Source organism: Chelon labrosus (assembly GCF_963514085.1).
Source record: "Chelon labrosus genome assembly, chromosome: 15".
Classification (NCBI taxonomy): Eukaryota; Metazoa; Chordata; class Actinopteri; order Mugiliformes; family Mugilidae; genus Chelon; species Chelon labrosus.
In genome coordinates, this window is record NC_140348.1 from 28570629 (window position 1) to 28693942 (window position 123314).

General features: G+C 43.4%; 2 protein-coding genes, 1 long non-coding RNA gene and 1 pseudogene across 4 annotated transcripts; 3 read left to right on the forward strand and 1 right to left on the reverse strand.

Moving 5' to 3' along the window:
- Positions 1 to 2078: 2078 nt before the first annotated feature.
- LOC311500679 (protein NLRC3-like) lies at positions 2079 to 9266 on the forward strand (annotated as a pseudogene). The gene is made up of 4 exons (XR_014699991.1): positions 2079 to 2247; positions 2417 to 4244; positions 4858 to 5031; positions 9036 to 9266. The product of XR_014699991.1 is annotated as a protein NLRC3-like (transcript).
- Positions 9267 to 38442: 29176 nt separating this feature from the next.
- On the forward strand, positions 38443 to 40916 carry LOC311500695. Its single transcript, XR_014699493.1, has 3 exons — positions 38443 to 38590; positions 38873 to 39046; positions 39854 to 40916. It is a non-coding gene; the product is annotated as an uncharacterized lncRNA (long non-coding RNA).
- A 370-nt stretch (positions 40917 to 41286) lies between these two features.
- LOC311500694 (DNA replication complex GINS protein PSF1-like) lies at positions 41287 to 42080 on the reverse strand. Its single transcript, XM_084562244.1, has 4 exons — positions 41973 to 42080; positions 41780 to 41896; positions 41624 to 41698; positions 41287 to 41499 (listed from the first exon to the last, which is right to left on the reverse strand). Exons 1-4 carry the CDS (start codon positions 41985 to 41987, stop codon positions 41431 to 41433), a joined length of 276 nt encoding a protein of 91 aa, XP_084418370.1. The 5' UTR covers positions 41988 to 42080; the 3' UTR covers positions 41287 to 41430.
- A 15390-nt stretch (positions 42081 to 57470) lies between these two features.
- Positions 57471 to 119645, forward strand: LOC311500290 (NLR family CARD domain-containing protein 3-like; the record flags this gene model as incomplete). The annotated part of the gene is made up of 9 exons (XM_084561595.1): positions 57471 to 57761; positions 58908 to 58986; positions 59132 to 59360; positions 59530 to 61399; positions 100472 to 100645; positions 117581 to 117754; positions 118205 to 118378; positions 118829 to 119002; positions 119453 to 119645. The coding sequence occupies exons 1-9, from the start codon at positions 57631 to 57633 to the stop codon at positions 119643 to 119645; spliced, it is 3198 nt and encodes a 1065-aa protein (XP_084417721.1). The 5' UTR covers positions 57471 to 57630.
- Between the last annotated feature and the right edge of the window lie 3669 nt (positions 119646 to 123314).

Sequence of the window (123314 nt, forward strand, 5' to 3'; positions counted from 1 at the left end):
TCTTCTTGCAGACTGATGAGTGGCTGATCAGTAGATGTCTGTCCTGTTGTAGAGAGACCAGCTCTGCACACTAGTGTTGTTGGTTCTTTGGTTCTTCAGGTCCATGTGACTCAGAGATGAATCACCATCAGCAGACAGTCAAAGCCAGTAGTTCCTTAGTGATGCTGCAGCAGCTGCTGGTTTCAGGAGACACAGTGTCGACTTCTTTAGTCACGTTCTTTCTTAGTTTCCTCCTGAAAACATGACTCTCCATCATTAATGGCTGTCACTGAGCTTTCTTTGTCCTTGTTCAGTGTTGGCAGCAACAAGTGAGCCATCAGAACTTTTAAAGACACTGTTTGGTAGATCTGGTGCATATTTAACTCCTGCAGCCTCTACACTCCTCTGACAGCATTCACTTCACTCCTGTATCATGTAGGAAGACCAACTTTGTTCATAAGTGACCAGGATGTTAATTCATACAGGACAGAAAGGTGTTAAACTGGCATCACATTAACACAGAGGAGTAAATGTCTGAGTCTAAACTGTCCATGACTCTCATCACTGTTCACAGGAATGAACCTGGACCTGAACCCAGCTGTGTGTCCTTGAAGAGCAACCGGTCGAAGGACTTTATTGATGAATATAAACAAAGTCAGAGGTAAGTTGTTGAGCCCTTCCACCTGATGAACCAGGTACCAGGTTCTGCAGAATGTTCTGTAACTAACCACCAGTCAGTCGGTCATACAACAGGGTGTGTTTTAATGTCTCTAAAAGATCAGACTTTAAACCTAGAGAGATAACTGTCCAGGTGTATTTTATCTGAAATAACACGCAGCCAGACTTGAATCTCACAGTCAGAATGTCAGAGTTTTTTCTTGTGTCTTATACCTGTGTTCTTAAATGAGCCTCTTTGGCTAGCAAGGTGTCAACAGTGTCAGGTTCACAAAGAGCAGACTGAAGGTTGTCACAGATGTGGGAAGGATCATTTCTATGTCCGGGTGAAAACCATGAACCTGTTTAAAGGCTGCTGATAAAGTCAGAGTAGCCAGGCTTTAGGCTCTGAGCTAATGAAGAAATACATTTCTCAACACAGGGATTCTTCATTGTTGTGTCTGAAAGTGACGCTGAGATTCAGTTGTATAATACAACAGTGGTTGGTTCTGGTGTTGTGTTTCAACCTTGTGGTGTAGCTTGGACACTAGTTAACCAAACCAATGGTGGCCTACTATCTGGGGACTAGCTTCTCATGTAAGAAGACAAGCTATAGCACCATCTAGTGGCTCTAGTAGGCGTAGTAGGCTGGACCATACACTAACTGAGATGCTCAGCAGTAACAGTCAGGGAATTATCTCCAAACGTTGACTCAACCTGGAACATTAACAGTAACAGCTAGCTCTGCAACTATTTTACAGGCTGGTAGCTGTGGCTCTAGATTTCACTCTATTTCTCACTCAGACTGAAATGCATGGCAGTAACAACCATGTTTTTACATGCTACAAGGGCTAAAGCTAATATTGTATAAACTGAGTGACCTTAAAGGACGGGAGCAAACAGAGATGCAGAGGAAGCGACCATTGTTTTAATGTTTTGAAGCTATAAACTAAATGAACTTGTCTGTTGAAGAGTAATCAGCGTTGTGTTTCTGGAAGCTGTTGAACCTTAGAAAAACATGAATATTTCTTTCTTGTGTACATACCAGTAGTTGGGAAAACAGCCCCTTAGAAGAGGTGATCAATAAGTGGATATTTGAAGCAGAGTAGTGTCTTCAATCTTCTAATGGATGAGAGCTAATTGTTGATGATTGGTCCACAGAGTCCACCAGCAGAGCTCAGAGGTTCTCAGTGGTCAGTCTGCCCAGCAGCATCAGACACAGCTGGACTCCATCTTTCTGGTCTGTACATGTACAACAACTACTTTCCATCATCTCCATGCTGCACTTTGTAGACCAGTGGATTGTCAGTGTGTCCAACATGGATCTGATGTTTGTCTCCATGATTTCAGTCTGCTTGTGTCATTCATATGGTATTCTGTTCCAGCTGCTGGAGGACAACATCATCACTTTTGTTAAGAACGAGCTGAAGAAGATCCAGAAGGTTCTGAGTCCAGATTACCCAGAATGCTCAGAGAGTCAGAGGGAGGATGAAGAGGTGTTGGAGGGTGAGGCTGAAGAGCAGAGGAGGAGCAGCAGAGATTTATTTGTGAAGATCACAATGAACTTCCTGAGGAGAATGAAGCAGGAGGAGCTGGCTGACTGTCTGCAGAACAGTAAGAGGATTTCTCTAAACATTGAAGCTGCTGGAGAAATGGGACATTTACTAATGTCTCCAGAGATGAACCAAGATATATTCACACACTCATTCTTTAGAGCACTGACATGTTGGAATATTTACTGGGGAGTTTATTCATTCATCTTGTTTCTTGTTTGTTCATTCAGGACTTGTTGCTCCAGTTTGTGGACGTAAAGTTAAATCTGCTCTGAAGGAGAAGTTCCAGTGTGTGTTTGAGGGGATTGCTAAAGCTGGAAAGTCAACTCTTCTGAATGAGATCTACACAGAGCTCTACAACACAGAGGGAGGGACTGCAGAGGTCAATGATGAACATGAGGTCAGACAGATTGAAACAGCATCCAGGAAACCACACAGACCAGAAACAAGCATCAGACAAGAAGACCTCTTTAAAGCCTCACCTGGAAGACATGGACCAATCAGAAGAGTGATGACAAAGGGAGTGGCTGGCATTGGGAAAACAGTCTTAACACAGAAGTTCACTCTGGACTGGGCTGAAGACAAAGCCAACCAGGACATCCTCTTCATATTTCCATTGACTTTCAGAGAGCTGAATGTGTTGAAAGAGAGAAAGTTCAGCTTGGTGGAACTTGTTCATCACTTCTTTACTGAAACCAAAGAAGCAGGAATCTGCAGCTTTGAAGAGTTCCAGGTTGTGTTCATCTTTGACGGTCTGGATGAGTGTCGACTTCCTCTGGACTTCCACAACACTGAGATCCTGACTGATGTTACAGAGTCCACCTCAGTGGATGTGCTGCTGACAAACCTCATCAGGGGGAAACTGCTTCCCTCTGCTCGCCTCTGGATAACCACACGACCTGCAGCAGCCAATCAGATCCCCCCTGAGTGTGTTGACATGATGACAGAGGTCAGAGGGTTCACTGACCCCCAGAAGGAGGAGTACTTCAGGAAGAGATTCAGAGATGAGGAGCAGGCCAGCAGGATCATCTCCCACATCAAGACATCACGAAGCCTCCACATCATGTGTCACATCCCAGTCTTCTGCTGGATCACTGCTACAGTTCTGGAGGATGTGTTGGAAACCAGAGAGGGAGGAGAGCTGCCCAAGACCCTGACTGAGATGTACATCCACTTCCTGGTGGTTCAGACCAAAGTCAAGAAGGTCAAGTATGATGGAGGAGCTGAGACAGATCCACACTGGAGTCCAGAGAGCAGGAAGATGATTGAGTCTCTGGGAAAACTGGCTTTTGATCAGCTGCTGAAAGGAAACCTGATCTTCTATGAATCAGACCTGACAGAGTGTGGCATCGATATCAGAGCAGCCTCAGTGTACTCAGGAGTGTTCACACAGATCTTTAAAGAGGAGAGAGGACTGTACCAGGACAAGGTGTTCTGCTTCGTCCATCTGAGTGTTCAGGAGTTTCTGGCTGCAGTCTACATGATCCACTGTTACACCAACAGGAAGACAGAGGTGCTGGAGGACTTCCTGGGAAGAAACTACAATTACTCACCTCTGGATGAATTTATGAACAGAGTCATGATTAAATCCCTGGAGAGTAAAAATGGTCACCTGGACCTGTTAGTTCGCTTCCTTCATGGCCTCTCTCTGGAGTCCAACCAGAGACTCTTAGGAGGTCTGCTGGGTCAGACAATGTCCTACCAGAGACTCTTAGGAGGTCTGCTGGGTCAGACAGAGAAACGTCCAGAAATCATCCAGAGAGCCATCAACAACCTGAAGAAGATGAACACTGATAAAATCTCTCCTGACAGAAGCATCAACATCTTTCACTGTCTGATGGAGATGAACGACCTCTCAGTTCATCAGGAGATCCAAGAGTTCCTGAAGTCAGAGAACAGATCAGAGAAGGAACTCTCTGAGATCCACTGCTCAGCTCTGGCCTACATGCTGCAGATGTCAGAGGAGGTTCTGGATGAGTTGGACCTGAAGAAGTACAGAACATCAGAGGAGGGACGATGGAGACTGATCCCAGCTGTGAGGAACTGCAGAAAGGCTGAGTGAGTCCTGATCATTAACAGAATCAATCAGTGGAGATTAGTAGTTTAGTTCTTCAGATGTTCTCATTCTTCTTCAGTGTTCCACTTGTTCACTGCAAGCATCACAGTCAGTTGTATTTAGTCCCAGATGTTCTCCAGCTGTTTAAAGCTGTTCAGTGAATGAACACAGTTCTTCTATTTATTTCTACTCATTCTTACATTTGACTCTTTTATTTCTATTTCTATATATTCATTGTGAATATTCACATGTTCACTGAGCTGAACTAAAAAGATCCAGAGTCCATTAAACAGTGAAGACAGTCCAGATATTTGTCTCATCCAGATGTCCTCATGATGGGATCAGATCCACTGACAGACTGTGGACAGTCTGGAAGCCTCAATGTAACTCAGTGTTGTCTCCATTCATCTGCACATTCAACTAAACAAAGGTCTGAGAGAGATGATGAGAATGATTGTTTCCTGTCAAACACAGTCAGAGAAGATGAGCTGAACCACTGATGTGGAGACAACATGTCCAACAGGATGTGTCCAACTGTCCACTCATCAAACACATCACCTTCATAGAAATGTCTTCATCCATTATAACAGATTTTATTTATTTGTCTCATGACAGACTTGTTAACTGTGGACTCTCAGAGAGTCACTGTGAAGTCGTGGCCTCAGCTCTGAAGTCCAACCACTCCCATCTGAAACATCTTGACCTGAGTCACAACAACCTGGAGGATTCAGGAGTGAAGCATCTGTCTGCTGGACTGGAGAGTCCAAACTGTAAACTGGAGACTCTGAGGTCAGTTTTCATTTATTTTCTTGTCAGGCTTCTGAAGAATGGAGATCCAGTTTAGATGAGTTCTCTTGTCAGGACTGTCAGGTAGAAAAGGAGCTCAAAGAGTTTAAATGAAGGAGCATCATGTTCCTGAACATCAATTCAATTAAATTCAATTCAATTTTATTTATATAGCGTCAATAACAATACAAATCGTCTCAAGACGCTTTACAAAAACCCGGCCTGAAACCCCCAGAGCAGCCTGAAGGCAACGGTGGCAGGAAAAACTCCCTTTTAACAGGAAGAAACCTCGAGCAGAACCAGAACCAGAACCAGCTCATATGGAGGGACCCATCTGCCTAAGGCCAGCCGGGTACAGACAGAAGAAAGAGAGAAGAGAACAGCAAAGAGAGAAGAGAAGAGAACAGCAAGATAAACATCCATCTGTCATAGATACACATATCTGACTAAAGCGTACATGTGGAATCTTATGATACAAACTGATGATGTTACATGACAGTTTGAAAATGTAAGAGGAATCATAGGCAGGTTGGAGAATTGTTCATTCAGGTAGGAGTAGATAACTGCAGGATTCCATGAAGACTGGGCAGGCTGATGAGACCACGACAACAGATGTAGTATAGAGCTCCACAGGAAACACACCACTCCAGGCCAGAGATACTCACAAGAAGAGGGGGGAAGAGGGGGGAAGGGGGGGGAAGGGGGGGGGGGGGGGGGGGAGGGACACACACAGCAGTAAACATTCTACATAGTAATAGCACAGAATTGTATGACTAGTAGTATATAGGAAATTAGAGGGCAAGAGCTCTGTTCCAGAGAAAAGAAAGTGGAGGATGCGAGAGAGGAGAGAGAAGAAAGAAGGAGGACATGTGTTTGGTGCATCGTCCCCCAGCAGCCTAGGCCTATAGCAGCATAACTAAGGGATGGTTTAGTCCAGCCCTAACTATAAGCCTGATCAAAAAGGAAAGTCTTAAGCCTGACCTTAAAAATAGAGAGAGTGTCTGCCTCCCGAACCCAAACTGGGAGCTGGTTCCACAGGAGAGGAGCCTGATAGCTGAAAGCTCTGCCTCCCATTCTACTTTTTGAAATTCTAGGAACCACAAGTAGGCCTGCACTTTCAGACCGAAGTGATCTGTTGGGATGATATGGTACAATGAGGTCTTTAAGAAACGATGGAGCTAGGCCTTTAAGGGCCTTGTATGTAAGGAGGAGGATTTTAAATTCTATTCTAGACTTTAAAGGGAGCCAGTGAAGAGAAGCTAAAACTGGAGTAATATGATCTCTCTTGCTAATTCCTGTCAATGCTCTTGCTGCGGCATTTTGAATCAACTGGAGGCTTTTTAAAGAGCTATTTGGACAGCCAGACAGTAATGAATTACAATAATCCAGTCTGGACGACACAAATGCATGAACTAGTTTTTCAGCATCACTCTGAGACAGGATGTTCCTGATGTTGACGATATTACGCAGGTGAAAGAAGGCAGTCCTGGTCACTTGCTTTATGTGACGTTTAAAGGACATATCCTCATCAAATATAACACCAAGGTTTTTCACAGTAGTACTGGAGGCCAAGGTAATGCCATCCAAAGACATGTGATTAGATAATGAATCTCTGAGATGCTTAGGACCGAATACAATAACTTCTGTTTTGTCTGAGTTTAAGAGTAGGAAATTACAGGTCATCCAAGCCTTTATGTCTTTAAGGCATGCTTGGAGTTTAACCAACTGATTAGTTTCATCTGGTTTCATAGATAAATATAGCTGGGTGTCATCTGCATAGCAATGAAAGTTTATGCCATGTTTTCTAATAATCTTGCCTAATGGCAACATGTATAACGTGAAGAGTATTGGTCCTAGCACAGAACCCTGAGGAACTCCATAACTTACTTTTGTATAAGTAGAGGAATCATTATTGACATGAACAAACTGGAATCTGTCAGATAGATAGGATTCAAACCAGTCTAATGCAGTTCCTTTAATCTTGACCTCACTTTCAAGTCTCTGTAGTAAAATATTATGATCAATAGTGTCAAATGCAGCACTAAGATCTAGCAGAACAAGTATAGAGACAAGTCCACTGTCTGAAGCCATGAGGAGATCATTGGTAACTTTAACCAAAGCTGTTACTGTACTATGATGAACTCTAAAACCTGAAACTCTTCAAACAGACCATTCCTGTTTAAATGGTAACACAACTGATGAGCAACAACTTTTTCTAGAATTTTGGAAATAAAAGGAAGGTTGGAGATTGGTCTATAGTTGGCTAAAACATCTGGATCTAGAGTGGCTTTCTTGAGTAAGGGCTTAATTACAGCAATCTTAAAAGACTGAGGCACATATCCTGTTAATAAAGATAAATTTATCTGGTTCAATATGGAGGTGTTAATTAATGGAAAAACTTCTTTGAGCAATTTAGTTGGGATTGGATCTAGAAGACAGGTTGATGGTTTAGATGCTGTAATTGTTGAAGAGAGCTCAAGAAGATCTACTGGGGAGAAGGATTCCAGATATTGATAAGGTCTTACAAAAGTTTCTAATGTCGCTGTACTTGCATCTTTAACAGCTGTTGGAAGGATGCCTTGAATATTTTCTCTAATGCCAACAATTTTATTAGTAAAGAAGCTGATGAAGTCATTACTACTGAGGGCTAAAGGAATAGATGGCTCAACAGAGCTGTGGCTCTTTGTCAGCCTGGCTACAGAGCTGAAAAGAAATCTGGGGTTGTTCTTGTTTTCTTCTATTAATGATGAATAATATGCTGTTCTAATACTACTGAGAGCTTTTTTATAAGTTGTTAAACTATCTTTCCAGGCTATGCGAGCTTCTTCAGAATTAGTGGAATGCCAAATTCTTTCTAGCTTTCGGACTGCCATCAGCAGGTATCTCCTCAGTCATCGGTGGTGGGTCTGATCACAAACCAGATCAAGTCCAGTGTTCACATGTACATTAACAGGGTTCTTGGTGTCACTAATCATTCTTTCTGTCCATACTGTCTGTGGAGACATCCCCTTGTAGTCTGACTCCAATGAGACAAGATGGAGGACAACATCCACAGTGTTGTTGTGTGGGTGAATGATTGTAAAGTTGATATTCAACTCATCTTGTTCTTCAGCAGATCCAGTCAGTATCTTTGTGTTTCCACAGTGTTTCCTGCTGAGCTGCAGTGGAGGGACAGGAACTCAAAGAGGAACTTTGATTAGTGTCAGTCAGACTGCTGAAGCTTCATATTAGTGTCAGCTGAACAGTGGAGTTGTGTTAGGAAGAGACCACTTCACAGTCATTGTGGACAGCAGGAATCTGAAGAACTCTGTAATGTCCATATGACATGTGACTGTTGTTGGAAGACACACTTGAACATGTCAACTTGTCCTTTAACATTTGAATGCCACAAACCTCCTGAGACGAGTTTGCATGTTCTCCCTGTGCCTGCGTGGGTTCTCTCCGGGTACTCCGGCTTCCTCCCACCATCCAAAGACATGCTCATTAGGTTAATTGGTGATTCTAAATTGGCTGTAGGTGTGCGTGTGAGTGTGAATGGTTGTTTGTCTCTGTGTGTTAGCCCTGCGATGGAATGGCGACCTGTCCAGGGTGTACCCCTGCCTCTCGCCCGATGACAGCTGGGATAGGCTCCAGCAGACCCCCGTGACCCTTAACAGGACTAAACGGGTATAGAAGATGAAACCTCCTAAGACACCAAATCCAGGAAGAAGAAGGTCCTGGAATCAAAGAACTAATCAACAGTTTGTAGTCCAACATGTGTGAGGAGGAGATATTGATCCTGTAATGAGGTCAGCGGCATCTTATTGATCTGTGTTGACATAAATAGTTGAATGTTGTGCTGACGTTTGGATGATGTCTGTAGAAGGCTGACATGATGAAGATCCACAATAACACAAGGACAAAGTCACTCTTCTCATTTTAGAGAACAGCTCATTGATCAGGACACATTTCAGACCTCAACACATCTGCTTGATCGTCAATCATTTCATCTTTTATTCTTTATTCAGTCTTAAGAGCTGCAGTTTGTCAGAGACCAGCTGTGATTCTCTGGGACCAGCTCTGAAGTCCAACCCCTCCCATCTGAAACATCTGGATCTGAGTAACAACAAAGGCGTGAAGGATTCAGGAGTGAAGCAGCTGTGTGGTTTTCTGGAGAGTCCAGACTGTAGACTGGAGACTCTGAGGTCAGTTCACTGTCTGTTACTGTTGTAGATCTGATATGTTTAATCACCAACTGAATCTAATTCATGTTCATTAATAACTTTATTGTTTCTCAACCTGAAGACAAACACAAACACATTTCAATAACTGTATAATGTTGATAGCTGGGGGGGCTGTGCTTGCCAAGTTTCGTGAAATTTGGCCTGTAGGGGGCCCTACAACGACTACATGTTTATATGTCACAAACCACCACAGTAAACTGCTTGACATTTGACAGTAATAATCTGTGGATGACTCCTTACAAGCCCATCAAGTTTAGTGCAATACCGTCTCTAGGGGGCGCTACTGGTGACTTATGGCTCTGTGTCCTGCTCGAGGACGCCTTGGCCACTGCATGGACCCCTTTATGATCTCTTGAGATCATCTAGTTGTATTTGGTTTTTTTATGTTTACTATTAGTCGGCGGGAGACTGTTAAGGTTTAGTTCAGGTTTTTTCTGCATTGTTGTCATGGCTATGTGGCAACAATGGTTTTCCCACCAGTTCTACTAAGAGGTCAATGGTGTTTAGTCTTAAACAGCTTAATTCTGACATCATTTTTTTGCAGTAGTCCCGTTTTAGGCGTAAAGATCCTTACAGGCTCCGTTCTCCCTGGATAGGGCAGATATACCACTCTGATTTCAACTCTGCTATTATGTTTAATAAACGTATTCAGTGTCAGTCTACAGACATCATTGCTGATAAGGATGGTAGATATATTATAGTTGCAGGTACACTAATGCAAACAAAAGAGGTGATAGTTAATGTTTATGCTCCAAACTTTGCTGTTAATTTCTCTAATCATTCAGCAGTATAGCCCATTTAAACACCCACATGTTGATTCTTGGAGGTGTTACTACTGGATCACTCTAGTCCCCGGTCTTTTTCTGATTTTATGACTTAAAATGTCTTGTTTGACTCTTGGAGATTTCACAGTCCCTTAGCAAAGACATTCTCTTTCTTTTCCACAGTACATCAGTCATATTTGAGAACAGACCACTTTAATGTAGATAATAGACTGAATTTATATTTCCTCTGATTACTCAAGCATTCTAATATCTGATCATTCTCCTTTGTGTCACGACATCTAGTTCTTCATACATAAACCCACTCCTGCTCTCTGGAGGTTTAACTTTCTACTATTAGCAGATCATTTATTTTGTGAGTTTATTTCCAAATCCTTTAATCAGAATGATTCCACATCTGATTCATTACTTTGGGAGTCACTAAAAGCCTTTCTTAGGGGGCAGATGATATCATTTTCCTCTTATTCTAACAAAAAATGGAATACTAGACTTTAGGGGTGTAACAGTATTTGTATTCGTCCCGCGGTGTCACGGTACAGGCGTCACAGTTCGGTGCACACAGTCATACGGCGAATACGTCTGAGTGAGTAGCCTATTAAATAAAAGAAAAAGTAGAGTCCTCACTTCAGTCCAGGTGGCGGTAATGAGCCTAAAAGCTGCCAGCTAACGTCATTAACCTTCAGAAGAAGAAAAAGAGAGGAAGAAGAACAGTGATGGGACGCGAGTGGTGGACCGGACAAAGACTTCAGTGAACGCCAGCAGCATCTTATTGATGTGTGTTGACATGAATAGTTGTCTGAATGTTGTGCTGGCGTTTGGATGATGTCTGTAGAAGGCTGACATGATGAAGATCCACAATAACACAAGGACAAAGTCACTAGCCAAGGAGAACAGTGCTAAAAATTATTTCATGAATACACTGTACTCCTCATCTTTTTTCCCCACTATAAATACATATACAAGAGAAACAGAATCTAGTAAATCGATCATCGATAATATCCTCACAAACACTCAAAATGCTTGTTTTGACTCAGGTGTAATTCTGTCAGACATCACTGACCACTTTCCTGTTGTACTTTTCATTGATCTTACAAAAAAGATGAATGAGTCACTGTTAAAAACAAAAGTGAAAGTACTGAGTGAAAGTAACTTAATGAAATTATCTGAAAATCTCAGAGTTAAATCATGGAATTCTGTTTATGGCTGCAAAACTCCTGATGCAGCATATAATGCTTTCATTGATGAAATAACTGACTCTGTAAACGCCACCATACCTGTAAAGATCAGAAAATGTGATGCTGGGGATCGGAAAGTATGGCTTACGAGGGGCATTTTGAAGTCAATTAAAAAGAAAAATACACTTTACAAACGTTACATTAAAAATCCAACTGATGGAAACAAAGACAAATATATTAAATATAGAAATAAGCTGACACATGTCATACGAATAAGTAAGCGAAGACACTACACTGAGCTTATCAAGGCTGCTCATGGTGATCAGAAGCAAAGCTGGAAGGTGCTAAATGAGGTTCTCAGTCGGGGACAAAAACCTACTGTACTTCCTGACACCAAAATCAAGCAAAATGCCAGAACAAATTCAAATGGTGATGATCTTGCAAATAGTTTTAATAATCATTTTAACTCTATAGGTAAAACTCTCTCTGAAACTATTAGTCCACCAGAGGGAGCAAATTATCAGCATTATCTTCAGGGTAATTATATAAATTCTTTCTTTCTTGCACCAACTGATAAAATAGAAGTAACTAATATTATTATGAGTATGAAAGACTCAAATACTGCAGGCGTGGATGGTATATGTAGTAAAATCATTAAAGCCATTGTGAATGAAATTGTTGAGCCACTCGTCTACTCCATCAATCTCTCTTTGCTTTATGGGGTGGTACCTAAAATGACAAAGATAGCAAAAATTATCCCAGTATTTAAATCTGGTGATAAAAATAACATGCAAAACTATCGACCAATATCTATACTTTCCACTTTTTCTAAAGTATTCGAGAAAATTGTTTATTGTAGACTTAGCAATTATTTAGATGGATTGAATATAATTAGCCCATCACAATATGGCTTCAGAAAGAAATACACAACCTGTATGGCAATTATAGATCTCACTGAAAAAATCAACGACGCCATTGATAGAGGTGAGTGTGGGATTGGAGTTTTCCTCGATCTATCAAAGGCGTTTGATACGATTGATTTTTCAATCCTCCTTGGTAAATTGCAACATTATGGTGTCAGGGGCACAGCGCTAAATTGGTTCAAAAGTTATATACACGATAGGGAGCAATATGTTCATGTAAATGATAATGAATCACAGTGTAGCATTATTAAATATGGGGTCCCTCAAGGATCTATATTAGGTCCACTTCTTTTTATTTTATATGTAAATGACATTGTAAATTCCTCTCCTATTTTACACAAAGTCCTTTTTGCTGATGACACAAATTTATTCCTGTCACACAAAAACCTAAAACATCTCCAGAATCTTATGAATCAAGAATTAACAAAGGTGGACACCTGGTTCAAGTGTAATAAATTATCTTTAAATATAAATAAAACAAATTTTATTGTATTCCACTCAAATAGAAACCGAAATGACGTTGAACATGTGTGTATAGAAATAAATGGTAGAGCTATCGAGAGAGTAGACTCTACTAAATTTTTGGGAATATACATAGATGAATTTTTAAGCTACAAAAAACATATAAATGAGCTGACTAAGAAATTATCCAAATATGTGGGCTTATTTTCTTCCTCTTGAAGCTCTACTAACTCTGTATCGGTCTCTATTTGAGCCCCACTTGAACTATTGCAATGTTATATGGTGTAATTCATATCCCAGTTACCTTGAGAAACTAAAGACCTTACAAAAGAAGGTAATTAGAGTAATATCATGGACCAAGCTAAGTGCCCCCTCTGATCCTCTTTTCTACAGATACAAACTCTTGAAACTCACTGAATGTAACACTTTCCATAATGCCTGTGTGATGTATGATGTAGCATTTAGACTCAATGACAGACTCTGCCATCTCATCCCAATTTTTCTACCCACTCATGAATACAACACGAGAGGAAAACAACTTATAAAGGGAAAGAGACGGAAACTAAAATGCACAAGTCTTAGTGTGACCGTTAAAGGACCACAGGCTTGGAATGAGGTTGAGAGCACAATTAAAGAGTCTGCATCACTGTCTATTTTTAAAAAAAGATTAAAACAAAAACTGCTGCTAAATTATGTCTAAATCAAGCTCAGCTTGCTGTTTTTAGTTTCATCTACCGGTGCCTGATGTGTTGATATTTGTATCATTATTGTGTTGAACCATACCTTTTTGTACTGATGGAATTGCTTTAGATGGTTAGGGTTAGGTTAGTTTGTTAGAAATAGGAAATGTTATTGTCATAATATACTATATTGCTGTTGATGTCTCTGGGCCCCCGTTCATAAGCTACAGAAGCTTTTGGGGTTACCCTTTTTTACAAGATCATGTTTACTGTATATTGTGAATTTGAATTTGTATGTTGTATTTTAAATTGATTTGTAAAATAAAACGAACCTTGAACCTTGAACTCTACTCATTTTAGAGAACAGCTCATTGATCAGGACACATTTCAGACCTCAACACATCTGATTGATCATCAATCATTTCATCTTTTATTCTTTATTTAGATTGAACAGCTGCTGGTTGTCAGAGATCAGCTGTGATTCTCTGGGACCAGCTCTGAAGTCCAACCCCTCCCATCTGAAACATCTGAACCTGAGTGACAACGACCTGAAGGATTCAGGAGTGAAGCAGCTGTGTGGTTTTCTGGAGAGTCCATACTGTAGACTGGAGACTCTGGAGTGAGTTCACTGTCTGTTACTGTTGTAGATCTGATATGTTTAATCACCAACTGAATCTAATTCATGTTCATTAATAACTTTATTGTTCCTCAACCTGAAGACAAACACAAACACATTTCAATAACTGTATAATGTTGATAGCTGCATTCCTGGTCAATATACACAGATGAGATCATTCAGATTCAGAAAACTGTATTGGGGGGGGGGGGGGGGGGGGGCTGTGCCTGAGAGCAGGACACATATTTAGTTGCTCCCGCGGACTTTGTCTAAAATCCTTATTAGTTGTGTCTCTGATGCCACAGTGAGTTTTTGCACCTCAAAGCTAAATCAACTCCTCCTAGCCCGTTCATCCAGTTCTCATCAAACTTGTCATGAATCATTTATGGACAAAGATAATGAAAGGTTTAACTTTAGCAGGGTTATTGATTACAAAGTTGATGGATAATTCATTTTTATGGTGTGGTGCAGTATAACTCCAAAGCTAATATTTTGTGAAGTATATACCCAAACTGAATCAAACTTCATAGCATTGATAATAACATGATTCTGTACAAACACCCCAACTTTTGTGACCCTTGGTCTCTAGGGGGCGCTACACAAGCAACATTTCAATATCGCACAAACTGCAATAGCTAACTTAATGACATTTGGAGTTCACAGTCAATAACATATTGTGTAGATGCCCATCAAGTTGCGTGACATTACGTCTACAGGGGGCGCTACAGGTGACATGGAAACATTTCATATGACTTTAAGGCCTATAACTTTTGAAGTATTCACCCAATCCTTATGAAACTTTGCAACCGTCATTATGATATGGTTGCGTACATTCATGCCAAGTTTCGTCAGATATATTATAGTTGCAGGTACACTAATGCAAACAAAAGAGGTGATAGTTAATGTTTATGCTCCAAACTTTGCTGTTAATTTCTCTGATCATTCAGCAGTATAGCCCATTTAAACATGCACATGTTGATCCTTGGAGATGTTACTACTGGATCACTCTAGTCCCCGGTCTTTTCAAACTCAAAATGTCTTGTTTGACTCTTGGAGATTTCACAGTCCCTTAGCAAAGACATTCTCTTTCTTTTCCACAGTACATCAGTCATATTTGAGAACAGACCACTTTAATGTAGATAATAGACTGAATTTATGTTTCCTCTGATTACTCAAGCATTCTAATATCTGATCATTCTCCTTTGTGTCTCGACATCTAGTTCTTCATACATAAACCCACTCCTGCTCTCTGGAGGTTTAACTTTCTACTATTAGCAGATCATTTATTTTGTGAGTTTATTTCCAAATCCTTTAATCAAAATGAAGCCACATCTGATTCATTACTTTGGGAGTCACTAAAAGCCTTTCTTAGGGGGCAGATGATATCATTTTCCTCTTATTCTAACAAAAAATGGAATACTAGACTTTAGGGGTGTAACAGTATTTGTATTCATCCCGTGGTGTCACGGTACAGGCGTCACAGTTCGGTGCACGCAGTCATACGGCGAATACGTCTGAGTGAGTAGTTTATTAAATAAAATAAAAAGTAGAGTCCTCACTTCAGTCCAGGTGGCGGTAATGAGCCTAAAAGCTGCCAGCTAACGTCATTAACCTTCAGAAGAAGAAAAAGAGAGGAAGAAGAACAGTGATGGGACGCGAGTGGTGGACCGGACACAAACTTCAGTGTTATTGTCACTGATCCTGTAGCAGTTAATAAGACTTTTAATTTTTTTTTTATTCCTACTTATACAAACCTCTATCTCCCACTGACACTACTGAAATGAATGAGTCTGACCTTCAAATTCCCTCTATTGGACCTAACAGAGCAAAAAAGATGGCGCAGACGAGGGTCGCCACGGTGTTTTGGTGCGCTCTACTTTGTTTTGCTTTTTTGCTTGTTAATCCTGTTTTTTGTTGTGTGAGGAACACATACACAAGGGATGACCTGCTAAACATCAGAACTGCAACACCATCAGATTTATTCCCGGATTTTATGGCTCCATCTGGGGATATTTTGGACATATTGGTCAAAGGTGCGCTCACCTTTGCCAACGCGATACGCAGGCGACGACGCAGGAGAGGAAAGCGCGCTGGCGCACTGGTGCGCCTTCGTCAGCGCGGACATCGCACTCCGCTGCCGGGCATTTTCCTCTCTAATGTGCGCTCACTGTGCAACAAAAAAGAAGAACTCCAGCTACGGATGGGGAAAAACACAGACCTTTCTACATCTTCAGTCCTTTGCTTCACCGAGACCTGGCTGAGTGGATTAATACCGGACTCCGCGCTGCAGCTGGAAGGATTCCAACTCTTCAGAGCGGATCGCCACACAGAGCTCTCCGGCAAGACGAAAGGTGGAGGTCTGTGTTTTTACATCAACTGTAGCTGGTGTACCGACATGACAGTGATCCAGCAGTACTGTTCCCCGGACTTGGAATCACGTTTCATAAACTGCAAACCCTTTTACTCCCCCCGCGAGTTTTCTTCATTCATTCTGGTCGGTGTTTACATCCCGCCGGCAGCCAACGTCCATGACGCACAGAGCGCGCTGGCCGACCAGATTCTACACGTGGAGAAAACTAACCCGGACTCCTTAGTTATTGTCCTCGGTGACTTTAACAGGGGAAATCTCTCCCACGATCTCAAGTTTTCAAGTTTCAAGTTTTTATTATAGCCATTTCAACAATATAACAATACAGTTGATAGGAATGTGTTTTGGTATGCTCACATGTAACACACATAATGACAACACAGCATCACAGTACTAAAGCCAAAAAAGAATAGGCACATAAATAGCAGAGGTAACAACCCTTAACACACATAGAAACAGTGCATGGTGTACAGAAGCAGCAGTAAGGTTGGAGGTAAACCAGGTTATGGAGTTAACTCATAAAGTGCTTAGTGCTTAGTGCATGTTCAGGTGGCGAATAGCTTGTGGATAGGTACTATCCCCAAAACGTGATGTTTTACATGTTATGCTCCTGAACCTTCTCCCTGATGGTAACGGTGTGAATAGATGGTGTGCTGGATGGGAGATGTCAGAAATGATGTTTTTGGCTTTCCTTGAAATTCTGGTGATGAAATGTGAGGCTATGGTAGGCAGACTGCAGCCAATGATTTTTGAGGCTCTGCGCACTACCCTCTCAAGCCGTTGTTTGTCCTGGCTGGTGGCACTACCATACCAGACCAAGATGGAGAAGGTGAGTACACTTTCAATGGTAGCCCGATAGAAGTGGATCATGCCTGCTTTACTGACCCCAAATCTCCTCAGCTGACGGAGAAAGTGTAACCTCTGGTGGGCTTTGGAAATAATGAGACTAATGTTCAGGTTCCATGATAGGGACTGATGGATAGTGGTGCCTAAGAAACGGAAGGAGGGGACCCACTCCACTATCTGGCCATTGATGGAGATGGGAAGGTGCTGGTCTGCCTTTTTCCTGAAGTCAACTATGAGTTCTTTGGTTTTGGTTATATTGAGGATTAGATTATTGTCTGCACACCACTGCACAAGTTGTTCAACCTCACCCCGATAGGAAGATTCATCCCCATCGCGTATGAGGCCAATAACAGTGGTGTCGTCTGCAAACTTAAGCAGTTTGACAGATGCAGAATTTGATATACAATTGTTTGTGTAAAGAGAGAATAACAGTGGTGATAAGACACACCCTTGTGGGGCGCCAGTGTTCAGAACCCTGGGTGATGACACATTGTTCTGGATTTTAACACGCTGTGTCCGGCAAGACAGAAAGTTCAGTAACCACTGACAGAGTGAGGGATTAGCTCCCATGGACAGGAGAGAATTGTACAGTTTGACCGGCAGTATGGTGTTGAAAGCTGAACTAAAGTCAATGAACAGTACACGGGCGTAGGTGGACTTAGAATCAAGATGTTGTAGAATGAAATGTGTGCAGAGTGAGACTGCATCGTCCACTCCCCTATTTACCCTGTATGCAAATTGGTGAGGGTCTAGCGTGATATGTGACAGGTATCTACAGACTAGACGTTCAAAAATTTTCATGACCACAGAAGTGAGTGCAACAGGCCTATAATCATTGAGACAGGTAATGTTATTTTTCTTGGGTACTGGGATGATCAGAGCTGATTTAAAGCATGCAGGTATCATTGTACTGTTAAGGGACCAGTTGAAGATGTAGGTGAGAATAGGAGCAAGCTCGTCTGCACAGTTCTTTAGTGTAGCTGGTGTCACACCATCAGGCCCGGCAGCTTTGTTGGTGTTCTGTTTCCGCAACAGTCTGCGGACATCATGCTCCGTGATGGAAGGGGGAGAGTGCCCCACCCCCAGCAGGTGAGAGAGAGCGCGCGCCTGAGCACTGTTGTTCTCAAAGCGGCAAAAAAAGTCATTAAGCCGTTCTGGCAGGGAGGGGTCACAGTCATGAATATGTTGTTTTGTCTTGTAGTCAGTGATCGCCTGTAGGCCCTGCCAGACTCCCTTGATGTTGTGATCTTGAAGTTTGCATTCAAGTTTGACTCTGTAGTTGGCTTTAGCTGTGTCGATTGCCTTCTGGAGTTTGTATTTGAGAAGTTTGTATTGCTCTTTGTCCCCACTTTTAAAAGCGTCATTTTTCTCCTTACACAGGCACTTAACTTCCTTGTTGAACCAAGGCTTGTTGTTACTGTATAGATGTACGACATTATGCAGTCAGTGAAAGAGTCAATATTATCCAACTCAGCTGTAAACACCATCCAGTCAGTGATATCAAAACAGTCTTGTAGCATGTCTATAGCCCCAGGAGAGCTGCTCCTGACCCTCTTGGTCTTTGGTTTGAATGTTTTAAGTCTTTGTCTGTACTTAGGAACAAGAAATATGGTGTTGTGGTCAGACTCACCAATTGGGGCTCTGACTAAAGCCTGATACGCCTCCGGTATGGAGGAGTAGCACTGGTCCAGTGTTTTGTCCAGCCTGGTGGGGATGTGGATCTGAGGCTTGTAACTGGGGAGAGCTTTCTGCATTTAGACGTGGTTGAAGTCACCAAGCACCAGAACGACCGAGTCCGGGTTGGAGTTTTCCACGGAGTGAACGTGGTCAGCTAGTTGTTGTGAGGCTGAGGCTGCTGCCGCGCTTGGAGGGATGTAGACTGCACACAGGATGATGGAGGAGATCTCCCTTGGCGAGTAGAAGGGGATACACTTCACAGCAAGATGCTCCAAATCAGGCGAGCAGCCGGACGATAGAGTTTTGGTGTTTGTACACCAATTCTGGTTGATGTAGATACCGACACCGCCGCCGCGCTGCTTCCGCGAATCACTGGTGCGGTCCGCCCGGTGGAACGTGAAGCCCTCCTGTTGTAACGCCGCGTCTGGGATGTTTGCATTCAGCCAAGTTTCTCTCTAAATATAAACAGTTTATCAGCTGTCCCACCAGGGAAGACAGAACTTTGGACCACTGCTACACCACAGTCAAAGATGCCTTTCACGCTGTCCCCCGTGCGCCACTGGGAGAATCGGACCATGTCATGATCCACCTGATTCCAGCATATAGACAGAAACTTAAACTCTGTAAACCTGCTGTGAGGACATCTAAGATGTGGACCGCTTAAGGGCATGTTTGGACTGTACTGACTGGGACACTTTCAAGGCAGCAACAAACAGTTTGGATGAGTACACAGAAGCAGTGATGTCATACATCAGCTTCTGTGAGGACTGCTGTATTCCAACACGCACCAGGGTGAGTTATAACAATGACAAACCCTGGTTCACAGCCAAACTCAGGCACCTCAGGTTGGAGAAGGAGAAGGCATTCAGGAGTGGAGACAGAGAGAAATTCAAAGAGTCAAAGTACAAGTTTAGCAAAGCAGTGAGGGAAGCTAAACGACAGTACTCAGAAAAGCTGCAGAGCCAGTTTGCAACGACTCGAGCTCTGTCTGGAGGGGCTTCAAGAACATCACCAACTACAAGCCCAAACCCCCCCACTCTGTGAACGACTCACGCCTGGCCAACAACCTGAATGAATACTTCTGCCGCTTTGAAAGACAATGGGACAGTATGACGACCACCACCCCCCACGATGACACCTCTCCCACCAGCACTGGTATCTGTGAAACCTCACAGGCCCTCACACTAGTGCCCCCCTCCTCCCCGACAACAACAATGGCCAAGGCTCCCTCACAGCCGGTGGGCTCAGAGCCTCCCTCCTCCATCTCACCTCTCACCATCCTGGAGAAGGACGTGAAGAGGCTGTTTACGAGGCAGAACTCCCGCAAGGCTGCTGGACCAGACGCTGTGTCTCCATCCACCTTGAAGCACTGTGCTGATCAGCTGTCTTCAGTGTTCACGGATATATTCAACATCTCACTGAAGACATGTCACGTGCCAGCTTGCTTCAAGGCCTCCACCATCATCCCAGTCCCCAAAAAGCCAAGGACTACTGGACTCCATGACGACCGCCCTGTTGCCCTGACATCGGTTGTGATGAAGTCTTTTGAGCGCCTTGTGCTTTCTCACCTCAAGGATTTAACAGACCCATTCCTGGACCCCCTGCAGTTCGCCTACAGATCAAACAGATCTGTGGATGACGCCGTCAACCTGTCCCTCCACCTCATCCTCCAGCACCTGGACTCCCCCAGATCATATGCCAGGGTCCTGTTTGTGGATTTCAGCTCGGCCTTCAACACGGTCGTTCCGTCTCTACTACAGGACAAACTCTCCCAGCTGACCGTGCCTGACTCCATCTGCAGGTGGATCACAGACTTCCTGTCTGACAGGAGGCAGCATGTGAGGAAAACACATCTCAGACTCCCGTACCATCAGCACGGGTTCCCCTCAAGGCTGTGTCCTTTCTCCTCTGCTCTTCTCCCTGTACACCAACAGCTGCACCTCCAGTCACGAGTCTGTCAAGCTCCTGAAGTTTGCGGATGACACCACCCTCATCGGGCTCATCTCAGGTGGAGATGAGAGCGCCTACAGATTGGAGATTGACCGCTTGGTGACTTGGTGCAGCCGCCACAACCTGGAGCTGAACGCCTCCAAGACAGTGGAGATGATCGTGGACTACAGGAAGAACACAGCCCCACTCCTCCCCATCATCCTGTCTGACTCTACAGTCAACACTGTGGACTCCTTCCGTTTCCTGGATACCATCATGTCCCAGGACCTCAAATGGGAGCTGAACATCAGCGCCCTAATTAAAAAAGCTCAGCAGAGGATGTACTTCCTGCAGCAGCTGAAGAAATTCAACCTCCCAAAGACAATGATGGTTCACTTCTACACTGCCATCATTGAGTCCATCCTCACCAACTCCATCACCACCTGGTACGCTGCAGCCTCTGCTAAGGACAAGAGCAGACTGTAGCGTGTCATTCGCTCTGCAGAGAAGGTGATTGGCTGCAGTCTGAAGTCTCTCAATGAGCTGTACGCTTCCAGGACTCTGAAGCTGCTAAGATTGTGTCTGTTCCCTCTCACCCTGGACACGGATTATTTTTTTTTCCAAATATATTTATTGGGTTTTTGTTTGCATTACAGAACAATTAAACTACTGCAACACATCACAGATATAACCAATAACATTCACACATACACGCACACACACACACACAAACTTGCACAATCCATATTTCAATGTATAGGTTTTCAAAATTAAAATCAACGCAAAATTGTGAAATAAAATAGGCCTACATAAACGTCAATGTAACAAAAACATTTACATTCCAGATTCTATAATGCTCATATATGGTTCCCAGAGATGAACAAACTCTTTCTGTTTTCCCTTAGCAATATATGTTAGTCTTTCCAGACCAAGGCATGTTGAAAGTTCCTTTATCCACTGTTTCATAGAAGGTGCCTCTACATTCTTCCAATTAAGTGCAATCACTCTCCTGGCTTGCAGAAGTCCAAAGTCCAGTAGTTTAGTCTGTTTCTGCATTTGTATAAAGTTCAGTGGATAAATTCCAAGTATACATAACTTAGCATTTAGTGGTATGTTAATACAAAAGGCTTCTGACAGACAATCCATAACATCCTTCCAAAACTTCTGAATCTTTGCACACTCCCATAGACAGTGAACAAGTGTTCCCTTGTTATCCAGACATTTTGTACAAGTATCTGGAATGTTACCAGACATATGGTGAAGTTTGACAGGAGTCATATACGTCCTCATCAACCATTTATATTGGAGGAGCTTACACCTTGTATTTATTGTTTGTGTTTGTGCCTTTAAACAGGCCCCATTCCAATCCATTTCAGTTATGTCTTCTTGTATGTCATCTCTCCAGGCATTTAACCTATCCATTGCTGAATCTTTAGAAGTAGATATTAATAAATTATAATAAATAGAGAGTAGGTGTTTCCTTCCCATACGCCCAAGGGAGACTTCTTCTATTTTTGATAGTGTTGGGATCCGCATAATCTGCTTGGATCTGGATAAAATGAAATTTTTCAATTGTAGGTATTTAAAAAAATGCTTTGAAGGAATTTGGTATTTTTCACATAACTGATTGAAGGTAAGCAACACTCCATCTACATACAAATCCACCACTCTCTGAATGCCTTTAGCATGCCATAGTCTAAACCCCCCATCTTTTTTACCAGGTGTGAATTTCTCATTACCCCAAATAGGGGTAAATTGAGAGATTACTGGAGAGTCCCCTATATGTTTATGTGCAGCATGCCACACTAAAATTGTGTTTTTCAGGAAGGGATTTTTTGTATGTTTTTTAAGTCTTTTTTCATCTGAAGAGTATAGATAACTATGTAGGGATAACTCTGGAACTGAATGTTGTTCAATGCTTACCCAGGATGGGGTTGAAGTACAAAAATAATGTGTAGCTGATGCCAACTGGGCTGCCATATAATACCATTTGAGATTTGGAAACTGAAGGCCCCCTCTCTCATAAGGCTGATATAGTAGTTGTAGGCGAAGTCTTGCTTTTTTATTGTTCCAGATGAACTGACTGAACAACTTGGATAAATGATCATAAAACGTTGCTGGTAATGGCAGGGGAAGTGTCTGGAAAAAATACAGGAATTTAGGTAAAATTGTCATTTTTATAACATTTATTCGTCCCATCAAGGATATGGGTAAATTAGACCACCGATTTAATAATTTGGTGACTTCATCTACTAGGGGATCGTAGTTTGATGGGATTATTTTATTAAGTTCTGGAGTAATTTTAACACCTAGGTATTTAAAACCCTCAGTAGTTGTTGTAAATGGTGTTGTTATGGTGGGGTTTGTCCTCTCTTCCTCATTTAGAAACATTAATACAGATTTAGAATTATTAATTTTGTACCCAGAGAATTTTCCAAAGTCTTCTAATAACCTTGTCAGATTCAGAATACTATTCTTTAAATCTGTCAGAAAAAATATGATGTCATCTGCAAATAAAGAAATTAGATGGTCTCTTCTACCAATTCTAATGCCTGATATTCCCGCATGTGATCTCACCGCTACAGCCAAAGGTTCTATTGCTAATGTAAAAAGTAGTGGTGACAAAGGGCATCCCTGTCTTGTTGATCGCTGTAGATTAAAGGGTTTTGAAATGTTGTTATTACTTAAAATTTGTGCTATGGGAGTTGTATATAATAACCGAATCCATTGGAGAAATGATTCACCCAATCCATATCTTGGAAGCAATTCCAGGAGGTAATTCCATTCTATTCTGTCAAATGCTTGGCGTGCATCTAGAGCTAACATTGCTGTGTCTTTAGTGTTGTGTTTCTCATATAATATATTTAGAACCCGTCTGATGTTGTGATAACCTTGTCCATTTCTGACAAAACCTTGTTGGTCATCGTTTATCAATTTAGGTAAATATTTGTCGAGTCTCCTGGCAAGAGCCTTACATAATATCTTGGTGTCACATCCCATGAGACTAATTCCCCTGTAGGAAGAGCATTCAGTCGGGGGTTTATTTGGTTTTAATAAAAGAGTTATAGTAGCTACTCTCAATGACTCTGGAAGCACACCCAGTTCATATGATTCATTATACATGTCTAGAAGTGGCTGTACTAATTTACTTTTAAATTCTTTATAAAATTCTATTGGCAGCCCATCTGGCCCAGGTGCTTTACCACTATTCATATCTCCTATAGCATCTAAAAGGTCCTTTACTGTTAGTGGATTATCAAGTATTGCTTTATCTTCCTCTGATAATGTCTGAAATTGTAACTGGTCAAGAAAAGTATTCTGAGCCTCTTCATTTCCATTATATTCAGATTTATATAACAGCTCATAAAACTCTCTAAAGTTATCATTTATCTCTGCGGGGTCAATTGTTAAAGTACCTGTTTTTGACTTTATGCTATGGATTGTTCTTTCAGCCTGTGTTTTCTTAATTCGCCAAGCCAGTAGTTTACCTGCTTTTTCACCTTGGTCATAATACGCTTGTTTAGTCCACATTAAACTCCTAGCCACTCTTTCAGTTGTCAGTTTATCATATTTAGCTCTCATAATATTCAGATTTTGTAGTTTTTGGGGATCTTTGTCATGATAGAACTCACTCTCTATCTTTTTAATTTGTTTTTCTAATAACTGTATTTCTTGTTTGTATTGCTTATTTTTGTTACTGGTGTAGCTTATAATTTCACCCCTTATGTAGGCTTTAAAGGCTTCCCATCTAATACTAGCGTTAGTTTCGTCCTTATTTAATTCAAAATACATGTCTATAGAATTTTCTACAAAGTTGACAAAGTTTGGATCCTTTAACAAAAATGACTGTAATCTCCATCTTTTTGGACAACATCCTATCTTATCCAATTGGATTTCCATAGACACAGCTGCATGATCACTGATTACAATGCTGTTATACCAGCAGTTTTTAACCAGCGGCTGTAACTCTACAGATATTAGGAAATAATCAATTCTAGAATGACTTTTATATGAACTAGAATAACATGAATATTCCCGTTTATTAGGGTTTTTGATTCTCCAGATGTCATATAGTCTAAGGTCGTGTATATAAGTATGGAGTATTTTCCTGGTTTTTGTATGGGTGTTGTCAGTTTGTGTAGTTCTGTCCAAAACTGGATCTAGGGTACAGTTAAAGTCTCCTCCTATAATGTATAGGCCCTCCAGAGCAGACATGGTTAGGAATAGTTCTTCAAAAAAGGATGGGTTATCATCATTGGGTCCATATATATTAATAAGATTTATTTTTTGTGACAGAATATAGCCTTGTACTATAATGTATCTCCCGTGTGGGTCTTTGATGACTTTTATTGTTTGGAATGGTATCAATTTATGTACAAGAATAACAACCCCCCTAGCTTGACTATTGAGGGAGGCATGAAAAACCTGGCCAGGCCATCTTTTTGTTAGCCTTTGTATATCAGTTGTGGTCAGATGTGATTCTTGTATGAAGATAATCTTTGATTTTAGATCCTTTATCCTGTTCAATACTTGTTTTAATTTAGTCATTTTCCTCAGTCCCCTGACATTCCAACTCATGATATTAGCAATCAGATTTTCCTGTTTAGTCCCATCCATATACGATTTTTACAGTATTCAAGTATGTCTGGAATAATAATAATAATAAAAGAAAGAGAAAGAAAAAAGAAAGAAAAAAAAGAGAAACCTTATTATAGAGATGCAAGTTTACACATACATTCAAACACTCACACACACTCAACACTGAACCTGATATAAACAACCCCTTACTGAACACTGGCATTTCCTTTATGAAATGCCTATCCCTCCCCTTAAATCAAGGTTGATTTGAAGGACGCTGATCCACAATCCTGGGGAGCAACTAATCCACGTGAACCCAACAAATAGCACTCAAACAGTATCCATCAACCGTGTTATTAAGTTGGAATAATAACTACTGTAACCCTTATCAAAAGTATCATTACCGATTTGAAGTGTTAGCTTTCAACATATAAAATATAGATCAAATGATGTTAAGTGCAATAAGTCTTTGAACAACACAAACTTGCCATAATCTGAATATCACCTGCTTTGAGTCGTTGTAGCCTATGCCTAGTACAAATGCCGTCATGTAGCCATGTCTCCATAGGCCACATCGGAAACATGTCCATCATAAGCCGTCTCACTCATGACTCCTCTACTGCCGCTGCGGCTGCTGCTTGTAGTGGGAGGTTTTTATAAAATTCTTCGGCATCCTGTGGTGTCGAGAAGGTATAAATCTTCTTGTCATACAGGATCCTGAGCCTGCAGGGGTTGTGTAAAAATCCACGGAAAGCGTTGATGTTGAAAAACAGCTGTATGACCGGGTGAAACCCACGTCGGATGCGTATCGTCTCCGCGGAAAGGTCTTGAGCAAACGTGATCTTGGCCCCATCGTGCTTGATTTCTAATTTCCTTGCCTCCCGGTACACAAGTTCCTTTTCTTGAAAATTTAGAAAGCGAACCAGCACCGCTCTGTTTTGATGTGGTTTCCTTGCGGCCAGTGTGCGATGAACCCGCTCCAATATGAATGATTTTTCTGGTGGTAGTCCCAGCCATTTTGGTAGCATATCAGTAATAAAGTTGAGTAGAGTTTGTTCTCCCTCCACTCCCTCTTTTAGGCCAAATATGCGCAGGTTCTTTCTCCTTCCCCTGTTCTCCAGGTCGTCTGTTTTGGCCTCAAGAAAAGTGATGCGTTTGGTAGCCGATTCCAAAGCCGTCTCAACTTTCTCCAGTGCTCTCTCTGTCTGGTCAATGCGAGTTTCGGCTTCTTCAACACGAGCTGTATTAGTCAAGACGTCTTGTTTTATCTCCGTCACTTTACCTTCAAGTGTAGCCAAAGCATTTGCCATTCCGGTAAGTTTTGTGTCGATATTATCCAGCTTCGATCCAAAGTCCGACCGTAATGACTTTAACTCACTTAGCACCTCCGTTATGCTAACCATATTAGCATCTGTGTCGCTTGGAGGACTCGGCGGAGTTGTTTTAGTGTTCGGCTTACGTCCACGAGTAAAAATGTCACACTGTCGCACCGCAGAGGACTTTGACATACTGCACTGTGTTTTTATTGAGATTTGTTGAAAGTTTGTAAGGGTATTTTTTAATAAAAGAAGCCCACGGTTTCGGAGCCTCACCACTAAGCTGCCATCTTGGTCACGTGGCCTCCCAATCCCCCCGGACACGGATTATTTAACAGACTCCCCTCTGGCAGACGGCTGCGATCCATCGAGTGCAGGACCACTCGCATGGCGAACAGTTTTTTTCCATCCGCAGTCCGTCTGCTGAACAATGCCAAGCCCCCCCCATGAACACATCAAACCCACTACCATCCCACAGTAAATGTTCTGGTGGAATATACATATATATACTGTGTATATATTTTTGTATTTTGTTGTATTTTTATATTTATATATCTGAGAGCAAGTTTCTATATTTATTCTATAATATAGTTTCTATATTCTATTTTATTTTATTTTATTTTAGGCGTAACAACACCAAAGCAAATTCCTTGTATGTACGATCATGCTTGGCAATAAAGTCTATTCTGATTCTGATTCTGATTCTGATTCTGAAAAGAACTGGATGCTTCTCTTTCCCTGGAGGAATTAAGATCTTCAGTTAAAACAATTTTTCCCAAACTTTCTCTGGTGGACTCCCCGTTGGTACATAAGAAAATTGTCGCGCCCCCCTCCCCCCAAAAAACAGGACACACATACACATATTTTGTTTTCAGACTCCATTGTAATTAATACAAACCTCAACCTTTTTTGAACAAAGAAAAGTAAACTGCCATAAACTACAGGTTGCAATGAACTACAACTTCTTTTGGAATGAGAAATAAATAAGTCAACAGCAATTGAGTAATAGTGTAAAACCGGGATATTTGGAAGGATTCAGATCATTCTGAGTCACTCACTGATATGAGCCGGGTTTTACGAGTCACTTGAGTCACTCGACCCTCTCGCATTTGAATTAAACTGAAACACTTTTCCATATAATGAAACAAAGTTACGCACAAGCTTCCACTTTTAAGAGCAAAGAGGATGATGACAAGATCAGAGGCAGAAAGCAGATAAGTTGGGGGAAATATGAATGATATTTTCAGCCGCATTAAACAAAAATTGCAGCAACTTTAAATGACCGTGGAGCTAACACAACCCCATCATCATAACATAGCGGTTATGGAAATAAAATTAGGAAAAAACGCCAGTAATTTGAATTAAATTGTAATAAAGTTAGACACGGGCCCCAACATAAATAACAAAGAGCATAGGCTCAGGAAAAGATTAAAAAAAAAAAAACGACGATTTTCAAGTGCAGCGCAGCTGGCTCAGTTAGTTGCGCATATGCGCTGCGTAGAAGAGGATAACTTCTTCTCCGCCATTTCATTTTTCATCTCACGCACCCCCTAGAGGCAGTTCATGCACCCCCAGGGATCCCACACTTTGGGAATCCCTGCTCTAGCATTCATGAGTTACAGTAGGTGCCCGTTACTCTGCAGAGTGAGATTCAGTATCATAACGTTCCTCACAGTCTAGAAGAAAACAGACATTCTTGTCTGTGATTAATGGTCTAAATGTTAAAATATGGTAATTTTTTCATCTTTAGACTGGATATAGGCGGCATGAGAATGGAGCTTCACTCGCCCACTCACTCGGCAGCAGGGGTCGCGTTAACCGAATATTTTCCGTCATTGATTGTTTTTTTTTTAAATGTGACGGAAAAATCTGAAGGCCATCCGTCATTTTGACAGATTGCAATTCACACCCCTGACCACTTGGTGGCAAATGACCTTATTAATTGGCTCTTGTCTCTCATCGCAGTTTGCGTTCCAACATTGCAGATCTTTTGTCGGTGCACGATTTCCTGGTACACCGATTATACTGATGCACACGTCAGAGCTCGGGTAACCATAGACCATAGATATAATATATATGTATATATGTCTATGTCTATGCAGCTAATGGCTACCAAAATGGAATTTGCATACCACTGAAGCACTTCAACCCAAGAGCTGTGTAGCGACTTCGCAAATCCAAAGAGTCGCTGAGAGACAGAAGATGGGCCCTATTGTCTGACGCGCTACAAAAAAATCCACTGAGACTTTGAAACTGCGTTTAACCATTTATTAATGAAAAAAAGATAATCAACTCATGATAACATGCTCTAAAATATAACCAAAAAATAGTCACAGAGATCAAAGAAAATTAGCAGTCAACAAAAAATATGGCGACCCACCCGCGCGCTCTCTCTCTCTCTCTCTCTCTCTCTCTCTCTCTCTCTCTCTCTCTCACCAAAAATCAACAGGTGAATATCAACTAATATACCTGCCCATAAACATGTGACTCACTATTCCCCCAATAAATATAATGACATAAACGATATCCTAAACACAAAAACTCAAACAATATCCCTTAACCTTACTATTAACAGACATATAAAATGCATTAATGGCTCCTGAACTGTCTGTTGCCGGAAGAAAGCACTGAGAGCACTGAACGAAGAGAGTTCAGTTTCCCCAAGATGGCGCCCGCCTGGATATGTGAGCCAGACGCGAACGGTACTGTATTCCTTTTTTAATAAACTGCCTGTATACTAGCAAAGTTCTCAATGCTTCGGTTTACATGTAGAGACCCTGGTTATGCTACCGTGTAAGTGTGGTGATATTGTGAGCCTTGTTAGTGGTATAGAAATAGCGATTTCTTTTTATGTGTCGGTGTGCCCCGAAGGCTGGCGTTATACGCTAAATAGCGGTTTGCAAGAAAACTGGTCACATTTGACTAACAAAACAAATACATGAAAACAAATACCAGAGAACGGTCGAACTCGGTACACATGTGTTATTAACCCCAGGTTCATTTTGCGCCTGAGTTCCCCTTTAAGTGAGTGAGTGTCTGAGTGCCTTATTTTGCTAGTGGTTAAGTCTGGTATTATGTTTTGTTTCTCTGCCGAGTGAGATGTCAGATGTTTGAATGGAGCCGTTTATTGATTATATATCAGTCAAATGTGGTAGGACTCAACTGAGTCGGTTAAATAGACTCTGAATTCATGATTCTTGAGTCGTCTTTGATGGCTGGTTATATGAGCCGGATCCCGAATCTTTTTTCCACCTACAGTTGAGTGTCTGAAGTTTCTTTAAAAAGCCTAATAACAACTAGATGATCGCAAGTGATCATAAAGGGGTCCATGCCATGACGAAGTCGTCCCTGAGCGGGACGCAGAGGCATTAAGTCACCAGTAGCAGTTTTTGAGATATTGAAATGTTGCTTGTGTAGCGCCCCCTAGAGACCAAGGGTCACAAAAGTTGGGGTGCTTATACAGAATCATATTACTATCAATGATATGAAGTTTGATTCAGTTTGGGTATATACTTCACAAAATATTAGCTTTGGAGTTATACTGCACCACACCATAAAAATTAATTATCCATTATCTTTGTAATTAATAACCCTGCTAAAGTTCTTTTGAGAACATTTCATTGTCTTTGTCCATAAATGATTCATGACAAGTCTGGTGAGAATTGGATGAACGGGCTAGGAAGAGCTGATTTTGATTTGAGGTGCAATTCTGTCAAAATGGCGGAAAAAAATGGCAGGCAGAAATGGGCGTGGCCTAGTCCATTAGAACCAGAGCTATGTAAGGAATCAGAGGGAGAAAGAATTTTGTTTCTAGGGCACACAGTTCTCAAGATATGAGGCGAAATGTAAATTGTCTTATTATAGCGCCTGTAGCGACTAGTATCCAAAAGCAAAGCAGTCGCTGAGAGGCTAAGGTATGGGTGTTAGCTGATTGTCTGACGCGCTGTACAAACAAAGTATCCGCTGAGATCCAAGAATGCGTTTGACGGGTTTATTGAAGAGGTGGGATTGTACAACTTAATCATAACGTGCTCAAAGTGAAGGAAAAAAAAGGATCCAGAGCACTCAAAGCAAACTCAGCGAAAACAAACTTAAACAGCGGTCAACAAGAAATACGGCCTCCCAGTAACTCACCCTCTCTCTCTCTCACTACTTCCGCCCGTGCACCTGTCTTAAATTAACTAAATGTTACCGCCCCCAATTACTGTGATATGAAAATAAACAACAAAAAAGTAACAAAATATAAAAACCCAAGTAACCCAAATAAACTATTAAATCATATTACTTAACATCTCATAATAATCAATGATATATGATACTAATAATAATAAACACCTTCATGGCTCCTACACACCAGCCCCTAATTATTAAGCTATTATCTAATAATTACCCATAATAGGAGTCATGAAATAATTAAACTAAACAGAATACATAATCACATTACATTCTTCTTCTTCTTCTTCCGTCTTCATGATCCTGAAAAAAGTCAGTCGGTAGGGCCAGAGGTTACCAGCACATAGCCCTGTGATCTGTGTTCACCACAGTCACTATTAGTCAAGCGTCAAAGTTAAGTCAGATGTCTAGTCAGAGGTCTAGGCCTTGTCATCTGTAACAGCCGCCCCACCTCCAGGATCGGCCTCCTGCAGCAGACATACCTTGGTTATAGGCCGATTCAGGCAACTACTCTTGGTCTTGATGCGCACCTGACGCACAAAGCCCCTTCGGTCCGGAAAGGTTTGCAGAACTCGTCCTACGACCCAGGAATTACGAGGCGCTGTGCTGTCCACTATAAGCACCAGATCTCCGGGAACAAGGTTTCGCTTCGCTCCTGACCATCTCTGCCACTCCTGCAATTGAGGTAAGTACTCCTTAACCCATCTCTTCCAGAAAAGGTCTGACATATACTGGACCTGCTTCCATCGCCTGCGTGCGTACATGTCAGCTTCCTGGAAAACTCCTGGTGGGAAAGATGGTAATGACTTCAAAAGCAGCAGGTGATTAGGTGTCAATGCTTCCAGGTCGTGAGGATCCATGGAAGCTTTCGTTATCGGTCGGCTATTGATAATGGCTTCCACTTCACAGAGAATGGTGTGAAGTCCTTCTTCATCCAAACTTTGCACATTCAAGGTGGAGTTGAGGACTTTGCGGACTGATCGAATCAACCTCTCCCAAGAACCACCATGATGGCTGCCAGCTGGGGGATTAAAAGTCCATTTTATCCCTTTCTGAAGGAGGACATCATTAATCTGCATCTGATTCCACTGCTCAATTGATGCTTTCAGTTCTTGTTCTGCTCCCCTGAAATTCGTCCCATTATCTGAGCGCAATTCCCGTACTTGACCACGTCTTGCTATAAAGCGTCTGAGAGCATTTATGAAGGCATCGGTGTCGAGAGAAGGTGCCACTTCAATGTGGATTGCTCTTATGGCCATGCAGGTAAAAATTACTCCATACCTCTTCACGACACTTCTTCTGCTCCTCACCTCGAAAGGTCCAAAGTAGTCTACTCCTACCCGAGTAAATGGAGGTTCATCTGGAGTCACCCTTTCAGATGGTAAGTCTGCCATTAGCTGAGACACTGACTGAGCATTCAAACGTCGACAGCTCACACACTTTGACAGAACACTCCTTATGGCTGTACTAGCTCCTAAGATCCAGTATTTCTCACGCAGCTTGGACAACATGTGGTTTCGCCCACTATGTCCCACTTCTTGATGGACGTGTCTCAGCAAAAGGGTCGAGATATGAAAATCTTTTGCCAGTATCATGGGATGCTTAGCTTCCGCTGGCATAGATGACCTGCTGAGCCGGCCACCAACCCTCAGAACCCCATCTTCCAATAGTGGGCAGAGTGTGTGGATGTGACTGTGAGCCTTGACACTTATGCCTTTTTCCAGGATGGCGAATTCTTCTGGAAACCTTCTCCTTTGGCTGAACTTGATGATCTCCAACTCCGATTTCTCCAACTCCTCCAAAGACAGGCAACTTGAAAGTGTCTTTCTCTTGAATGTTTCCATATCCCTCTCCAATGAACGTCGTTGTTGTTCTTCATCCAATCCTGATTGTGCAAGAGTCATATTCAACTGTCTCCTCTTCTGACAGAGAGATGAGAGCCAAGTTTTGAATCTCAAGATCCAGGCTACAGACTTTCTCAGACGGATCCAAGAGCTGAAGTGGTGGATCATGCGAGATACTGCATCAGCCTCCTCACTGGCCTCTACAGCATTCACTGTGGTTTCCTTCTTGACCTCAGGGTCATCTGCTGTTAGTCGATGAATATCCTCGGGGTTGACAGGCCACTCATCCTCTGGCTGAAGGAGAAAACGAGGCCCTGACACCCACGTTGCATGCTTGAGAAATGCATCACCTTTCACACCCCTGGAGGCGACATCGGCTGGATTACTTGCTGTTCCAACATACCTCCACTGAGAGGGTTGTGAAACCTTGCGAATTTCTGTGACTCTGTTGGCAACAAAGACTCTGAACCTGGATGTCTCATTCCTGATGTATTTGAGCACCGAAGTGCTGTCATTCCAAAACACAGAGTCTTGAAGTTGCATGTGCAGCTCTTTTCTCCACAAGATGTCGATGCGACTGGCCATGGTGGCAGCGATGAGCTCCATTCTGGGGATGGTAGCAGGTTTCAATGGTGCCACCCTTGCCTTTCCCATGACAAAAGCACTGTGCACCTGTGATTGTGCATTTCGTGACAACAGGTAAGTCACTGCTCCATAGCCATCCTCGCTTGCATCACAGAAATGATGTAATTGTGCTGTAGTCACTTCCCCAAAGTCTGACGGTTTCAGACTCCTCATGATGTTACATTTCTCCAAATGACAGAGTTCATCCAGCCAACTTGTCCACTCCTGAGCCACGGTCTGGGGTATGACATCGTCCCAGCCAAGCGCTCTCCTGCACAGATCCCTTAAGATCTTCTTGGCAGACAAGACAACAGGACTCACAATCCCAAGACGGTCATAGATGGAGCTAACCATAGAGAGAATTCCTCTCCTAGTGAGTGGTCTATCCTTAACAACAATCTTGAACTTAAAAGTATCAGACTGAATGCACCACTCCACACCAAGCACTCTCTCCATGGGTGGCAAATCTTGGTCCATATTCAACATTTTCATGTCTTTGGCTCTGTGCTCTTCAGGTATTGCATTTAAGACATCACGCCTGTTGCTTATCCACTTCGTGAGTCGGAACCCACCTTTAGCACAGATTGCAATGAGACTATTGATAAAGAGACACAGCTTTCTCCTCTGAAGCCACAGATACCAGGCAGTCATCCACGTAAAAGCTATGCAAGACTTTATCCATTGCTTCCTCTCTGAATTGTTCTTTATTGTCCTCTGCGCATTTCCTGAGGGCAAAATTGGCACAACTGGGAGAGGATGTTGCCCCAAAGAGATGCACCAGCATCCTGAAGTCCACATGATCTTGACTTAAGTCTCCAGCAGGCCACCAAAGGAATCTCAAGAAGTCAGCATCCTCTGGTGGTACCTTCACCTGGTGAAACATCGCCTCCACGTCCGCCATGATGACCACTGGTTCCTTCCTGAACCTGCTCATCACACCAATCAGTGAAATTGTGAGGTCTGGGCCCTGTAAGAGTTGAGCATTAAGTGATGTTCCTTGGAAACTTGCTCCACAGTCAAAAACAACCCTGATTTTCCTCTTCGTAGGATGGTAAACGCCTTGATGCGGGATGTACCAAACCCTGCCATCATTACGTTCCAAATCCTCTTCAGGTACCCTTTCAGCATAGCCTTTGACAACAAGATCTTCCATGAAGGCCTTATAGTCAGCATGAAATGAGGAATCCTTCTGAAGCCTCTTCTTCAGATGTAAGGCACGCTGCTCAATGATTTTCCTATTATTTGGCATTCTAACGTCCTTATCCCTCAATGGCAGGTTGATCTGATAATGACCATTGACCTGTTTTGCTGAACTTGTAACCAGCTCCATGAACTTTTGTTCCTCTCTTGACATGCCAGGCTGTTCCTCCACGCTGCATTCAGGGAAGTCTGTCTTAAACTGCTGCTGCCAAAGTTCGTCCAAAGTCACAACTGAAACTCTGTTCACGGTTAACTCTGGCTGCTCACCGCCACTGTCTTCACTCAGCGGCCCATTCACCGTCCAGCCCAGCATTGTTCTGATTGCATAGGGTCCATCTGCTACACTGCGAATCACTTGCAAGGGTTCCAAGGCTTTAGAGACATTTGTCCCAATTAACAGCTCAATCCCTGCATCAATCTCAGGCAAGTGAACATGCTTCAAATAAGGCCATTTCTGAATATCACCCTGTTTTGGAATGTTTCTCTTGTGAACAGGCATATGTGTTTGCGTGTAAGCCTTGGGCAGCTCACAGAAATGCTCCCCAGTCAAGCCAGCCACTTCCAGTCCTGGCACCACATGGCTGCTCACCACTTTCTCTTGGCCCATCGTCCGTAGGAGAATATGGACCTTCTTTCCTGGAATATTAAGTTTTTCCCTTAGAGCCTCTGCGGAACGCCACTTGTCTCGGAATTTGTAGGGCAACTTTTTTATGATGGTTAGCATGTTAGCAGGTATATCCAGTTCATGCATATATTGCACCTCTTCCATAACATTACAGCAACTTCTGAGAAAAAGGCTATAATCACGAAGAGCTTTTGCATCTTCATTCTTGATTGACGGCCATGAAAGAGCTTTTTCCATGTATGCGTATGAAATCCTCTGCTCATTTCCAAACTGCTCCTTTAACAACACTTTTGCTTTAGCATATCCTCTCTCAGACTCCATATGCTGGCAACTTCTGATCAATTCCTTAGGGTGTCCCCTTGTGTGCTGCTCCAGGAAATACAGTCTGTCACTGTGATTTGCAGTGTTCCTCTCCACACCGTTCTCGAAGGCCTTCACAAACGCATGATATTTTAGTGGATCACCGTCAAAGATTGGTATCTCCCTCTTAGGCAAAGATGAAAGGCACTGCCTTGATGTTAACAGTGATGTTATCTCATTTTGTTTGCTCATAATGCCAAACATATTGCTTTGATCTTCATTTGGACCAGTATTTAAGGCATTTCCATCTTGCATTTGCATCCCTTCTAGAGTACTGTGATTCACTGCATACAGGTTGGATCTATGTGAATGAATTAACTGAGATGAATTTCTTTCCTTAGGTCTTGTTCCTGCATCCAGGTAAGCATGGTTGTTTCCATGTTGTGACCTTTGTGGTACAAATGACTTTGCTTTAGCACTGAGGGTCAATTTTTGTCCTTTTGCCAGATAGGAGTTCATTCCATCTGAGCGCTTTGATACAGAGGTTCTCTCACTCAAGATGCTTCGAGACTTGAGCACATCCAGTTTTGCCATGTTTGCTGCAATTTCCTCATCCAATTTAAGTTGCTCCTTCCTTTTACGCAGCCGTTCCTCCTCCTCTTCCAGTTCATGTATATCTTTTAATATTTTTTGTCTTGTCCTTAAAGCTGCCAAGTCAGCCTCTGCTTTGAGACGTGCAGAAGAAATACTGGAAGCAACAGACTCTCTTCCTGTGGCAGAGTTTTGTGATTTGGACACCCTGCTTCCCACATTTGAAACACTGTCATTTGATTTTACATTGTCTTGCAGATCATCTGCATCAATGATGGAGGCAGCCTGTTGCTGAGTTACATCAGATGTTGGAGGAAGCACCTGTTCATTCATTTCACCAGAATCAGTTTGAAACAATTCATCTGGCTCAATCAACCACTGCTCAACACACCTTTGAAATGTGTTGCTATAGGTCCTAATGCTAGAAAACCATTCATTATGGATCTTCTGTTGCTCCTGAGGGAGTAAAGGAATCAGCATGTCATGTGACTTGGTAGCATTTCCACACTGATCAATTAAACTCTCCAAAAGAGATTGTACTTGTGAAACATTTTCCTTAGTTTTCATGAATGTTTTAATTTGTGGTATGAACCCTTTAATTTTATTCACACTCTTTCTCCTTTCATTTTGAAGCTCTTCGATTTTGTTTGCCAAAGCCTTTGCTGTGGGCTTTGATTGCCTTTTCCCACTTTCCATTTCAGAATTTGAAACAACACTCTTTTGACTCATTTTCTTTCTTTTTCTAGTTACTTCTCAATACATGTGCATCCAGACACTTCAACGAGTACAAAGAACGTCATGAACATTAACAGAGCAGTGGCAATTTCAAAGAGGCAAAGCGGAGATGTAGCATGGAGGTAGGCTACAGTGCATCCAAACACATCCACAGATCCATAAACGTCACGCACATTAGTAGAGCAGCGGCAATTTCGAAGAGACAAAGCGGAGATTCAACGTAGCATGGAGATATTACAGCACCGAATCCACACAATCAATGCCAGCGATCGATGACCAACTCAAACGGTGTTCAATCCAATAATGTCCCCAATGGACAAACAACAGCTTATGCGTGCCGCATTCCTTCCAATCTGCGTACAGCTTAATGCGCATAAACACCAGCAAGCCTACCTGGCTTTTGAGTGCGTCGTCCGAGGCTATGGCCTAATGAAAGTCAGTGCAGTCTTCCTTCCTTTATCTCCGAAGATCCTTTCTCCCATTTGATCCTTGAAACGTCCGCAGTTGCTTTCCCAATGCCGAATTCTTGTTGACAAAATGTAGCGACTAGTATCCAAAAGCAAAGCAGTCGCTGAGAGGCTAAGGTATGGGTGTTAGCTGATTGTCTGACGCGCTGTACAAACAAAGTATCCGCTGAGATCCAAGAATGCGTTTGACGGGTTTATTGAAGAGGTGGGATTGTACAACTTAATCATAACGTGCTCAAAGTGAAGAAAAAAAAGGATCCAGAGCACTCAAAGCAAACTCAGCGAAAACAAACTTAAACAGCGGTCAACAAGAAATACGGCCTCCCAGTAACTCACCCTCTCTCTCTCTCACTACTTCCGCCCGTGCACCTGTCTTAAATTAACTAAATGTTACCGCCCCCAATTACTGTGATATGAAAATAAACAACAAAAAAGTAACAAAATATAAAAACCCAAGTAACCCAAATAAACTATTAAATCATATTACTTAACATCTCATAATAATCAATGATATATGATACTAATAATAATAAACACCTTCATGGCTCCTACAGCGCCACCTAGCTGCAGGCATGTGTATTGACACCTTGGCAACGTGACATGATAGGACTGCTACCAAGTTACCAGGTTTGATGCCTTTCACCCTGTAGTTTGTCCTGAGCAGTTATTTCATCATGTTGTTCAAATTCATTGTCATTAGAGTCATATGTTTTTATTTTGGCTTCGGCTACATAATTATTGGTTCAGTTATTTCATCATAATATCCACCGTAATGGGAACTGACATACAACCTTATCCATTTATTGTCATCTTTGGAACTCCTGTTGACCCGAGGCTATGTAATTCAGTTCAACAAGAAATAATTAATTTCACCTCTTTGATAGACACGGATTATATATTTACATGTTATTGTAGAGGTAGTATGGGTAATAAATGTATTAAAAAACAAAATTAACTAAAAAATAAATAAATATATATATGGCGCTTGGGTAAGGGAAAAATTATGTGTTGAGATGCAGGTGTTTGAGGTGTGTTTAGTGTCTGAGCTTCCTGCTGTTTCATCATCATTCAGTCTCATTTCATTTGGAGTGAAACCTGCTGTGATCCATGTCCTGCTGGAAGGAGATCACACACCTCACACTGTCACATATTACTGTCTGTAGAAGACATGATGGAGATCCACAATAACACAAGGACAAAGTCAGTCAAACATGTCTGAGTAGATTTAATCTACATCTTTTATTCTTTATTCAGATTGTGGAGCTGCAGGTTGTCAGAGATCAGCTGTGATTCTCTGGGACCAGCTCTGAAGTCCAACCCCTCCCATCTGAAACATCTGGACTTGAGTGAAAACAACCTGAAGGATTCAGGAGTGAAGCAGCTGTGTGGTTTTCTGGAGAGTCCAGACTGTAGACTGGAGAAACTAGAGTAAGTTCACTGTCTGTTACTGTTGTAGATCTGATATGTTTAATCACCAACTGAATCTAATTCATGTTCATCCAGAACTTTCCTCCATAAATCTGTAAATGTCCTTTAGTTCAAGACGAGTGTTTGTATCAGAAACTGTAGAAAATGTCCACTGTTAGTTGTTAAAGTCAATGAAGCTTAAAGGCTGTTATGACACAGTAATGTTGAGCTGCACATTTAAAACCTGAACACATCTGATTGAATTATTCAGGATTTAATCTCCATCTTTTATTCTTTATTCAGATTGATTGACTGCAGTTTGTCAGAGATCAGCTGTGATTCTCTGGTCTCAGCTCTGAAGTCCAACCCCTCCCATCTGAAACATCTGGACCTGAGTTACAACAACCTGAAGGATTCAGGAGTGAAGCAGCTTCTTGATCTTGTGGAGAGTCCAGACTATAAACTGGAGACTTTGTGGTGAGTAGAGGGTTCCAGTCAGTCCATGCTGCTTTCATCAGTATTGTCCTAAACACAGTTAGTATCAAAGATCCAGTGTTTCCTGTAAACCTGCAGCGCCTCAGTGAAGCTGTGAGAGGAGAATGGAGACAGGCTTCAGGATTGGACAGAAAGACAGAGAGAGAGACAACAGTCAGCCAATCAGATGAGCCAGAAGCTTGTTGTGATCATGTGTTTGAGTTGATGTGAAGACGACTGTTGTTGTTGTGTTGATGTGTCCAGGAAATAAAGCTGGATTCCAGCTGACAGCCTTCCAAGATGTATAGAGACAGTGGTGGTCATTCATCAAATCTGATCAACAACTGATCACAGCTCTGAGATCAGTCTGACTGAAGCCTGCACATCACAGAACCAGCATTACATTTAGTAACCATGAGCAGAGTCATCACATGTGTCATTAGTTTGATCAGATCTCTTCAATGACAGCCTCCATGTTTATTAGTCAGCTGATCTTTGTTTAAATGGAGCAGCAGTAAATCCATCACTAAAGTGTTGGTGCAGTAATGAAGCGTTCAGGACTCTCAGCAGTTTATTAGTCAAATCTGCAGAGGAAACAGACTTGATGCTAAAAGTCTCTGCAGGTCTGTGTGTGTTCACTCCAACACGTTAACATGAAGCTGAAAGGAAGCTGGCTGAGCTCCACAGCTGCTCCACTGCTGCTCTGAACAGGACTGAAGTCCCTGCTGCTCTTTCTACTGGATGTGATGATGAAGGGAGACTCTGGAAACACTCCTTCACCTCCTCTCTTCTTTCTCCTCCTCTCTACAGGTGGAAGCTGTAGCAAACAGGATGGTGTGTGTTGTGAGAGGATGAGCTGTGTCCTGATGATCCAGAGGTTGAAGCAGACTCTGACTGGACCATGTTACTGGGAGGTGGAGAGGAGAGCTTCATCCACATGGTCTCCATTTAAGACCATCAACAGAGCTGCACTTCAACTCTTCACAGAGCTCCAACAAATCAAGTCCCTCATGAATGATTCAGACACATGTCAACCTGCCAGCATCAACAGTCCGGATCAGGAACAGCATCTCCAACACCACTACACCGAACACTGGGGTCCCTCAGGGTTCACTGGGACCCTCAGGGTTCACTGGGGCCCCTCAGGGTTGTGTGCTCAGTCCTCTGCTGTTCTGCACAGTTTGATTCCCGTCATCAAGTTTGCAGATGACACGACCGTGGTCTGTCTCATCAGCTACAGGGAGCAGGGGCAACATCTTCCAGCCTGGTGTAGAACCAACAACCTGTCTCTGAACGCTGACACAACCAAGGAGATGGTGTTCACCTGGTAGAGAACCTCACCTGGTCTCTCAGCAGCAGCGTCTCTACTTTCTGAGGAAGCTGAGAAGAGCAAGTCTTCCTCCCCCCATCCTGACCACATGTACCAGAGGAACCATAGAGAACATCCTGAGCAGCTGCATCACTGTCTGGGTTCTCAGATCTAAAACCCTGCAGCTGATAGTGAGGAAGCTGAGGAGATCATCAGAGTCTCTCTACCCTCCATCATGAACATTAACACCCCACGCTGCATCCACTAAGCTAACAGCATCATGGATGACACCACACACAACCACCATGATATCAGAAGCTGTCAGTCCTCTGCCCCATGCTAATCAATATTTACAACCACCCTAACTCATACTGTCAGTCTGATTATTAGTCTGTGCTGCTCTCTGTTGTTGTGTAACGTCTTTTAGGTGCTTTGTCTTCTATCGTCTGCATCAGCTTCACACACTTTGTCCTCCTGTGTCTTCATGTAGCTCCATGGTCCTGGAGGAACGTCCTCTCTTCTCACTGTGTACTGCTCCTGCTGTTTATGGTTGAGATGAGAATAAAAACCTCTTTGACTCTTTGAAAATGTGTCACGATGAAGACTGAACACAACACATCAGCAGAACAAGAAGGTTTGTTCAGCTGGAGCTTTCATGAACAGCTCCTAGCACCAGAACAGCTTCAGAAATAGAAGACGAATGTTTAGTCCTGGCTGAGAGTCCAGACCTGATGGGGAGACCTGAAGAGAAGCCCTGATAGTCTGACAGGTCTGAACCATCTCTGCTGAGAGTACAGATGAGCTGATACACTCTTATCCACAGGGATCAAACCAGAGGCTGAGGACGTTATTCTGCATCTTTAGTTTTAATCTTTCTACTCTGAGATGTGTCACATTGGTTTTCATTTCACAGGTGTGTCTTTATGTCCACTGTCCTGTCCTCGTATGTGAGACACATCAGTTATTATTTACTGTCAGATATCAAACATCATTTCACACGTAAACAGCCTCAACGACACAACTTGTAGAAATCACACATTTATTTATTATTAAAGTTCAAAATGGCCGCCGGTGCCTTTCAGGACATCACGTGCTCCAGGACGCCCTGACGAATCAGCTGCTCACATTTCCACCGCGGCAGGAAGTGCTGAGGACGAAGAGACGAAACGTTAACAACATGCTAACGACACGCTAACGATAACATGTGAACAGTGGAGGGAGCTGTCCAGGATTAAAACAGTAGAAGAAGAAGAGCTGCTTCCTGGTCTCACCTGGCTGTTCTTCTTCAGCAGGATCACTGTACCGTCGTCAATCTCAAACTCTCCGTGATCCTTTAAACACCTCACCTGGAAAACAAGGACCAGACGGTGACATCATCAGGGTGAGGTCAGAGGTGGGACAGGTGAGGGACAGGTGGGCGGTCTCACCTGGATGTAGAGACTCTTGGGAGGCTTGGTGTCCTGTGTGATGTCCAGACCCTCCTCTCCACCCAGAGAGCGCATGAAGGACGCCAGAGACTTCTTATAGCGGCCGAACCACTGCAGCTGCACACACACAGGAAGTACTACACTGACCTGTCACAATAAAAGCTGACGGCAAACAGGAAGTGATGTCACTGACCTCCTCTGCACACATGTGGAAGCGAACGTTGGCGGGAAGAACGCTGCCGTACTCCCAACGAAGAGCTCTGATCCTCAGCAGACGGTCGTACCTGGAAAACAACCTGAGAGTCAGAGAGGGGGGAGAAGAGGGGAGAGGGGAGGGGGGAGGGGAGAGGGGGCGAGAGGGGGAGGGGGAGAGGGGGAGGAGGGAGGAGAGGGGAGGGGGAGGGGGAGGGGAAGGGGGGGGGGGGGGGGAGGGGGGGGGGGGGGGGAGAGGAGGGGAGGGGGGAGGAGGGGAGAGGGAGGGGAAGGGGGGGGGGGGGAGAAGAAGAACTTCCTGTTGGAGGAGAAGGTCGGCGCCCTCAACAAGCTGCTGAGGGAGATCGTCCCGGCGTCGCTCGCCACGTGACCGATTCAGTCAGCCTCATTATTCTGAGCGTCGGCCCACGTCAGCTGTTCTTTCATCTCAGACTCAGAGACAACTTTTATTGTTTGACTTCCAGCTTCTTGAAGGGTTTGATTCTTTTAGTCCCAGAGTCCAGACCTCACTGCCTGACCTCCACCAAACTCCCATTTAAATTGTGATGGATTTATCAGTTGAGGCGTCTGACTCATTCCAGTGTTATGTTTCTTTATGCACCACTCTTTGTTTTATATGTAGAAATCGTTTTGTTCCCAACAAACCAAAACTCACCTGTGACCAAAGAGTGAGACCAACATTTAACATTAAATTAAATTTATCACAACTTCTCTCCAGACTGATTTCATTTGATTATTAATTGATTATTAGAGCAGATATTCCTCCAGAGACGATGTCTGCAGGTGAACAAGGTGAGCTAGCGGTTAGCTGGAAAGTGCTAACAGGAAATATGTAGACTAGTGAAACCAGTCCTGCTCTAAACCTCCATGAAGGAGTTTAGTTTAAACGGATGTTATTTAGATTAGAACCACTTCACTAGTGTACCTAATAAACTGGCCTTATAATCCTGACACAGATTAAAAAGTCTTGAGCCTTGTTCTCCTAGATGCTGTAAGAATTATTTATTTGTCTGATAGAGATGAACATAAACACTTTTAACCACAGGGTTATTTTATTTAAATTATTTTCTATTTGAACTCAAAGTAACAAACTTTAAATCTTCAAACAATGAACAGTGAGAAGAGTGGAACAGTCCAGATAAACTCAGTTAAAAGCAACTTAACTGGTTCAACTTTAACATAACGTATTGACCCTTATTCAGATTACAGCCATCAGTCAGTCTGATTGGTTGAATAGACAGGTGTCATGTAGCCCCGCCCCCCAGCAGGTTCTTTAGTGTGTCTATGCTGCCACCTCCTGGCAGATACAGGTCACTGCCTCTGTAGTTTTCCACCAGCGTGGGGACTTGGAGTCAAAGCATTTAAAGACTATTCAGAGATAGTTGACAGGAACTAAACACCCAGAGGTCGATGCCACCATGACAGCAAACTGTTACTGATTCAAAGGATGAATGGTGAATAAAAATCTGATCCACTGTGTTTACCTGGCTCCACTTCAGTGTTTGATGCGTTTTACTCACTGATGTTCCTTTAAACAGGTGATCACTTATTTACCTTGACTCCTCCTCCTCCTCCTCCTCTTCCTCTCTGTGTTTCCTGATCAGAGTTTCCTTTCACTTCCACCAGGGTCGTGTCTCAGATCATTTTCTCCATCTGAAGGTAATGAAGCAGTTTGTCGTGTTTTCTTCATCAGCTGTCAGCAGCTCAGTTCCAGCAGAAATCTGCCGCTCCATAGTTCACGTTAAACTCAGTCACAGCTGAAAGGTAAGAGTCCTGGATGAAACTCATCCGCCATGTTGTGTCTCTGAGTGATCACGGTCCGTTTGTGTCACTCGGTGCATAAATATGATTGAAGGTGATTTTCTTTCCTTCATCTTTTCATCGAGGACACAGTCGGGCTTTTATTTTGAAACTGTCTCTAGAAGTTTGATCTGCTTTTGTAACGTAAAGCTGAAAGTAACTAAGTACTTTTACTCCACTACTTAATGTTGAAGAGAATCTGCTTGAAGTGAATATTTCCATGTTGTGCTGCTTTCTACTTTGACTGCTCCACATTTCACAGGGAGATATTTGACTGTAGAATGTAACGTAAAGCTGAAAGTAACTAAGTACTTTTAGCCTCCCAGCTAATGGAGTAGATTTTATTGCTGTTTGTACAGGTACTAGAAAGTACAGGTACATACTACATAGTAGAATATTGTACCAGCTGCTGTCTCTAATGGATCTCTACCTGGATCAGAACCAGTCATGACTTGTTCACACATGTTATTATTTATTGATCTGTGTCCTGACGTTAGTTAGACCTGAACTGAACTCACATTAGAACTGAACCCTGGACGTTTCTATACGCACCATAATCTCTGGTAATAAAGATAAATAAGAGATGATTAACTCCACATGACTCCTCACATCAACATGATCACATTAATAATTAACCACATGATGAATCAAACTCCTCCTCCTCATAGTCAATCATCTCCTGAGTTGATTGTAGTTCAGATTAGTTTCTAGTTTAGTTTGGTTCTCAGCTCCAAGACCAGAATCTTTTAAAAGTCTCTCATTACTAATGAACAGACATCACTGATTCATGTGATCATTTCTACTAGTGGTTGAATGAATGAGTTAAACTCCTCTTCCTCAGATCAGCCCTGTTGAGTAGGTGGTCTTTAATGTGACCCAGGACTCATTATGTGTTCACACTACCAAAGGAAGGAGGTCACATGTGCCCCAGACCACCTCCACATGTGGACTGACACCAGATCTCTAGTCTAAAGTGATGTCAATGTGTCCTGGGTGTCCTCTTTTACCTGATTGTATCTTAATGCCAGGTCTGAACAGAGACCATCAGGTCTGTGAGGTGTGTGATGTGATTGTCTGTAGAGATGTGTTAAGTGTTCATGGTATAAATGAGGTGGTGGATGTGGTGATTCCTTCCAGCCTTGATGTCCTTGGTTATCATCCTGACAGTGGCTGGAAAGAGACTGTTGTTAAAGATGGATAACTGTAGCTCCTCCTAGCTTCCTAGGCTGTTAGCTAACAGTAGCTCGTCCTAGTTTGCTGGTCTATTAGCTAACAGTAGCTGGAGCTTCCAGTCAGACTCAGTGAACGCATCATGTGTGTCCTCCAACAGCATGGACCAGAGTGAGGACAGACTGGAGGGACCTGGACCTGGACCTGGACCTAAACCTGGACCTAAACCTGGACCTGGACCTGGACCTGGACCTGAACCCAGCTGTGTGTCCTTGAAGAGCGACCGGTCGAAGGACCTTGGGATTGATTTTAAAGGAGGACGTGGTTCTGGTCCAAAGAGGTAAAGTGTCAGTAAATGTCCTGTCTCTTGGTTCTACTTGTCTTCTTGCAGACTGATGAGTGGCTGATCAGTAGATGTCTGTCCTGTTGTAGAGAGACCAGCTAGTGTTGTTGGTTCTTTGGTTGTTCAGGTCCCTCCCCTTGAAAATTCCCCATTGTTACTGTAAAAGGTTTGATAGGATATCCAAGATATTTATATGGAATGGAAAGCGCCCCCGTTTGAACCACAACAACTTACAAAGTTACAAAGACCAACTGATAGAGGAGGATTAGGGCTCCCAAAGATTTACTACGTTTTACTACTGCTCAATTGAGAACTAGTACTTTACCTCTGGCAGTGGAAGTGGGTCGATTTAAAGGTACACCTGAACATTTACGTTTATGTGAATTCTGTGACCTCCAAGTGGTTGAAGATGAATTTCATTTTGTTTTTTACTGTCCCTTATACTGTGACCTAAGGATCTCACTTTTTGAATCAATTCAGTTAAAAAACCCTGATATATTTTGGCAATATGAAGGAGAGATTTTGTGCTGGCTGTTTGAAAATGATGTTTTTGCTTTGGCCAAATTTATAGAAAAGGCCTGGTATTTAAGACAAAGTATTCTGTATCCAGTTTAACAAGCTTTTTTATTTTTGTATTTATTTTTAGTGGTGTTATGTTGGGTATCTCTGTGTACGTGGCTATCTGGAGATTATTGTGTAAATTATTGCTTCAGTGTCTAATAAGCCCATGTGGGCTGGGCACCATGGTGTTTGACACTTAAATAAACTTAATCAATCAATCAAAAAAAAACTATGCTTTTAATTTGAGGCACCAGCTCTGCAGAAGACATGGGAAAGGGATCTGAAGCTGACATTCAGTGATGAGGATTGGAATAGAATAGAAGTAGCATGAAGGGATGCAAGAGTTTGCCTCATTCAATTCAAAATAATACACTTTTACTGGACCCCTTCCAGATTATTTACATTATGTCACACGGTGGTGATTTGGTTTTGTTTGTCTTGTCATTTCCGGTTTTATTTTGAAATTCTAACTCTCCTCTCGTTTCAGGTCACTTGCCCTTCCTCTTGTGTCACCGGTCTGATTGTCCTCCTGATCCCTGATTGTTTCCACCTGTTCCCCATTACCCTCGTGTGTATATATGGTCCGTGTTTTCCCTTGTCCTGTGCCAGTGTGTCATGTCTCATGCCCAAGTGTCCTCGTGTTTCCTGCCTTTGCTACCCAAGAAGTCGTTAAGTATCTTCGTTTTTGATTTGTTTTTGCAACGTTTTTTCCTCTACGGAGTGATCTTTTGTTTGTTACTTTTGTTTGCTTCTGGAGACTTTGAGTTTGATTTAAATAAAGTGCCTCGTAAACTGGAACCTCTGCATCTGAGTCCAGCTCTTTTGTACCGTCGTGTCAGTACACACTGGCCAGAAATGGACCCAGCAGAGGTGGATTCCATGTCGGCGACTCTCCGCGCTCAGGAAGACCGCATTTCACGTCAGGAGGAATTCCAGACGGCCATGGCATCACAGCTAGGTCTACTCGCGTCAAACGTTCAGTCTCTGCTCGACCATTTTGCCGGAGCAACCATACCCTCTCCCACAGTTAGACCGCCTACCGCACCTGAATCCCCGGCCACCGCTGCTGCCTCTCCCCTGACTGTGCCTGCGGTTGGCGGAGGCATAAGATTAGCTCCCCCGGAACGGTACTCAGGAGAGGTAGGATTATGCAAACCATTCCTGATAGACTGTTCTATTCACTTTGAACATTCACCACATGCCTTTTCGTCTGACCGGTCTAAAATAGCATTCATAATTTCTCATCTGTCGGGAAGAGCTCGAGCTTGGGCCACAGCAGAATGGTCTCGCAACTCACCCACTTGCAGCTCTTTAACAGTTTTCACAGGCACTTTACAGCAGATTTTTGATCCCGTCTCCACTGATCGAGAAAAAGCAAGAGAGCTCAACGGAATCAAGCAAGGCCTCGATTCGGTGAGTGACTTCGCCATTCGTTTCTGCACGTTGGCTGCGGAGAGTGGCTGGAATTCCACATCCCTGTACGATGTTTTTCTTCAAGGGCTTGCGGCACCCATCCAGCGAGCTCTCGTACCACTTAATCTGCCAGCAGATCTAGACTCTCTAATATCTCTTGCCATCCGCACAGACCATAGAATCCGTAACCTCGAATCCCACAGTAGAAAACATCAGGTGGACCCTACACCAGACTGGTCCGCTCCCAGCCGCTCCAGCTCAACGACAGACGTGGAAGAACCCATGCAGGTGGGGAGGACCCGGCTGACCCCGGAGGAGCGGCGGCGACGACAACGGGAGGGATTGTGTTTTTACTGTGGTGGAACCGGTCATCTCCTCGCTGCTTGCCCGGCCAAAAAGACAACTACGGTGAGCCAGTTTTCAGGATCAGACCCAACACCTCGCAATCTCACCACAGTCAAGGTAAAGCACAACACGGTTTCCACAGAATTGGGAGCACTCATTGACTCAGGGGCAGACGAAAGTCTGATGGACTGGGGGTTAGCTGGGAGGTTGGGGCTCACTGTCAGGTTGCTGTCCAAACCCATCAAGGCCAGCGCTCTGGATGGCAGTGAACTGTTTACCATCACTCACACCACCGAACCCCTCAGTTTACACATTCACGATCATCACGAGGAAATTAGTTTTTTCCTATTCAGATCACCCTCACATACGCTAATTCTGGGCTACCCATGGCTTAAACTACACAACCCCCATGTCGACTGGGTAACGGGAAGGGTACTGAAATGGGGTAAGGACTGTCAGGATCATGGACACATCATATCACCACAGGGGGAGCAATCTATTCATATTCATTGTGTTTCAGCCGAGCCAGCCACGGAATCGGACTTCCCGGACCTGAGCACTGTTCCCCCCTGCTATCGCCATCTCCGAGAGGTTTTTAACAAGACCAAGGCCACATCACTACCTCCACATCGTCCATATGACTGTCCCATAGACCTCATTCCCGGTTCTACTATTCCCAAGTCTCGCCTATACTCTGTTTCCGGTCCCGAGAAAGCAGCCATGAAAGACTACATTGAAACATCACTCAAAGCCGGCCTCATCCGTCCCTCATCCTCACCTGCAGGAGCGGGGTTCTTCTTCGTCGACAAGAAGGACGGTTCCCTAAGACCATGCATCGACTACAGCCCCCTGAACGACATAACCATAAAGAATCGCTACCCTCTTCCTCTCATGAACTCTGTTTTCGACCAGCTTCAACAGGCTCGGATTTTTACTAAGCTCGACCTTCGCAACGCCTATCACCTGATCAGAATCAGGGAAGGAGACGAGTGGAAGACTGGTTTCAACACACCTAGTGGTCACTACGAGTATTTGGTAATGCCTTTCGGGTTAACCAACGCACCGGCAGTATTCCAAGCCATGATAAACGACATCCTGAGAGACTTTCTAGACCAGTTTGTTTACGTATACATTGACGATATTCTCATTTATTCCAAGGATCTTGACTCACACATCAGGCATGTATCTCTAGTTCTTGAAAGACTGCTAAAGAATAAACTATACGTTAAGGTTGAGAAGAGTGTATTTCATGCTGATACTGTCTCCTTCCTGGGCTTTATCGTAGCCCCTGGAAAGGTTCAGATGGATCCAGCTAAAGTAAGTGCGGTGACTGATTGGCCTACTCCTGATAGCCGTAGAAAGGTTCAGCAGTTCCTTGGGTTTGCTAACTTTTATAGACGGTTTATCAGAGGGTTCAGCGCAATAGCTTCCCCCCTCCATGCTCTTACCTCTCCCCAGGTGCGCTTCCACTGGTCCCCGGAGGCAGAAACAGCATTCCAGACCCTCAAGCGTCGGTTCACTTCAGCTCCCATTCTCACCTTACCAGACCCCCAGCGGCAGTTTGTGGTGGAGGTCGATGCTTCCAACGAGGGTATCGGGGCAGTCCTTTCCCAGCGTTCGGAGCAGGATGGTAAGATGCACCCCTGTGCCTTTTTGTCTCGGCGGCTGTCCAAAGCAGAAAGGAATTATGATGTCGGCAATCGTGAGTTGTTGGCGGTGAAGGTGGCGCTGGAGGAATGGCGTCACTGGCTGGAGGGGGCACAACATCCATTCATCGTTTGGACTGATCACAAGAACCTGGAGTACATCAAGAAAGCCAAGAGACTGAACTCACGCCAGGCCAGGTGGGCGCTATTCTTTAACCGGTTTTCTTTTGTTATCTCTTACAGGCCGGGGTCGCAGAATGCTAAGCCAGATGCGCTATCCCGTCTTTATGACCCCGAGCCGATGGCCAAGGAACCAGAACCTATCCTTCCACTTACCCGTGTGGTTGGGGTGGTAACCTGGCCGATAGAAAAGAAGGTAAAGCAGGCAAACGGTGAGGCTCCGCCACCTAGTGGGTGTCCCGAGAATCGATTATTCGTTCCCGTGGAGGTACGCCCACAGGTGATCCACTGGGCTCATACCTCGCTGCTTTCCTGCCACCCGGGAGTTCGAAGAACCATGTTCGCCATATCCCGGAGATTCTGGTGGCCGTCCATGGAACCGGAGGTCCGGGAGTACGTGGAGGCTTGTTCGGTCTGCGCCAGAAATAAAACATCCACCGGTGCACGCATGGGACTGCTGCAACCACTCCCTGCTCCTTCCAGACCGTGGGCAGACATTTCCATGGACTTTGTCACGGGGCTCCCGGTCTCACAAGGTAACACCACAGTTCTCACGGTCGTGGATAGATTCTCAAAAATGGCGAGATTCATTGCTTTACCGAAACTGCCATCTGCCAAGGAAACGGCAGATATCATGATTAACCATGTTTTCAAGGTTCATGGTTTTCCCAAGGACATTGTTTCCGATCGGGGGCCCCAGTTTGTATCCCGGTTCTGGAAGGAGTTCTGTCGCCTCATCGGAGCCAAGGCAAGCCTGACCTCAGGATACCACCCGGAGTCCAACGGCCAGACCGAACGCCTCAACCAACAAATGGAAACCGGCCTCCGGTGTCTTGTGTCCCAGAATCCTTCAACATGGAGCAAACACCTGGTCTGGGTGGAGTACGCGCACAACACCCTTCCCACTTCCGCCACAGGGTTTTCACCTTTCAAGTGTGTTTTTGGATACCAACCACCTGTCTTCGCAGAAAATGAGCCAGAAGCTTCGGTCCCCTCAGCCTTCGCCATGATCCGCCGCTGCCGCCGCATCTGGGCAGCCGCCAGACAGGTGCTCATCCGCCAGGGGGACCGCATGAAGAAGGCCGCTGACCGCAGGAGGCGACCCGCACCCGCCTACCAGCCTGGACAGAAGGTATGGTTGTCAGCTAAGGACCTCCGCCTCAAAGTCTCTTCCAAGAAGCTGGCGCCGCGGTTTGTGGGTCCATTCCCCATCACCAAGGTCATCGGTCCTGCAGCGGTACGTCTTCGCCTGCCCCGAACCCTTCGAGTCCACCCTACTTTCCACGTGAGCCAGGTGAAACCAGCGAAGGAAAGTCCTTTGGTCCCGGCTGTCGCACCTCCACCACCGCCCGAACTGGTAGACGGGGGTCTGGTATACAAGGTAAAACAGTTGTTGGCAGTACGCAACTGGGGCAGAGGGAAGCAATACCTGGTGGACTGGGAAGGTTATGGTCCGGAAGAAAGACAGTGGGTTCCTTCTCGGTTCATTGTGACGCCGCAATTAATAAAGGACTTTCATAGAGATCATCCTGATCAGCCTGGGCCGTCAGGTGCCGGCCCTTGAGGGGGGGGTTCTGTCACACGGTGGTGATTTGGTTTTGTTTGTCTTGTCATTTCCGGTTTTATTTTGAAATTCTAACTCTCCTCTCGTTTCAGGTCACTTGCCCTTCCTCTTGTGTCACCGGTCTGATTGTCCTCCTGATCCCTGATTGTTTCCACCTGTTCCCCATTACCCTCGTGTGTATATATGGTCCGTGTTTTCCCTTGTCCTGTGCCAGTGTGTCATGTCTCATGCCCAAGTGTCCTCGTGTTTCCTGCCTTTGCTACCCAAGAAGTCGTTAAGTATCTTCGTTTTTGATTTGTTTTTGCAACGTTTTTTCCTCTACGGAGTGATTTTTTGTTTGTTACTTTTGTTTGCTTCTGGAAACTTTGAGTTTGATTTAAATAAAGTGCCTCGTAAACTGGAACCTCTGCATCTGAGTCCAGCTCTTTTGTACCGTCGTGTCACATTAGGTTTATTAACCACATGAAATTGTTGGCGATGCAAATCTGTTGTTGTTGTTGAAATAATGAAAATAAAAAATGTTAATCACAAAAAAAGACACTGTTTGGTAGATCTGGTGCATATTTAACTCCTGCAGCCTCTACACTCATCTGACAGCATTCACTTCACTCCTGTATCATGTAGGAAGACCACCTTTGTTCATAAGTGACCAGGATGTTAACGTGTTAAACTGGCATCACATTAACACAGAGGAGTAAATGTCTGAGTCTCAACTGTCCATGACTCTCATCATTGTTCACAGGAATGAACCTGGACCTGAACCCAGCTGTGTGTCCTTTAAGAGCGACCGGTCGAAGGACATTATTTATGACTTTAAACAAAGTCAGAGGTAAGTTGTTGAGCCCTTCCACCTGATGAACCAGGTACCAGGTTCTGCAGAATGTTCTGTAACTAACCACCAGTCAGTCGGTCATACAACAGGGTGTGTTTTAATGTCTCTAAAAGATCAGACTTTAAACCTGGAGAGATAACTGTCCAGGTGTATTTTATCTGAAATAACACGCAGCCAGACTTGAATCTCACAGTCAGCATGTCAGAGTTTCTTCTTCTGTCTTATACCTGTGGTCTTTTTTTTTTTTTTTTATTTTATTTAAATTTTATTGCTTTTCCACACAATGACAATACAAGACAATGGCAAAGACAAATTACAAAACAAAGACAAGGGGAGGGAAGGTTAGCTGCAGTTAAATACACATTAAGTATACATTAAGGTTCTCATATAGTCCAAGGGGCCTTGCAGAGCACTAGGCCTCTCTAGTGGATTGAGAGTCAAGGCAGCCTGTTCCATAGCAAGGATGTCCATAAAGTCATTTCGCCAGAGATCTATACTGAAGCAGTTGTTTTTGCGTTCCTTCCAATTAAGAAGGATAGTCCTTTTTGCCACCAAGAAAGCAAGTGCAAAAATATTTTGTATATTTCTGGACTGTATACCGTCAATATCGACTCCAAGTAGACACACAATTGGACAGAGTGTAATCTCAGTATTGAGTACAGATGTTATATCATTGACAATATCTTGCCAGAATTGTTTAACAGCAGAACAATTCCATAGCATATGCATTAGTGTTCCCACCGAACCGCAACCATGCCAGCACATATTTGACACCAAGGGATCAATTTTACTCATTGTTTCAGGGGTCATGTAAGCCCTATGAATTATTTTAAACTGGATCATCTTATATCTGACACATTTTGAAATGGTTGTACTATTTCTAAGTGCTGCATTCCATTGTGATTCGGAGATAGGCAAACCCATGCCACGTTCCCATTGACATTTAGTTTGTAAGTTTGTACATGGGTTCATTGCAGACAGTAATTTATACATGGTAGACACAGTGCCTTTTCTTTTTATGGCTGCTATTAGTTTGTTCTCCAAGTCTCTACTCGTCCCCAGCTGTCTACCCTTGGACAACAATGATTTCATAATAGAGTAGATTCGATTGTATGTTAAAAAATTTAAATCGGTCAAACCAAACTGTGTTTTTAAGTGATTAAAGGTTATCATTTTCCCATTGTCTACAATTTGTCCCACGTGACTTAAGTTTTTTTGCTGCCACAATCTGTCTCTAAGAATTTCACCACCAGCTACAAACAAGGGGTTATGCCACAGTGGACATGAAGGTAGTGAGTATCCATTAAAACACAGGCGCTTTTGTAGGATGGTCACTATTTCACATGAAAACTTCAACACTGGGTTCTTCATTCTAATTTTAGAGGGGTTGTACCATAGACTTGTTGCTGTCAATTCATTGTTATATTTTGATATTAACTGTTCCTCCAGCCAGTCCCAGCTTCCCATCTGTCTCTCTGTATTATATGCCCACTGTAAAGGATATCGTGAGTTAAATGCAATATAGTACTGGTAGATGTCTGGTAGCCCCATTCCACCGCTAGACCGTGGTTTGGTTAGTTTTTTCTGACTAATCCTAGGTTTTTTATAATTCCAAAGGAATCCAAAAAGTATTTTGTTAACTTCCTTAAACCAGCTAGAGGGGAACTTTAGTGGGATAGAAGACATTAGAAAAGTCAACCTAGGTAAAAGGTTCATCTTGATTATTTCCGATCTGCCCCAGAGGGATAAAGGCAGCACGGTCCATCTCTTAGTGTCCTCCCTCATAGTCTTTAATAAATCTGGAGCATTTAACTCAACCATTTTATCGATAGAGGCCTGGATCTTGATTCCCAGATATTTCATTCCTTTTAATTTCCAGCTAAAGGGGGCAGTACCTAGATGAGATTGAAAAGTTGAGTTGTTAAGGGGGATGGCTTCACTTTTATTATAATTCACTCTATAACCAGAAAATTTACCAAAATAGTCAATGATCTTTAACACCTGTGGAATTGATTGGCATGGTTTTGATAATGTCAATAAAATATCATCCGCAAAAAGATTGGCTTTGTATTCATAATCACCGACTCTAATACCATTTATTTCCTTTTGTGCTCGCATTGCGCACGCCAGAGGTTCAAGTGCTAGAATGAAAATTAGACGGCTCACAGTACAGCCTTGGCGAGTAGAGCGATGAAGTTCAAAAGGATTGGACTTGATGCCATTCGTTTTAACAGTGGCAGTTGGCTTAAAGTATAGTGCCTTGATCCAATTCATGATGAAGGGGCCAAAGCCATACTTCGGTAAAGCGTAAAACAGGTATTTCCATTCTACTCGGTCGAAGGCCTTTTCGGCATCCAGCGACACCGCTATCGCTGGGTGCCGAGAGGTCTCCGCCGCGTACATGATCTGAAGCAGCCTTCTCATATTGTTGGACGCGTAGCGGCCTTTTATAAACCCAGTTTGGTCAACGTGGATCAGAGAAGGAATAACCTTTTCAATTCTCATAGCGAGAACCTTGGCAAATATTTTGTAATCCGTGTTTAGGATGCTCAGTGGTCTATAATTACCCATTTGGAGATGGTCTTTGCCTGGCTTTGGTATCAGGGATATCAATGCCTGCCGCATGGTCAATGGCATGGATTGGTTTGAAATAATGTCATTAAATAACATTTTCATGATGGGTGTTAGAGCGCCATGGAAGCACTTAAAGAATTCGCTACTATAACCATCATCTCCACAACACTTTCCAGTAGACAATGATTTAATAGCTAGTTGGATTTCGTTTTCCGAAGTTGGAATATCAAGTGAATCTCTTTCGTGCACAGAGATAGTTGGAAGTTTAATATCTTTGAAAAAGCGTTCCATTTCCTCTTCACTCCCACAACATTCTGTTTGATATAATGTACTATAAAAGTCAGTGAAAGCTGCATTAATGTTAAGCTGATCAGTAACTAAAGCTCCATTACTATTGTAAATACTTGAAATTGCTTGGCGGTTTTCTTGTTGTTTTAATCTAAGTGCAAGCATTTTACCTGCCTTATCACCAGATTCATAATTTTTACGACGCAGCTGGAATAATGCAAATGCGTTTTCTTCATGTAAAATAGCTTTAAGTTCTGTTTTAGCATCATCAACAGCTATTTTTAACTGGGTGTTAGTGGAGTCCATCATGTGTTTAGATTCTAGTTCTTTGAGTTTGTTAGTTAGACATTGTTTCTTTGCCATTTTCTCCTTTTTCTTAGCCGAAGCATAGCTTATGATCCAGCCCCTACACGTAGCCTTATAGGCCTCCCAAACAGTCTGAATAGAAACAACTGATGTAAGGTTAATGCTGAAAAACTCTTGCGTTCTTTCCTCAATCATAGATACAAAGTCTTGTTCCCTTAGTAGCAAGTTGTTAAATCTCCATTGTTTGGTTTTACTATTAGTTACATTTGGAACAAAAAGAGCAGACAGGGGAGCATGATCAGATGAAATAATGGGATGGATCTTACAATCAATGACATTGCAAACCAAACGTTGTGAAAATAAAATATAATGAATCCTTGAGTAAGAGAGATGTGCCGATGAGTAAAAGGAGTATTCACGATTGTCAGGGTTAACTGTGCGCCATACATCAATTAATGCAAATGATTCTTGCAGTTCTTTCAGTGCACCAGACACGGTTCCGTCTACAGGGAGGGGGCGTCCAGACCTATCCACAGCAGCATTACTAACTAAATTGAAGTCACCAGCCATAAGGATGGGATAGTCTGCAAATTCAGCCAGCAAAATATTCATTTTAGACAAGAATGTATTTTGTCCCGTGTTCGGGGCATAGATGTTTACCAAAACACATTTTTCGTTTTGCAACAGACAGAATATAATTAAGTATCTACCTTCCTTATCAGATATTTGCTTTATTAATTGAAATGAAATTCTTTTAGAGATTAAAGTCGATACTCCTCTGGAGGCGCCATTGCCTGGTGCCGAATAAACCTGGCCCACCCATCCTTGTCTCAACTTGGCTGATTCTAATGCATTCGTGTGAGTCTCTTGTATCATCGCCAAGTCACATGACAAGGATTTCAAATGGGACAGGATTCCAAATCTTTTTGTTTTATTGGAAATGCCATTTACGTTCCAGCTAATCAGTTGGACACCATTAGAACCCATTATACATGTGCAACTCATCTAAATCGTCCCTGCAGCTACATATAGGGGTAAGGGGAGAAAACATAAACACAAAGAATACAAAATACGTACAAACATCACCGATGCCATAAAACAAAAAACAAAAAACAAAAAAGGCAATGGATACAGAGTCCATCACCAGACCGTGAGCATAACAAGAGGGCATAGCTGTTCCAACCCACTCCGCTCAATCCTCAAATTATTGACCTGCGGAGAGTCCGCTTGAGCACCAGCGTTAATAAAGTTCTGTGTTCAATGTAAGGTTTAAATGAGTAGGCAAGCCTACAAAAAGTCACACAGTTCAACGTTATCAATGCACTCAACCCCTCACATATTCCCATCCCTTTTTAAATAGGGAGTTTAGGACAGATAAGGCTACAATAAAGAGAGGTGGGCTTACTAGCGCTGGTGCAGTTGAAAAGGCCTCGTCGGTCATTTCGTGGTAGGCTTAGGACCAGTCCTTGAAGGTTTCAGGAAGTTTCATTTTCAAGTCTTCAGCAGCCTCCACTGCATTCTTGTATATACTCGTCACACCCTCGATAGTGACAATGAAGCGCGCAGGATGCAGGATGCCGTAACGCACAGACTTATCCTTTTGTAGCGTCTTTTTGATGTTGTCATATTCCGCTCGTTTTTTCCTGAGCTCCATCGGTAAGTCTTGTTGTATCCAGAATGCTTTCTCTTCCCAGGCAAGTTTCTTTTTATTGGCCGCTGATTGTAGAATCCTCTGTCTGTCGTTCCATCTCAGAATGCGCACGATATAAGGTTCCTCGCCACTGAGGTCCAGGATGTATCTCAAAATATCATCCAGCACACCAGGAGTTGATTCTAGACCTTCGGGTAGACCCATGAACATCAGATTTCTCTTCCGAAATTCAGCTTCCATATTATCCATTTTTGTTTGTAGAGCGCCCATATTCTTGGTCAGGGCTTTCACCTTTTCGCTGTCGGAATTGATATCAGACTCAAGAGTTCCAATCCTAGTTTCCACGTTCGAGATTCTATTGTTCATGGCGCGTGTGTCTTTCTTCAGATCTTTAATTGAGTTGGTTACTTCAGTCATTTTAGTATCAAACAAAGATCTGAGGTTTGTAAACTCAGTCAGAAGGTGCTGCGCCCATGCAGGTGTCTCTTCTTTGTCCATGATTTGGTTGATTGCAGCACGCCGCTGATTAGTTTTCACTATAGATCTTGTTTCACGGGAAGGCCCAGCTTTAGACATACAGCCAAATCTTGTGATTATGCTTTATCCTCATGAATCTCGAACTTTTGTTAGTTAAATGACCTTTAAACTGCGAAATCAAACATTTTGAGGAGAGCGGTGTGTAGGAGCGCTCAGCACGCCATCCTCTCAGTCACGTGACAAATCCGAGAACAACACTGTTAAATGTTGTTGAAATAATGAAAATAAAAAATGTTAATCACAAAAAAAGACACTGTTTGGTAGATCTGGTGCATATTTAACTCCTGCAGCCTCTACACTCATCTGACAGCATTCACTTCACTCCTGTATCATGTAGGAAGACCACCTTTGTTCATAAGTGACCAGGATGTTAATTCATACAGGACAGAAACGTGTTAAACTGGCATCACATTAACACAGAGGAGTAAATGTCTGAGTCTAAACTGTCCATGACTCTCATCATTGTTCACAGGAATGAACCTGGACCTGAACCCAGCTGTGTGTCCTTTAAGAGCGACCGGTCGAAGGACATTATTTATGACTTTAAACAAAGTCAGAGGTAAGTTGTTGAGCCCTTCCACCTGATGAACCAGGTACCAGGTTCTGCAGAATGTTCTGTAACTAACCACCAGTCAGTCGGTCATACAACAGGGTGTGTTTTAATGTCTCTAAAAGATCAGACTTTAAACCTGGAGAGATAACTGTCCAGGTGTATTTTATCTGAAATAATACGCAGCCAGACTTGAATCTCACAGTCAGAATGTCAGAGTTTCTTCTTCTGTCTTATACCTGTGTTCTTAAATGAGCCTCTTTGGCTAGCAAGGTGTCAACAGTGTCAGGTTCAGAAAGAGCAGACTGAAGGTTGTCACAGATGTGGGAAGGATCATTTCTATGTCTGGGTGAAAACCATGAACCTGTTTAAAGGCTGCTGTTAAAGTCAGAGTAGCCAGGCTTTAGGCTCTGAGCTAATGAAGAAATACATTTCTCAACACAGGGATTCTCCATTGTTGTGTCTGAAAGTGACGCTGAGAGATTCAGTTGTATAATACAACAGTGGTTGGTTCTGGTGTTGTGTTTGTGTAGCTTGGACACTAGTTAACCAAACCAATGGTGGCCTACTATCTGGGGACCAGCTTCTCATGTAAGAAGACAAGCTATAGCACCATCTAGTGGCTCTAGTAGGCGTAGTAGGCTGGACCATACACTAACTGAGAGGCTCAGCAGTAACAGTCAGGGAATTATCTCCAAACGTTGACTCAACCTGGAACATTGACAGCAACAGCTAGGTCTGCAACTATTTTACAGGCTGGTAGCTGTGGCTCTAGATTTCACTCTATTTCTGACTCAGACTGAAATGCATGGCAGTAACAACCATGTTTTTACATGCTACAAGGGCTAAAGCTAATATTGTATAAACTGAGTGACCTTAAAAGACGGGAGCAAACAGAGATGCAGAGGAAGCGACCATTGTTTTAATGTTTTGAAGCTATAAACTAAATGAACTTGTCTGTTGAAGAGTAATCAGCGTTGTGTCTCTGGAAGCTGTTGAACCTTAGCAAAACATGAATATTTCTTTCTTGTGTACATACCAGTAGTTGGGAAAACAGCCCCTTAGAAGAGGTGATCAATAAGTGGATATTTGAAGCAGAGTAGTGTCTTCAATCTTCTAATGGATGAGAGCTAATTGTTGATGATTGGTCCACAGAGTCCACCAGCAGAGCTCAGAGGTTCTCAGTGGTCAGTCTGCCCAGCAGCATCAGACACACCTGGACTCCATCTTTCTGGTCTGTATATGTACAACAACTACTTTCCATCATCTCCATGCTGCACTTTGTAGACCAGTGGACTGTCAGTGTGTCCAACATGGATCTGATGTTTGTCTCCATGATTTCAGTCTGCTTGTGTCATTCATATGGTATTCTGTTGCAGCTGCTGGAGGACAACATCATCACTTTTGTGAAGAACGAGCTGAAGAAGATCCAGAAAGTTCTGAGTCCAGATTACCCAGAATGCTCAGAGAGTCAGAGGGGGGATGAGGAGGTGTTGGAGGGTGAGGATGAAGAGCAGAGGAGGAGCAGCAGAGATTTATTTCTGAAGATCACAATGAACTTCCTGAGGAGAATGAAGCAGGAGGAGCTGGCTGACTGTCTGCAGAGCAGTAAGAGGATTTCTCTAAACATTGAAGCTGCTGGAGAAATGGGACATTTACTAATGTCTCCAGAGATGAACCAAGATATATTCACACACTCATTCTTTAGAGCAATGACATGTTGGAATATTTACTGGACAGTTTATTCATTCATCTTATTTCTTGTTTGTTCATTCAGGACTTGAAGCTGCAGTTTGTGGACGTAAAGTTAAATCTGCTCTGAAGGACAAGTTCCAGTGTGTGTTTGAGGGGATTGCTAAAGCAGGAAAGTCAACCCTTCTGAATGAGATCTACACAGAGCTCTACATCACAGAGGGAGGGACTGCAGAGGTCAATGATGAACATGAGGTCAGACAGATTGAAACAGCATCCAGGAAACCACACAGACCAGAAACTAGCATCAGACAAGAAGACCTCTTTAAAGCCTCAATTGGAAGACATGGACCAATCAGAAGAGTGATGACAAAGGGAGTGGCTGGCATTGGGAAAACAGTCTTAACACAGAAGTTCACTCTGGACTGGGCTGAAGACAAAGCCAACCAGGACATCCTCTTCATATTTCCATTCACTTTCAGAGAGCTGAATGTGTTGAAAGAGAGAAAGTTCAGCTTGGTGGAACTTGTTCATCACTTCTTTCCTGAAACCAAAGAAGCAGGAATCTGCAGCTTTGAAGAGTTCCAGGTTGTGTTCATCTTTGACGGTCTGGATGAGTGTCGACTTCCTCTGGACTTCCACAACACTGAGATCCTGACTGATGTTACAGAGTCCACCTCAGTGGATGTGCTGCTGACAAACCTCATCAGGGGGAAACTGCTTCCCTCTGCTCGCCTCTGGATAACCACACGACCTGCAGCAGCCAATCAGATCCCTCCTGAGTGTGTTGACATGGTGACAGAGGTCAGAGGGTTCACTGACCCCCAGAAGGAGGAGTACTTCAGGAAGAGATTCAGAGATGAGGAGCAGGCCAGCAGGATCATCTCCCACATCAAGACATCACGAAGCCTCCACATCATGTGTCACATCCCAGTCTTCTGCTGGATCACTGCTACAGTTCTGGAGGATGTGTTGGAAACCAGAGAGGGAGGAGAGCTGCCCAAGACCCTGACTGAGATGTACATCCACTTCCTGGTGGTTCAGGCCAAAGTGAAGAAGGTCAAGTATGATGGAGGAGCTGAGACAGATCCACACTGGAGTCCAGACACCAGGAAGATGATTGAGCCTCTGGGAAAACTGGCTTTTGATCAGCTGCTGAAAGGAAACCTGATCTTCTATGAATCAGACCTGACAGAGTGTGGCATCGATATCAGAGCAGCCTCAGTGTACTCAGGAGTGTTCACACAGATCTTTAAAGAGGAGAGAGGACTGTACCAGGACAAGGTGTTCTGCTTCGTCCATCTGAGCGTTCAGGAGTTTCTGGCTGCAGTCTACATGATCCACTGTTACACCAACAGGAAGACAGAGGTGCTGGAGGACTTCCTGGGAAGAAACTACAATAACTCACCTCTGGATGAATTTCTGAACAGAGTCATGGAGAAATCCCTGGAGAGTAAAAATGGCCACCTGGACCTGTTAGTTCGCTTCCTTCATGGCATCTCTCTGGAGTCCAACCAGAGACTCTTAGGAGGTCTGCTGGGTCAGACAGTGTCCTACTGGAGACTCTTAGGAGGTCTGCTGGGTGAGACGGTGTCCAGCTGGAGACTCTTAGGAGGTCTGCTGGGTCAGACAGAGAACAGTCCAGAAATCATCCAGAGAGCCATCAAGAAGCTGAAGAAGATGAACACTGATGAAATCTCTCCTGACAGAAGCATCAACATCTTCCACTGTCTGATGGAGATGAACGACCTCTCAGTTCATCAAGAGATCCAAGAGTTCCTGAAGTCAAAGAACAGATCAAAGAAGGAACTGTCTGAGATCCACTGCTCAGCTCTGGCCTACATGCTGCAGATGTCAGAGGAGGTTCTGGATGAGTTGGACCTGGATCAGTACAGAACATCAGTGGAGGGACGACGGAGACTGATCCCAGCTGTGAGGAACTGCAGAAAGGCTGGGTGAGTCCTGATCATTAACAGAATCAATCAGTGGAGATTAGTGGTTTAGTTCTTCAGACATTCTCATTCTTCTTCAAACAGTGTTCCACTTGTTCACTGCAAACATCACAGTCAGTTGTATTTAGTCCCAGATGTTCTCCAGCTGTTTAAATCTAATCAAATCAAATTTTATTTATATGGCACTTTTCATACATAAAATCAATACAAAGTGTCTCACAGAGGCTAAAAAACAGCGAGGACAAAAACCCAACCCTCCCACCCCCGTAAAAACACAGACAGACACACACACCCACACACACTCACTGTTCATGCAAGAGAGAGACATGGCCGGGCACCGAGACCTGGAGCAAGGAGAAAGCCACCTTTGGGGGCCGACCACACTGAGAGGGCCTCCAGCCCACGACTACAGGGAGCATTGCCATAGAGACAGCTCTGACCCGGGCAGACAGGAGGCCCCACACCAAGGTGCAGAGCCTTCCAGCCACCAGGGTCAGAGCCGCCCACAGGACAGCACCCCCATCAGTAGACCAGCAGTAAACCCCCCCCCCCACACACACACACATCTGGACTAAAACTAAAATAGGATAAAAATGAACAATATAGATGAAATACTTTCAGCTCGTAAAATTAAAACATGTAGTTAAAGCATATAATTAAAATAGTATGGAACAGAGATTAAATAAAAAGTCTGATTCAAAGGAACAAAGGAAATCAATGAAATCAATTAAAAGCCTGATTAAAAGGTGGGTCCTGAGCCTCTTTTTAAAAACATCAACAGTCTCTGCAGCCCTGAGGTTCTCCAGCAGGCTGTTCCACAATCAGGGGCCATAATAACTAAAAGCCGCCCCTCTGTGTGTTTTGGATCTAACTTTAGGTATGATTAAAAGGCCAGTGCTGGAAGACCTCAGGGTCCGCGAGGGTTGATATGGTAAAAGAAGTCAGATAAATAAGAAGGCCCAAGACTGTTAAGACACTTAAAAACCAGTAAAAGAACCTTGAAATCAATCCTGAAGCGCACGGGAAGCCAATGCAGTGATTTTAAAACCGGTGTAATGTCCTGCCCTCTGGTCCTCGCCAGCACTCGTGCAGCTGAATTCTGTAGTAGCTGGAGATTAGAGATACTTTTTTTGGGGAGACCAGAGAGCAGGGCATTACAGTAATCTAAACGACAAGAGATAAAAGCATGCATCAGCACCTCCGTGCTGGCCTGAGAGAGAAATGGGCGGAGTCTGGCTATATTCTAAAGATGGTAAAAAACAATCTTTGTTATGTTTTTGATATGTGGGATAAAACTAAGCTCAGAGTCAAAGATCACGCCCAGGTTTTTTACAGTTTGAGATGGTTTAAAATCTTGTAGTTTTGTTAAAAGTTTCTCTCTCTGGCCTTCAGGACCAATGACTAAAACCCCTGTTTTGTCCTGGTTGAGCTGCAGGAAGTCCGCTGCCATCCATGACTTGATGTCTAAGATGCAGTTAAAAAGGGCATCAATAGAATCAGAATCAGAATGTCTTTATTTGCTAGCTCGATTGCTGTATCTGGAATGGATGAATGAAGCCAGGTCTCTGTGATGAGCAGAATGCAGCTGTCCCTCACACTGTTGTTAGCTGCAATCTGTAGATTCAGTTCATCCATCTTGTTCATGAGTGATCTTGCGTTGGTAAGGAAGACACTCGGAAGCGGCGGTTTGTGTGGCTGCCTCCATAGCCTTACCAGTACGCCGGCTCTGCAGCCCCGCTTTTGCCTCCTCTCCCTGCGCCGCCTCCGTCGCCTCCCTGCTAGGATGGTAATCCACGTAGAGCTGGGGTGCCTGGCGATATCATCGGGAATGTCATGGGAGCGGAGAAACTCGGTTGCAACAGCCCGCTCGCTGTGTACGCCTATTCCTAGGAGGTCGTGTCGGCTGTAGATGTTGTTCGCCGAGCAGGATGTTGTCGCTAGTAGTAACACTTCACACACAAGCATCCAAACAAGCACAGAAGGAGAGAGCACTAAGCCACTGCGTCCATGCGCGGCGCCATCTTGGATCGCCATGCCTGTTATCCCAGCAAATAATATTGAGACATATCTCGCTCCCTGTGTCATCAGGAGACACGGCCTTGTACAGTTGTGTATTGTCAGCATAGCTATTAAAGCTGATGCCGTGCCTCCTGATGACATCCCTGAGGGGAATCATGCAGAGATTAAAAAGAACTGGACCTAAAATTGACCCCTGGGGAACCCCACACTTGATCTCATGGGTTCCTGAGGAACATGTATACATACTCACAAAGAAGTGTCGATCTGTGAGGTAAGAGACGAACCAGTTGAAAACAGTACCAGAGAGGCTCTTCAATCTTTTTAATAAAATGTGATGGTCTACTGTATCAAAGGCGGCGGTTAGATCCAGTAATACCAAGACTGTGAGTTTATGTTTATCCAAATTGAACCTGATATCATTTAAAAATCTTTAAAAGGGCTGTCTCTGTACTGTGGTTTGTCCAAAAACCAGACTGATGTCTCTCTAAAATGTTGTTTGTCTTTAAAAAATCATTTACTTGGACTTCTGGTGGCGCTACATGGTATGGCAGCATCGTAACTGAGCTTCGGGCATCAGCCTTAAATTCAACTATCTTTACTCATTATTACACACAAACAAATACATTTCGCTTCGATGATGAATGGGGACAAAGACAAGAAAGGAGGATATGGACTACGTAGTAACACTGAAAGAGAATCTGAGAGGGAGGCTGAAGCTACCGAAACTCCAGAACAAGATGGAGGCTGCAGAGAGATCGAAAATTTGGATTTAATCCGTACGGCGGTGAGTGAAGTTGTGACTACGGGATCGGCAGCGCTCCAGGCTGAACTGAATAAAGACCTTTCAGACTTCCACACCTGCTTCAGGGAAGATATTAAAAAACAAATGGACGAATTTGTATCAGAAGTAAACCGGAAAATACAAGATGTAACAGGTCACGTTGAAGGGGCAGTGAAACGTGTTGGGCAAATGGAGGAAAACATGATCGACATGGAAAGATGGGACATCGGAGTCAAAGATACTCTCACCCAGCTGCTCACTAAACAACAGATGCTACAGGACAAGGTGACTGATCTGGAGGGGCGCTCTAGGTGTAATAATATCAGGATTTATGGCATCCCTGAGGACGCAGAGGGCACGTCAGCAGTGACTTTTATTGAAAACTTAATCAAGACGGAACGGGAATGAGCGTGCACACCACGCCATGGCACCAAAACCACCTCCAAGGTCCCCACCACGCTCTATGGTAGTTCAGTTCCTCCAGTTCTCTGTGAAAGAAAAGATCCTTCACGCCTCCTGGAAAAAAGTGTCCAAAACAAACAGGTTCATTTTGATCATAATTATGCAGCAGAGGTGCAGAACAAAAGGAAGGAATATATACCCATTAAGAAAGTACTACGTGATAATGGCGTACGTTTCCAGACCCCACTAACAAGACTGCGTGCTTTTTTCTAAACGGGCCCTGTAACGTATAACAGCGCTGCAAAAGCAGCAGAAGACCTGTGGAGGAGAGGACACACGGTGGACGAGATCCCCGGCAGGACCAAGAGCAAAGACATCTCGGAGGAGTCTCTGGCTCGGCTTCTGCCCTGGGAGACAACGGAGGCCCGACCCGGTGGAGAAAAGATCCGGGAGAAGCTGAAGGAGTACCGCAAAACGGAACCAGGAGCCACAGCAAGGGATGAGTGAGACATTTAATCATAATTTCCACATTATCTTAGTATAATGTTATTAGCTAATTAGCTAAAATACAGGCTGATGCCTACTACCGAGGGCCCCACTCTGTGGCCAGCCCCCTCACTGTCTAAAGCGACATGACAGCTTTTCTGGTGGAATTTAAGTTCATTGTTCTACAAAGTTCTCGATGTTCATCTGTTCTATACTGTTTTGTTTATTACTATTGGTCCGGGGTGATACAAGAATGTCTCAAATGTAAGACTGATGCATTACCAACACTATAATATACTGTCTCTGAATGTAAACGGTCTGAATAATCCAGTGTTACCACCTGGCTCTAAGGTGGCAACAAGGAGGGAGGCGACACACAGATAAAGCACGAAAAGTAGTTTTATTTTAACATAGCCGAATCAACTTATTTACAAATGAATGTGGTATGTAGGTAAGAAAGGAGTCAGTCATGTCAGCAGTGTGTGGATGTGTGGACAATATGGTGAGATGTGTGTTGTATAGTGCGGCAAACCAAACAAAAGAAGAAACAAATGGTGGGTCTGGAGCCTGCTGAGAGAGAGTGAGGCTATGCAGAAGGCTGTCTTTTATGCCCTCTGGAGAGGCCAGCCCACATGGGCAGGTATAATCACGACCCTCCCACTCTACCCCTTAACCACTCCCCGTACCTGCAACAAAAAGCAGAGGTGAACAGATGGGTAGAGGGGAGGGGTCGTCACACCAGTCAAAAGAAGCAAAATGAAATAAAGAGGGAGAAGATAAATGTGACATTCTGGCAGGAGACACACCTTTCAGCTGCTGAACATGAAAACTTAAAAAGATGGGTTTCAGAAATACCTTTCATCATATAAGGCAGGAAACAGAAGGAGAGTAGAGAGATTTCAAATGCTGTCACATTCAAATTAATCTCTCAAATTAATGATAGAGAAGGTAGATTTATCTTGGTCAAAGGAAAAATAGACCAGAAAGAAGTAACATTATTTAATGTCTATGTCAATATAACCTTTGACAGAAGAATGTTTGAACTAATTACATCACAAACATATCAGAATCAGAATCAGAATCAACTTTATTGCCAAGCATGTGTACATACAAGGAATTTGCTTTGGTCCTACAGAAAAGACCATGTCACCATTATTGGTGCCATTTTTAGGAAAATTGGGGGCAGGAAAGAGGAGAAAAACAAGAGGAGAGAGGAGGAGAAAAAAAAAACAGCTCCCAGACTACACTCCTCTGGGGGAGTGCAGTGTGTGACCATGAAAAAACCTCAGCAACATAAGCACAAATGAGCACACTTTACAACATAATAAGTCAAAACAACTTGCACCGGGGGAAGGGAAAGGGGGGTGGAGGTGTTCCAGCGTAGACAGGCATCCCCCGGCCACAGCCAACTACGGCGCAGCCCTGGGACCCCGCCTGTTGCACTGGATGGGTAAAGCTGCGAAGGCGTGGCATTGGACTAGGGAGGTGTATTGCATATGTGCATGTGTGTGAGTGTCCTTGTGGTGTGTGAACATAAGCCTGGAGAGTCGCTTTGTCTAGCCTCCCAGTCAGTGTCTCTGTTCGCAGGATGTCGTCGCGATAACACAGCAGGTTGCCATGGAGACGTCCCTGATTGGGTCCCAGACGAAGTCGACCATCGCAGGTGTCCGTGAAGGAAGGGAGACAGGGATGGGACAGAGCGTCTAACTGCAGCGATCTCCTGGGGTTGTTGATCCAGCAGCGGCCTTGGCCAAGGCCGGCTGGCTCCGGAATGCAGATTAGAATGTGATTGTTTGGGTTAGGGCGAGTAGTCGCATTTCAATAGACACGGCTTACTCTGTTTGTCCATTTTGGTCTCCAAGTTCGTTCATTCGCCTTTGCAAAGCCGAAAGCTTCTCCATGATGTTTTCCATGTTGCGGTTACTGACCACATTCAAAGCACGAACAGCCTTGTCCAAGGTGTTATCCATGTTGCGGTTAATAATCACAGTCAGTCTCTCGAAAGGTGTTATCCATGTTGCGATTTAAAACCACAGTCAGTGCGCTCATAGCTCTCTCCATGGAGTTCTCCATGTTGCGGTTACCGGCCACAGTCTGAGCGCTAACAGCTCTGCACACTCCATCAATTGATTCGGGCAGCTTCGTGGGGCTTTGGACTGCTGACACCGTCATCCGAATTTTCTGATACACCAGGGCAATGCCTAATCCAATCAGCAGAAAGCCTGTTATCATGGTTCCGAATATGTAAAGATCCTCTATGTCCTCTACGGAAAGAATCGCCAGGCACACGACCCTCCACTTTTCCCAGGAGTCCATCGTGTATCCAGCGGCAAACGTTCCGTCAGGGCAGGCAGGTTCCCCCGAACCTGAGCTTCTCGTCGAGAAGATTCTGTCAATTGCATTGAGAGACCAGTTGACCAATTCCATGATTTAGAATTTAGAGACCAGTGCGGAGAGAGGCTCTTAAAGTTTGAGACAAGACAGGACGAGACGTGAGAAGCAAAGCAGGAAAGATAAGGGAGAGGAGAGAGGGAGAGATGCGACCGCCTTCGTTGAGAGCTAAAGAGCTAAAGAGGACTCTTATTTGTGCAGGAGATTTTAATGTACATCTGAACCCTTCTTTAGATACAACCAATAGAATAAGAAGGAGGAATTTGATTGAAAAGAGATTTTAATGTACATCTGAACCCTTCTTTAGATACAACCAATAGAATAAGAAGGAGGAATTTGATTGAAAAGAGAATAAACAAAGTACTTAAAGACTTATTGACGTATGGCAGGCTCTGATTGGATAAACTCCAGGATACACCTTTTATTCTGCAAGACACACAGACTACTCAAGGACTGACTATTTCTTTATGTATAACAAAGATCTACATAGGCTGAAATACTGCAGAATAGGTCAGAGGGATCTTTCCAACTTTACATTCAGATGGTAGACAGTGAAACGCCTTGTGGCGACTTAATACTGGTTTGCTAAATGACCATACCTTTAGAAGTTCAATGGAGAAGGATGTTATACATGCACGACAATAATAATGAAGAAGTAAAACCCAGTATATTATGGGATGCAGCTAAAGCCGTTCTCAGGGGGAAGATTATAGCCAGGACAGTTGCTCTTAAAAAGATGAAAACTCAGAAATGAACTGGTTTACAGGAAAAACAGAGATTTGGAACAAATACACATAATAAATAAAGAACCCTCGATTATACAACAGATCAGACATACTAAACAGGAAACAGATAAAATACTAGGTGAAGAGGTGGAAAACAAAATCTAAGGTTCATGAAACCTTATAATGAGGTTATAACAAGATATAATGAGGCTGGCCATAGGGCTGAAAAAACAACAGGCAGAAAACACTATCCACAAGATTAGAGACCCTACTACCAATAAAATGACTAACAATTTGGATGGCAAATAAAAAGCATTGGAAAGATATTCTAAATCTTTATACTCTCAATCTGAACAGGTTAATAATCTCCTTAGACCTTCCCACACTAGGTAAAGAAGCTAATGATAAACTCATCTCACCAATAGCAAAGGAGGAAATAAACAAAGCTATCTCAAGTTTGAACGTTAACAAATCACCTGGCACGGATGGCTTTCCTCCAGAATGGTATAAGTCAATGAAAGATCACCTGCTCCCTTAGTTGGAGTCCAGCTTTAATTATATTCTAAAAGGAGGCTCCCTCCCTCCCTCTTGGAAAGAGGCCTTCATATCTGTGATCCTCAAAGAAGGTAAGGACAGAGTGGACTGTAAAGGCTACAGACCTATTAGTGTTTTAAATTCAGATTAAAAAGATAGATAGCCTTTATTGTCCCATAAGGAAATTTGTTTCCACAGTCTGTCACAGAAAAACACAAAACAGTGCATATAATGCAGACATGAGCAACATATACATACAAACAAAAAGACCATAACAAACACACCATGAGCGAACACAACCATACATTGAACAACAGTACATGATAGCATCACACTCAGGAGGGCTGGGTCTGCACAAGGTTTAATGGGGCAGATTATTAAGTGCCATGATAGCGGAGGGTACGAAGCTCTTGTTAAAGCGCGCCCTTCTCCACTTTAGAGTTCTGTATCTGCACCCAGATGGCAGCAGTGTGAAGTGTGGGTTGAGGGAGTGATCCGGGTCATTGGATATTGTCCGTGCGAGGCGTGTGACAGCTCTGTGCTTGAGTTCTGAGAGGTTAGGTGTGGGGTGGTTAATGATCTTGGATGCAGCGTGTGTGATTTTTGTGAGCTTGTTCCTGTTGGTAGTGGACAGCATGTTGTGGAAGCAGGGGGAACAGTACAATAGGATGGGTTTGATGATGCTGGTGTACAGTAATAACTAGGGATGGCCCGATCCGATACTTAGGATCGGTATCGGCCCGATATTGGTCAAAATTTCAGGATCGGATATCGGAAAAAATAACTATAGCCCGTCCGATCCGATACCTAAGCCCAAATGCTCAACTTAATTTTGCGCGACATGCCGTAAACAGAGAGCAGCTGCTGCAAGCGTGTGTAAACAGAACCTCATGACAGTGAATTAGCCTAGCGCTCTGATCATGTCAGCTGTGTGGAGTTACTTTCCACGCAAGGAAGAGAAAAATAAAACAGCCGAATGCAACTTGTGCAACACGAGTGTCTCAAGGGGTGGCAGCAGCACCGGACGCAAGTGTTTGTGACAGTTATTTAAAGTTAGCAGTCACTTAAAGCAGCTATATGCCCTATAGCAGGGGCGCTCATTACGGCGATCGCGATCGACCGGTGCGGGTAGATCGCGTGCCATTGGAAAAAATAAAATGTTTTAGATGTTAGTCTGACTTAACAACTATCTGTTGCACCTCCAAAACAAACAGCAAGACAAACCTTCATCTTTATTTATTTCTACTTTATATTTGCAACATACCCTCAGTTCAGCGGCACACATCCACAGCCACGCACAACTTCAACCACAACAACTCAAGACTACCATCTTTCTTAAAGAGACAGCGCTATTTTTCTAAAGGTGCAGTGCACCAATTTTTCTTGATAAAAATAAAAACAAAGATTGATAGAGCTTTTAACACTGTAGCAACAATTAATATGACTTAGGATACACAGGTAGATCACTTTGACTTGGTCATTGTAAAAGCAGTTCGCAAGCCAAAGAAGTGTGGGCACCCCTGTCCTATAGTCTTCAATGGAACATTGGAACTGAGTCCATTCTATATCTAGTTTGATATGAGTGTTTTACATACAGTTCAACCCCAGACGTTACATGTGAAAGAAGAAACATTCAAGTTTGCAGTTTGCACTGATTTGAAGTTTAAATAAAGAGCTTATGGCTTGAGGCACATCGTGGGCTATTTTATTTCTTCCCTTAGGGGAGCAGAATATTTGTTGCACAGTTTGACCATGGTGTTTTTAGATGCCCATATTAAGCAAAGTACATCTATACGAACTATATGTATCATAAACAACTTAACAGAGGAGAAAAGAAGGTATCGGATAGATATCGGTATCGGCAGATACTCCAAATTGCAGTATCGGTATCGGACATGAAAAAGTTGGATCGAGCCATCCCTAGTAATAACAGAAGGTGAGGGGCAACAGAGAGGGCACGGAGCTTGCGGATGACATGGAGTCTCTGCTGGGACCTTTTGTATATGTCAGTGATGTGTTGATCAAATGTCAGTTTATTGTCGATGGTGAGTCCGAGGTATTTGAAATGGCTGACCTGTTCTACTGTTTGATTATGGAATGGAACCTGTGATGTCCTTACTGATAGACGAGGACCAAACAGGATTCATAAAGAATAGACAAACACAGGACAGCATAAGAAGAGCCTTACATACCATCGAACAGACTAACAAAGACCAATTTAGTGCCATTATTCTTAGTTTAGATGCTGAAAAAGCTTTTGATTCAGTCGGGTGGGAAGACATTTGGCTTTAGTAAGGATTGTATACTCTGCATCCAGGCACTTTACTCCTCCCCTACTGCGAGAGTTAAAGTTAATGTCAGTCTGTCTGATTCCATAACTCTACAACGTGGCTGCAGACAGGGTTGTCCTCTCGGCCCCAACCTATTTAATTTATTCATTGAACCTTTAGCCCAAGCAGTACGTCAGGAGACAGGACTGGAAGGTGTTTCTAAGGGAGGAGAGGAATATAAAACTAGACAATTCCCCTGCGGGAAATCGCGAGAGTGATGCAGTGGCCGCAGCAGTCTGCGATACCATGCTATATTGCTGTGATAGTACGATGCTACGATGCTATGATGATGCTACTATGCCAAGATGCTACAATGCTATGATGCTAAGATACTAAGATGCTATGATACTAAGATGCTACAAAGCTAAGATACTATGTTGCTACGATGCTAAGATGCTACAATGCAATCATACTAAGATGCTATGATGCTAAGATACTACAATGCATCATAGCATTGTAGCATCATTAAAGCATCATAGCATGGTAGCATCATTAAAGCATCTTAGCATCATAGCATTGTAGCATCTTAGCATCATAGCATCATAGCATTCAAATAGTCATTTAAGGCCTGGTTCCTACTGACTGGATGGGTGTGAGTTTGATGTCATGCAGGGTACAACAAACCAAACAGGATGAGGAGGATGCAGTAGGCCTGGCTGAGAGAGAGAGACGCTGAGAAGGGTCGTCCTTTATGCCCTTCTACAAACTGAAGGGCAGGTACAGGCAGCAGACCCCTCCCAGCTCCACCTGAAAGCCAGCATCAAATAAGGAAGAGAGTGGGAGGGATCGTCACACCCCCACCTTTAAGAGGGCTGTCCTCACTAGGATCCCCAGACAAAGAACGAGCAAATCGTAATAATTGATCGTTAATCATAATAATTTTAACAATAAAACTCATTACTCCTACCTGAGCAATAGTTTTTAACAGTTTACGGCACAGTCTTACAGTTAGATAAACAATAATATTAAACTTAACACATCCAGGCTGTAACAAGGAATCAGCGATGAAGTGAAGACCTTCAAATTGTCCTGCGAGTCCAGCTCTTCGTCTCATGTTGGACGTCACTGCAGTCTGTCTGGATCAGCTGGAGGAAAACTATAGGCAGACAAATAGACATGTCAAATAATGTTATGTAACATACTGAATATAACTCTTATGAGTGTTCAACAGCTCATTATTTATTTAATTAAAAACATCATATTATATTAAATTACTCCAATTTTATATATATATATATATACTGTCATTAATGTTGTTACAAGCCATAAATGTTTCCTACTTTATGTGGTGGAATAATATATTTTTCAGTTTGACACAGTTTCATTTAAAACTAGAAAATTCCCGCAGGAAATTTTGAGAGTGACTCGAGGGCTGCTGCCGGGGTTATTAAAAAAAGAAAAGGAAAAAGATGTTAGCATTACCATTACTAATGTTGGCATTACCATTTGCCACGCTGACGCACTAAACTAGGCTAAGGCTAGAGATTAGCACAGTCACGCACACACACAATACGTGGATATCTTGTTACGTCACTGTATAATACCGGCGCCATCTTTAGGACCGCCCAGGGACCGCCAGTGACAGGAAGTAAACAGAAAATGCCTTCTATCTGCTGTGCTGTGGGCTGTGATAACAGCAAGTCAAAAAAAAAACGGGACATGCGTTTTATAACATTCCTAAAAACGCTGAAAGAAGACAAGTGGTTAATAAGTGGTTAGCCAGGATAAAAACCCACCTCTACTCCCTGGCATTTTTTTTTCTTTAACCCTGTACTTCTGCTTATTCTCTCTATGTATGTGTTGCTTAGCTTAGGCAGTGTTTAGTCGTTCACTGTACAGCACTTTGGTCAGCTTATGCTGTTTGTAAAAGTGCTTTCTAAATTAAATTTACTTTACTATGTTTTCGCTAACAAATTTAAGGTCAGTTAAAAAAACGAGATGCCATTATTATCCTAGCATTGACCTAGGAGGCTACCAGCTCTGTAGCACTCAGAAGCACCACCACCTAGCAAGTTAGTAGCGTAGTAAACTTAAAGGGGAACTCCGGCGCAAAATGAACCTGGGGTTAATAACACATGTGTACCGAGTTCGACCGTTCTCTGGTATTTGTTTTCATGTATTTGTTTTGTTAGTCAAATGTGACCAGTTTGCTTCAAACCGCTAATTAGCGTATAACGCTAGCCTTCGGGGCACACCGACACATAAAAAGAAATCGCTATTTCTATACCACTAACAAGGCTCACAATATCACCACACTTACACGGTAGCATAACTAGGGTCTCTACATGTAAACCGAAGCATTGAGAACTTTGCAAGTATACAGGCAGTTTATTAAAAAAGGAATACAGTACCGTTCGCGTCCGGCTCGCTTATCCAAGCGGGCGCCATCTTGGGGAAACTGAACTCTCTTCGTTCAGTGCTCTCAGTGCTTTCTTCCGGCAACAGACAGTTCAGATCCCCAAGATGGCGCCCGCTTGGATAAGCGAGCCGGACGCGCGTACATGTAGAGACCCTAGTTATGCTACCGTGTAAGTGTGGTGATATTGTGAGCCTTGTTAGTGGTATAGAAATAGCGATTTCTTTTTATGTGTCGGTGTGCCCCGAAGGCTAGCGTTATACGCTAAATAGCGGTTCGCAAGAAAACTGGTAAAATATGACTAACAAAACAAATGCATGAAAACAAATACCAGAGAACGGTCGAACTCGGTACACATGTGTTATTAACCCCAGGTTCATTTTGCGCCGGAGTTCCCCTTTAAGTAAACATATATCTTACCTTTCCTGTAAATAAGAAAAGTTCCCTCATGTCCAGATGATAAACTCGTGGATCTGTCACCCATCCTGCTTTGAAATACATGAAGGCTTCCGTGCTCTTGTATGCCTTGAGGGACTCGCCGGAGTATGGGGAGGGGTTGTGGATCAGATAAATGTAAATGTCGCCAAAAGATATGTTTGGCAAGTTAACGGCAGATTTCAGCGGTGTCAGTAGTTGATTCGGAAGTACATACGGGTCAAAACCTAAAATATCATTTTTTTTTTAATATCGTTGCTTTTCTGTGTCGGAGAGATGCGATATCATCTGAGTAACGTTAGCAGAGCCCGTTTCTTGAACGTTAACGCTAGCCATTTCTCCCGCCGCTGAGTGGCGCTATGGTCCTAAAGATGGCGGCCACAACAAAAAGGTCACGTGATTGACCCGCATCAATAGAAAACATTCAGCTCAGATGTACACACAGAGCAAGCAGAGTGACAGTCACCTCAAAAAATGTCTTGCTTTACCTCTCTGTTACTGCCTGTCTGTCTTTTACCCTCTCTCTGTCTCTTTCTTTGTTATTTACTTAAATAAACTGAAATTAACTGCCAAGGACTACAAAAATGGCTGCAGCTGTGGCCCTGGTCTGAGGCTGCCATGGTGACTCTGCTGGTTGCCATGACTACTCACAGACACAGGGGAGGAGAAGGAAGAAATTTTGATTTTTTGCCCTCTGACAGTCCTCGCATTTGGGCTCACTGAGGCAAAACCAAAGCTCACATCAGAAAAAAAAAACAGACAGTGATTGGCAGGAGAAGTTCCCGAACACACTGATGTAATTTTGGTGTCTCTGGAGTAAATATTGTGGAAACTGTGGCGAGTATAAGAAGAGGGTGGATTCAGCTTTCCTCGAAAATCAGCTTCATATTTTGAATGGGAGTGTATTGGCAGTTGGAGCGGGACACTCCTCACTCTGGGGCACGCCATTCAAATTCAGAAAATGTCTCGTCTTAGGCGAGCACATTGTATGAATCAGGACAAGTTCCTCTACAAAAGTGGAAAAAATCTAATGTCTACGATGTAAGATGTGCCCAGGAGCAGCGTGGAAAGAGAAAAATTTCAGTGAATTTCAGACAGCCTCTACCACTCTAGCCTCTGAGGTCTCCCACTCTAGGCCGAACATTCCACGCAATACACACCCATTATAAACTCAGAAATTTCACATGATTGATCACGATGATTGACGAGTGATTGATCGAAAAGTATAAAAGATATCAAAAATCTGAATATAACTTTTATAGAGGACATTTACCTACATTTTAAAGTTTAAATGAAGTCTGTAGGTGAAATTTTGCGGGAGGAGTTAGCTTTTGAAAATGCCCCTCAAAAGTGTCAGTTTTCTCGTTTTTTCGCAGTTTCCCATTCATTTCAATGGGACGATTTTCGTAGTTTTTCGCGAATAAATTCGCGAAAAATTTGTGGATTCCTTATAAAAGTAATAGCACACCGATCCCGATAAAGGCGCACGTTTTGATGTAATTTTTGTCGGAGTCGCCCCAAAATTGCGGGGCGAGTTTGAAATCGAAAAAAGGTACGGAAGATGAATAATATAGAAGAAACACGCACGCTTCGCCACGAGACACGACTCCCCATATAGCTTAGAGCTATATGGGGAGTCGTGTCTCGTGCGTAGCCTCGAGTCACTAAATATCTTCCCTTTAAATTGTAAAACTTCAACATTATTACTGTGATAAGCACCCGCTAGCAACGCGGCGAATTAGCCGGCGGCTAACCCCACTAGCCTCCGCGTTAGCTCACGGCTAACTGCCGCGGCTAATTCGTGTTTAACTCGCGCGGGTCCGCGGTTAAATCCCGGTTAGCTAGCGGTTAGCTCGAGGCTAACTCGAGCGTTAAGGTAGCGGCTAGCTAGCTCCGTTAGCTCCGCTAGCTTGCTAACATACATGAGCTATGCTGGAAGGCTAGTCGTCGGCTAAATCACTGGGCGGCTAGTCCTTAGCGTCTGTTAGCAGTTTAGCTATTCACTGACCTAATAAGATGAAGGAAACGGGTCAGGGATGTTGTGTCAGGAGTTTCAGCAAAGCAGCCAGATATAATTTGTGTTTAAAATAAAGGAAAAGGTCAAACATGACTGAGAAGTTGTCATTCAGTCAATGAGAAGAGCTATAGCTAAGAGGCCCAGCAGCTGTGTGAAAGCACCAAGGGAGACAGGGATGGTTTGGGGGGTTTTAATGTTTTGGCAGATCATGTTTTCCACTGAGAGCTCTTTTCCCGCCTCTCGTCCCCAGCAGCTGCGTGTGTGAACGTGTGTAAGCTGGTTGGGGTCTGGTTGTCATGGCTACCAGGGTCAACTGCTCCTGTTAGAATGTCAGTTGGAAGACGGGGAAAGAGAGAGAAAATGCTGAAAAATCGCCTCGAACAGGAAGGACTTGTGGCCAAACCGTATTTCCAATCATTGAACCGACTTAACTTTGGGCATCTTGAGGCTTTCCTGAACGTCTACATATGCAGTTTGTGGGTAAAATGAAGAAATGTGACCTATTTAAAGCGATTCAAAGAAAGGTTACTTCTGCTTTCCTCCAGAAATTTCCCTGCCTTTTTAACATGGCAGTCTATGGAGCTGTGGGTGGGTGTTGCTGGCGCATCTTTGTGTCTGACGCGAAAACTATAAGACTTACAGCTTTAGCATACGAATTTGAGTGAGAAGACACATTTTCCTACGTTTCTATGTATAAATTATGTCTGTCGTGTGAAATTTGTGGCCACGGGAGCAGTTTCTGTGCAGTTTTTTGACTAACTTTCTTCTCCCCTCCTCACTCTAGCTGATGATGTCATCCACTCTAGCACAAACATTCCGCGCAATACACACCCATTATAAACCCTGAAATTTGAGTAAAAACCTACACAACTCTGAGGCTTCATAGTTTAAAAACGGTAAAAGTTGTCGACAAGTGAAGTGAATCTCTGAAGAGAAGGCAAGAGTACCTACGTTTTAAAGTTTAAATGAAGTCTCTCGGTTAAAGTACGCCAGAGCAGTTCATTGTTGAAAATGTCTGTTGAATTTTTTTTTTTTTCGGGCTTCTCCATTCATTTCAATTGGGAAATTTGTCGCAGTTTTTTCGCGACTATGTCGCGAAAAAATCTTGTTTGAAAGAACTGTATAGAAGCACACCGAGTCCGATCGAGACGCACGTTTTGAGTTGAAAGGTTTCGAAAATCTCGTAGGAAAAAGTTTAATAAGAAGAAAAACGTAGTGAAGAACAATAGTTTGCATTGCAGGCACTGCATCACTAATAAGAAGAAAAAACGTAGTGAAGAACAATAGTTTGCAGTGCTAAGCACTGCATCACCAACTAGAAAATTCCTGCGGAAATTTTGACTGTGCCGATGATGCTGCCACTTTCAAGTGTGTGTGGTAAATCATCATACTATATCACATCACTCGGCAACAAAGTGACTGGATGGGTGTGAGTTTGATGTTATGCATGTTGGAGGGGGGAAGAGAGAGGGGGGGGAGGGAGAGAGAGGAGGGAGAGAGGGAGAGAGGGGGGGAGGGGGAGAGAAGGGAGAGGAGGGAGGGAGGGAGAGAGAGGAGGGAGGGAGAGAGAGGAGGCGGGGGGAGAGGAGGGAGGGAGAGGAGGGAGAGACAGGAGAGAGAGGAGGGAGGGAGAGAGGGAGGGGGGGGGGGGGGGGGGGCATGGAGTGCTCTGCCTCCCAATTGTAACAGTCTGAGAGTCCCTAATGTTTTGTCAGTCTGTGCCTGTAATGCTATAGTGGGAGGGGAGGTGGGGGGGTTGGAGTGTCAGGTTCTGGAGGAAAACTATAGGCAGACAAATAGACATGTCAAATAATGTTATGTAACATACTTAATATAACTCTTATGAGTGTTCAACAGCTCATTATTTATTTAATTAAAAACATCATATTATATTAAATTACTCCAATTATATATATACTGTCATTAATGTTGTTACAAGCCATAAATGTTTCCTACTTTATGTGGTGGAATAATATATTTTACAGTTTGACACAGTTTTATTTAAAAATATCTTCCCTTTAAATTGTAAAACTTCAACATTATGTTTTAACTTCAGTGCCGGTTTGATGACTGTGATAAGCTCCCGCTAGCAACGCGGCGAATTAGCCAGCGGCTAACCCCACCAGGGGCGATTCTAGACCTAGAGCTTTGCTGGGGCACAGGCCCCCAACTCCCAATACATTAAAAAAAAAATAAAAAAAAAATAAATTAAATGTGTGCGCAATATGAAATAAATGGCTAGCCTACGGGTACAAGCTTCAAAATCATTATTGTCACTGTCATACTGTACGCAAGGGATTCCCAAAGTGTGGTGCGCGCACCCCTGGGGGTGCGTGAACTGCCTCTAGGGGGTGCGAGAGATGAAAAATGCAATGGCGGAGAAGAAGTTATCTTCTTCTACGCACCGTATATGCGCAACTAACAGAGCCAGCTGCTCTGCACTTGAAAATCGTCAGATGGATCCTCATTTTTATATCTGTTCCTGAGCCTATGCTCTTTGTTATTTATGTTGTGGGTCTTGTGTAACTTTATTACAATTTAGTTAAAATTACTGGCGTTCTAATTCTGAGCGGCTAACGGCCGGTGATGCTAAAAACAACTAGCGACATACATTAAACAGTAAAGTAAGTAAAGTTGTAACAATTAAATTCACATGGAAATAGCGACACAGGGGTGAAACCAAACGACAATGATGGGCAGTTTATCCGGAACTCACCTGTAAGACAGGTGGAAAGAAATAGCGCTCAGACACGTAGACGTCACGTCCCGAAGTTGTTTCTGAAGTGAGTGCGGGACCCCAATCACAGCCAAAGTCGCGTGAATAAATTACCATATTAAGTAGCCATGTGTTCATTGTGTATGGAGTGAATAAAGCAGCAATGAGTTGCCACATTAGGTACATACCGGTATGTGTAAATTCTGTAAATTATGCCATGTAGACATAAAACCCTAAAGTGATTTTTTTTTTACTAGTGAAATTTATACTGGGGCACTACAGACCAATACTGGGGCACGTGCCCCAGTGAAATCTGTCTGATGACGCCACTGAACCCCACTAGCCTCCGCGTTAGCTCCCGGCTAACTCCCACAGCTAACTCGCGGTTAAGTCCCGCGGGTCCGCGGTTAAATCCCGGTTAGCTCGCGGTTAAATCCCGGTTAGCTCGCGGTTAGCTCGAGGCTAGCTCGCGGTTAGCTCGAGGCTAACTCCGCGGCGGTTAGCTAGCGGCTAGCTCCGCTAGCTCGCTAACATACATGAGCTATGCTGGAAGGCTAGCCTAAGGCTAAAACATTGGGCGGCTAGTAGTTAACTTCTATTAACAGTTCAGCTATGTTGGGCACAAACACTTAACATATAAATAATTCTAGAAATTCACTTACCTAATAAAGTGATAGCACCAACAGAGGAAGGAGGGGGGGGGGGGGGGGGGGGGGGTCATGGGGTGTTCTGCCTCCCTACTGTAGTGAATGTAATGTAATGGCTACCAGGCCTAGCAGCTGTGTGAAAGCACCAACAGAGAAGGGAGGGAGAGAGAGAGAGGAGTGTGTGTGTGGGGGGGGGGGGGGGGGGGGGGGGGGGGTTAGGTTAGGTTAGGTTACTTTATTGGTACCCATAGGTAAACTAGGTTTACAGTCTAAGAGGCAGGACATCCTTTACACTTATAGACCACCACATGACATACATCACACAAACCATGAAACATACAGTATAAAACAAATAAAACAAACTGTAGATCATGGTTCACAACATGTTACATAAAAACATATAGACAGACAGTACAAACATAGATAAAAACATGACATAAAACACATGTTAAAAACATACAATAGATGTTAGTGCATAACCAAAGTGCTTGTGCGTTATGTGCAAGTAATCTACAGTTTGTTCAACAGAGTGATCGCAGCTGGGACAAAACTGTTTTTAAATCTCGTGGTCCTACATCTAGGGACTATTAGCCTCCGCCCGGAAGGAAGATACTGGAATTCCCTATTCAATGGGTGTAGGCTATCTTCTAAGATGGCCAAGGCTATCCTCTGTAGTTGTTTAGCATACAGGGATGTGGGGTGAAGCTGGGACTCACCAATCAGTTTGCTTGACATGGGGGGGGGGGTCATGGGGTGTTCTGCCTCCCTACTGTAGTGAATGTAATGTAATGGCTACCAGGCCTAGCAGCTGTGTGACAGCACCAACAGAGGAGGGAGGGAGGGAGGGAGGGAGAGGAGTGTGTGTGTGGGGGGGGGGGGGGGGGGGTCACGGAGTGTTCTGCCTCCCTACTGTAACAGTCTGAGAGTCCCTAATGTTTTGTCACTCTGTGTTTGTGTGAATGTGCTCCTCTTCTGCTGCGTGTGTCAGCTCGTTAGGGTCCGGTTGTCATGGCTACCAGGGCCACCTGCTGCTGAAGTCTCCTTCTGCCTCTCACCTCTGCCTGAGTGAGAGGGAGGTCCAAAAAAACTGGACCCTAGGATTTGCCCTCCGAACAAATGCTCATAAATCAAAAACTACAAGTCCTATCGGGAAAACGAACACATTGTGAGCGTCAGCCAAGGGTTCTCTACAATTTAGTGTTGTTCCCGCGCGCGTACTGCGAAAATTGTGGCCGTAGTCGTTTTAGAAAAAAAATATGCGACACGAAAAATCGTCGAAAAATCCCTCTCGCTTTTCACATATACACACACATGGGGAAAAATTCGAAAACTGGTCGGCGCACTCCTCGCTCGGAGGAGCCTGTGGCCACCCCGCAAGATTGAACCTTTTTTTTTTCAGAATTTCGACGAAACTCTGAAGTTAGAGTGAGCGCTAGAGTGCGTCCATAAGGATCCATTATAAACGATAATTTTTTCATATTTTTCCAAAATTTCCCCAAAACGTAAACTGCAACCCTGACCAAACCGTAAAAGGTATTCGAAACGCCGTTTTCAGGACTAAAAAGCTACACTTCCCGTGCCTCGTACAAACTTCCAAGCATTTTTCTACTCCAAAACACGGCCGAGTAATCGCTCGGCAAAGCGAAGCTAGACATTTTGGAATGTTGCCGCTTTTTTCGGGCTTCTGAATTAATTTCAATGGGCCAAAACGCCCGCTTTTTGCCCGATTATTCTCTCCCCGTTGGAAGAATCGCTTAGAAAAGTCATAGCACACTTGTCCCGATTAAGGCGCACGTCTGGATATACAATTTGTTTATTTTTTTTAAGAACTCTGGGAGGAGTAGCGAACCGAAAAACTACGGAAGAAGCTGTAAGAACTAGAAAATTCCTGCGGAAATTTTGACTGTGCCGATGATGCTGCCGTCCAGTTTCAAGTGTGGGTGGTAAATCATCATACAATATCGCATTACTCAACTCTAGGCTGGCAACAAAGTGACTGGATGGGTGTGATTTTGATGTCATGCAGGGTACAACAAACCAAACAGGATGACGAGGATGCAGTAGGCCTGGCTGAGAGAGAGGGACACTGAGAAGGGTCGTCCTTTATGCCCTTCTACAAACTGAAGGTGTTCCCCGCGGTGTTGTTTTGTTGTTGCACCACCTAGCGTCATAGAGCTGTGTGTGCTCAGGCTGCTGAGTCACTTTATGAGGCGCTCTCTCCATCGTCTTAGTTATTGTTTTTTTCCGTTCAAAACCACAATATGTTGATATATGCTGTAATGTGACATGCTAATGAACCTCCACTGATTATTGAGTTATTATGAGTTATTCATGCAGCGTTAGCTAACTTAGCCTTATACTAGCTGAACCGTTTTTTTTCCTGTTCCTTTTTCATGCTGATTGTGTTATTGTGTTATTTCAAATGTAATGTGACGTTTTATTGTGGTTAGGTGAATTTTAATTTACATTTTTTTGGTAGAGTGGTGGAGAGTTGCAGTGTGGCTCGGTGTGTGACGCCTGTCTTTTTTCTTTATTCCGAAGATTAAATTCCTGTAGATGCTCAACTGTAGCTCCTCTCGGTAGTAAAGCATGAGGCCCGAGATCATTTTATGAAACAGGGTTTATTCAGTCATCAAGCGACCCAGACAGACCCGTGAGAACTGAAGCAAAGGAAGTAAACAAACAATCACGTAAACGAATATGCTGATGCAGAGCTCGTAGCTTAATGTAATTACACAATACAACAATAAACCACACCTCGTAGGCTGCACACTACCAAAGGGGCTGAATCTTGTCTTTTCTTCTTTCTCTGTCTTCTTTGTTTACGTTTAACATTGTAACTCTTTATATTAACTTTACTTTAATGTGTGTGGAGACAACCTGCCGTGATTTCTCCCTTGCCGAGCTCTGCCAGGCGGTGTATCATTAAAAGGGTACCGTGTAGAAACAAAAACAATGAGCCCGAAAAGATAGGTAGGAACCAAAAATAAATAAATGTATTAACTGACGTGGGCAGTTACACTCCCACCAAATCACAAGTGATTTCTTAGAACGACTTATGGGAGACATATACTGTATATGAACGTCTAAACGTTTAAACGTTTAAATATTAACATGTAACAAATCAATAACAAATTGATAAGGCCAGCTAATACACTGAGAGTGATAATGGTACACAGTGGTCTTTAGTCTGCTTCTAACAGTGTGACTGTCTTCTGAATGGGCCTCTCCAGGTAGACTGGTTTGGAGGTGCGTCTTCCCATTTTATCCAGCGCTGAATCACTGAGTAACAGCTTGAGTGTTCTCACTCTTCCATCCTTCCCAGAATGAACTTGCATGACCCTTGCCAACTTCCGCTTGTTCCGTGGTATCCCATCCTCCTTCAGAAGAACAATGTCATTGACCTGTGCATTTCTGCGGTCCTTGGTCCACTTTTGCCTGTTTTGGAGATTTAGGAGATACTCCTTCTTCCAACGTGACCAGAAGTTGTTGGCCAGGAGTTGAACTCTACGCCATCTCTTCCGGAGATAAAGGTCTTCCCTGATGAACTTCCCAGGGGGAGGCGCTATGATTGTGGACTTCATGGTCAGAATGTGGTTTGGTGTCAATGGCTCTGGACTGGATGAATCATTCAGGTTGTCCGTGGTCAGCGGTCTGCTATTAACTACTGTCATGACCTCATACAAGAATGTTCGTAGAGAGGAGGAGTCAAGCTGTTTGGCAGACTGTTCCAGGATAGACATCAAAACACTCCTGATGGTGTGGATCTGTCTTTCCCAGACTCCGCCCATGTGGCTTGAGCTTGGGGTGTTAAAGATGAACTCACATCCCCTTTCCTTGAGTTCCTCTTGATCCATCCCTTTCAATGCCTCCGCAAACTCTCGCCTTGCACCGACGAAGTTCATCCCCTGATCGCATCTTATCTGCCGCACTGCTCCACGAATGGCAATGAATGAACGCAGGGCATTAATGAATGCATCAGAGGTCAAGTCATCAAGCATTTCAATGTGAATTGCTCTGGAGCACATACAGGTGAGTAACAGTCCGTACCTCTTTAACTCTTTTCTTCCTTCCTTGATGTAAAATGGACCGAAACAATCCAAACCACAGAAAGTGAATGGCGGTGTAGCTTCAGTTCGGTCTACAGGAAGGTCTGACATCCTTTGTTGCTCCATACCTCTTCTGTATTTCCTGCACTTAGTGCACTTGTAAATGTGGGATGAGACCAAGTTGCTGCATCCAAGGATCCATATGCCATTGGCACGGAGCTCATTCATGGTCATTCCCCGGCCTTGATGGTGTACTCCTTCGTGATAGTGCTTGACCAGTAATGATGAGATGTGACTGTCTCTTGGAAGAACCGCTGGATGCTTTACATGTGCATGTAAGGCAGCGTGAGTCAAGCGGCCTCCAACTCTGATGATACCTTGGTCATCCAGGAATGGATTTAATTTATACAGCTTGGACTTTGGTTGTGTCTCCTTGTGATGCTGAAGACACTGGATTTCTTGAGACAGGTTTGTTTCTTGAACCATTTTTATTATGGTTATCTGTGCTTCTCTCCTTTCCTCTAAACTGGTGGCTTCACAGGACCGTGGCTTCTGGCCTTTGACTTCTCTAACAAGGCGCTTTAATCTAGCAATGGCCTTCACCAATCTTGACCAATCAGAGAACTTGTGTAGGCGATCCAAGAGTGACCTCACCTCCTTTGCCTGCGTGTCATGAACTTGAGCCTTCTTGAGCTCTGGGTCATCACTTGGGATCTCTCCCACCTTGACATCTTCAGTTGGTAACTCTTTCTGCCAAAGCAGGTCTGGGCCTGTGAACCAGTTAGATGTTGACAGCTGGTCAGCTGAGAGGCCTCTTGAGGCGTGATCTGCTGGGTTTTCCTCCGAAGTCACGTACCTCCATTGCACAGACTCTGTGCTTTGTTTGATGCGTTCCACGGGATTAGCTACAAACACATGGAATCTTCTGGCTTCGTTACTGATGTAGCCTAGAACAATCTTTGAATCTGTCCAAAAGACTTCATGCATGCATTCCACTTCAAGTTCTCCTTTGAGCATGTCACTGACTCTGACTGCTACTACAGCCGCCGACAGCTCTAGCCTCAGTATGGTGGTCACCTTAATGGGAGCAACTCTTGACCTCCCCATGACTAGAGTACAGTGCACTTCTCCCGATGTACTGATCGCTCTGTGATACGAACACTCTCCATATCCCGACACACTGGCGTCGGAGAAATGATGCAACTCATAGTGCAGAACCTTGAAATTTGGTGGAACGTAGCACCTCTGGATCTTCACCCCACCCAGGTTTTTCAGGTCTAGGAGCCATGATTCCCACAGAGGTCGCAGGTCGTCAGGTAAGGTGTCATCCCAACTTAGCTTGTCGCGACACATCTGCTGGACAATCCTTTTCCCGACCAGAATGAAAGGTGCCACAAATCCCAGCGGGTCAAATATTGAGGCAACCGTGGACAAGACTCCTCTTCGGGTGAGTGGGTTCTCTTTGACGACTACTCGGAACTGGAACTCATCTGAGGTCACACACCACTGAACGCCAAGCGCTCTTTCCATATGATATTCACCCAACGCCATGTCCAGATCTTTGGCAGCCTCAACACATTCCTCCTTAGGAATTGCGGCCATGACTTCCTCACTATTTGAGATGAACTTATGCAGCCGGAGTTTGCCTGTGCTGCAGAGTTCTCTTGCTTCCCTAACTAGTTGGATGGCTTGGCTTTGAGATGTGACACTTGCTAGCCCATCGTCAACGTAAAAATTCCTTCTGATGAACTGGATGGTGCCTTCACTGAATCTTCCCCGTCCTTCATCAGCAAGATGTCTTAGTCCAAAGTTGGCGCAGCCTGGGGAAGAAGCCGCACCAAACAGATGAACTTTCATTCGGTAGATAGATGGTTGAGCTTCCAGATTTCCATCCTCCCACCAAAGGAAACATAGGTAATCTTGGTCTTCTGCTTTGACATAGAACTGATGAAACATGCACTCGATGTCACACATTATTGCCACAGGGCCTCTACGAAAACGACAAAGGACTCCGACCAAGTTGTTTGTCAACTCAGGACCAGTTAGTAGGTGGTCGTTCAAAGAAGTCTGCTGAAACCTTGCCGAACAGTCAAAGACGACGCGGATTTTTCCAGGCTTCTGTGGATGATACACCCCGTGATGGGGAATGTACCACACAGGAGTCTTGTTGATATCTTCTTCAGGAACCCTTTTGGCGTCTCCACAAGCTATGATGTCATCCATGAAGGTTTTGTAGTCCTTGTAGTACTGTTCGTTCCTTTTCAGCTTCCTTTCTAGGCATCTGAGACGATGGACGGCGCATACCTTGTTGTTTGGTAAGTTAGGTCTCTCCTTCTTGAAAGGTAGCGGCATCTCATAGTCACCGTCATCATTGAGCCTGATGCTCCCTTGCATCTTTGACAGGAATCTGAGGTCTTCTTGGGAGATGCTTGTATCACCTGAAGTTCTTTCCACGAAGTCGGACTCCAGGACCTTAATGACATCTACAGGTGAGACTACTTCCTTGATCAGCGTTCTGCAGACATAATGCACTTCACTTGTGACATCTGAAGCCAACTGACAATCTGGAATGACTTGTTTCACAACAACTTGGTGACTTACTCCTATTGCATCTCCATAATCAAGACGGAGGTTGCCATAGCCTACTATGCTCCAGCCCAAGTCTGTTTTCAGTCCGAATGGCTGATTTCCTTCACCAGGCAGCACCTGTCTTGGAACGAGAGCTTGAGGACAGTTGTAGCCAATTAACAAGCCAACGTCACAACTTTGTTGAGGAGCTATCTCAGCTGCAATGTGTTCAAGGTGAGGCCAGACTTTAGCCGTCTCTGGTGTGGGAATATGTTCTCTGTTTGCAGGTATAAAGTCTCTCGTATATGTCACCGGCAGAGGTATTACCTTGTCCGAGTAGAATCCTCTTACTTGCAGACCAGTAACTCTTCGACATGGCACAATGGTGTTCTTTGAGGCCATGGTGGACAGCTTTAACTGAACTGGTTCATTTTTTGCGTGCAGAGCCCTTGCAGTTTCTTCAAGGAGAAAGGTTGTGTCACTCTGTGTATCTAGGAGTGCATACACAAGAATTTCACGATCAGGCTCACTTGTGGCTGACACCCACACTGGGATGATAGTGGATGTATGAGTGTCTTTAATGTTCTGTATGACTCTGTTTGACGTTGCCTCAAATGAGGGTCTCATTGCTCTGTCTTGTTGCCGTTCAGTGCTTCTGTCCTTTAGCTTGTCATAGTCAACTGCGCCATTAGCTTTTGTTAGCACCTTTGTTTCTTTAGTGCGATTATCATGGAGGCAAGTCGGATGTTTCTTCTCACATATATTGCAGGTCTGTCTCCTTTCACATTCTTTCGAGCGATGACCGGATTGCAGACAGCCGAAACACAACTTGTGTTCCTGGACAAACTTAACTCGTGCAGAGACGGTTTCATCCATGAACTTGTAACACTTGAGTAAATTGTGACCTGCCTTCTCACAGAATACACAACTTATAACAGCAGTCCTTTCACCTGCATTTGTTGCAAGCACCTTTGCTCCTGGACCTCTGTTCCTTGAGACCTTGATCTTCTCACTTTCACTTGGCTTTAGAGCATGGAGAGACGTTATTGGGTTGCAAGCGATTCTGGCTTCACGTGTGACGAATTCAACAAAGCTGCTGAAGGTTGGGAACTCATGACTTTGCTCTTCTACGTCCATGACCTTCCTATTCCATCTAGAGGTCAGCCAATCTGGAAGTTTAGTGAGTATCTTCTGATTCTCACTACAGTCGTTGAGCACTTCAAGACCCTTGATTTGAGACATGGCTGTCTCACAGCTGCGGAGAAAGTCAGCAAGTTCTTGAAGTTCTACACTGCTCTTGGAGTTTAACTTGGGCCATGAATCAAGCTTGTCCCTGAAAGCTTTGGCGATGAGGAATGGATTGCCATATCGCTCTTCGAGGATGGTCCATGCTGCATGGTAGGCAGACTCTGTGCCTAGCAGGAAGTAGCTTTCTATGGCTTTCTTGGCTGTGCCACTCACATACTTTCGCAGGTAATATATCTTTTCTTCACCTGGTATGTTCTTCCTGTCAATTAGTGTCTGGAAGGAAACCTTCCAATCATTAAACCTGAGTGGATCACCACAGAATGTTGTTGGTTCAGGTATGGGAAGACGACTTGCACTGATGGACTCTGCAAACACTCTCACAAGAGCTGCTGTGCTATCTTCTCTCCCTAGCAGTGCCATAGCTTGTGGTGGAGGCTGATGTTGAGACAGGTTACTTTCACCTTTAATTTCTTCCTTCAATTTCAGAGAGACATGTTGATGGAGCAGTTGATCTATATCATCATCTGACCATTCATTTTGCTCATACACTTGCTGTCGTGCTTTGGTAGCCCTTAACTTCTTTACTGTTTCCAATCGTTCAACTTCTCTTCGCTTGGCCTCTAGCACTCTTTGCATCTCTGCATTTTCAGCCTCAAGTCGTTCAAGTTCTTTGATATGATGTTCTTTCTCTAACAGTACCTGCAATTCAGCTTCATTGGCGGCGACTTCAGCAGCAGCTTCTTGTCTGTGAGCAGAATACTGGCTTGAACGTCTGGATGTGACCCTTGAGTTGCTTCGAGAATGAACCGAAGACCTGGCGAACTTGGATTTGGTATGGTGAGAGATACTTGTTCTATCTGATGCTGCAGACTTAAACACAGATTCTCCATCTCTCTCTTTCTTGTCTTGTTTTTTAATCTCTTGATCTTCATCAGCTTCGGTGGTTAGATGACCTTTAGCAGCTTTAATTATTGTCTTTGTTACTGCTTCACAGGTGTCGATTCTACGACGTGTGTCCTGATCTGGAATGTCAATGCGTCTCAGCTCTTCATAAACATCATTCAGTTCCCTTGCACCATTGTTTACCTTAGTGATGTGTTCATGCAGCGGGCTGTTTGAGCAAGCTCCACTCAGCACTCCTTTAGCATCCTTGATGATTGTCTTCCACTTATTGTAGCTCTTAATGAAACGGTGTTCAACCCTTTTGACTTGCTCTTTGTGCGATTCTTGGCCTTTTTCCGTCAGCTTGCGAGCTCTTTGACTTCTTTGTGGCTCTGGCGAAGAAGTGTGGTAAGCAGCTTCGATGCCTTCCGATGCTTGTGGCTGCATGTCTGTCTCATGCTGCTGTATGTCTTCACCACCACCATTTCTGTCACTCTCAGAAAAGGATTCAATGTCTGACATTTTACCTTGATTAAATCAGTTAGATTAAATGTTATACAACTCTTAGCTTTGTAGTAACCTTATTGAATGGCCAAAATAACCTAAGCGTAGCTGAATCAACACTCAGTTTTAAGTTAGAAATGCAATAAATCCTTGCAATGCACCTTTAAATTACTGTGGCGCTGTTATATCTTAATATTAACACTACTTATTTTAACAGAAATTTTACAGTGTAACTGTCGATAAACGCTATCTCAATATCAGCGCGATTTGTATCAATGAACGTCAACGGACTTCAACGATGAAAGGTAAGTAAACAACAACAACTTGAAAATGTTTCAGTCTCTTGTGCAAAGCACTCAAAGTCTCTTATTTACACAAAATTCACACTAGCGGCACCGTAACCCTCCCGCAGCTGCTTCCTTGGTTGCTGTGAGGACGGCAATAAACGATGCACCCGCGACGTGGAAAGGCTTCATCCCGACCATGGATCACTGTGCTCTAGCGACGTTTCCTCGGCTACTCACGCGAAGCAGTCGAGTTCTCACTGTAGCTCCTCTCGGTAGTAAAGCATGAGGCCCGAGATCATTTTATGAAACAGGGTTTATTCAGTCATCAAGCGACCCAGACAGACCCGTGAGAACTGAAGCAAAGGAAGTAAACAAACAATCACGTAAACGAATATGCTGATGCAGAGCTCGTAGCTTAATGTAATTACACAATACAACAATAAACCACACCTCGTAGGCTGCACACTACCAAAGGGGCTGAATCTTGTCTTTTCTTCTTTCTCTGTCTTCTTTGTTTACATTTAACGTTGTAACTCTTTATATTAACTTTACTTCAATGTGTGTGGAGACAACCTGCCGTGATTTCTCCCTTGCCGTGCTCTGCCAGGCGGTGTATCATTAAAAGGGTACCGTGTAGAAACAAAAACAATGAGCCCGAAAAGATAGGTAGGAACCAAAAATAAATAAATGTATTAACTAGGGTTGCAAAGGGGTGGAAAATGTCCGGTAAATTTCCGGTAAATTTCCAGAAACTTTCCATGGGAAGTTAAACTGGGGAATTTTGGAAATATTCCAAATTAGAAACTTTCCATGGGAATTATGGGAATTATGGGAATTATTGGGAATTTATGGGAATTAACTGGAAATTGGGGGTAATTTAAACAAACTGTATCATATCCAAACATAAATGTAAATATTTTTTGTCATAAGCAGACATCCATGCAAAATAATACAAAAACATGACATTTCAAAAATAGCTTTCATTTAGCACCTAACTTACCAGATAGTTAGCTACTGTATTAATACATTTTTATTTAATATTTGCAAGTTAAACATTAATAACGTTATAGATCAAATATATTTACCCCATGATATTATCAAAACTTACTTGACTTTATATAGTCCGCGGGCTCAAATGTGTGGCTTCAATAGTCTTGTGCTTTGAGCTCAAAAGTGTGGCCTCCAGGCTTCATGTAGGGGGCGTGGCCTCAATAGCCCTGCAGTAAGCAGTGTGCTGTGTGCATGTGATTGAGGAGTGTACTTGCATTAAATCTGGTTGTTTTAGCCAAGACTATGCTACAATATATTCCCCCCAACTATATTTAAGTTCCCTGTTAAGGGCCAACCTTCAATTTTGTAAATTTCTTATTTATTCCTGTTTATTCCCATATATTCCCGTTAATTCCCGTTAATTCCCATATATTCCCGTTAATTCCCATGGAAAGTTTCCAACTTTGAAAATTCCCGGAATTTTGCAACCCTAGTATTAACTGACGTGGGCAGTTACACTCAACCCCAGTGTGGGTCTCACTTCCTAACTACATAACACAACGTAACAATCGGCTGCTACATCTACGTGTAGATTAAAATCACCAGTTATTAAAATCCTGTTGTAGGTGGTGTGAATGATTGATAAGAATTCAGAGAATTCACTGATAAAAGAGGTGGAGTACTGGGGGGGTCTGTAGACCGTTATGCAGAGAGTAGGAGGGCTGCTAAAAACAAAGGCATGATGCTCAGATGATGAGTAGCTGTTTGAGGACATTGTGGTTCTTGTTATGGATGCAGTTCCTCTACCTTTTTTGATTTGGTGGGGAAGCCTCAGTGAGACAACAGGTGCATCGGTGTCAAGCCATGTCTCTGTAAGGAGAATACAGTCAAGGTTTTTATCTAAAATTAAATCATTTATGATAAAAGATTTGTTTAAAAGAGAGCACACGTTCAGCACAGCCATTTTGATGTCTGTGCTGAACGTGTGCTCATCATGGCATTTTACAGGAATGTTAAAAACACTTTTGGGTCTAAAAACATTGCTGGGTTTCAACTGTCTATGTTTAATGATGGTTTTGATGGTGTGAATGTCCTGAGGTTCTGGTGGCAGAGAGAGGCCTACTGATGGAGAGGTGTATATGGTGTGGGTGTAACGTGTAGTGGGGGAGGGTGGGGTGAGTGAGGGGCAGAGACTCTGTGTGCACATGTTTTAACAGTGAGTCAGGAGGTGGCTGAGGTGCAGGACCGGACAGTCAGGTTGATGTTTACTGATAAAAGCCGTGAACCCTCCTGATCTGGGTGGAGGCCGTCCCGTTTAAAAAGGTGAGGCCTGTTTAAAAAAGCTGCAGAACTGTCAACAAACGGGATACCTTTGGTCAGGCAGTACCCCTTCAGCCACAAGTGCAAGTGACAAAGGCGGCTGGTGGTGATGTCACCCTACCAAGGTGAGGGAAGCGGGGCGGCGTTAATTAGCTGCTTCCCCATGTCCAGCAGGCGATCCACCAGGGAGACGAAATCCTGTTTGAGGACCTCCGACTGGTGGTTTTTGAGGTCGTTGATGCCAGCCTCCAGGACAGCGTGGAGGCCGAGTTGTGTTGTGCACTCAGCTGGAGGGCAGAGGACCTGGCTGACGCGGGCTCCAGGGTGGCAGAAGGTCCACCGCCACGTGCCTGACCATGGAGGTCCTGATAACCAGCACCGAGGGGATGCGCCGCTCTGCTGGCTGCCTGGAGGTGCGGCGTAGGCGGGACGGAGCCTGAGGTTCAGGTTGGTGGCGCCGGGCCGCGGAGATGGAGGGGAGGGGTCAGGCTGGACGAGTGGACCCCAGATCCTGGACTGGTGAGAGCCACGACCAGCTGGATGGACAGGTCCCTGGACAAAGCTGGACAAAGCACCCACGTGGGGGAAATCCTGCAGGCTTAGGATGTCAAACCTGTTATCCAGTGGCAGATCTGGAGGAGGAGGAGGAGGGGATGGATGAGCCCCAGCACCCCTGTGCACCTTTGACCAGGTTTTCAGTCTCCAAAACTAATGCAATGCATTTCTAGATTTTCTTCATGAGGATATGCAAATAATATTGCATTCAAAACGTACATTATAGCACAACGCTATATAACCCAAGATACATATTCACAAGCAGTCACATACCATGGTATTAAGCAATTAATTTGTGTTTTATTAGGAACAAGTGTGAGTGACAAGAACACTGTGTTCCCTCCCTCTCCTCTCATGTTCTCCCCTTCTTCTTCTCTTATGTTCTCTCTCTTGTCTCTCCTGTTCTCTCCCTCATCTTCTCCATTCTCCCCTTTCCTGACTCCTGGACTTCCCTTCCTCATCCTATAAAGAACTCAATGTTAATATTCCTGAACATGGAAGTGTTTTTACATATTTTATGTAAACTTAGAACAAACCTCTACAGCCTTGATTTTGATGAGGAAACATTCATTTCTTTTGTTGTTCTTTTATCTACTTTTCATTCATTATTTCACATATATTTTGTTGTTCTAATCTGTTTTAACTAATCTTTCATCCTAGCCTTTATCGTACTCGATATTATTATTTTATTCCTCTTATTATTTAAGATTTTAATAGATTTATTGCATTTCATTGTCTTCATTTCTATTCTTTTCTAGTTTCTGAGAGCAGTAACAGGGATGAGTTGATGTAGGGGATTTTCTTCATTGAAAAGAAGGTTTTAAGCTCCAACAAATAGCTTTAAGTTACGTAAATGAACACCTACATGGCATTAATGCAAGAATATGTACTACTATAAAACTGAATTGGTGCATTTATGGATTGACAGCTTTCTTTTTTTTTTTTTGTCATTTACTTTTTATTGGTTTTTGATTTTACATGTAAACAAACAAACAAACCAAACAATCAACATGAAGACCTATAGACGAGTACAAAAGTATCAAGGGGAAAGTAAAAGCGTACACAAGGGGACTGGTAGACACCTCCAGACGAGGAGGTGAGAGAGAAATAAAAATAAAAATAAAAAATAAAAAATTTGAATACGTAAAAGTATTCTGATGGTCCAGTCTGAGATTACCTGAAGTCCGGTTTTATGGTAGAGACATATGTAATCCATTTTTGCCAATTATCAATAAATACCTCTTTTTGTGTTCTTAAATTAAAAGTAATTCTTTCCATTACAAAGATGCTGTACACAGTATCAATCCATTCATCTACGCTAGGTGCCTCCCTTTTCAGCCATTTCTTTGTTATTGATTTCTTACAAGCCACCAGTAATATTCTCAGCAAATATTTATCTTTGTTCCTCCACTCCAGTTCCTCTAGATCCACCAAATATAACAATTTGAAGCAAAAAGTTATTCTTGTTGAAAACACAGTCTCTAGAAATTAATGTACGTGCAACCAAAATGGGGTCACAACAGGGCAACACCAGAATATATGGTAGTGATTCGCCTCTTTGCTTCCACAACCTCTCCAGCATTCTGTCTGACTGGAGTATGATCTCTTTTGATATGGAGTGCAGAAATAGCGGATGACATTTTTCCATGTATATTCTCTCCAAAGTGGAGAATTTGTTGTTTTCCATTGTTGTTTAAAAATTTCCCTCCAGTTCTCCTGAGAAATTATAATGTTGCCTTCAGTTTCCCATCTTGATTTTACATTAGCTGTATTTTCTTTGTTAAAAGATTGAAGACTTGTGTATAATTTTGAAATTATCTTGTTATAAGGTTCATCTTTATATGCTTTTACAAATATCTGTAGAATATCATTTTCAGGTTCACAGTTTTTTATAATTTTTTTCCCGACATAGTCTCTTAACTGTAGGTACCTGAAGAGGTCTTGGTTCTGTAGACCAAATTTATCCTTAAGATCTTGGAAACTTCTTACCGTACCTTTACTTATTAGTGAATAGTATGTTGTAAGTCCTAAGGAGGTCCATTCCTTGAATCTATGGTCATGTTGACTAGGTGTAAATTGGGGGTCATAAGCAAACCATTTTAAGATTTCGAATGTCTTTTTTAAATTGAATTGTTTTAATACATCACCCAAAAGCTTTAATGAATTAGTGATCCATGGATTATCTTGATCAGTAAGGTATTTGTGTAGTGATGGATCCCCAATCAACGCAGTGACTGGAAATCCTTTTCCCATTGTTTGTTCAATATTTTTCCATCTGGCCTTGTAACTAGGAGTACACCAGCCTATTAAAGGCCTAAGTTGGGCTGCATTGTAATAGTCTTTCAGAACAGGAAGGGCTAGTCCTCCTTTTTCTTTTGAAAGCTGGAGTATCTTATATCGTATCCTGGGTTTTTTCCCAGCCCATATGTATCTAGAAATTAATCTATCCCATTCTTGAAATTGTTTTTCTGGTGCTTCTAAGGGCAATGACTGAAAAAGGTAAAAAACCCTTGGCAGGACATTCATCTTGATGGATTCAATACGTGAGCTAAGGCTTAGATATGGTATCAGGCTCCATCTATGAATATCCTCCCTGATTTCCTTAATAAGAGGTTTATAATTGATTTCTGCTATTCTTGACAGATCTTTAGGGATATGAATTCCTTAGTATTTTATAGATTTTTCATCCCAATTTAGCTGATATTCCTGACGGAGATCAGTAGGGGGGTTGTAGTTGAAACTAAGGATCTGTGTTTTTTGAACATTTAATTTGTAACCTGAGAAAGCGCCATACTCATTTAAACATGTCATTAATGCTGGTAGGGATCGTGTTGGATTACTTAGATAAATTAATACTTCGTCAGCAAATAACGCCAGTTTCTGATCATCTACCATTTTTATCCCCTCAATTGCTTCATTTTGTCTTATTCCTTGAGCTAGAGGCTCAATAAAAATAGCAAAGAGAAGAGGGCTCAGTGGGCATCCTTGTCTCGTTGAACGTTCAAGTATAAATGATTCTGAGAGTTCTCCATTAATCTTCAGCCGTGCTGATGGGTTTTTGTATAATGTTTCTATTGTTTCTATTATTGTCTCATTAAAGCCAAATTTTTCCATTACTTTGAAAAGGAAGGTCCATCTGACTGAATCAAAGGCTTTTTCTGCATCCAAGCTCACTATCATAGCCTGGAGATTGTTTTGGGTGGTATGTCTAATGATCTGTAGTGTACGTCTTACATTGTCTTGGGTTTGTCTACTTTGAATGAACCCTGTTTGATCCAAATGTATAATTTGTGGCAGAATCTTGTCAAATCTTTTAGCAAGGATCGAAGTGAACAACTTGTAGTCTAGATTTAGTACGCTAATTGGCCTGTAATTAGTGCATTCTGATTTATCCTTTCCTGGTTTTGGAATAACCGATATTGTCGCTTCCCTCCAGGAAATTGGAGTCTCTTTTGTCTGCAAAACCCAATTAAATGTTTTCACTAATATAGGTGTCAATACATCTCTTAGAATTTTGTACCATTGTGCTGTGTATCCATCAGGACCTGGGGATTTATTTGTTTTCAGTCTTGTTATGGCGTTTTTGACTTCTTCTGTTGTTATCACTGACGTTAATGTATTATTTTGAGTTTCAGAAAGGACTGGCAGATTCACTGATTTCAAAAAATCATCCATTTTGCTGTCATTATCCACCTGGGGTTGAGTGTATAGTTTTTCATAAAAGATTTTAAAACAACTTTTAATATTATCAATGTCATGGTATATTTGTTTAGTCACTGGGTCCTTTATGGAGTAAACTGTATTATCTGCTTGTTGTTTTCGTAATTTAAAGGCAAGGAGTCGAGCATGTTTACTGCCTCCTTCATAGTATTTTTGTTTGGTGTACATTAATTTTTTCTGAATTTCCTGTGCGTATATTTCATCTATTTCATTTTTTTTCCTTTTCATCTCTATTTTTATATTTGAGTTTAATGAGTTTTTATGCCGGTGTTCCAATATTTCTAGTTCGTTATGGAGTTTATCCAGTTTTTCCTTCCTGCGTTTCTTAAGTAGGGATGTCATGGCGATTAATTTGCCCCTCATTACTGCCTTGCATGCGTCCCAAAGCACAGTCGGTGACACCTCTCCGTTATCGTTAAATTTTAAATATTCCTCTATTTCGTTTGTTAAATGTTCCACCGTGTCTTTATTTAAGATACTGGAGTTAAGTTTCCAGAGTGTTTCTTTACGTCTAGTCCCTATGTTTACTGACATATAAACTGGGCAATGGTCTGATACATCCATACATCCTATGTGACATTTTTCGACCCACTGTTTGTCCTTTTTAAACATCAGGAAATAGTCGATTCTTGAGTATGTCGAGTGTGGGGAGGAGAAGTAAGTATAATCCCTAGTTGTCAAGTTATTTTCTCTCCATACATCAACTATATCTAATTCTGCCATTAAGGTGCGTGTTTTTTTAGCAGTGTTGTTGGGTTTGTGCATTCTGGTACCAGAGGAGTCCATGTTTGGGTTTAAAGTTAAATTGAAGTCTCCTCCACAAATTGTTATTCCCTCTGATTCCATCATTATTTTGTCAAATATTTGTTGATAGGACTCCCACCCTGACCCTGGCGGTGCATATACATTACACAGAGTTATTAAAATCCCATCAATCTTGCCCTTAATCAAAATAAATGTGCCTTCCTTGTTTGTTATTTGTGATAGATGTTCATAAACAATGTTCCCTGAAATCAAAATGGCCACACCTCTGTTGTGTTTTGATCTATTCGAGGATGAGAACACATGCTTAAAACCTTTCCTTTTAAGTTTATTGTGTTCTATTTGTGTGAGATGTGTCTCCTGTAGGAAAGCTATATCTATTTTTTCTCTCTGTAATTTAGTTAAAATTTTGGTCCTCTTAGCCGGTTTAAGAATCCCGTTAACATTCAGAGTAATTATTTTCACCATTTGTCTGGTGGATTAAAGTAATTTAAAACCTCCCCATGTACAGTCCCTGACAAAAGTCTTGTCACTTATCCATTTTGTAGAAACAACAGTTTATAACCTGACTTTTAATTAATCCATTGGTTTTAGAAATGGCTCATATGAAAGCTAAAACCCTCCCAAATTATGTTTGATATACTAAAATAAATTTGCTTCACTGAAGAAAGATTGATCATTTAATGAACACAGAAAGGTCAGATTTTGGCAAGACAAAAGTCTTGTCGCCTACAGAAAGTAATGTGAAAATTGAACAAATCATTTACTTCAAATACAAAAATATGATGCATAACATCAGTGAATTAAGTACTGGTGCTGTGAGATCCATATTTAATATCTTGTATGACTTCCATGAGCTTGAAGGACTGCATCCATGCGGTTTGACAATGATTCATACAATTTATTGATGAAGTCATCAGGAATAGCAAAGAAAGCAGTCTTACATGCCTCCCAGAGTTCATCAAGATGCTTTGGTTTCGTCTTCCATGCTTCCTCTTTCATTCTTCCCCAGACATGCTCAATGATGTTCATGTCTGGTGACTGGGCTGGCCAGTCCTGGAGCACCTTGATCTTCTTCGCCTTGAGGAACTTTGATGTAGAGATGGAAGTATGCGATGGAGCACCATCCTGCTGCAAAATTTGACCCCTTTTATGGTTGGGAATGTAAGAGGTAGCTAATACTTCTTGATATTTTACGCTATTGATATTGCCTTCCACCCTGCAAATCTCTCGCACACCCCCATACTGGATGTAACCCCAGACCATGATTTTTCCGCCACCAAATTTAACTGTTTTCTGGGTGAATCTCGGATCCATGCGAGCTCCAGTAGGTCTCCTGCAATATTTGCGGCGGCTGTGATGTAATTCAACCGAAGATTCATCTGAGAAATCCACCTTCGGAAAAATCATTACATCCAGTATGGGGGTAAAATATCAAGAAGTATTAGCTACCTCTTAGCTTTCATATGAGCCATTTCTAAAACCAATGGATTAATTAAAAGTCAGGTTATAAACTGTTGTTTCTACAAAATGGATAAGTGACAAGACTTTTGTCAGGGACTGTACTGTACTTCCTTCAGTTGTCATTGCAAAAGTATGTAGGTCTTCAGAACAGAAACAAAAGGGACAGAACAATGTCCCAACAGAAATACGACCAAAAACAGTCTCTTCCGTGAGTAGGGAAAACATTATTCCCTTTGAGTCCCTGTTGGTGGGTGGGGGGATATTCCTTCCCCGAAGGACGGGGCCCCCCCTAGGGGTGGAGTGGTCTCTTCCATTCCTCCTAGACATGTCCAACATTAGTCTAAATGTAATCCAGCCAGTCGGATGCTTTACTCTATACATTTAGTAGTGACCATGCAGTTTTGTAAGGTTAGGGAAGGCTATATTTTAAAGGGGTTTTGTCCTTGTGTTAATCAAAACTGGAAATTTCTTTGTCCTGAACGGTGTCCTTGAGTGTCTTTCACCCCAATCCCCTCCTTCACCTCAGCCTCTAACTCTTTTAGATTCAGTCCTGCATAGTCACTTATCTGTCTCATCAGCGCTGTGTTTCTCTCCTGAACTCCTGCAGCCTCTCCCTCACGCGTGTTGCCGTCTGGTTTCCGTCATCTCTGGAAGCTACGCGTTGCCATGGAAACGCGTTACGGATACATTCCTCCATGTTCATGTCCGATGTGACCCTCGGAGTCTCCACTTCTATTCCGTGTGCCCTCAGGGCGAGTGCCGCCTCCCGGGCGCTCTCGTAGGTCCGAGTCCCACTGCTCCAGTGGATGCGGATTCTTGCGAGAGGGGTCTGAAAACGTATTCCTTTTTCTTTTAAAGCCTTCTTGATTTCTTTATAGGCTCGGCGCTTAATCATTACTTCATTTGCGTAATCGTGGTAAAAAAAAATCTGTTTTCCTCCCACACACACCTTCTTTTTCCATGCTGACTTTAGCACCATCTCTTTGATTTCGAATCGTAAAAAGTTCACGATAACAGACCTGGGTGGAGAGTTTGAGTCGGGTTTTGCAACTAGTGCTCTGTGTGCTCTCTGGATCTCTAATTTGACTCCGTCTGGCAGGGCGAGTTCGGTGGTGAGCAGATTGTTGACAAAATCCACCATTGAAGTGCCTTCCGTATTTTCTGATACCCCATAGAGCCGTATGTTGTTTCTCCTGGATCTATTCTCTAAGTCGGTCAGTTTTTCTTGCATCTTACTGTGTTGATTAAGAAGCAACAGGAGGGCGTCTTTAGCCACCGAGCCGCTTGCTTCCAGATCTGATATGCGTGTTTCAGCCGCGCTGATAGCCTCACCTGGGGCTTGTAGAGTAGTGACAGTTTCGGTTAGCTTCTGGCTAATATCCTGTTTGAATGTAGCTAACTCTTCTCTTACGTCTCTTCTGAGGTCGGCCTGGAAATCTTTAAGAGTATTTTGCATCTCGCGTTTGAATTTCTGCAGGTTGTTGGTAACAGACGTTAATTCTTGAAGTATGTCGCCAACTTGAGTTTTCTCAGTTAGCTTCGTTTTGTCGCCATTTTCTTCCGCCTCGGAGTCCTCTGAGTCGGGTAAGGGTTGTAACGGCGTTTGCGTTATATTCCCTGCTTTCTGTGCACCTTTTTGCCCCTTGTTTGTCTTCGCTCCTTTCATGGCGACGAAACACAGCCTCTGAAGTATTAATATCTCGAGTATTATTAAGTTTTGCAGCCGACTGGTGTGGAGCTACTGTCTACTGCTGCATTCCACTATGCCGCCGTAACCGGAAGTCCATCGGATTGACAGCTTTCTGTTTCTGTCCTGTCACCTAATTACATGACAACTTGACTTGAGAAATAAGTCAGTCTTCTGCTGTCTTTTCCTTTTTGGCATTATTCACAAAAAGAATAATGATAATGTTGAATAATATCAAAATCAGTGGATGGCTCTAGAAAACTGTCAGTTACCATTAACTTTACTGGGCTTGCATTAACTTTGTTTGCCACCTGGCTTCCTTAATATTAGCTGACATGCCACAAAGTAAGACATAGTTTACAGAGAAAATTCTACATTATTAACTTGTTAGATTACTGTTTCATTCTTCTGCTCTGTTCGCTGTCTGCGGCAGCGAGTAACAGCAGCTTCGTGTTAGCATGTAAGTGTTTACTTTGCCGGGTGGCCAGGACGAGTGGGTTTGGTCAAATGGCTGTGATTGGCTGGATGGCTGTCAATCAATCTAACTTGACCAATGGGTTTTCATGTCTGGAGGACTGAGGTGGCGCTCCATTTCAGTACGCTGGCACACTGACAGGGCGGGCAAATGGTTTAATATCTTAGGAAAAAGTGTGTGTGTGTGTGTGTGGGGGGGGGGGTGAAATCACCTTGTTGAAAAAGTGGGGGTGTTGCAGCACCCCCATCCCCCACGGGTGTGACACCCATGGAATGAACACAGTTCTTCTATTTATTTCTAATCATTCTTACATTTGACTCTTTTATTTCTATTTCTATATATTTACTGTGAATATTCACATGTTAACTGAGCTGAACTAAAAAGATCCAGAGTCCATTAAACAGTGAAGACAGTCCAGATGTTTGTCTCATCCAGATGTCCTCATGATGGGATCAGATCCACTGACAGACTGTGGACAGTCTGGAAGCCTCAATGTAACTCAGTGTTGTTTTCATTCATCTGCACATTCAACTAAACAAAGGTCTGAGAGAGATGATGAGAATGATTGTTTCCTGTCAGAGAAGTCAGAGAAGATGAGCTGAACTACTGATGTGGAGACAAAATGTCCAACAGGATGTGTCCAACTGTCCTCTCATCAAACATATCACCTTCATAGAAATGTCTTCTTCCATTATAACAGATTTTATTTATTTGTCTCATGACAGACTTAATAACTGTGGACTCTCAGAGAGTCACTGTGAAGTTGTGGCCTCAGCTCTGAAGTCCAACCCCTCCCATCTGAAACATCTGGACCTGAGTGGAAACAACCTGAAGGATTCAGGAGTGAAGCGTCTGTCTGCTGGACTGAAGAGTCCAAACTGTAAACTGGAGACTCTGAGGTCAGTTTTCATTTATTTTCGTATCAGGCTTCTGAAGAATGGAGATCCAGTTTAGATGAGTTCTCTTGTCAGGACTGTCAGATAGAAAAGGAGCTCAAAGAGTTTAAATGAAGGAGCATCATGTTCCTAAACATCAGCAGGTATCTCCTCAGTCATCGGTGGTGGGTCTGATCACAAACCAGATAAAGTCCAGTGTTCACATGTACATTAACAGGGTTCTTGGTGTCACTAATCATTCTTTCTGTCCATACTGTCTGTGGAGAAATCCCCTTATAGTCTGACTCCAATGAGTCATGTCCATATGACATGTGACTGTTGTTGGAAGACACACTTGAACATGTCCACTTGTCCTTTAACATTTGAATGACACAAACCTCCTGAGACACCAAATCCAGAAAGAAGAAGGTCCTGGAATCAAAGAACTAATCAACAGTTTGTAGTCCAACATGTGTGAGGAGGAGATATTGATCCTGTAATGAGGTCAGCAGCATCTTATCGATCTGTGTTGGCATGAATAGTTGTCTGAATGTTGTGCTGACGTTTGGATGATGTCTGTAGAAGGCTGACATGATGAAGTTCCACAATAACACAAGGACAAAGTTACTCTCCTTATTTTAGAGAACAGCTCATTGATCAGGACACATTTCAGACCTCAACACATCTGATTGATCATCAATCATTTCATCTTTTATTCTTTATTCAGATTGAAGAGCTGCAGTTTGTCAGAGATCAGCTGTGATTCTCTGGGACCAGCTCTGAAGTCCAACCCCTCCCATCTGAAACATCTGGACCTGAATGAAAACAACCTGAAGGATTCAGGAGTGAAGCAGCTCTGTGGTTTTCTGGGGAGTCCAGACTGTAGACTGGAGACTCTGGGGTCAGTTCACTGTCTGTTACTGTTGTAGATTCAATTCAGTTCAATTCAATTTTATTGATATAGCGTCAATAACAATACAAATCGTCTCAAGACGCTTTACAAAAACCCGGCCTGAAACCCCCAGAGCAGCCTAAAGGCGGCGGTGGCAGGAAAAACTCCCTTTTAACAGGAAGAAACTTTGAGCAGAACCCAGCTCATATGAAGGAACCATCTGTCTAAGGCCAGCCGGGTACAGACAGAGGAAAGAGAGAAGAGAACAGCAAGATAGATACACATATCTGACTAAAGCGTACATGTGGAATCTGATGATACAAACTGATGATGTTACATGACAGTTTGAAAATGTAAGAGGAATGTAAGAAGAAGAAGAAGAAGAAGTTCTGATATGTTTAATCACCAACTGAATCTAATTCATGTTCATTAATAACTTTATTGTTCCTCAACCTGAAGACAAACACAAACACATTTCAATAACTGTATAATGTTGATAGCTGCATTCCTGGTCAACACACACAGATGAGATCATGTCTTCAGATGCAGGTGTTTGAGGTGTGTTTAGTGTCTGAGCTTCCTGCTGTTTCATCATCATTCAGTCACATTTCATTTGGAGTGAAACCTGCTGTGATCCATGTATCAGTCCATTCTCTCTGAACCACAGCTGCTGGAAGGAGATCACACACCTCACACTGTCACATATTACTGTCTGTAGAAGACATGATGAAGATCCACAATAACACAAGGACAAAGTCACTTAAACATGTCTGAGTAGATTTAATCTACATCTTTTATTCTTTATTCAGATTGATTGACTGCAGTTTGTCAGAGATCAGCTGTGATTCTCTGGGACCAGCTCTGAAGTCCAACCCCTCCCATCTGAAACATCTGGACCTGAGTGACAACAACCTGAAGGATTCAGGAGTGAAGCAGCTGTGTGGTTTTCTGGAGAGTCCAGACTGTAGACTGGAGACTCTGAGGTCAGTTCACTGTCTGTTACTGTTTTAGATTGTAGAAATTTAATTGTTATGAAGAACTTTTCCTTTAAATAAGTGCAAAAACAGCGTATAAACAACATAAAAAACAGGTAAATACCAGAACAAATACAAACACGTGGGAGTTGCAGCCTTGGCAATCTGTCAGCAGTCTGTCAGTGATCCTGTTATCTTTGTCGCTGTTCGGTCTAGAATATTGTCCATTTCATCCATTCTACTTTGAGTTGAGCTTCCTCTACTCTTAGGTGGTGTGTCATATTGTCCACTGTGTAGATATGTTCAGCACCCTGACAGCCTGGTGGACGAAGCTGTTCAGCAGTCTGGTGGAGCGGGCCCGGAGGCTCCGGTACCTTTTCCCTGATGGCAGGAGACTGAAGAGGGGATGTAGGGGGTAGGAGGGGTCACTGGCAATGCTGGTGGCTCTGCAAGTGAGGCGGGTGTGGAAAATGTCTGTGAGGGAGGGCAGGGGGGCACCGATGATCTTGCTGGCTGTGTTCACTATGCGTTGCAGGGTATTTTGGCAGTGATGTTGTGTTACTGGTCCAGGAAAGGTCTTCAGCGATGTGCACCCCCAGGAACTTGGTGCTGCTCACCCTCTCCACAACAGCACCTTCGATGGTCAGCGGGGGATGCTGGGGGTGACTCTCCTGAAGTCGACAACAATCTCTTTTGTTTTCTCGACATTGAGGATGAGATTGTTGTCTTTACACCACTGCACAAGTAGGCTCACCTCTCTTCTGTAGTTGGCTTCATCGTGATGAGGCCCACCACAGTTGTGTCGTCCTCAAACCTGATGATGTGGTTGGTGCTGTAGGTTGGAACACAGTTGTGGGTTAGCAGGGTGAAGAGCAGCGGGCTGAGCACACACCCTTGTGGAGCTCCTGTGCTCAGCGTGATGGTCTTTGAGGTGTTGCTGCCAACCCGCACAGTTTGTGGCCTCCCTGTGAGAAAGTCCAGCACCCAGTTGCAGACAGAGGTTTTTAGTCCGAGGTGGCTCAGTTTTGGTATGAGTTGCTGGGGAATGATTGTGTTAAATGCTGAACTAAAGTCTAAGAACAGCATTCGCACACGTGAGTTCTTTGAGTCCAGGTGGGTGAGTGCTGGGTGGAGAGCAATGGAGATAGCATCCTCCGTGGACCTGTTTGGCCTGTATGCGAACTGGTACGGGTCATGGGAGGGAGGGAGGATGGATTTTATGTTCTGCATGACCAGCTGCTTGAAGCACTTCATGATGGTGGAGGTCAGGGCTATGGGCCGATAGTCATTGTGGCTGGCTGGGTTAGGGGTCTTTGGGACTGGGATTATGGTGGCGGCTTTGAAGCACTTGGGGACAACAGTTTGGCTCAGGGAGATGTTAAAGATATCGGTGAGGACATCCTTGAGCTCCTCGGCACAGTCCCTTAGAACACGGCCTGGAATGTTGTCTGGTCCAGCTGCCTTCCGTGGGTTGATCCTGGAGAGGGTCCTCTTCACGCTGGCTGGGGCCAGACACATGGCCTGCTCGTTCGGTGGGGGTGGGGACTTCTGAGCCGGTGTGATGTTGTGTGTGTGTGTGTGCCGTAGAAGTCATTGAGGCTGTTCAGCAGTGTGATGTCGCTCTCACAGGTCTGTGCTGGGGTATATAATCTGAGAGGGTTTGGATGCCACGCCAGAAGGACTGGGCGTCTCTTGTGTAGCTGAAGTGTCCAGATATTTTACTGCTGTACTGTCGTTTTGCTTCCCTGATTCCGCGTGACAGGTTGGCTCTGGCTGTTGCTAGCTCTGCGGTGTCACCAGCCCTAAAGGCTGCATCTCGAGCCCTCAGGAGCCTGTGGACCTCTCCTGTCAGCCATGGTTTCTGGTTAGCACGAACAGTGATGTTTTTTCTGTGGGTGACATTATCACACAACTCACACTGTCACATATAACTGTCTGTAGAAGACATGATGAAGATCCACAATAACACAAGGACAAAGTCAGTCAAACATGTCTGAGTACATTTAATCTACATCTTTTATTCTTTATTCAGATTGTGGAGCTGCAGGTTGTCAAAGATCAGCTGTGATTCTTTGGTCTCAGCTCTGAAGTCCAACCCCTCCCATCTGAAACATCTGAACCTGAGTCTTAACAACCTGAAGGATTCAGGAGTGAAGCAGCTGTGTGGTTTTCTGGAGAGTCCAGACTGTAGACTGGAGACTCTGAGGTCAGTTCACTGTCTGTTACTGTTGTAGATCTGATGTGTTTTTTTTTGTCACTTTAATTGTTATGAAGAATTTTTCCTTTAAATAAGTGCAAAAACAGCATATACACAACATAAAAAACAGGTAAATACCAGAACAAATACAAACACGTGGGAGTTACAGCCATGGCAATCTGTCAGCAGTCTGTCAGTGATCCTGTCGTCTTTGTCGCTGTTCGGTCTTGAATATTGTTCATTTCATCCATTTTGAGCTTCCTCTACTCTTAGGTGGTGTGTCATCTTTTCCATTGTGTAGATATGTTCTACAGTCTATATAGATCTGATATGTTTAATCACCAACTGAATCTAATTCATGTTCATTAATAACTTTATTGTTCCTCAACCTGAAGACAAACACAAACACATTTCAATAACTGTATAATGTTGATAGCTGCATACCTGGTCAACACACACAGATGAGATCATGTGTTCAGATGCAGGTGTTTGAGGTGTGTTTAGTGTCTGAACTTCCTGCTGTTTCATCATCATTCAGTCACATTTCATTTAGAGTGAAATCTGCTGTGATCCATGTATCAGTCCATTCTCTCTGAACCACAGCTGCTGGAAGGAGATCACACACCTCACACTGTCACATATTACTGTCTGTAAGAAGACATGATGAAGATCCACAATAACACAAGGACAAAGTCAGTCAAACATGTCTGAGTAGATTTAATATACATGTTTTATTCTTTATTCAGATTGATTGACTGCAGTTTGTCAGAGATCAGCTGTGATTCTCTGGGACCAGCTCTGAAATCCAATCCCTCCCATCTGAAAGATCTGGACCTGAGTGAAAGCAACCTGAAGGATTCAGGACTGAAGCAGCTGTGTGGTTTTCTGGAGAGTCCAGACTGTAGACTGGAGACTCTGGAGTGAGTTCACTGTCTGTTACTGTTGTAGACAGTGTTGGGCAAGTTACTTCAAAAACGTAATACATTATGTATTACTTGTTTCTGTCATTTCAAAGTAATTTGTTACATTATAATATTACTGTCTCTGAATTGTAAGGCATTACACTACTACTGCATTACTTTTAAGTTACTTTCACCAAAATAAATATATATATACTTATTCTAAATGTATCTCATTATGCTCCTGGGGGCATAACAACTTTAGAATGTAATAAGGGGCGATTCTAGGGTCAGAGCTTTAGGGGTGCTGAGCATCCTCCACCAAAGACTGGAAAGACAACACTAAATGAGAGAACACATCATCCTTTAATGTGAAACTACTGTGTCACAAAGCTATCATTTGGTTTAAAAAATAAAGAAAAGGAACTGCATTTAAATGAGAAGATGAGGTAGGAACAATAAGTGCAAAATAACCTTAAGGTCAATAAACAGCAACCCCTAGCAAGCTAACCTCCTGACTACCAGGTAAAAAAAATATTATCCAATCACATTTTTTTTTAATTCCCTTACCAGAGAGAGAAACGTCAGCTAGTAAACTCCTACTGAACAATAACAACAACAGTGAAAGTTAGGGCTGATGCTAATGACTGGAATGTGTTGGTGCTGAGTGATAAAGTAAATAGATCGTTTGGTAATTTATAGGAGCCACGCCCCTCAGGTGGTCAGCCAAACCTAAGGTGTGTGCGCAGTACGTGCGTGGGTGAGGGAGGGGTAAACGAGAGAGGTGGATCATACCACTTGGGGGGGGGGGGGGGGTCCTCATTAAAATATTTTTAAACCACATACTTTCTTTGATTGTGCTATATTTATCATCTTATCATAGACAAACCGCTTTTAAAATAAAACAACCATTTTTTTGTTTAACTCTTATTTTCAGGGGTGCTGGTACAAAATGGGCTAGACGCGCATATGTGCGCAGTGATGGGTCGTAATGCAATACAAGGAACAATCATAGCCAGAATTTAGTTAAAAACAGACTTTTAACTGCTTTGTCTCCGCTTTCGTCCTCAGTTTGCTTTCTTTTCACTAACTTAATGTTAGCGTGGTGTAACGTGGAGTTGGAGATGGCTTAGCCACGTTTGTTAGCAGTAGGCATCAACTGAGGCAACAAGACAGGAGACTAGGTGGAGGGATTTCCACACAATTAATTTATTAACGGAACCATACAAGGCCAGGTCTCACAGCTCATTACTAAAAACGCTATAAGAGCAAATAATAAACATTTATGGCTTGTAGCCTTCGCCAGCGTGCACATCACGGAGATGGAAAGAGGAAGTTGAAAAAAAGGTGCCGGAGGCAAGAGTAACACCTGCTGACCTAAGCAGTGAAAAACAAAGGAGGCGCCACCATGTGGCGTAAACTGGTAATTTTCCATATGATACTCTGACTGTTACATATTCCCCCCTGGTAATAACAAGGCAGTCCTCAGCCGTACACAGCAGAAGTAGCAACCAAGTTACACTTATCATGTTGTTATACATAAACTCGATGGAAAGTTAGCCGTTACACACAGAGAAAGACATAATGAGCAGCATACTGATATACATATCAATGGACAGAGTACAAAATGAAACTGAGATACCCAGTAAACCTATCATGTGAATGAGTGAAGTAAAGAAAATCCCATTTTCATAATCATTAGCTGTCTTCTAACATTGCACTCTGAAAGGACCTGAACCCCACAACAAAAATGAGGAGATAAAACTGTCAGTATAACCCTGCAATGAAATTCGAACTGCGGTGAAACCTGTACCACTGAGGCAGGATACTCAATGTAAACACATGGAATGCAAAACTATTTCTATAACACAGAACTGTAAACATTGCATTTCAAATTGCGACATATAACGAACCAACTGTCTACTACAGGTTAAGTCTGTCTGTATGGTAAGGGTGTGTCCACCTGCTGGCCAACCAACCATACGTGATCCTGGGGTGACGTCTCGGCCTGAGGTCATATCGTCCGGTGTCAACAGGGTGTGGGTCAGACACACTCACAGTTGAGCGGTCCTCAGAGTCACAGTCCATGAACAGCAATGGGTCGGGGTCAATGTCGCCCTGCAAGTCGTGCAAGTCAAAGCGCACATCCTCAGCAGGGAGGTCAGTCTGGCTGTCAGTCTGGGTGAGGGGCTCTCCTTCGTCCAGAGCCCAGGTGTCGGTTTGCTCCACAGGCACAGGCACAGCGCGCCTGCTGGGGGAAACAGAGTCCCAAGTGTGGAAAGGTTGCAAGTTAACTACATGAAAGACTCCAGCATCTCCACCAGTGTCCAGCTTAGTCAGTCTGTAGTTGACATCTCCCAGCTTCTGACTAACACGGAGTGGGCCTGCGAACAGGGGTGCTAGTTTAGCTGTAAAGTTGGACTGTGCGTCAGACCTAGGGTGGGTCTTAACCCTAACATGGTCACCAACAGCATAGGAGGCCTGACGGCGTCTCAAGTCATAATAATGTTTTTGTCTGTTGTGACTGTGGTCAAGGGCAGCTCTGGTGTGGTCGTGAGCTTCCTGTAGGGAAACTCTGAGAGTCCCCGGGTACGGCACACCAGGCTCATCCACGCCGTCACTGGAAGGGTGTGTTATGAGGTCGAGTGGGGTGTCCAGCTCCCGACCATACAGCATCATGGAGGGGCTGAGGCCTGTGCTTTCGTGCGGGGCTGTATGCAGAGCAAAGCAGATTTGTGACAGGTATTTATCCCATGCTGTGTGCTTGTCCCCAATATAGGCACGTATGGCAGTTTTGAGTGTCCGGTTCACTCGTTCCGTCGCGTTTGTTTGAGGGTGGTAAGCAGTGGTGAGCCTGTGAACAGATCCCATGCTGGAAACAACATGCTCAAACAACTCACTGACAAAGGGTGAGCCTCTGTCGGAGATCAGGTAGGTTGGGGCACCATGTCTGGCAAACACTTCACTGACAAACTTTCCTGACACCACCTGCACTGTTGCTTCCCTAACTGCACACACCTCAATCCACTTAGAGAAATAGTCAACAAAGACCAGCAAGTAGGCATTACCAGATGCTGTTCGGGGCAATGGGCCGACGAAATCCACTCCAACATACTCCCAGGACTTTTGGGGCAAGATGGGAACCATGAGACCAGCTGGTTTCCTCTGGCTCGGTTTAGTGAGCTGACAGACTGAGCAGGACGTGACATACCGCTTGATGTCTGCTGCCATCTTGGGCCAAAAAAATCTGAACCGCAGCCTTGCTAAAGTTTTTGAAAACCAAGGTGACCTGCAGTGGGGTGGTCATGATAATAGGAGAGCCACGGATTGATGTGGGGGCATAAAGCTTCAGTTCTTTCAGACGATGCAAACCACATCTGGCTTTTGGGTCTGAGTAGTAAAGCAGACTGTCATGAACAACAAATTGTGGGGGGTTGTGCTTGTCTGAGTCAGCATGTGAATTCCCCTCCAGATCTCTGAAAAGCTGGCTGATGTCTGGATCATCCCTCTGAAGCTGTTTCAAATGCGAGCGATCTGTTAAAAGCACAGGGGGTAAGGTGCGGAGGTCCAAACTGCCAATAAGAGCGTACTCGGGCAGTAGATCTATGGGAGTGTCATTGGTCAGGGGAAGAGGATTGCGAGATAGAGCATCTGGGACAGTGTTGCGAGTGCCTGGCTTGTGCACTATTGACAAGTCAAAATCTTGAAGTCATAGCGACCAGCGGGCTAGCCGGCCAGAGGGGTTTGGGCGGGACATGAGCCACCTGAGGCTGTTGTGGTCTGTGAAAATGGTCACGTGGAGGCCCTCTACATATGGTCTGAAGTGCTCAAGAGCCCAAATCACAAACACTCCTTTTCTGGGGTGGAGTATGGCTTTTCAGCTTTGTGAAGGGAGCGACTAGCATAAGCCACAACTATCTCTCGCCCCTCTGAGTCTTTCTGCATCAATGCAGCACCCAGCCCAAGGTCACAGGCGTCAGTGGGAATGAAGAAAGGGCTTGTGAAGTCAGGGAATCTCAAGACTGGTGCAGACGTGATATACTCTTTCAAAATGTCCATGGATTCCTGGCACTTGTCATCCCAGTGGAAAGCTGCATCCTTCCTTGTGAGTGCATGGAGGGGTTCTGCATGGCGAGCATAGTTTGGGACAAAACGCCAGTAATATCCAGTGAGTCCGAGGAACTGTCTGACATGTTTCACAGTGGACGGGGCCTGGAACGTGGCTGGAGCGTTGCATAGACCAAAGGGGAGTACACGAAACTGAAAGAGACCACAGTGTGAAATAAAGGCTGTCTTTGGTCGTGACTCCTCTGCCACTGCCACCTGCCAATATCCCCGAGCTAAGTCCAGTGTCGAGATGAACTGTCCCCTTGCCAGAAAGTCAAGAGAGTCGTCAATACGTGGTAAGGGGTACGAGTCCTTTTGTGTGACTTGGTTGACACCTCTGTAGTCCACACAGAACCTTGGGTCAGAGCCAGGCCTGTTAACAATAATGACAGGGGCAGCCCACGGGCCTGTGGATGGCTCAATGATGCCATCCTGCAACATCTGCTCAACCTGCTCCTCTATGATTCTTTTTTTTGTTGGAAAGGTACGATACGGAGGGAGGTGTATAGGCTTTGCATCCCCTGTATCAATTAGGTGTTCAGTCATTGAAGTGCGCCCCAGATGACCATCAAACATGTCATCAAACCGGGTGAGGAGACTGAGCATGGCTGTTTTCTGTCCCTCCTCGAGGCTTGCTTCAGTGACTTTGGACATGAGACTGGTTTGCAAGGCATGTAGTGCCATGATGGCTCCCTCTATAATGAATGATTCATCTGTACAGTCCTCGTCCTCGTCCACCACAGGACAAGGGAGGTCATCCATGAAAACAGTTCTGGAGGGGACATGGATAGTCAGTGAGGCTCGTATCATGAAATCCATGCCGAGGATGAAAGGGGAGGACAGGTAGGGGATTATGGCAAAACGTTGGTAGAAGATGAAGCCAATAGAAAGCCAAGTCACACCGTCAGGGGTGCAGGAGGCGTTATTAGCAAGGCTCACTGTCGGACCCGTCCACTGACGTGTTCTGCTTGGATAAGAGTCATTAACACAGATGAGATCTGCTCACACCGCAGAAAGCGAAGCACCTGTATCCAAGGTTGCTTCCACAGGCACGGCATTAAAGTTCACTTTGGTTCTTAGTGGTGTGTTCCAGGGAGCCTGGGAGTCAGTGTCCTCCACATGACATAGGATGTGTTGTTCTTGTGGGGGTGAGATGATTAAGATTAAGATTAAGTGTCTCTCGGCCAAGTATACTTGTGTATACAAGGAATTTGGTCTCTGCATTTATCCCATCCGTGAATTAGTGAACACACAAGCACACAGTGAGGTGAAGCACACACTAACCCGGAGCAGTGAGCTGCCATGCTACAGCGGCGCTCGGGGAGCAGTGAGGGGTTAGGTGCCTTGCTCAAGGGCACTTCAGCCGCTTTCTACCGGTCGGGGGTTCGAACCGGCAACCCTCCGGTCACAAGCCCAAAGCACTAACCAGTAGGCCACGGCTGCCCCACGAGGAATGCAGTGCTTTGAGGTCTGCTGCTGTTGTGGGTGAGGCTCAGTTAGCGTCTGGAGGGAGGATTGCCTCTGCGGAATGTCCTCCCTCCCCTGAAGTTTCCCGACCGCGTTACGTCTACACAACGTCTGGATTTAGTTGAAAAGTGAAAGGTAAAAAGTCGTCATTTTCATGCCGTCTATAAAACTTCTCTATAGAGACGTCTCCGTGCGGTCTTAATTTGGTTGAAATGTGAAAGGTAAAAAGTCGTCATTTTCATGCCGTCTATAAGACGTCTCCATAGAGATGTCTCCGTGCGGTCTTAATTTGGTTGAAAAGGTAAAACTCTTCAAGCTCAAAATTATACACTACACCCAAATGTACAGTTCAAACATTTAATAACAAAACACTTCCCATGCATGAACATTATGCAAACAAACAAAAGTCGCCACCGCTCATTTCGCTGTATAGCCGTCACCACCAGAGCGCCCAGACGCATGTTTGAGGTGGTCCCCCAAGGCATGAAAAATCTCATGCTCTGTTGCCTTGTTGTTCCATTTTTTCACTGCAGCTGCAATGACAAAGAAAAACAGTTTTTAACAACACAATTGATAAGACAATGAACATTTACTGGTTTTTTTTTACGACCTGGACCTTATTTCTAGCATAAAATATCATCGTTTACTCACCAATATCACTTTCATTTGCACTTGTTCAGAAGATAATTGGATCAGCGTATACCCATGTAGCAGGGGTGCCCAGGGCACCGAGACGCAGCCTCTAAATGACGTTATCTGCCGTGAAACTCATTCATTTCACCAATATTTTGTTATGATACGCTAGTGCTACCTGTTATCATCATTCATCGGATGGTGTCTTCTGACCTGGACGATGTCGTCTATGAGCTGCTCATGCACCCGCTACAGTCGGCTGGTTTACCACCGCAGTGAAGTTAGTTTTAAGTTGGATATTCGACAGACATTCGCTCTGGGTAAACCTCTTTTGCTACGGGTACAGTATCTCCGTGTGTTTACTGTATAGTCTGCAGTAAGGATACACTTGAAATGTTGGAGTGGCTTGCTCGGAGTCGCACTGTACCCGTACCGAAAAAGAGATTTACCGAATGTCTGTCGAGTATCCAACTCAAAACTAACTTCACTGTGGTGCCGCACCGGCCAAACACGGAGGCTAGCCGCTGCTGCGCACTTACCCAGAGGCTTATTGGTAGCAGCAGCACTGGAACAGTAAAAATTTCCGCAGGAATTTTCTAGTTTAATTTTGTAAGACACTGGGATATTGGATGATTACGATTAGCAACTATACTAGGTTTCTGACACATTAAATGGATAAAATCATTACAGAAGACCTTGCCCCACTGGGACAAATAAAGTTTTCTGAATCTGAATTCACCGCGGATTTGAAAATGATGCCGTTTCAGTGTATTTTCATTAGGCATCCAAAATCTACAGGAAAATAAATAATAAATAATAATAATACCGGGAACATACCTCTTTTTTATTTTCCTCCATTCCTCTTCTGTCTCTCAGCTCCTGCTCCTCTCCAGCTCAAACCGGTTCTTTTCGCGGGCTTTACAATTACGTAAGTAGGTATAACCAATGAGAGTGTGGGAACGAACACACGTTGAGGGCTGGCCAATGAGAGCCGCGCTCTGCCCACGGTCCCACGTGACCAGTGGAAACACCCAGACTGCTTAACGTTTTTATTTTGATTAAACTTTTTTTGGGCTAAATTTGGACTGGACAAGACGGACTAAACACAACCCAATTTTCAATGACTTTTTTTGGCCTAAATTTGGACAAAAAAAGGACGACTACACAAAGCCCAATTTTCAACAACTATTTCTGGGCTAAATTTGGACTGGACAAGACGGACTAAACACAGCCCAATTCTCAACGACTATTTTTGGGCTAAATTTGGACAAAAAAAGGACAACTACATAAAGCCTCATTTTCAGCGACTTTTTTTGGGCTAAATTTGGATAATAAAAGGACGACTACACAAAGCCCAATTTTTAACAACTATTTTTGGGCTAAATTACGGCCATGACGGACCGACCAGATTTAGCCCAAAAAACAGCGTCTAAATGACGTCTGGTGTTTGGTGGGAAGAGTGAAAAGTCAGTTCCTTCACAGCGAATTAGACCGCAATCCACGGGTTTAAAAAAAAAAAGGGGTGATGGGGGGTTGAACACACTTCATCCAACAGAAGAAGACTCACTCTAATGGCCGTCTTTAACCCACTAAGTGTGAGGTGTAACGGTTACACTTAGAGGACCGGGAGGTAACGTCAAGTCCACGTATCCCACGCCGCGGACACGAAGCGAGCTCCAGTACTCTCGACTGTAGTCACGTTAGCTCCAGCAGAAGTTAGCTTCCAACAGGGCACACTCGATGCAAGTGTGAAAACGGTGAACCTGAAGAAAACGGTGAAAACACACACTCACGCGGACTCCCATGGTGGAGAAAAGCAGAAAGTAATCCGGTCCCGTCCGTTCTCCTTGTTAGCGTGCCCAGGCGAGGTCCAGAGAACAGGGTTCGGGCGCCAGTTGTAACGTGGAGTTGGAGATGGCTTAGCCACGTTTGTTAGCAGTAGGCATCAACTGAGGCAACAAGACAGGTGACTAGGTAGAGGGATTTCCACACAATTAATTTATTAACGGAACCATACAAGGCCAGGTCTCACGGCTCATTACTAAAAACGCTATAAGAGCGAATACGTAATAAACATTTATGGCTTGTAGCCTTCACATAGCGTCCACATCACGGGGATGGAAAGAGGAAGTTGAAAAAAGGTGCCGGAGGCAAGAGTAACACCTGCTGACCTAAGCAGTGAAAAACAAAGGAGGCACCACCGTGTGGCGTAAACTGGTACCGTTCCATATGATACTCTGACTGTTACAGTGGCACGACTCTAAATGTTTCGTTGGATGAAAATAATGAGAGTATGTCAATCTCGAAAATGTACTGTCCGACGTCGAGCCTGCTACAGCCGTACAGGAAGAAACGTTTTACAATTTGTGCTGAATTTTTCTCCTCTGCTGATCTCGCGGTGTTATTGGCGATAGTATAAAAACAAAACACCACTTAATTTCGGGTTAAAATGCATTGTAACGCGCGTTACTGACCTTTGTACCGAGTAAAATATTACCTTTTTTTTTTTGAAAGCCTTACATTACCACGTTACAGCAAGAATCAATACATTACAGCAATTACAGTACTTTTGGAAAGCGTTACTCCCAACACTGGTTGTAGATCTGATATGTTTAATCACCAACTGAATCTAATTCAATAAATGTCCTTTAGTTCAAGACGAGTGTTTGAATCAGAAACTGTAGAAAATGTTAAAGTCAATGAAGCTTAAAGGCTGTTAGGACACAGTAATGTTGAGCTGCACATTTAAAACCTGAACACAACTGATTGAATTATTCATGATTTAATCTACATCTTTTATTGTTTATTCAGATTGATGAGCTGCAGTTTGTCAGAGATCAGCTGTGATTCTCTGGGACCAGCTCTGAAGTCCAACCCCTCCCATCTGAAACATCTGAACCTGAATAACAACAACCTGAAGGATTCAGGAGTGAAGCAGCTGTGTGGTTTTCTGGACAGTCCAGACTGTAGACTGGAGACTCTGGGGTCAGTTCACTGTCTGTTACTGTTGTAGATCTGATATGTTTAATCACCAACTGAATCTAATTCATGTTCATTAATAACTTTATTGTTCCTCAACCTGAAGACAAACACAAACACATTTCAATAACTGTATAACGTTGATAGCTGCATTCCTGGTCAACACACACAGTGCTACCTGTTATCATCATTCATCGGATGGTGTCTTCTGACCTGGACGATGTCGTCTATGAGCTGCTCATGCACCCGCTACAGTCGGCTGGTTTACCACCGCAGTGAAGTTAGTTTTAAGTTGGATATTCGACAGACATTCGCTCTGGGTAAACCTCTTTTGCTACGGGTACAGTATCTCCGTGTGTTTACTGTATAGTCTGCAGTAAGGATACACTTGAAATGTTGGAGTGGCTTGCTCGGAGTCGCACTGTACCCGTACCGAAAAAGAGATTTACCGAATGTCTGTCGAGTATCCAACTCAAAACTAACTTCACTGTGGTGCCGCACCGGCCAAACACGGAGGCTAGCCGCTGCTGCGCACTTACCCAGAGGCTTATTGGTAGCAGCAGCACTGGAACAGTAAAAATTTCCGCAGGAATTTTCTAGTTTAATTTTGTAAGACACTGGGATATTGGATGATTACGATTAGCAACTATACTAGGTTTCTGACACATTAAATGGATAAAATCATTACAGAAGACCTTGCCCCACTGGGACAAATAAAGTTTTCTGAATCTGAATTCACCGCGGATTTGAAAATGATGCCGTTTCAGTGTATTTTCATTAGGCATCCAAAATCTACAGGAAAATAAATAATAAATAATAATAATACCGGGAACATACCTCTTTTTTATTTTCCTCCATTCCTCTTCTGTCTCTCAGCTCCTGCTCCTCTCCAGCTCAAACCGGTTCTTTTCGCGGGCTTTACAATTACGTAAGTAGGTATAACCAATGAGAGTGTGGGAACGAACACACGTTGAGGGCTGGCCAATGAGAGCCGCGCTCTGCCCACGGTCCCACGTGACCAGTGGAAACACCCAGACTGCTTAACGTTTTTATTTTGATTAAACTTTTTTTGGGCTAAATTTGGACTGGACAAGACGGACTAAACACAACCCAATTTTCAATGACTTTTTTTGGCCTAAATTTGGACAAAAAAAGGACGACTACACAAAGCCCAATTTTCAACAACTATTTCTGGGCTAAATTTGGACTGGACAAGACGGACTAAACACAGCCCAATTCTCAACGACTATTTTTGGGCTAAATTTGGACAAAAAAAGGACAACTACATAAAGCCTCATTTTCAGCGACTTTTTTTGGGCTAAATTTGGATAATAAAAGGACGACTACACAAAGCCCAATTTTTAACAACTATTTTTGGGCTAAATTACGGCCATGACGGACCGACCAGATTTAGCCCAAAAAACAGCGTCTAAATGACGTCTGGTGTTTGGTGGGAAGAGTGAAAAGTCAGTTCCTTCACAGCGAATTAGACCGCAATCCACGGGTTTAAAAAAAAAAAGGGGTGATGGGGGGTTGAACACACTTCATCCAACAGAAGAAGACTCACTCTAATGGCCGTCTTTAACCCACTAAGTGTGAGGTGTAACGGTTACACTTAGAGGACCGGGAGGTAACGTCAAGTCCACGTATCCCACGCCGCGGACACGAAGCGAGCTCCAGTACTCTCGACTGTAGTCACGTTAGCTCCAGCAGAAGTTAGCTTCCAACAGGGCACACTCGATGCAAGTGTGAAAACGGTGAACCTGAAGAAAACGGTGAAAACACACACTCACGCGGACTCCCATGGTGGAGAAAAGCAGAAAGTAATCCGGTCCCGTCCGTTCTCCTTGTTAGCGTGCCCAGGCGAGGTCCAGAGAACAGGGTTCGGGCGCCAGTTGTAACGTGGAGTTGGAGATGGCTTAGCCACGTTTGTTAGCAGTAGGCATCAACTGAGGCAACAAGACAGGTGACTAGGTAGAGGGATTTCCACACAATTAATTTATTAACGGAACCATACAAGGCCAGGTCTCACGGCTCATTACTAAAAACGCTATAAGAGCGAATACGTAATAAACATTTATGGCTTGTAGCCTTCACATAGCGTCCACATCACGGGGATGGAAAGAGGAAGTTGAAAAAAGGTGCCGGAGGCAAGAGTAACACCTGCTGACCTAAGCAGTGAAAAACAAAGGAGGCACCACCGTGTGGCGTAAACTGGTACCGTTCCATATGATACTCTGACTGTTACAGTGGCACGACTCTAAATGTTTCGTTGGATGAAAATAATGAGAGTATGTCAATCTCGAAAATGTACTGTCCGACGTCGAGCCTGCTACAGCCGTACAGGAAGAAACGTTTTACAATTTGTGCTGAATTTTTCTCCTCTGCTGATCTCGCGGTGTTATTGGCGATAGTATAAAAACAAAACACCACTTAATTTCGGGTTAAAATGCATTGTAACGCGCGTTACTGACCTTTGTACCGAGTAAAATATTACCTTTTTTTTTTTGAAAGCCTTACATTACCACGTTACAGCAAGAATCAATACATTACAGCAATTACAGTACTTTTGGAAAGCGTTACTCCCAACACTGGTTGTAGATCTGATATGTTTAATCACCAACTGAATCTAATTCAATAAATGTCCTTTAGTTCAAGACGAGTGTTTGAATCAGAAACTGTAGAAAATGTTAAAGTCAATGAAGCTTAAAGGCTGTTAGGACACAGTAATGTTGAGCTGCACATTTAAAACCTGAACACAACTGATTGAATTATTCATGATTTAATCTACATCTTTTATTGTTTATTCAGATTGATGAGCTGCAGTTTGTCAGAGATCAGCTGTGATTCTCTGGGACCAGCTCTGAAGTCCAACCCCTCCCATCTGAAACATCTGAACCTGAATAACAACAACCTGAAGGATTCAGGAGTGAAGCAGCTGTGTGGTTTTCTGGACAGTCCAGACTGTAGACTGGAGACTCTGGGGTCAGTTCACTGTCTGTTACTGTTGTAGATCTGATATGTTTAATCACCAACTGAATCTAATTCATGTTCATTAATAACTTTATTGTTCCTCAACCTGAAGACAAACACAAACACATTTCAATAACTGTATAACGTTGATAGCTGCATTCCTGGTCAACACACACAGATGAGATCATGTCTTCAGATGCAGGTGTTTGAGGTGTGTTTAGTGTCTGAGCTTCCTGCTGTTTCATCATCATTCAGTCACATTTCATTTGGAGCGAAACCTGCTGTGATCCATGTATCAGTCCATTCTCTCTGAACCACAGCTGCTGGAAGGAGATCACACACCTCACACTGTAACATATTACTGTCTGTAGAAGACATGATGAAGATCCACAATAACACAAGGACAAAGTCACTTAAACATGTCTGAGTAGATTTAATCTACATCTTTTATTCTTTATTCAGGTTGATTGACTGCAGTTTTTCAGATATCAGCTGTGATTCTCTGGGACCAGCTCTGAAGTCCAACCCCTCCCATCTGAAACATCTGGACCTGAGTGACAACAACCTGAAGGATTCAGGAGTGAAGCAGCTGTGTGGTTTTCTGAAGAGTCCAGACTGTAGAGTGGAGACTCTGAGGTCAGTTCACTGTCTGTTACTGTTGTAGATCTGATATGTTTAATCACCAACTGAATGTAATTCATGTTCATTAATAACTTTATTGTTCCTCAAACTGAAGACAAATACAAACACATTTCAATAACTGTATAACGTTGATAGCTGCATTCCTGGTCAACACACACAGATGAGATCATGTGTTCAGATGCAGGTGTTTGAGGTGTGTTTAGTGTCTGAGCTTCCTGCTGTTTCATCATCATTCAGTCACATTTCATTTGGAGTGAAAACTGCTGTGATCCATGTATCAGTCCATTCTCTCTGAACCACAGCTGCTGGAAAGAGATCACACACCTCACACTGTCACATATTACTGTCTGTAGAAGACATGATGAAGATCCACAATAACACAAGGACAAAGTCAGGCAAACATGTCTGAGTAGATTTAATCTACATCTTTTATTCTTTATTCAGATTGTGGAGCTGCAGTTTGTCAGAGATCAGCTGTGATTCTCTGGGACCAGCTCTGAAGTCCAACCCCTCCCATCTGAAACATCTGAACCTGAATAACAACAACCTGAAGGATTCAGGAGTGAAGCAGCTGTGTGGTTTTCTGGAGAGTCCAGACTGTAGACTGGAGACTCTGATGTGAGTTCACTATCTGTTACTGTTGTAGATCTGATATGTTTAATCACCAACTGAATCTAATTCATGTTCATTAATAACTTTATTGTTCCTCAACCTGAAGACAAACACAAACACATTTCAATAACTGTATAATGTTGATAGCTGTATTCCTGGTCAACACACACAGATGAGCTCATGTGTTCAGATGCAGGTGTTTGAGGTGTGTTTAGTGTCTGAGCTTCCTGCTGTTTCATCATCATTCAGTCACATTTCATTTGGAGTGAAACCTGCTGTGATCCATGTATCAGTCCATTCTCTCTGAACCACAGCTGCTGGAAGGAGATCACACACCTCACACTGTCACATATTACTGTCTGTAGAAGACATGATGAAGATCCACAATAACACAAGGACAAAGTCAGTCAAACATGTCTGAGTAGATTTAATCTACATCTTTTATTCTTTATTCAGATTGTGGAGCTGCAGTTTGTCAGAGATCAGCTGTGATTCTCTGGTCTCAGCTCTGAAGTCCAACCCCTCCCATCTGAAACAGCTGGACCTGAATAACAATAACCTGAAGGATTCAGGAGTGAAGCAGCTGTGTGGTTTTCTGGAGAGTCCAGACTGTAGACTGGAGACTCTGAGGTCAGTGCACTGTCTGTGACTGTTGTGTACAGTGTTGGGCAAGTTACTTCAAAAACGTAATACATTAAGGCATTACACTACTACTGCATTACTTTTAAATTATTTTCACCAAAATAAGTGCAAATATAGATATAATTATTCTAAATGTATCTCATTATGCTCCTAGGAGCATATCAACTTAAGAATGTAATAAGTGCAGTAAGGGGCGATTCTAGGGTCAGAGCTTTAGGGGTGCTGAGCATCCTACACCAAAGACTGGAAAGACAACATTAAATGAGAGAACACATCATCCTTTAATGTCAAACTACTGTGTCACAAAGCTATCATTTGGTTTAAAAAGTAAAGAAAAGAAACTGCATTTACAGGGTTCCCGCGGGGTCTTAAAAAGTCTTAAAAGCATTAAATTATTTGGAAATAATACCTTAAAAAGACTTGAAAAAGTCTTGAATTTTGATATCTGGGTCTTAAAATTTGTGCAGTAACTTCTCCGTATCGCATTCTCCTCAAAAGTTTCCATTTGTCAACCACTATTATTTTGATTAAATAACGTAGCCTAAATAAACAGTGGCGGAACCAATAATTGAGAATGAAACGCTGCCCCGGGTCCGAACACGTCACTTTGCTACAGCACTACACAGACACAGACCACAATAATAATAATAATAATAACTTTATTTATATAGCACCTTTCCAAAACAAGTTACAAGGTGCTGTACAAAAACAGAAGAAATAAAACAGGTCAGATGCCTAGCAACAATCATAATAAAACCATCAAGAGAAATAAAATTGGAATTAAAATTTAAAGTTTAAAATCACCCACCCACAACAAAGTAATCATACAATGATAAAACAAAATTATAAAACAAAACTAGACAATTCCCCTGCGGGAAATCGCGAGAGTGATGCAGTGGCCGCAGCAGTCTGCGATACCATGCTATATTGCTGTGATAGTACGATGCTACGATGCTATGATGATGCTACTATGCCAAGATGCTACTACAATGCTATGATGCTAAGATACTAAGATGCTATGATACTAAGATGCTACAAAGCTAAGATACTATGTTGCTACGATGCTAAGATGCTACAATGCAATTATACTAAGATGCTATGATGCTAAGATACTACAATGCATCATAGCAATGTAGCATCATTAAAGCATCATAGCATGGTAGCATCATTAAAGCATCTTAGCATCATAGCATTCAAATAGTCATTTAAGGCCTGGTTCCTACTCACTGGAGTCATGCAGGGTACAACAAACCAAACAGGATGAGGAGGATGCAGTAGGCCTGGCTGAGAGAGAGAGACACTGAGGCCCTGTCCACAAGTAAACGCAAATACGCCAAAACTGAGGTTTTTTTAATCGTTTTGGCCGAGCGTCCAGACGTATCCTGTAAACGCATAGCCCTAAAACGCACTTTTCTGAAAACGGGTCCCAGGGTGGATAAATTTGAAAACGCAGCTCTAGCGTTTCCTTGTGGACACAGAAAAACGAAAACGATGACGTCATCGTATGCGTCCCCCCCCCCGAGCAGCCTTACACCTCCCGTGAGCGAGACGTCTCATAACAACATCAACAACAAAGGCAGACTACATGCTAGTTTTCCTGCTGGAGAAGATATTGAGCCTATTAGGGTTACCAGGGCAAAATATCATGCTCCTGTACCCACCACGCTGAGCAAAAAAGGCGATTTGTAAACAGCGCTCAAGCTTTGTGCGCATGCTCCGCCTCTTCCTCTCCATTTTTGGTGAATTTCTGAAACCGAAACAGCGCCACTTATAGGCCTGGAATAGGAAGTAGCGTTTTCGGTCGAGCAGAAACGGACCCGTGTAGACGCGGATATTTCTTGAAACGATGACGTCGAAAACGGAGAGAAAAAAGATCGTTTTCGTACGTGTGGACAGGGCCTGAGAAGGGTCGTCCTTTATGCTTCGCCTTCTACAAACTGAAGGGCAGGTACAGGCAGCAGACCCCTCCCAGCTCCACCTGAAAGCCAGCATCAAATAAGGAAGAGAGTGGGAGGGATCGTCACACCCCCACCTTTAAGAGGGCTGTCCTCACTAGGATCCCCAGACAAAGAACGAGCAAATCGTAATAATTGATCGTTAATCATAATAATTTTAACAATAAAACTTATTACTCCTACCTGAGCGATTAGTTTAACAGTTTACGGCACAGTCTTACAGTTAGAAAAACATCAATATTAAACTTAACACATCCAGGCTGTAACAAGGAATCAGCGATGAAGTGAAGACCTTCAAAATGTCCTGTTAGTCCAGCTCTTTGTCTCATGTTGGACGTCACTGCAGTCTGTCTGGATCAGCTGGAGGAAAACTATACACAGACAAATAGACATGTCAAATAATGTTATGTAACATACTGAATATAACTCTTATGAGTGTTCAACAGCTCATTATTTATTTAATTAAAAACATCATATTATATTAAATTACTCCAATTATATATATATATACTGTCATTAATGTTGTTACAAGCCATAAACGTTTCCTACTTTATGTGATGGAATAATATATTTTTCAGTTTGACACAGTTTTAGTGGCTAACCCTACTAGCCTCCGCGTTAGCTCGCGGTTAACTCCCGCGGCTAACTCGCGGTTAAGTCCCGCGGGTCCGCGGTTAAATCCCGGTTAGCTCGCGGTTAAGTCCCGGTTAGTTCGTGGTTAAATCCCGGTTAGCTTGCGGTTAGCTCGAGGCTAGCTCGCGGTTAGCTCGAGGCTAGCTCGCGGTTAGCTCGAGGCTAACTCCGCGGTTTAGTCCGCGGCGGTTAGCTAGCTGCTAGCTCCGCTAGCTCGCTAACATACATGAGCTATGTTGGAAGGCTAGCCTAAGGCTAAAACATTGGGCGGCGAGTAGTTAACTTCTATTAACAGTTCAGCTATGTTGGGCACAAACACTTAACATATAAATAATTCTAGAAATTCACTTACCTAATAAAGTGATAGCACCAACAGAGGAGGGAGGGAGAGAGAGAGGGAAGGAGGGAGAGGGAGAGAGAGAGGGAGAGGGAGGGGGGGGGGTCATGGAGTGTTCTGTCTCCCCATTGTAACAGTCTGAGAGTCCCTAATGTTTTGTCAGTCTGTGTCTGTAATGCTATACTGGGAGGGGAGGTGGGGGGGTTGGAGTGGGGGGGTCATAATGTCAGGTTCTGGCCCCCTACAGTACTGCAGTAATGGTTTGGGGGGTTTTAATGTTTTGGCAGATCCTGTTATCCACTGAGAACTGTTTTCCCGCCTCGGGTCTGGTTGTCATGGCTACCAGGGTCAACTGCTGCTCCTCCTTCTCCCTCTCACCTCTGCCTGAGTCAGAGGGAAAGTGCAGACAAGGATTTGCCCTCCGAACAAATGCTTGTATCTCAAAAACTACAAGTGCTATCGAGAAAACAAACACATCGTGAGCGTCAGCCAAGGGTTTTCTACAATTTAGTGTTGTTGCCACGCGCGTACTGCCAAAATTGTGGCCGTAGTCGTTTTGGAAAGAAAGTATGCGACACGAAAATCGTCGAGAAATCCCTCTCGATTTCCACATACACACACATGGGGAAAAATTCGAAAAGCTGTCGCCGCACTCCTCGCTCAGAGGTGCCTCCAGTCCAAACCGTACGTCCCACACAAATCAAACCAACACCATCTTAAACTGTGGCCACCACATGAGATTGAACCTTTT

Coding starts and splice junctions, on each gene's coding strand:
- LOC311500694 (XM_084562244.1), bottom strand. Junction 41,699..41,779: donor CCAAGAGTCTCTACATCCAG/GTGAGACCGCCC, acceptor CTTGTTTTCCAG/GTGAGGTGTTTAAAGGATCA. Junction 41,500..41,623: donor TGCTGAAGAAGAACAGCCAG/GTGAGACCAGGA, acceptor CTTCGTCCTCAG/CACTTCCTGCCGCGGTGGAA.